The 138,434-nt window shown below is 34.5% G+C and overlaps 13 protein-coding genes, 2 long non-coding RNA genes and 1 pseudogene across 20 annotated transcripts; 7 read left to right on the forward strand and 9 right to left on the reverse strand.

The window, feature by feature from the left end:
- Positions 1 to 405: 405 nt before the first annotated feature.
- Positions 406 to 2,262, reverse strand: LOC144419876 (uncharacterized). The gene is made up of 4 exons (XR_013474339.1): positions 1,907 to 2,262; positions 1,306 to 1,400; positions 1,113 to 1,197; positions 406 to 538 (listed from the first exon to the last, which is right to left on the reverse strand). It is a non-coding gene; the product is annotated as an uncharacterized LOC144419876 (long non-coding RNA).
- Positions 2,263 to 6,334: 4,072 nt separating this feature from the next.
- LOC120336106 (5-taurinomethyluridine-[tRNA] synthase subunit MTO1, mitochondrial-like) lies at positions 6,335 to 8,784 on the forward strand. Its single transcript, XM_039403707.2, has one exon. The coding sequence runs from the start codon at positions 6,449 to 6,451 to the stop codon at positions 8,447 to 8,449; it is 2,001 nt and encodes a 666-aa protein (XP_039259641.2). The 5' UTR covers positions 6,335 to 6,448; the 3' UTR covers positions 8,450 to 8,784.
- Positions 8,690 to 10,921, forward strand: LOC120336107 (zinc finger and BTB domain-containing protein 41-like). Its single transcript, XM_039403708.2, has 4 exons — positions 8,690 to 9,564; positions 10,024 to 10,121; positions 10,199 to 10,376; positions 10,561 to 10,921. The coding sequence occupies exons 1-4, from the start codon at positions 8,832 to 8,834 to the stop codon at positions 10,689 to 10,691; spliced, it is 1,140 nt and encodes a 379-aa protein (XP_039259642.2). The 5' UTR covers positions 8,690 to 8,831; the 3' UTR covers positions 10,692 to 10,921.
- A 12,043-nt stretch (positions 10,922 to 22,964) lies between these two features.
- On the reverse strand, positions 22,965 to 26,439 carry LOC120335535 (prolyl-tRNA synthetase associated domain-containing protein 1-like). The gene is made up of 2 exons (XM_039403060.2): positions 26,315 to 26,439; positions 22,965 to 25,903 (listed from the first exon to the last, which is right to left on the reverse strand). The coding sequence occupies exons 1-2, from the start codon at positions 26,390 to 26,392 to the stop codon at positions 25,460 to 25,462; spliced, it is 522 nt and encodes a 173-aa protein (XP_039258994.2). The 5' UTR covers positions 26,393 to 26,439; the 3' UTR covers positions 22,965 to 25,459.
- LOC120335532 (14-3-3 protein epsilon pseudogene) lies at positions 26,434 to 28,548 on the reverse strand (annotated as a pseudogene).
- A 3,144-nt stretch (positions 28,549 to 31,692) lies between these two features.
- Positions 31,693 to 33,888, reverse strand: LOC120335566 (14-3-3 protein epsilon-like). The gene has a single exon (XM_039403096.2). It carries the CDS (start codon positions 33,743 to 33,745, stop codon positions 33,026 to 33,028), a length of 720 nt encoding a protein of 239 aa, XP_039259030.2. The 5' UTR covers positions 33,746 to 33,888; the 3' UTR covers positions 31,693 to 33,025.
- Positions 33,889 to 45,618: 11,730 nt separating this feature from the next.
- On the forward strand, positions 45,619 to 58,879 carry LOC120336437 (uncharacterized). 4 transcript variants are annotated; one of them, XM_039404121.2, is made up of 18 exons: positions 45,619 to 45,735; positions 46,494 to 46,699; positions 47,492 to 47,668; positions 48,372 to 48,711; positions 49,063 to 49,182; positions 49,535 to 49,661; positions 49,958 to 50,182; positions 50,746 to 50,852; positions 51,240 to 51,329; positions 51,638 to 51,758; positions 52,133 to 52,228; positions 52,685 to 52,896; positions 53,749 to 53,939; positions 54,724 to 54,994; positions 55,450 to 55,593; positions 57,117 to 57,244; positions 57,651 to 57,775; positions 58,411 to 58,879. In XM_039404121.2, exons 2-18 carry the CDS (start codon positions 46,515 to 46,517, stop codon positions 58,656 to 58,658), a joined length of 2,907 nt encoding a protein of 968 aa, XP_039260055.2. In that variant the 5' UTR covers positions 45,619 to 45,735; positions 46,494 to 46,514; the 3' UTR covers positions 58,659 to 58,879. The 4 variants fall into 4 exon arrangements, with proteins under 4 accessions (XP_039260055.2, XP_039260053.2, XP_039260052.2 ...); XM_039404119.2 differs by having other exon boundaries at positions 45,646 to 45,735; positions 46,433 to 46,699; XM_039404118.2 differs by having other exon boundaries at positions 45,668 to 45,826; positions 46,433 to 46,699.
- A 1,738-nt stretch (positions 58,880 to 60,617) lies between these two features.
- On the reverse strand, positions 60,618 to 62,865 carry LOC120335842 (tropomyosin-like). Its single transcript, XM_039403452.2, has 7 exons — positions 62,681 to 62,865; positions 62,421 to 62,546; positions 61,875 to 62,126; positions 61,564 to 61,634; positions 61,180 to 61,318; positions 60,984 to 61,053; positions 60,618 to 60,800 (listed from the first exon to the last, which is right to left on the reverse strand). The coding sequence occupies exons 1-7, from the start codon at positions 62,792 to 62,794 to the stop codon at positions 60,715 to 60,717; spliced, it is 858 nt and encodes a 285-aa protein (XP_039259386.2). The 5' UTR covers positions 62,795 to 62,865; the 3' UTR covers positions 60,618 to 60,714.
- A 5,094-nt stretch (positions 62,866 to 67,959) lies between these two features.
- On the reverse strand, positions 67,960 to 70,206 carry LOC120336506 (tropomyosin-like). The gene is made up of 7 exons (XM_039404198.2): positions 70,028 to 70,206; positions 69,789 to 69,914; positions 69,225 to 69,476; positions 68,927 to 68,997; positions 68,525 to 68,663; positions 68,333 to 68,402; positions 67,960 to 68,145 (listed from the first exon to the last, which is right to left on the reverse strand). Exons 1-7 carry the CDS (start codon positions 70,139 to 70,141, stop codon positions 68,060 to 68,062), a joined length of 858 nt encoding a protein of 285 aa, XP_039260132.1. The 5' UTR covers positions 70,142 to 70,206; the 3' UTR covers positions 67,960 to 68,059.
- A 1,563-nt stretch (positions 70,207 to 71,769) lies between these two features.
- Positions 71,770 to 74,545, reverse strand: LOC120336507 (tropomyosin-like). Its single transcript, XM_039404199.2, has 8 exons — positions 74,296 to 74,545; positions 74,092 to 74,217; positions 73,731 to 73,888; positions 73,386 to 73,479; positions 73,014 to 73,084; positions 72,331 to 72,469; positions 72,094 to 72,163; positions 71,770 to 71,992 (listed from the first exon to the last, which is right to left on the reverse strand). Exons 1-8 carry the CDS (start codon positions 74,407 to 74,409, stop codon positions 71,907 to 71,909), a joined length of 858 nt encoding a protein of 285 aa, XP_039260133.1. The 5' UTR covers positions 74,410 to 74,545; the 3' UTR covers positions 71,770 to 71,906.
- A 2,557-nt stretch (positions 74,546 to 77,102) lies between these two features.
- On the forward strand, positions 77,103 to 79,761 carry LOC120335974 (BAG family molecular chaperone regulator 1-like). Its single transcript, XM_078119821.1, has one exon. The coding sequence runs from the start codon at positions 78,034 to 78,036 to the stop codon at positions 78,595 to 78,597; it is 564 nt and encodes a 187-aa protein (XP_077975947.1). The 5' UTR covers positions 77,103 to 78,033; the 3' UTR covers positions 78,598 to 79,761.
- Positions 79,529 to 88,705, forward strand: LOC120335513 (hormone-sensitive lipase-like). 2 transcript variants are annotated; one of them, XM_078119817.1, is made up of 12 exons: positions 79,529 to 79,761; positions 80,488 to 80,720; positions 81,634 to 81,746; positions 82,329 to 82,443; positions 82,514 to 82,629; positions 82,923 to 83,102; positions 83,644 to 83,790; positions 84,555 to 84,699; positions 85,518 to 85,687; positions 85,912 to 86,065; positions 86,489 to 86,688; positions 87,439 to 88,705. In XM_078119817.1, exons 1-12 carry the CDS (start codon positions 79,571 to 79,573, stop codon positions 87,637 to 87,639), a joined length of 1,965 nt encoding a protein of 654 aa, XP_077975943.1. In that variant the 5' UTR covers positions 79,529 to 79,570; the 3' UTR covers positions 87,640 to 88,705. The 2 variants fall into 2 exon arrangements, with proteins under 2 accessions (XP_077975943.1, XP_077975941.1); XM_078119815.1 differs by having other exon boundaries at positions 85,912 to 86,688.
- LOC120335515 (EF-hand calcium-binding domain-containing protein 11-like) lies at positions 88,640 to 90,275 on the reverse strand. Of its 2 annotated transcripts, none has more exons than XM_039403028.2 (5): positions 90,038 to 90,268; positions 89,827 to 89,922; positions 89,706 to 89,754; positions 89,276 to 89,377; positions 88,640 to 88,845 (listed from the first exon to the last, which is right to left on the reverse strand). In XM_039403028.2, exons 1-5 carry the CDS (start codon positions 90,107 to 90,109, stop codon positions 88,676 to 88,678), a joined length of 489 nt encoding a protein of 162 aa, XP_039258962.2. In that variant the 5' UTR covers positions 90,110 to 90,268; the 3' UTR covers positions 88,640 to 88,675. The 2 variants fall into 2 exon arrangements, with proteins under 2 accessions (XP_039258962.2, XP_039258963.2); XM_039403029.2 differs by lacking the exon at positions 88,640 to 88,845 and adding an exon at positions 88,888 to 89,144 and having other exon boundaries at positions 90,038 to 90,275.
- Positions 90,276 to 90,654: 379 nt separating this feature from the next.
- Positions 90,655 to 94,042, forward strand: LOC120335964 (uncharacterized). The gene is made up of 3 exons (XM_078109699.1): positions 90,655 to 90,828; positions 92,268 to 92,762; positions 93,682 to 94,042. Exons 2-3 carry the CDS (start codon positions 92,381 to 92,383, stop codon positions 93,888 to 93,890), a joined length of 591 nt encoding a protein of 196 aa, XP_077965825.1. The 5' UTR covers positions 90,655 to 90,828; positions 92,268 to 92,380; the 3' UTR covers positions 93,891 to 94,042.
- Positions 94,043 to 95,430: 1,388 nt separating this feature from the next.
- On the forward strand, positions 95,431 to 96,632 carry LOC120336708 (uncharacterized). The gene is made up of 2 exons (XR_005568858.2): positions 95,431 to 95,524; positions 96,332 to 96,632. It is a non-coding gene; the product is annotated as an uncharacterized LOC120336708 (long non-coding RNA).
- A 1,227-nt stretch (positions 96,633 to 97,859) lies between these two features.
- Positions 97,860 to 118,703, reverse strand: LOC120335590 (F-box only protein 11-like). The gene is made up of 19 exons (XM_039403126.2): positions 118,475 to 118,703; positions 116,364 to 116,555; positions 115,799 to 115,943; positions 115,495 to 115,624; positions 114,196 to 114,264; positions 113,657 to 113,786; positions 112,922 to 113,028; positions 112,232 to 112,355; positions 111,507 to 111,613; positions 109,410 to 109,547; positions 108,683 to 108,826; positions 108,088 to 108,247; positions 107,221 to 107,315; positions 106,506 to 106,714; positions 105,786 to 106,006; positions 104,962 to 105,180; positions 104,140 to 104,248; positions 100,968 to 101,066; positions 97,860 to 100,590 (listed from the first exon to the last, which is right to left on the reverse strand). The coding sequence occupies exons 1-19, from the start codon at positions 118,578 to 118,580 to the stop codon at positions 100,461 to 100,463; spliced, it is 2,634 nt and encodes an 877-aa protein (XP_039259060.2). The 5' UTR covers positions 118,581 to 118,703; the 3' UTR covers positions 97,860 to 100,460.
- Positions 118,704 to 138,434: the final 19,731 nt, after the last annotated feature.

Consider the following 138,434-nt stretch of genomic DNA (forward strand, 5'->3'; position numbering starts at 1 on the left):
CTCACAGACCAATGAAGTCTTAAATGAGGGTCTTACTAAAACTAGCTTTACAGTAATATTTTTAGTGGTCAACTCCTATAAATTTGTTCTGAAATTATTGCACCGAAAACGCCTACTATGATATCCCGCCCAGCATGAGATTTGGGAGCTCTGTGGCCACTTCATGTTTTCTTGCTAGCATGTTTACAAAATTGTTATATGTATGCATACACGACCACGCTTTACTGTTGAAAATGAGTGTTGTCTCAAATCAGGTTTTGCCATTTTTCCTAAAATCAATCTAGAAATTGAATACTATTGTCTGTATATAAAGAAATAAACGCACAGATTCTTCGTTTCTAAGAAAATATGAAATTAAGATAATGAAACTATGCCATTTTTGTAACAACATGTTCATAGCCAAATGCCAGTTTTATTGAAGTATTGTTTCATTAGAATGTCAGAACAAAACTATACTGCTCTAATCTTCTAACCAAGCTCTTCGCCGATGATGCCTGCCTGCTTGCTAGTGGAAAAGACTTGACCACACTCCAACACACTGTAAACTCAGAAATAAATAAAATATATGAGTGGATGTTATGCAACAAACTTACTGTAAATGTCGAAAAATCTAAAGTCATGGTTTTCAGCCGAAAAACGCTAACACATGCCAACATTCTAATCAAAATCAGGGGGGTTGCCTTGGAAGTCGTCCAATCCTATAAATATCTCGGGCTCCATATAGATAATAATTTAAAATGGAACACCCATACTATCGAATTACATAAGAAATTGTCGAGATCGGTTGGGATATTGGGAAAACTCAGACATTATGTCCAGGATGCCACCCTGCGAACTGTCTACTTTGCTCTCTTTCAATCCCACATACAATATGCCATAACCGCTTGGGGCTCAGCAGCGCAAACTAACATTCATAAATTAGAGATCTTACAGAATAAAGCTGTTAGAACCCTCTCTAGAGCATCTATTCGTACAAACCTAAACACCCTATACCATAAAACAAGGGTGTTAAAACTATCTGACATTCACACTCTAGAGATCTCCAAAGTTATGCACCAATTTCAAAACAACCACTTGCCCACAGCTTTCGACAATTATTTTGTTTCGCTTACCTCTGTGCATGAACACAACACTCGCTCTTCAACCAAGTCCAATTTTTTTGTACCTCGCTTTTCACTGAGCAAATCTCAAAATTCCCTGAAATACAAAGGTGTCATAATATGGAATAGTATTCCACAAAGTTTACGTGAAAGCACATATGTCTCTTTTAAAATAAAATATAAGAAGGTCATGCTTTCATCTTACCTGTCTCGGGTCACCACATCTGTTTGATGTGCTGACACCCTCCACCCCTTGTCATTGTCAGCTCAACACTTGACTTCACCCACAGTCCACAGTAACTGAAATAGATAGAGACTCTGTAAATCTTGAACTTGTTATTTCCCCCACCGTGTCAGTGCATAGCCATGTGCCACTCATACAATAACCAAACTATTCATCTTGCCAACATCAGGCTCAGACGGGTTATCTTGGATCCAAACCATACCGGTAGTCTATACCGGTGGGTCACTTCACCCATGATCCATAATTTTGGTCTCAGATTGTGTACAAATACTTAGCTATCCTTTATGTCTTTGTCAAGTGCCAGTATACTCACCAATTTCAAAATTTTAATGATATTGCAACTTACTAAATTAATGTCTTTTCCATGTGCTGTTTGCTTGGGTACCGGTACCGATACCGTAAAGTGTTTACTGCATTCATGTTTTCAATGATGGACTAAAATTTTCTAATATACTAGTTTCTTTATGTACATATTTTGTCTAACTAGCAATACTATTTACTTCCACATTTATTTATTTTGTCGATTATTTTCAATCGCAAATTAAATTTTATTATTTTTTACCTGTTAACGTCAGGTTGGGTCCTTAGGCTCTTCCCTCTTCACACGACGTCTCCGGCACCAAAGCACCTTACCACTATACTTCCACTTGTTTACACACTCTCGTATCCCTAACTGCGACAAACAAAACTATTTTATAATAATATAAATATGCCAAGTTATCGGCTTCCCCTCGCGGGATAAACATGAATTCAAGCTCAACTCAGGCAGTGTCTGTATTCCGCAGTATAAGATTTCGCTGACGTTGCCATGGTTACTCACAAGACGGTGCTCGGAGTCGTTATCCGTTTCACCTTGGATCGGGTGTCTTTTGGGTATGCACGTCGCCTCGACTTACTTTAACGTAAACCTGTTCTAATATTTATCGTTTGTTTGATTTATATATTACTGTTTCTTATCTATTACTGTTAGACTTGTCATGGGTGTCGCTGCTCGATCACCAGTTTTGGTGTCTCGCGCCTCCCTTCACCCTAAAGTACCATATTTCCTATTTCTTGTATTGTGTATTCACATTGTGTGCTTTAGAATGGTGAAAAAATAAATTACTGATTACTGATTACTATACATAAAAATCGTAAGTCATGTGAATATGTTGAATATTCGAAAGTGAAGAAGTTTTAAAATCATTATCGTGGCCAAAAATAATTTTTGCTGTTTACACTATTTAGAGTAAATCGAACATATTCAGCATATCAGGTCAGGTCTGTTAAATATGATATTGCAATTTACAAACGACGTCATAGGTTACGGATTACATTTATTTTAATATATCAATAAAGTTATCACTCACAAATTTGTGTCGAATGGGCGATCAATTTTGAGATAGAGTAGCTATTGACGTTTTACAAATAGGAATTTATCAATTATGATACAACAGTTAAACAACAAATCAAAATAATGACGATAAACGAAATTTTACGATATCACGATCAAAGTCAAAATCAAATAGACTGCATTTGAGCTATTGAGTGGAGATACCTAAGGCTTGTCGGTTTCAGTTCCATATGAAAAAACTTTAACTGACAACCTAACAGCAAGTTGTACATACTTTGATGGGTGGTGGGCCGTAACTCCTACATGAGCATTTGCCGCAGTCAGTTTGTGGACCGCAATGTCTTTTCGTAGGCCATTCAGCAAACCCCATATACTCGGATGTTTGCATCGGAACATTCCTTGTAAGGCGTTGTGAAATCCTTCTACAGCGTTTGTTGTTCTTGGGGCCGAAGGCATGATTTCAATCTCTTTGGCATAGTTCCACAATCGAGGGGGAAATCTTGCTTCTCTTGGACGTGAACCCACTTGAGGTCCACGAATGTAGGTAGATTCAAAATATTGCAAAAGTTGATTGCATTCGGGCGCATCGTCGAAGGTGTCGCAAAGCAAGGTGAAGACTTCGGCAACCTCGTTAATGGGAACAAAAGCCAGAGCTGCCAAACTTCTAATTTTCAGATTGAAAGAGGGTAAACAATCAAACTTCTCTTTTAATCCGATAGAACCAACATTTCGAATTATAGCTTGTGACAGGTGAAAATAACATCCTTTAATATCGGCCAAAGGAAATTGTGCATGGAATGCATTGATAGCTTCTATTTCAAAATCAACAATGATTTTGGTGGGGTTAGCATTTGGGAAAATGATTTTCAACACTTCCAACATCTGAACGTACGTTTCTTGTCGCTTGTCTCGTAATAGGAAATATACGCATGGTGGATAGGATGCTCCCACTTTACAGTGAATTGTATACAACTGGAAGAAAATATCGGGCACCACATCAAATGTACCGTCGTCAAGATATGTGTCACTATCTAGATGTGCAAGTAGTGATCGATCTCCAATGGCCATTATCCGATGACGATCCTCCGGGCCAGTGTCATGCAAAATGATATCTAAATATTGGCTCGGAATATCAAAGCTTGCACTTGTAGGATTCGTACGTGAACAATTTTTCTGTCGCCTTACTCTGCATATATCGGCCTCCAGAGTCGACTTGCCTGGCAAGCGCATTAGTACATCTGTTGATCTATTATTCAATACTTCACCTAAAATATATCTTGTCGATGTATTTGATGGTGTTGATGCTGCTTCTTTTAATGTTGCACGGATGATCCCAACTTCAGTCTTAATGCTGTCGCCAGAATGACTGTGATATCCTAGTTCTTTTATTACATTTTCACCGATCGTAACAACAGTCGATTTACATCGAAATTTCCTAAACTGACGACAGCGCCAATGAGTAGCATCTGAAACCCAATCATTTCGCTTACAATATACGTGGCCTTTGTAAATCAGTAAGTCGTTTCCTCTTGTGGTCTTGGAAAATGTAGGCGCCATGTTTCCAACTTATTTTCGCAAAGGGACTTGTCATCTTCGCAGCTGCAACGTCCTGAAGAAACAGTTTGGAATTGTCTGCGAGAGAAAAAGGTCATTGATGCGAGGAAAAACTTTTCGCGGGATCGAACTATCTGCGAGGGAAAAAGGGCATTGATGCGAGGAAAAACATTGCGCGGGATCGAACTAACACATCAATTAAAATTCTTGATCGCGCTCTTCAAGAGTCGTCGACCGTTCAAAGCACAAATCATACTCCCCAATTTTGGCTCGCATTCTACAGCGGAACATTTTGTCCATTGAGTCTTATGATATCGACAATTGCGATGACAATGACAGACGGAGTATAATATAGTTGAGTAGCCCTGGTATATAGCATGGAAGGATAAGGGTGTATATGTAAAGACGCTAATATCCTAAATGCAAATGCCCATGGGTGTAGATGTTCATGGGTGCAAATGTCTGTGGGTACAATTGTACGCGGGTGTAAAAGTACGTGGTGTAAATGTATGTAGGTTCAAATGTACGCGGGTTCAAATGTACGTGGGTTCAAATGTCCGTGGGTGCAATTGTACATGGGTTCAAATGTCCGCGGGTGCAAATGTTCGTGGGTTTCAAATGTACATGGGTTCAAATGTCCGCGGGTGCAAATGTACATGGGTTCAAATGTACGCGGGTGCAAACGTACACGGGTTCAAATGTCCGCGGGTGCAAATGTACATGGGTTCAAATGTACGCGGGTGCAAACGTACACGGGTTCAAATGTCCGCGGGTTCAATCTATATGCGGGTGCTAAAATCCATGGGTGGAAATGTATGGGTTCAAATGTCCGTAGGTGCAAATGTCCATAGGTGCAAAAGTTTACAGGTGCAATTGTCCTGGGTTCAAATTACGGGTTCAGATGTACGGGTTCAAATGTACGTAGGTTCAAATGTGCTGTCACCGATTAAAAGCGGCCGACATCCATGCCAGAGGCCGGAGAAAAGAGCAAGAGATATATTTTCTCTCGCACGTGTAAAAAGTGGTCGAAGTCTTATAATGCAAATTCGAATGTGGTAACTTACCACAATGCTAACACCCGTCAGAACCATTGAGATTATATACACCTCAATGGTCAAAACAGTATTAAATAAGAGCAGTGGTGGGTTTCAGCCGGTTCGCGCCGGTTCTATAGAACTGTCTCATGGGATTTTATGAGATCAGCGAACCGGTTAGAATTACTGAATACCCTCAATGACATTTTGTAACAGAACCGGGTGAAAAAAAATATGATTTTTGTGATGAAACCGGCTGACAAAAAAAAATTGAATCTCACCACTGAATAAGGAGTAGCCATATATAACAATAAAATTTGTGTGCATTGGCGTGCTGCTGTTTATGGGTCAAAATTATAAAAAATATATATAAATTTTCGTATTTCAAAAGTGTTATAAATCCCGTAATTCTTATGTAAAAAAATTAAAAAAGAATCGCCACCGAAGACAAGACAAGATGCGATCCCGAAATTTCAAATTCAGTTTCGGAACCTCAGCCCTACTTGCATGAGACCTGAGAGGCAGATCGCAGTCCGACCGACGGTACCGGGAACTACAGAGCGAGTGTAGTGTAAGGTACTTTTATTGGTTTATATTGAACTCCATCACCGCACAAAATGACAACAAAGATGTAAAAATGTAATGTTAACTGTTTCATATACTAGTAATTATTAGTGCAGTAGTAGATGCTGTTGGTGGTGCAGCTGTCAGAACCATACCGGTACCGGTACCGGTACTCGCCAATGATAACAGTGCTCTAAAAACTCAATTGCCGACCTTAATAATTTTTAACTAAAAATTAACCTTGAGTGACGCCACTTTGTATTCAGATATTAAACTATGAATAACTAGACTACTGAACCACTACTTTTATAGTCATATACCGGTATCAGTATATATTGATAATACCCTTATGCTGATATGTCTGTACTGATATGGGAGGTACTGCTGTACGTGAAAAATTTATCATCCTAGAATTGAAAAAGTGTTGTAGTGAGCTACGGTACTTTTGATTGTATTAAACAGAGTATGTCATACCATACTGTATATTTATTATATAAATTAAATATGATTTTTGATCACTTCAGATTTCGCTTTACATAAAAAATGTGAAATTTTGTCATATAGATGACTTATTTTAGGAGATCAAAATTGCAAAACGAAATTGTTTTAACTGGATATTATGGCATCCTTGATGAAAATTTATGAAGGTGTTTTGTCCCGATTATTGAACAATGCCTCTTTGTGTTTCTGCAAATCTGTTTCATATGCCACAACAGAAAAATATGATGTTATTGTTGTTGGAGGAGGTCATGCGGGATGTGAAGCAGCACATGCATCTGCCCGGATGGGTTGTTCAACATTACTGCTGACTCATAAGATTTCAACAATTGGAGAGATGTCTTGCAATCCATCATTTGGGGGAATTGGTAAAGGACATTTGATAAAAGAAATTGATGCACTCGATGGTGTTTGTGGGCGAATTTGTGATAAATCAGGCATTCATTATAAAATATTAAATCGAACTAAAGGGCCAGCTGTATGGGGACCACGTGCACAGATTGATCGTGGAATGTATAAAAATCAAATGCAAGAAGAGATTTTGAACACAAATAACTTGACAGTTATGGAAAGTAGTGTCGACAATCTAATAATTGATAAAACAGATTCAAATGAGAAATTCAAAATTACTGACTCTATTTCAAAGTGTTCAGGAGTTATTCTCGAGAATGGGCAACAAATTTCAAGTACTTGTGTTGTATTGACTACAGGAACATTTCTTAGGGGTCAAATAAATATTGGGCTTGAGCGAGTGCCAGCTGGACGTAAAGGAGATGCACCTGCGATAAAATTGGCTGACACTCTCGAAAATTTAGGATTTAAAATTGGGAGGTTAAAAACTGGAACACCTCCCAGATTACTAGCAAGTTCTGTGAATTTTAAACCATTTACTACTTGGAAACCTGACAGTTTTTCTCATCCATTTTCATTCATGAATGAAAACGTGTGGATATCACCAGAAAATCAACTTGATTGTTATACAGTGCCAACAGGCGCTAAAGTTAAAGATATTGTGCACAAAACATTACACCTTAATTCACATGTCAACGAAGAGATAAATGGCCCAAGATATTGCCCATCAATTGAATCTAAGATTCTAAAATTTCCAGATAGAACACATATGTTATGGGTTGAGCCTGAGGAACTTGATACTAAAATATTATACCTTCAAGGTTTTTCTTGCACAATGCCAGAAGAGTATCAACTTGAGGCCGTTCGGTCTATAGAAGGTTTGGAAAATGCGGAAATCACACAGCCAGGTTATGGGGTGGAATATGATTATATGGATCCAAGACAGATAACGCCAGCCTTAGAAACAAAGAAGGTGCAAGGATTATTTTTTGCTGGTCAAATTAATGGTACTACAGGTTATGAAGAAGCAGCTGCCCAGGGTATAATTGCTGGCATCAATGCTGGACGAAAGTCACAAAGAAAACCATTTTTCTATCTAAACAGATCAGATGGATACATCGGTGTGCTCATTGATGATTTAACTACTCATGGCACCAATGAACCATACAGAATGTTTACAAGTCGTGCTGAGTTTCGACTGTCGCTGCGGCCTGACAATGCGGATATGAGATTAACTTTGAAAGCTTATGAAGAAGCAGGCTGTGTTAGCGAAAAAAGGAAGCTAAAGACCGAGAAAACTCAATGTATTTTAACAGAATCTGAACAGTTCCTTAAAACTGTAAAAATGAAGAGTAGAGAGTGGAGTAAAATTATAAATGTTGAAAATATTTCAGCTACTCGTGCTATCTCTGCTTTCGAATTACTTTCACAATTCACTGGTGTTACTCCAATGCATATTTACAAAACATTTCCAAATGAATTAAAACCTGTCATTGAAAATAAGTTATTGCAAGAAAGACTCGAAACTATTTCGCTTTATGATAGAGTTGTCCACAGACAACTACAAGAAATAGAAGAATTGAAAAAAGAAGAAAATATGATGATTCCAGAAAATTTTGATTATTCAAAAATTGTACTCAAAGTTGAATTATGTGAAAAACTAGCCCAGTCAAGGCCAGTGAATATTGCTGCAGCTAGCAGGATACAAGGCATGACACCAACTGCTTTAATATATTTAATAAATTATATCAGAAATTTTCGATATTCTTAAATTGAAAGAAAGAATCTTCATAATTTTACCAAATTCTGGAATTTATCTTTATGTAAAAAAATGTGATGTGTGCTGTGAAATATTGCATAACTTGCCTTTTATTTACATATTTCCACTGGCGTGACAATCATATTTATTAAAACTGTTCTAACTCAATCAATTGTGACCTTTCTTTTGTTTGATGTTGAGTTACTGTTATCAAGGGTACTACTGTTCTAAACAAGTTTTTCAAAAAACAAATTCAATACCACTCAGCTGATCTCTCTATAACGCATCTGGCATCACACACCATCGTCACTTTTTTGCTTCAACATGCGTATCTGTTTATTTTTCAGTGCTACATCATTCAAGATTTGTAAAATAATTTAATATTGACAGAAAAATGATAAAATTGAGTGACATCACCGATGAACAATTGATTGAAATAGTGCAGGAGGCAAGAAAAGTTGAAGGATCATATTTGAAAATTGTAATTCCCAAACAAAAGTCACATGATGACGACGATGAGAGTGTAATAGTTGATGTTGAACAAGATATTGACGATGAAGAAGAAGATTTTGATTGGGAATATGAAAAACAGCACGCACAAAGTATAGTAGAAATTGATACTGGGGATCGAGATGAGTCAATAGATATTGACGAACAGGAAAATCAAACTTTTGGAGATATGTGTAGATTAGATTCTCCCCAGATTCAACGTATGAGCATTCTCAGTCCTGTTAAGCAATATAAAAAGTGGAAAACTTGTTTAATTTGTGAAAAAATATTTCCAACGAGACAACAATGTGGTATTCATTACTTTTCTGAACATGTGGCCATGAATGCTGAGGAAAGAGAGCTTGCATTCAAATTAAGTAGATTTGCATGCGGAGAAGTGGGATGTTATGCAACATTCGGATCACCAAGTGACTTTTTGGACCATTGTCTTGCTCATGAGAATATTTTTCCATATATTTGTACAGAAAAAGACTGTGATGAATATTTTCCAAGCCGCAAAATATTGTATCAGCACAAGAGAAAAGTTCACCGCACCAATAAATTGTTTTGTGGGGTTTGTGATGCTGTTTATTTGACAGCAAGTTCCCTGAACAGGCATATGGTAACTCACACAGGTGGTAAGTATGAATTTAAGTTTCATACTGCATATTTCCTATATTAGGAAACATACAAAGTTTACTTTTACAAATTGCAACATGAACATTTGCTACCTCAAATGTTTATTTTCTTATCAAGTTCTATGTAGACTGATTGACACTTTGTTGCTAACTCATGAAACTGAAGATATTTGAATTAAACTGCCTGGAAAAATACAAACTAATTCTACCTAAAATATTTGATGCCATGTAGCAAGTTAGCTGGAGAGAAAGATGTTTCGAGAGACTGTGGAAACACACACCATCACACCATTTTTGTTCACTTTTAAAATTTTCCAACTATCACTAAATCACTCAGCTTTAATAAAGATTTGTAACCTTACTTAGAGATCAACAAATATAGATGTCTCAGGAGTAAAATTCTGATTGAAATTATATTTGGTTTGACAATTTTCCACACCCTTTGTTTGTCTTATTTAGATAAAAGCCTTTACCAGTGTGAACTATGCCTGAAAGAATTTGGCACAACATTCAACTTGAAGCGACACAGGAAAACCCATATTGCAAAAACCGAAGAGGTAAGGTCCTAATTCATCCACAATTGCATATATATCTGCAGTGTTATTTGTAGAAGTAAAATTCCATTTCATTCTAGGAAAAAATACGTACTCATGTTTGTGATATTTGTGGTGGAAAATACATATCAAAAGATACACTAAGAACACACACTCAGACAGTACATGCAGATGGAGAAAAACCGCATACTTGTGACTTATGTGGAAAGTCTTTTTATAGAAGTTTTGTATTGAAGAGGCACATGGTTACTCATACAGGTATTTATTTTGACCTATATTTCCTTACTCAAAGTTACCAATTTTTGACTCCATTTGTTTTAAATATATCAATGATATTCAAATTCCCCTTCATTTTTATCATAAAGCATTTTCCCTATCAAATGATCCCTAGTTTCAAATCGATTGGGCGATATGGTATTCGCTTTTCCTTTTTTAATTTTAGGAGAGAAGCCATTTGAATGTGAACAATGTCATGCCCGGTTTGGCACCCAATCTTCCCTGCAACGCCACATGAAGAAGAAGAATCATTCAAGGGAATTAAATCTACAAATTCAATCTATCGTGAAAATGTGATGTTAATGTTAAAATAGCTTAAATTCCACTGCAATGATTTGCATTATGATAGGATAACAGCTTTTACACATTTTCACTGCATTCAGGTAGTGGGGGAGATGAAGAAATTATGGATTCGGACATGAAGAACAGAAAATGTTCAACTACATGTATTTTTTTAAATGATAGTTTTGGTTAATTGTGAATGTTTGTTTGTTCATTTGAATAAAGTAATGGACTATTACGTGTAACCGAGCTCGTTCGGACATAACATGATGAAAAAATAACACGGGCACAAGGCGTTATTAACAAATTGATAATACAGTCCTTCCACCTGTTCTATTTTTCTGTCGGGTTCATATTAGAACAATATTGTAGTTTACCGATGTCTGGCAAAGCAAACGGGTGGCCATTTGGTGACTATCATTGATTATTTTTTGTGTTTCGATCAATATACGGTAACGTGGGGTTGTTACTAATGTCGTGAAAGCTGAAACAAAGTAATAAACGGGAATATTCGACAAGCACGCATGATAATGAGATTGGTCACGGGTGACGCTGCTCGATAACCGACATTGGTTGTTTCGCGTCAGCGTCACCCTTCACGATGAAATGCCATTTTCGTACCTTCTGAACTTCTCATTTGGTACAATGAACTCCCCATGTGAGCTGAAATACATGTGTATTTATTTATTTGGTTAATTGTGAATGTTTGTTTGTTCATTTGAATAAAGTAATGGACTATTCTGTTTAACCGAGCTCGTTGGAAAAAATAACAAGCTGACGAGCTGAAATGTGTATTTAACCGCTCGATTACATTTTCTTGAAAACATATTTTTCATCTCACATTTGGTCCATATATATATATTGACAAGTTGTGGAAAACGCGTGTCAATAGTTGACCTGTTCAAATACAAGCACCAGAAATATGACTCGCTCAGATTTGAAATAATGTTTGTTGTTGTACGGTTCAACAAACGCAATTCCCAAGCGCAATCTCAGCCCATCCACTTGGCAGAAAATCTTTTTCCCGGCGGCACATCATGTTGAGCGTTAGGAATACGCTCGCCATTACACATCTGATGTACCCGGCAGGTTCGAAACCCCTGGGGGTTGATCAAGTGCGAGATGATTGCTGGATTCATCCCCGATCAATCCATACGTTTGCAACAAATAACTGGGTAGCTATTCCCACTAGTAACCGGCCACGAGGCCATGGTTCGCCATATGATTAGGCCGTCTTATCGGGCTTTCTATTCCCATGGGATAAGTATGTACATCCTAATCCAAACCACTGATGTCATGATTAGGGGTGGGCAAAATCGAATTTTTTTCCCGAATCGCATAATTCGACTATTTTTAACGAATAGTTGAATACCGAATATTTTTTTTATACACAACAGGGGTCCGGAACGTCGGAGGTCGATTATCCATTTGGAAATTTAAAGAATCATTGAAAAGTCGACAATTAAGCGTTGTTTTATTGGTTAATTTCATAATAGTCGCCGATTGTTTTTGTCACTGCGGTCGTTTCGGCGGCGATATCCTAAAGTTGGCAATTCATATTCCCGTCCCTACTGTTTTATTCTAGCTTTCAACCTATGTGTTGGCTTTGATCTTACTCGTCGCCGCTTGTAAATTAACCGTTCCAGATAAAAACGAACGGCAATATTCTTATCGCACAGGGTACAGATATTTAATAATTAAGAGTTTCTTCAGCTTTGCTATGGTGTCCGTGTTATGGCGTCCGTGTCCGTGAACACAACAAAATTTACGGACTTTTTCAACTTCATATTCATAGCTATTATACATGTGTCCATCAGCCCCTTCACGTAGTATATTGTTAATGTTGAATATATTTTGCTCTTTATAACTAATACGAGAGCTATGCTCAAATATATGAACACGAAATCCATAACGGAATGTTTTACCATCATTTCCCTAAGAATCATACGGTTTTCGTGTCCCATGGGAAATACGAATGTGTGCTGTCCCATCCCATTCCATGGGACGTTTCCCATGGACAAGCCTGGTTATTACTGCTCAAAAGCTTCAAAATACAACAATTGTAATCATTTCCGATGATCATAAGCGAACAATTCGTAAACGAGTCTGCGTTGTTACAACGAAATTCGCGATTGAATTTACGTTGTACTCTTGTTACAATTTTAACAATCCATCGGCCATGCATGGTCGAATAAAATGTTCATTTATTCGAAACATTACTTGGCCAAGGATGGCAGGGTTCGCTAAGGCAATGAGACGAGGCCCTGAAAAACGCCTAAAAATGAATTTCGTAGCGCACATAAGGGAACTACCTAGAAATAGTTTAAAATGTTCCTTAGTAATTTAGTAACAAATAATATCTTGTTCCCATTTCCAGAAGTTGCACGTTTTACGAAAAAGACGCTCTTGCTTACAGGAAATATGTGCTATACGATTTGTCCTATATTCTCCCTTTATCCGACAACATCGGCCAATGAACGCAGACTTCTGCATGACGTGACAATTAAATTTGATCAGCTGCTGAAGGGCGGATGAATCTCAGTTATTACTGCTCGATCTTTCGTTGAGTTGGGTAGCCTTCCCATCGCCTTTTTAGTTATTATTTAGTCAAAAGGTATAAGTAAGTAATTAAACACCTGTAGATCCTTACCATGAGTAAAAGTGTGAGACGAGGACTTGAAAAACGCCCAAAAAATGAGTTTCGTAGCGCACTGTAACTAAATAAATTCTTTAGTTTTGTATGAAAATGAACATACTGAACGCAATACAGCTTGTTCCACACGATGGAATTTCGCTGCGGCGAAAAATTCTGCATTAAAGGAAAAGTTTGAACATCGTTTCTGAATGTAGAATTCAATGCAGTAAGACATAAAATAGTTTAAATTTTCAGAATAATATTTGGAAAGCCAACAGAATATATTAAACTTTTCGATAAATACAATGTGTGAAGTCCGATAATTGAAAATGACAGAAGCAATTTCGCTGTAGTGAAAGTGAAAAATTGTGCAATAAAAGAAAAACTTGAATATCATTTCTGAACGTAGATTCTAATGCAGTAACACATAAACCAAGTTAAATTTTTAAAATAATATTCAAAAGCCATCAGAACAAATTAAATTTTAGGAGAAATACAGAGTTGTAGTTACGATAATTGAAACTGTCAAAAGCAATTTCGCTGTAGCGAAAAATTCTACATTAGGTGATCTAATGTATCATCTGTGAAGTTTCAAAATGACTTATGCTTTAAACAAAATTTGTTCACCACCTTCACTTAACTTTGCATGCAGCTGCCTAGCTGGATATATTCAGGATATGGATTTCAATCTTAATTTAGCATATGATACAGTCAGACTCTTGTATTCAGATAGGTAAATATAATATTCTAATATAAATAAAATAATAATATTCTAATGTAAATATAATAACGACTTGCAATTGTAAGCATGTAGAAGGGTAAGTATTGTAGACATGGAGTGCATCTTCAGCAGTTGACGTTAAAAACTCCCTTTGAAAACTTGAACCGCATTTCCTGTCACGATGTAAAAATCAAATCATGTGACGCTATCCTCCATGAGCTGTGTGTCAAAATATAAAGTCGCGACAATGTCAAAGACTAGAAAATATTAAACTTTGTTTTTAATAAACTTTTTAATATTTTTAAATGTGATTTAAATGAAGTTATCACCCATGTTCTGATCTGTTTTAAGGAGCGCTGGTTTGTAATTTCAGATCGGTTACTAAATCAAGATTATGTTGTATTTTACAGACGAAATTTAAATCACGGGTCATGCATAGAGGGAGCCAAGAAAATCAAATTTAGAATATGAATCCGTCCGACACAAGTTTGATAACATTGTGTTTGGCGTTGTCCTAAAAGTTAACCATCGGAAATTGTGATCTTATTGTATTCAAAGACTTGGTTTGATGGATTGGATGCGCAATTCCACGACAATGGAAGCAATTCTCGACGACGATTTGCAGGACAGCATGGAGGTCGGAGCACATTATCAAGTGAAAAATGTATATAGAAATGTAAAGAGGTAAAATAAAAAAACAGGTGCATTATTGCATGTTATGTAGAAGAGTATAGAAACGTTAAATTGATCATTAGAGTAAAATGTATGTAGAGTATAAATAGTGGATTTGTTAGTGAAACATGCCCAAGATATCACAGTGGACAAAATATCTTGGATAATGACGTCATCGTAATTGAAATAGCTACAGCTTAGTTTGGGTGAAACTTCACTATTTTTCAACACAATTTTTAACATACTACAAAATTGCAATAAATGTGATTGATTTGTTCAACTATTCGTAACTTCACAGTGAATGGTAAATTTAAAAAAAAGTCATTTGCATCATGATATAATTCAAACGTTGAAAATTATATAAAATATGAATTATACTTAATTAAGTGAAATGCATTGGATTTGCAATAATATATATTCAAACTAAGTATCAGCCCATGTCACGTCACTCGATCTTGCTACATTGGACAGAACAGCTGCAAATTTATTAGCTGTTGTCAGCTTTTAAAGTGCTCTTCTGTGTCTTGAAATTCATCAAATCAGGAAAGAGACAAAAAAACAATTCCACATTATCTTAGATTATCAATCGAAGAGGCCAGGATGCGGACGCGAAACGTGAACGTGAACAACGTGTCATGGAATCATTGCGTGCGATTTCTCAACATACACTAAAATATACGTATGCACACCACTATAAAATCAGAACGATTTGCGGCGATTTTTATTCGAGAAGAAGAGACCGTTTGAACAGACGTAAATATTCTGAATATAGTCTTTCAGCAAATCAGTGTTGCGATCGCTCCATGTTGTTTATCCTCGTTGCAATTGTTTCTGCTCTTGCTGTGACAAAATGTGCAAGTACTTGTATATTGCCGAAGATATCATGTGCAACAGCATAGAAGCAAGTGAGTGATTTATTTTAAAAACAAGGGGAAGATAACTTTAGAGGTGGCATATAATTCAAAGATTCCTGTCGCGTGTTACTGTATTCTCGGAAAATCCTCGAACCGATTTTTAAAATAACATCACGATCAGATATATATATTAAATTGGTGTTGCTTGAGATCTTCTACGTTCATTGTGTTCTGGCAATAGCAAAAATCTTTTTTCTGAGATATAGTTCACTACCCAAGTTCCGATGGTCTGCCAGAGCTGTATGCGCACTCTCCGTGCACACGGAATGTGTACGTTCAATTCGTCACCTCATCATTTACCCGGTTCGCAAAAGCTTTTTAGGCGGTGTAACATATTGATGTATAATGCCATTGAACAGGCAACCGTACGGGAGCGCATACGATACATCATTTTCCAACAAAACCGCAATGACCAAAAAAAGATTGAAAGCAGACAATTGCACAAAATGGACAAATAAATACTTATCGGTGACCAATAATTCAATAATACTTCCGTCATGCGTCGTCGGCTATAAGTGAAACAATTTTTTCGGTTGAGATCTTGTGACTATAGGTTCATGTGTTACATTGTATTTAAGCGTTACACGATACAGATATACCATAATGAAGATAAATTGTCTTTGGTTGTTAGTATTGTGCAATAATCTTTGTGACTGGGAAATACTGCAAGAAAGCCTCTTTGCCTTTTCAGTAAAGATTGATTGTTCGTAATATCTACTTCATTGTTCGTAGTATCGCATTGCTGCGATTTATTTCAAGTTGAGCTTAAACAAATCTTTGAAAGAAAAATTGGTAGAATATGACATCTTAGGATCTTTATTTTTCTTCAGATACAAGGTATGTAATTTGATCCTACATTTATTCTATTCAGATGCCGGATAGGTTATACCAGGTATTCGGCAACGATGATTCGTTTAACGAAGTCACGACATGTCGAACTCTAACGAACATACGATCTATATGCAACACACAGCAGATGAAAATAAATTTTACGAGTTACTTGTAAGTTTTCTAATTAAGTAATTTGCCAAATTTTAATTAGAAATTACAGGAGTGTGAATCATAAAAAAACTTTTATTAGCAAATTTGAATCTATTTATGTCAATTCCAATGTCTTTGAACGCTGCCAACCATGGTCTGTCTCAATACTTCACATAATATGTGTTATCGTTTAACTCTCAGTTTCGGACAAATCAAAACGTGCTTTAATAGGTTGACTTTTCTGCCACAGTTACACAGGTTCAAGCTATTTTGCTCGTGTATAATTTGCGAGATGCATGAACATAACGGAATGCAAATATCATATTGAATATAAGTTTTAACTATAATCGTTAAATACCATTATGCAATACCATAAATATGCACAAGAAATATAATGGCACATTTCAGAAAATATACAAGTTTGGAATTAAAATATTATTTCCTGAAGTCGGAGTTTATACAGACTCGAGAAAAGCTTTCTAAAATAATTTGTAAAAACAATACATTAACTGAAAAAAAAAAAAAAACTTTCAATGTTCCATGTAGGGTTGAGACTATTTTGAGTGATATGAGACTGTTTATTGATCTCCTCTACTTCATTTGGACAAAAGTAGTCTTGAGTACAAAAGCTCGTGAAGGTATAAGCCACCTTGTTTGTCTAGTTCGAACAAGTAGAGTAGAGTGGAATAGTAGTAGACTAGTTGAATAGTAGTATAGAGCAGCTGATGGACTGACCTATTGCTTGTCAGAAGACAATAGTAATTTGTTGTTTGTTTCAGTATATTCCCATAATGTGCATAGAATTTTACCTATTGTCAAGCTATCTGACATTCGCCTGCTTTTTCCATATAGTTGATCTGTCTCTCCACCTTTCCTCCCATCACCCGGATAAAACTGAGTTCTTATTCTATTCGTAAAATTGTTTCATAATTTTTTATATCTTCGCATATGTGACACATATTCACATTAAGTATAGAACGGAGAAAGCAATTTTCGGAAATGATGCAATGTATAAAAATTAGTTTTGTCCTGTATAGTGTATACTATTAATCAGTATTATAGATTATCATAAGAAAATAAATTCTTTCAAAACTCTTTCATTAGACCTGATACTGAATGACAAGTTCATTGCTGACGGGAAGAAAACAGGAAACGCCGGTTTTTTTTTAAAGGTGGTGTTTAGTAACCAATATTTTTTTTATTGAAATTGGGAAATGAACTATATATATATATATATATAATTCAAGATTAACAACCCGCCATGTCAGTGTCATTTTTCAGATTACAAGTAGGCTATATTAGATGACACTTCTTCAATTGTCTTAAATTGGTTGGTGGGCGAAGTCGTAGCTGTATATGACGGCAAAATTCTTTAATACATCCTACGAGATGCGGTGGGAAGACTGTTATTCACGTATAATTAGACCGGAATTTACACAGTGCAACCACGACGTAAGTCGCAACGCCGCTAGGTGACGCCCCACTGAAACACGATAAATTGCTCGTGGTTAAAAGGGAAACGCCATCGATTAAATCCCAGCCTTTCTCTTACCTTGCACTCGTTCATTAACGGCGCTTCGCTATGTCTTGCTATGTTTCCTGTGGGTAGCAAAACGCCGTTCATTACATTACAGCGAATTGCTAACGAAAAGCTGTTAATTAATTAATTTTTTAATTATTTTATGCCAGGAGAGTTGTTTCGATTTAGTGACCGTATGGTCCTTCCAACCTCCTATCAATTCCGTTGTTAGTCGATTTATTCTTCTTTTACCTATCGTATGTTGTTGTTTGTGTTTGATTTATTGGCTAATGACTGGATGATGAATAAACTTCTATCTATCTATCTATCTATCAACGTTTCCCTCGCTTTGCGCCTCGTGGATAGTGAAACATGGCTTGAATAAATTCCAGTGTTTCCCTCGTGCCGCGCCTTGCTCGTTGGGTGAATTTGTCAAGACTAAAAACAAAATGCACTTCTTGCGAATGGACCTTTTCCCGACCCTAACCCCAGAAAAATTCTAAACTAAACTGAAGCTCACCGGAAGACATAATGACAAATGAAATAATTGATTTACAACTAATTTTTGGAAACACAACTAAAAACTGACTAATTTAATGCAGGGATGTCCAAATCGAATTTAAATTCAAATATCGCAAACTTCAAATACTGTTTTTTCGTGTTTTTAATGATCCCGAATATGGCGCACATATCCTAGCGTCGTCGTCCATGTGTGGTTCGGCAATATATTACAGCTGACATGAAAGAATTTCGATAAACGCCGACTTGAAGAACTTATAAGACTTCGAGGACGTTTTTGATTGAAAACAGTTTTTTTATCGTGTATTTTAACTTAGTCGAGATGGTTTAGGCGTCCTCGGCAAATTGTATCTTAATTAGTTGTTTTCATCCTCAGTTTCGATAGTGACCGAACATAACAGGGGATTTTTTCCTTTCTTGTAATTTAGCGCGTATAAAATAGCTCTTAAATAGTATTTAATATCTATCGCGGATTTCGTTGGCATCCGGCGTACATAACAGCCGACATGAAATATTCAAATCAGCGCAGAGTTTAAAAATAAAACACGTTTTATGGTCTTAATATGCACATAGAAAGAAGAAAGGACAGAGAAATTACGACTAAAAATTAAGAACGGTATGTTATTATTTAAATTTTTCATGTTATGTGTTATGATTTTTTGATTATAAACCAATCCCTTGAACTTAAAATGAACGATATTGTTATCAACGACGTCGGGATAACGATAAAATCTCCGATAGAAACCAAATAATATTTAGAAGCTATTTTATAGATTGCAAGAAATTAAAAAATTTCCTGTTAAGTTCGATAACTATCGAAACTGAGGATGAAAACAATTAATTAGGGCAGGATTTGCTTTTAAGTTTATTGCCGAGGCGCACAACATATCTTGACTAAATTGAAATACACGATAACAAATGTGAAAAATTTTCAACCAAAAACGTCCTCGACGTCTTATAGCACTTCAAGTCGGAGTTTATTGAAAATCTTTCACGACGACTGTTGGTTATTGCCGTGTCACACATGGCTGCTTTCGATTGCGATAAAAAATGAAATAATTGTGAAATGTTTTTAAATCAGAGCGTGGACGGGGGCGGTGGGATGTGTACGGCGTTTTCGGTTTTCGGCCTTTCATATGTAGAAAATCATAGGTTAATCGAAGCAATATATTTCCGAAAATAATTTTCGTATCCAGATTTTCAGAGTTTCCACTGCATTATTATAACATGAAGACGGGCGGCGTTACATTGCGTCAAGATGATGAAGCACGATAGTATTTGTCACAAGAGAGAGAGAGAGATAGCATTATGCTATTGTCGCTTTCAATTCACATCGACAGCGCGCGATTTTTGAGGTAACATATCTCATTTTCGAATACAAACATATACGCGGGGATAGCGATTATTACGTAACTAACAGCAAAAAGGTATGATTGAAGTCGGGCGGTGTTAAATTACGTCGAGGTGATAAAGCACTGGAAAAAGTAGTTTTCACCGGATTGTCATGACCGTAGAACGACGTTATTTGAACGTAGAACATTAATTTTAAGAAAAGCGAATTTCGTACCCCAGGTACAGAGAGACATTTTCCCTATCTGCGTATCCACACTCCCGTGCTATTGGATTGGCACACGTTATGGAGAGTAACCCTGACCTGGCTCCTTCACAGGTCAAAAAGCACACGATGTATTGAATGCCCAATGTTCGTACATTGTAAAGTTGCACAATCGAATTGATCCAAATCACTGATAACGAAATACACTTAAAACATTAATATATATATACAAGTATATGTAATAAAACCAAATTTCTAACTAATGAAGAAAGATAAAGACGAGCAATACTGAGCGAAGGAAAAATATTATAAAGAAAATGAATTAGAGCAACGACCTTGTTTCAGGAAACATGCACTATTGACAATACGTGGTAAAGAATTTTGAAACACACAGTAACTATCCTTATGTACTCGCTACAGCCGTAGCTGTTTCACAATTCCAGCTTCGTTCAGGATACTGTATGATTTCAGGTGAATTGAAGGAGAAATATTTTGTTTTAGCTTCCGTATCCATATTTTTAGGCACATCTCTCTGGCATTCCATTTTGTTGACGTCACCAAACAAAACTTTAGAAAGAAAAACGAATTCCATAGAGCCCACAGGAAGTTTCGTAATACACGGCCCAGCGTGTTTCGTTGTTCGAAGCAAAAATGTAGGCAATGAGTAATTTTAGTTACCTAAATATGCTTTTCCACATCTATTTTAAAATGTGTGACCACCGACTGCTGTGCACTCTTGCATAAATATATGTTAAACATTCTTTAATGATTACACTTGTTCAGAATTTCTTACATACTCTGAAAAGATATTAAATATAGATATCAATAATGTTTAATGGATTTCAAACATGCCTGCGGTAAGCGATCGCTGAAAAATTCAGTGAACACACTTTAACCGTTAACCGGGTAAAATTCACCGGCTAACCACAGTTTGTCGTAAAAAGGGGAAATTTAGGATTGTTACATAACAGTGATTCCAGAGCATTCTCGTAGTTCTGGAACGGTGAAGAAGTAATGAATCCAAATTTAAACATATATATATGTAGCGGGACTGGCGTATAAAAAAATTGTGTATACCAGCGTTCGCTACTTCTCCTCCTCTAAAATATCGATATGATAATATCCCTGCGACAGAATACGCTCTTGTTGAATGACATTGAATAGCGCTCTTGTAATAAAATCATGAACGACATATTCTGACAAGAAACTGATTCTGAATTTTTTATTGTCTAATTTTCATTATTAACGATACCAATAGTTTGTACCAATAATCGTACAGTATAAAGGTAACTATTACCTGAGAGTTAACAGTAAAGTTAATCATCTGAAGCCGGTTATAAAGGTAACATTGAATAGCGCTCTTGTAATAAAATCATGAACGACATATTCTGACAAGAAACTGATTCTGAATTTTTTATTGTCTAATTTTCATTATTAACGATACCAATAGTTTGTACCAATAATCGTACAGTATAAAGGTAACTATTACCTGAGAGTTAACAGTAAAGTTAATCATCTGAAGCCGGTTATTGATTCCGAGCCCTAGATATTGTTCCAATGTCATCCATCTGTTCCAACCCTTTTAACCTTTTAATTTGCAACCTTTCTCCATAAAAAAATCTTTAACGATTTATTAGAAATATTCTTTTGTAAATTTATTCACTGTAAAAAGTTTAGGGAGTTCTACGAAATAGACGACTCGACTTTCACCATGACTTGGCACTTGAACAATATTTGATGGATTTTTTTTTGCATTGATAAAATATACATGCTAGTTGCCTCAACAATTTGGTACGTCGTTATTGAATATATATTTGGTATTATTACCTCATGCTGGACATCCTTGCACATCCCTTGATTAATTTAATTTGAATATTTTTCAATGTGCGCAATGCATAGTTTAGGGAATACTGTTTTATATACTGTCTTCAGATGATTTGACTGTTGATATATATTGTTTTCAATGTTGGAAATGCAGCGAAATATTTGATGTTTTGAATAAAGGTTCTGACCCTTGAAAGAAAAGTTTGAGAATCGTTTTTGAATGTAGAATCTAATGCAGTAAGGCATAGAATAAGTTGCATTTTCAAAATAATATTTGAAAAGCCAGCAGAACATATTAAACTTATCGATAAATCCAAAGTAGGAACTAGGCTTGCACGTAATTGACAAAAATCGATTCCGTAATTACGGCCTAATCGATTACGTAATGACCCCGTAATTGCGATATTTTTTCACACATTTAAACCTATCATAAAAACCCATTGAATCTACTTCTTTTCCGAATGGGACATCGAAGTTTGGTTTTCATAATTCTGGCAGTATTACACGCCGGCGACAGATGTTAAAGACAACTATCAGGGAGTGAATTCAATTCAATTTTATTCTGATTTTTATCTTTAGTGTTAGCTTTGATTTTCCTCTGTCACCTTCGCAAATTAACCGTCCCAATTTTATGCGATCAATTTTATCATTACCGACACTGGTATACGGATATTTATGAAACGATAGTTGACTTTTTTTAAATGGACTTTTGTATTACATAAAAGTTTCGGGATTCTAATTTATTAATCAACGACGAGCGTATTCTCGCGTTTGATTATACTTGCGCTTGCCTAGCGACGAAGACTTGTCATTGCACCGTTTTTTACATTATTCGACTTTACTACCTAGTTAGCATTTTATAATAATTATTGATGTCGACTTATTGACGATATTCCGATTACCAACCTTCATTTGACATCAAATCATTTCGCGGCCTAAATGTTATATATACCATTATTTGCGCATAATTTAAATGCCGTGCTTATATGACATTCCTTCTACGAAAATACAAAGTTATATCGCAAAACAATGCATTTTGTGACATTTATTTTGCACTCGCGAAAAAATTAACTTATTTTTCTAACTAAAGTCGACGATCCTATCGGCCAAAATTCACACAAGTTTGGTCGAGTGCCTGTGGTATTCGAGTCGACGATAAAATCAAAAAAAGGTTGCCGCGTTTGGTAAAGACAGTTGGCCGAAATTTTGCGAGGCATTGTGAAAAACATATTGAGCAAGGCCTTGTCCGGACATATGACGATATAACCAGGGTAACAGAAAGATTTCGTAATAGAAAATGGATCACGCACAGAATAAACACACTGGCTCATACTTGATTATATTTGATAGTAGTTAAATTGAAAATATTGAACTGCTAAAGACAAAAAGATGATCGTGAAATTCTTAAATCTCGTTCCCTTGGTGAAATATAATTTCCAATTAAATACTGTACAAAGATATACATTTAGGCTACAATTTAGATTTTTTTTAAATTTTAACCATGCATTGTGGTGTGGAATTTCCACTATTGAAATACGTGTAACGATAAAAATAGAATAGAATTCTAGATTCGATTTAAGTATTCTAGAACGATGGTTCCCAACCACCGATCCGTGGGATTTTTACCGGTCCGCGGGAAATCTTGCGTTTTGTTGTTTCTCTGCCGTCTTAATTGCTTAACCGATGCCTTCTTTTCCGTCGTGATATTGCTGATAAGCGCGACATTAATTATCACGGCGTCGTATTGGCAAGAGAGAGAAAAACGGCTGCGAATACCGAAACTCTAACTTCTTCTACTTATTTCATTTTTTACAATTAATGGAATTGACTGCTTTGAAAAGAGCTCGTTTCATCACGAGAGCGCTCGACCAATAATTACGACTTTACGTAAATCGTAACTTCCCTTCCGTAACTCGAAATAATTACGTAATTCCGTAAATTACGTACAAGCCTAGTAGGAAGACCGAAAATTGAAAGCAACAAAAGCAATTCCGCTGTAGCGAAAAATTCTGCATTTGAGGAAAAGTTTGGACATCATTTCTGAACGAAGAAACTAATGCAGTAAGACATGGAATAAGTTAAATTTTCAAAATAATATTTGGAAAGCCAACAGAATATATTAAACTTTTCGATAAATACAAAGTGGGAGTTACGATAACTTAAAATGTCAGAAGCGATTTCGCTGTAGCCTCGTCTCGCGGCTTATAAAGAACTAGGGATTGAAGGGTGTAACAACTATGGCCTGTCATTTTTTATCAGGTTCCACTTAATAAGTGTTTTTCATACTAGTAACTCATGTCAGCTATTTATATAACTCAAATGCGGAACCAGAAACGCCCTTTTCGCAATGTATGGTTTCTTGAAAATATCATTTTAACTTTTAATCAATTTTATGTTCGGATAATGCAAAAAATGGCTAATAACATGTCGCCAAGCGTACTGAATTTAAATCCTAGAAAATTTCTTATAGATAAATGCCTAATCTGGTTTGACGTTTCAAAATTTACGGAACGGTCGGTACGTTTTTTGCAAAATAGAGAATTTAAACGATACGTTAGGCGCAAAAAAGAGCAAATAATACCTTACCACAAAGACGTCTTCAAATTTGTCGCTTTTGTCTGTTAGCGATTGCCGTGGGTGAAATATTTGCGCAATTCCCATTGATTTAGAGACGCGCGAGTTCCATTTCTAAGCAAAGCGACGCAGGTCACGTGGTACCGGACATTCGTGTAGTAAATTGCCATTCGTATATTTTAACATTCGATTTGCTATTCGAATATTTTGCCCAGCCCTAGTCATGATGTAGTCAGTATTGTATCGACGCCCCATTCATGTCAAGTACTTAAACGAATTTTGTCGGGTGCCCGCTTTTTAAACTCCGACAAGCCAAGGAGTTCGCAATTTATCCAAATTGCCAGAAAAGTGTGGCACACTCACTTCAATAACGAAAAGGACTTTACCTGGTGCAAATTTTATTCAAACCTTCCTAATCAGGGATTGCAGTACATACACGAATAGGCAGAAGGGATTGGCCATATTAATAAATCTGTCTTTTCAATTTTATTCCCTAATCATCGCTACATGTTTGACACAAGACAAAGCGGTGGACATGGGCGCTCAGTTGGACAACGGCCGAATCTCACTTTCTGAAATGTGCAGTGTCAGAATAATTGAAAATCTTCAACACTAACCTCTACTCTGACAACATATGAATGCCTCACATCGCTTCTAGGGATATTTTCAAGCAAGCGGCGTTCACGATATGTTCAATAAACTCTCAAGCAAAATTAGGGCAGACAAATTAAGACCACCAGACAGGCTCGACCATATCTTGCCATTGGGACTGTATGAAATGCCCAGTACCAATCAAAAGCGATTCCCTACAAAGCCTTGATACAATAATATGTTACATTTAGTTCAATTGCGTTTCTTCCTTTCGTTGATTATTTAGCCCCTGCTTTTGAGAGTTCAATAAAATTTGGCTTGTGACCAGTGTGTTCAAGGAACTTGGAAAAATCTGGGTATGACATACCCATGGTAGCGGAATTGACTATGGGATGTGAATATATAAGTTCACTTTCTGAGAGATGTTGAATATCCTTATCAAGCACAAGTTTAACATCATGGTTTTTGTCATTCATCAAGGCTAAAGGTGTGACACAACCTTGTTTTACGCCAAGTTTTTCCTCCAGAATGGCCTCATCTGCAAACCTGAACCCACCAGGAACTGAAAGGTCTTTCCCCAGTTGGGTCAGATTAATTTCCTTGTCATGACCAACAGTTATCAGCCAAAGATCTTTCTTTTTCTTCCCCTTCAGGAATAAATTTTTCACAATCAGCCCCTTGCAATCTTGAAGATGTGGCATCATAGCTTCAACTGTGAAGACCTGTTATCAGTTTCAACAAATTAGAAGTCATTTCAAATTTGATGTTAAAGCCTCATGGCCATGATTGCAGTTAAGAGACACATATAAAATATGCATGCAATATGCAAAGTTTATCGTTTTATTAAGCTTCAGTTTTTAGGCGTATTCAATCTATTATTAGACCGTGTTTATCATAAGGGATATATTTTAACAATTTATATCCATTTACAACATTCAAAATCAATTGCCACCAAGCCAATACCCACCATAAATAACTGGATAACTAATCCCATACCTGACATGGACTGGTTGCTTTGGTGGTATGCAATATGCTTGTCTTATCGGCTAGATCTTAAAGATCTGAATATGGAAACCTCTTTATTATAGAGTAGCGTCTTGAGAGATTATATCAAGAATTTTCCGATTATGTACCTCAGGGTGTTCAAATACAGTTGTTGTGATTGACAATGACTTCAGTATTTCTTCGAGTTTATCTCTGCCCTCAGTCATATTTCACACAACGAATAGCGATTTAAATATAACTGCTGATACTATTTATTATATTATGCAGAGATAACATATTATTATCAAGTAATCATAAACATCAAGTACGATCTTTGTTTTGAATATAAATATGAAAGAGCAAGTAAGCATTACTACAGAAATACTTTTAGCACCACTTATAGCAAAAATACTCATTTCAAAAACAGTAAAAACAATTTGGTAGGTCTATCTATTAAATAGTGAATGAAGCATAGGTAACATTTTGAACCTCAGTTTCAAATTGTGTATTTTTTACATCTAATGAACAGAAAGTTGGAATAAAAGCATATTCATGGACTTGAAATTACTACATATCTATTTAATGAAACTGCAATATCAAAAAACAGAGTGGAACTTCTTACATTTTCAATTAACAAGCGCTGGGTACGAGCATATATTGTTAGGAGTTGAAACCTAATTTCAAACAAGTTCATTCACGAAAAAAACAGCACAAATATGTTTTGTTTTTCACCATTTTGACTAATAAACAGAGACAAAATCCCACTAAAAATCTGCCAAGCTCTACCATTCATATCATAATTATCAAATCATCAATGTTATATTTCAGCACAAGTTAACCCAATATCATAGCCTATATATATATAAATTGAAAGTAATTAATTTCCAACAAAACATGAATCACATTATATGCATGTGACCATAATATTCATTTATCCCAGAAATTGTGATTTAATAACTTTGAAAGGACTGTGAAACTTCAGTCAGATCAAACCTTTTTAAAAAAAGAATCAGATTAGTGGAATGGGTAATACATACAGTTTTTAATTCTGCTTAATATATTCTAATCATAAGCAAGAAAAGTGTAAAACAAGAGATGAAAAATTCATAAAAAACTACCCACAGCAAAATTTAAAGAAAAAAAACATTTTTAAGGTTCGCACTGTAAATCGCACAATTATTCCCCTTACATATTTTTTTTTTATATTTGGCAATATAATACTATGTTTCGATTTGGCATAGAAATGTTGTGCAATTTGTTTATTACCCCTAGCAGTTAATACACCGCCAAATGGAGAAGGAAAAAATAAGCAAGACGTTACAAGTAAAATACAAATTTCCATTTAGTATTCACCAGATGATAGTCAAATATTGTGCTTAGTACAAAAGTTTTCACAAACAGCTCATGATTCAACCTATCAACAGTCTTGTTTGCAAGATTTCCTGATTCAATAAAACCATTCGCGACTGAAATACTTTAGTTTCCATCATTACTATCAACATCTTGCAATGCTTCATCAGCTTTATCATCATCATCATCATTGTCATCTTGTGTACTCAAATCTGGTGTCCATAAAGTAAGATTATCACGAAGCAACTGCAGTATCAGGGTTGAATCTTTGGGAGTAGAGTTTTCATCGTTTAGTTTCGAATCCAAGTCATTGAGTGCTTCATCGAAGGCAGCTTTTGCTAACCTACATGCCCTTTCGGGAGAATTGAGTATTTCATAATAAAATACTGAAAAGTTAAGTGCAAGTCCGAGTTTTACTGGATGAGTTGAGGCGAGATCACGACTAGCATCACTTGCAAGCTTATAAGCTTGCAAACTATTTTCTGCAGCTTCTTTTCTGGCTCCTTCACATTGAAATTCGGCAAGATATCGATAATAATCACCTTTCATTTTGTAGTAGAACACCTTTGCTTCTGTATTAGTTACATTTACAATGAGATGATCGTCCAAGAGAGCTATTATATTCTCACAACGTTCTTTCAATTCCTTTTCAACTTCACCTTTGTATGCTTTAAGTATAGCTTCATGCTTGTTGTCATCACCACTGTTTCTGGATTCTATGCTATTTAAAATTCTCCATGATGCGCGACGGGCGCCTATCACATTTTTGTAAGCAACTGAAAGTAAATTTCGCTCATCTGCGCTTAATTCATCTCCCATCTTAGAAACCCTGTCCATGTAGTTCACCATTTCGTCGTAGCGCTCTGCCTGTTCCGCCAACTTTGCACCAAATACTTGGTCCTCCCTGTCAGCCATATTAACCGAATTTTATTTTCAAACGTATTAAAAACTGCCTTGGTATAATATTCAAACTGGCACGTGAGGAGATGTTGCGCCTGGCAACACACAATGTAAATATTTCCGAGACATTCCGAAAATTTCCGAGTAGTTTGATTCAGTCGGATTTTCGGAGTCAAACACAGCTAAAAAACAAGACAAAACCAAACAAAGGTACAATTACGTATACCTATTTTATCAAGAGCTAGCTTTTACAAAGAGCGGAAATTTGAAATGTATAGGTTAATTTTCGCAAACGATTTTTCACTATAACCATAAAATTGAAAAAATGCACTCCCAAGAGTGTACAGTATGAGTTTTCCAATAGATAGGATGTTTCAATATTATTTCCGTGGAGTGAGGAGGCTTTATTATTATCCCGACCAGCGGTCTATGTTATATATCGGAATATCTAATAGGTTTGCTCGATTGTGTCTTGATATATTTTATGTTCAGAATTTTGAAACTTTATTGCACCGAGGTAAAATATTTAGAAGAGTGAACATGCACTATTTTTGGGCAATATTATTACATTCAATTCAATTTCATACGTTTCGGCTTATTACTTATCGATCTTAAGATTGGTAAGTATGTTGTTAGGTTTGTCTGTCTTTCTGTCTGTTAGATGCACGCGATATCTCACGAAAGCGAGGTTGAATCTGCTCTAAATTTTGCATGTGCATTCATAATAGCTCGGATCAGAAGCCTATTGATTTTGGATGAACACCGCTGGATCGTATCTCGTGATTAATCTTTAAGCATTGTTCATATCCCTCTTGTTACTTTGACGTCGTCGCGATACGCAAGTTTCCTTCGAGAAATTTTCCACGCTATTGAGTCAGAGCGAAGGATACACGCCGCGAGATCGTGTTATTGTCCATTTGACATCGTCGCGATGCGCAAGTTTCCTTTGAAAATTTTTCCACGCTATTGAGTCAGAGCGAAGGATACACGCCGCGAGAGCGTATCTCGTTACTTATAATTACTCTTTAAGCAATGTCCATGTCCCTCTATCATCAGGTTCGGGGTTGCAGAATTCCGCGAGGCTGTGTTTGAATACACACGGTGTCAATTTGAATTAGGAGCGGGTGAATCGAAACGGCAGTTTCTGTTTCGGGGGATCCCCTGACTGTCGATAGATAGGTCTTCGGTCTCCGACCGATATTCTCGTTTTAGGTTTTATGGATTGTGTAAAAAAACATCTGGTGTTCTTTCCATGCAAGGTACGAGACCAGGATACCCTACGGCGCGCTAAACACTGGTATTTACTATTTACCGATGGGATTTATGCTACTAGGTAGCAATTGACTCGATATTTAAAACAATTCAATATACCGTGTTTCCCCGAAAATGAGACTTATCCCGAAAATAAGACATAGCACGCCAGGGGCTTAATCCGCCCCTGGTATTTACCCATGGGATTAATGCTACTAGGTAGCAATTGACTCAATATTTAAAACAATTCAATATACCGTGTTTCCCCGAAAATGAGACCCCTTAGAATAAGACCTAGTCGATGGCGCAAATATATATTTTTTGGCCTGGTCGATAGCAAGAAATCTTTCCTACTCGTTTTAAAGAATTATTAATCTATGTTTAGCAGTTATTTCAAATGAAAACTTGTTAATTATAAATAAATGGATATCGTGTTTCATATTTGAAAATCTCGTAATCATATAAAAGAAAATAAAAGACATCCCCTGAAAATAAGCCCTAGTATTATTTTTTTAGAGAAAATTGAAATAAGACATTGTCTTATTTTCGGGGAAAAACGGTATTTATTTTCCATATTGTTTCCGATTCTTTTATGGTGACCGACAATGTACTAAATCACAATATAGTATAAATATAATTTCACACATGTCTTCTGAACTCTACCACCAACTTGCTATAAAGCGTCGAAAAATGGGAGAAAAACTATCTGTCAACTTATTTTCTGTCTATTTTTAATATTTATATATTTCTACTCGTTTGTCAGTTAGATCCCAGTGTACAAAATGGTCTTGCGCCCCAATGGCATTCGACGTCGATTGGTGGCTGAAATCCTAGATTTGTTGCGCTCATTTACAAAATTTCAGACACATAGTTTTCCAAATATTCAGAATGGTCTTAACGTTATGCTCGTAGTAGGAAAATGATCAGGTATACCATTCCATGTTTGCGTACGATTCTCAGCTGTGAAACACATCGAAAGTTTTTGACTAGACGTAGCAGGGTATATTCATTCGGTTGACGAATCGGCAGTAGGAAGATTTGGCAATAAACGATTTCGTTTAGCAGTTCGAGATGAACTGCAATATTTGAGGTAATGAGATCCACGAATAATTTGCTAATAATCGGAAAAAATAGCAGCATCATTAGCGAGTTTGAAATTTCGCCAGAATTTTAAAAGCTGTGATAATGGCGGCATATTTCAGAAGTCAAGAAAAAATATGAAAAGTATTAATTGAAATTTCAAACTAGGTGACTGTATTGGTGATCACGATTCCTAGAACATTGGAGAATATGTTATTTATCCAGGAAGGAATTAACGAATCAGTTTTGACAATTTACACAAAAAAGGAGATAACAACATTTCGTCTATCTCGTGGTCAGTACGGTTTAAATATTTAGGAAGATCACATCGAGTAAATTATGACTGCAATTAGGTTGGCAAATAATTCCGTTTTGTTTCCGGACATATATAGAATAATTGATAATACGAGATCTGGTTAGGACCGATTTTTTTGTCAACGTTGTTGAATGTTGTTTATTTATGGCCTATCCAAGCAAACAGCGATTATTTTAACAGGAAACGTTTACGTGAAGCAGTTCTTCAAAGTGATTGAATATACTTTTTGGTATTTCAACTTTATCATTCTTAAAAGCAGAATGAACTTTACACCTCATTTCGTGAATATTTATGTATAGAACTATATATTACCGCGTATATAGGCTATATACCCATACATTTAAGGCGTTGAAAGACGTACTTTTTACTTTGTGAGGGACATTTAAATACAGATATGCTCGAGCACAGTTACCTTGAACAGAATCACAAAATAAAATGCGAGTAGATTTTAGGATACCAAGGTTTTATCAGGCTCGGAATCGCTGGGGTACAGAACTTAGTCTTGAAGCACTTTCAATCCTGTCAACAATATTGACTCACAGAAATCTATTATAAAACAATTTCATAAAAATCGATGTCACAAATATCCCTGAACCTATTCCCACTACCACAGAGAAAAATTCCAACAGATTACACACAAAATACTATAAATGTTCATTAATGTGAAACAGCAAGATGAAAAGTGTAAATATAAATATTTTTTTCAGGAATAATGCAAAATATTTGAAACAGTCTGAAATTCCCAATCAGCATGTGGTGGCACCAAACACTTTGAATTCTTAAATCAAAATTGGAAAATCAAAAACAATTGAAAGAAATTGAATATTATAATTTAAACCCGTATTAAAGCTGCAAATTTCAAGAAAATAACCTTCTAATATAGAGTGATATGTAGATTTCAAACAAGCGCTACACAGTTTTGTGATGGTCAGTTTTTGACAAATCAAATGTAAAAGAATGTTAAGAAAGTATTCTTATTCGACAATGTATCCAAATTAAATGCACAATTTCTATAAAATAGTACATTTTGTATGGTAGAAAACAGGGGTTTCAAAGCCAGTTAAAAAAATTTTACACAGAATACGAAGAAAAAAGATCACACAATTTTACCGGGAAAGGGAAGCCGCAAAGAGCCAAAGCTGGTTGTCATGCTGTGAAAATCCAAGGGGCTAATATCTAATTAATAAGATGAATGTAGAATGAATTAACCAACTAAGAAATTTAAAAAGTCTGTTTGTGAATATTCACAGAATCAGCTTCGTTACTGTTCAATTTAAAATATTTTCATTCAAAATTTAATTAAAAATTATATTATTTGAAATTTACAACCGCAAGATATCACAATATGAAACTCTTTCAATAGACAATTAGAATTAATGCACCACACGAACGCTAGTCTAAACATAATTGAACACAATATATTTTTTGCAATGAAACATTCCCCACAAAACACTGAGTTTGTGATTATTAGCTTTAATCTACACTTTGCGAGAGTGATATCAATGACAAAACTACCCAAGTCATATTTTTCTAATAATAAATGTTCTCGATGACATGTATAAAATAATTATCAATTACCTAATTTTTGTGTTTGATAAATCAATAACCACAGGAAATGAAAATAGTGCTATTTGTAATATAATTTGTGGACTACCGAGATTCATGAGAAATTTAAAATTCAAATATCAACTATTTCTCAAGTTATTATTCTTGTATTATTATTCTCAAATAAATACTTCACACCATAAAACGTTGAAAATCCTGCTATATTTACAGAAATAGAGTACACAAGTTTTTCTATAGTAATAGTTCACATCTTCAATAATGAGTACAATAACATAACCTAATACAAATATTATTATCTCAAAACAGCAATCAATTCACAATATCTTGCATCATTTAGGGTGAGGAGTTTTTGTAAATGATACATGGTCCCACTTCATACAGTGGATATCATAGCATTTCACTCATCATTGTCTTCCTGCGTCTCTGATGTCCACAATGTTAGGTTATCACGAAGCAACTGCAATATTAGAGTTGAATCCTTATATGACTCCTCACTCAATGTATCTAATTCTTTAATAGCCTCATCGAACGCAGTTTTAGCTAACGTGCAAGCCCTCTCAGGAGAATTGAGGATTTCGTAGTAAAACACAGAGAAGTTGAGAGCAAGTCCTAATTTGACTGGATGAGTTGCCGAAAGGCAGCTACCAGCTTCGTTTGCTTCCTTATAAGCAATTAAACCTGCTTCCGCAGCATCTTTCCGGTCTTTGCCAACCTGGAATTCAGCGAGGTAACGATTATAATCACCTTTCATTTTGTAGTAAAATACTTTTGCTTCTGCATTTTCTGCATCAACTTTGCTGATGAGATGCTCAACAAGTAGAGTGATTATATTTGTACAAAGTTGCTTCAGCTCGTCTTCGACTTGACCCTTGTATGCTTTCAGTAATACTTCATTCTTCTTATCATCGTCCCTGGCTTCTATGCTACTCAGTATTCTCCACGAAGCACGCCTTGCACCTATTACATTTTTGTATGCAACTGAGAGCAAGTTGCGTTCTTCTACACTCAACTCTTCTCCCAATTTGGACACCTTGTCCATGTACTCCACCATTTCATCATATCGTTCGGCTTTCTCCGCCAACTTTGCACCAAAAACTAGCTCTTCTCTCTCAGACATGATACGATGAAAAAAAATCCAAAAAAATTTTGCAAAGTACTGACAAACATTAGATAAAAAGAGTCGGTTAGTAATTATTGATAAAGATATGGACCATATTGTGGATGAGCATGGGCAAAATATGACACCAGTCTTACAGACTTAGAAACAAGGCTGTATGATGGGTTCTGAATTCAGGCTAATAAAAAGTAAATCAAAATTCAGAATAGACTATCATAAGTATGTACGGTACAGCTGTAAGGGTTTTGGTGTAGTTTCGTACCTATAGTACTTCTAGTGGGCTTAGCATAACAATTTTTGCATATGTCGATCCTGAACCCCACCAGACTGCGTCATCCAAAAATTACGTCACTACGACATCACAATGATGTAATAAGGATCTTCAAACTATATGCACTGTCATCCAAAGCGTGCAGACGATCACTCAAAATGGAACAAGTTATTTCTCTCGTTTTCTTGTCGCAACGATCCCGATACGAGAGAGATCGCTGCCGTTACTGAGTTCTTTATCGTCGGCGGAGATGCCATTTCGGGCGATCATAGGTATACTTTGGCAAGATATATGACGTTTTTGTGACATCGTAGTGACATAATTTTTGGATGGCGTAGTCAGGTGGGGGTTAGGATTGTCATGTGCAAAAATCCTTTTGCTAAGCCCACGAGAAGTACTTTAGGTACGAAACTACACTAGACCCGCTGTAAAGTGTGAAAAAGTCATCAAAAACATAGGATTTACATATTTAACTGTAAGAAGGATGAAAAGGAATATTTCTAAGACTTTAAGGGGAGACCTTACACCAAAGGCTGACAGAAAGGCTATTTCTCTGTCCTCATCCACTTAAAACTACTGATATTATTCCTATTTCGATATGTGTACTGCAATACAATGTGCGTACTTTCATTTTGAAAATTCCAAATCAGGCAAAAGACCACGGTACAGGATTAATGATAGATAACTGGGGTCTAGTGAAGTAAACGTTGTAACTTCTTGGATAACACCTAACAAAAGTTTCAACTAAGCAGGTAGGCTACAACCCATGCCTGCATGCCATTTAGAGTATTGCATTCGTGTTGTTTCATTAAAAAATAAAAATAAAATCTTGGGTTGTATTTTCACATCACATTGTTTGGCGTTATTTAAGCACTCACAGCATTCAATTTCACCCCACATTTGTGTTCGGCGTTATTTAAGCAGTTACGACATTTAGGCTACTTCACAAGACCTGACTAGCCTGTACAGTGGAAACGAAAAATCCAACTTACGAAAACTCTTATCGAAAAAATATTGTTTCGACTAACGTAAGGATTTTCTACATACAAAAGGCCAAAAATGGAAAATATTAAACGTGTGTGTTTTTAACGAATATTTGACATGACAATAAATTAAACCTGACATGGAAGGGTTTCGATTAGCGCCGACTCGAAGTGCACATACCACTTCGAGGATGTTTTTGATTGGAAACATTTCACAATTATTATCGTATATTTTAATTTAGTCGAGACCTCGGCAGTAAATCTAAAAGCAAATTGTGTAATTTATTGTTTCCATCCTCAGTGACCCTTCGATAGTGACCCAACATAACGGGAAATTTTTTCATTTCTTGCAATTTAGAGCGTATAAAGTAGCTCATTAATATTAATTAGGATCAATCGCGAATTTTATTGTTAACCCGGCGTCGTTGTGACAATATCGTTCAGTTTGATGGTATTAATTTAATATTAAAAATAAAATCATAACAGCCGACATGATATATTTCAAATAGCGTCAACTCGAACAGTCTTAATTTTAATTCTCCATGATTAGCAGATGGGAATCGGGTTTACTCATTTATTTATGACATTGATCGTGTAATAACATTTGGGTTTTACTGAATCAACGAATGGTTTGATGACCATGATAGAAATTAGGCCGTGGTTGCTGCCCTGTACGTCGCCCAACAACTAGTTGCCGTCCCATTGCCACGTTTGTTTCCCGTGGATACGCACAATGTGTCCTCGCACAGTTTCAGATGCTCAAAAAAGACGATTATACACGTAACAATTAAAACAATAGAAAATGAAGTGATGAAGAAAATAAAACTAGAAAAGCAAACAAAAAACGGAAGAGTGAAAAAAAAGAATAAATATTAATTTCATGTGCGCTTGCTCCTTTTCGCACATCACGCTCTCTCCCAGCTGTCAACTTTTAACGCCTTCTCTCACCTCCTTCGAGTTCCGACCGCCATCCTCCACTACGCACGGCCTTCGCTTAGCCTAGTCGTCCAACGCCAAGGTAAAAAAACATACCGTTTGTAGATATTATTCGTTATTTCTCTGATCTTCCTTCTTCCTAAGGGTACCGGTATCACTTTCGCTTAACACGGGAACCACAGTCTACAAATACTGAAATATATGGAAAGTGAACATTGATTGATTGATTGAACACCGAGCGTACCGGTAACAGTACCGGTAGTTTAACTTAACCTCAAAAACCTTTTCTAGTTTATTGAGAAATAATTTGAAATACCAACTGATAACAGTAAATACCGCAGTCAACAAATATATGGTCACGAAGCGAAGCTGTAGTAATAGTCAACTAGCTAAGAAGTTATCGCAAACCGTTGCATTGCTGCATTGCGGGTACCGGTAACCCCAAACATCTCGATTCCCCATAAACAACTCTTAGCGGAGCAAGAATTACGATCGATTCTCAGTTGATATGCCTTCGCGCAATCGCCACAAGGTGTCACTATTTTTTATTTTGATCACTTCTTTGAACACAAAAAACGAATCTCTCGAAGTCCACAGGAAATTTTAAAATAAATAAAAGTAATATCTTCAATCACTGAAAATTTCAAAGCAATTGGTCCAGTATTCGAAGAGAAAAGCGACTTTTTAAAAACGTGTCAAAGAACAAGAACAACAACAAGAGAGCTATGCTCAAATATATGGACACGTAGAGTCACATAATTTTGATGACGTCATAGCGAAAAAAAAGTAATAGCCTTCTGGAGAAAATTTTTATCTTTAACCACTAAAAATTTCAAAGCAATTGGTCCAGTATTCGAAGAGAAAAGCGACTTTTAAAAACGTGTCAAGCGGTACTGAGTTAGCAGTCAGGCAGCATCTTACCTGTACACTGTAGGCCATATACGGTAATTGATCACAGAACAGTTGTTCCCTTGCAAATTTTATGTTGTTTACACTTTAGGACAGATAATTGATCACAGAACAATTCTTCCCTTTCAAATTTTATGTTGTTTCCAGTAGACTCTCATCAAAATAAACAAATATAGTAGGCTACAAGTGCTACAACGCTTGCATTACTGCACTGGTAGGACCGTGAAAGAATAAGTTACGGTAATTTCATTGTGGTAAGACACCGGTACCGGCACCGGTACCAGTATCGTACTTACGTACTGAGCTACCAGTACCGGTTAGCAGTCAGCCAGCATCTTACCTGTACACTGTAGGCCATATACGGTACCGTAATTGATCACAGAACAGTTGTTCCCTTGCAAATTTTATGTTGTTTACACTTTAGGACAGATAATTGATCACAGAACAATTCTTCCCTTTCAAATTTTATGTTGTTTCCAGTAGACTCTCGTCAAAATAAACAAATATAGTAGGCTACAAGTGCTACAACGCTTGCATTACTGCACTGGTAGGACCGTGAAAGAATAAGTTACGGTAATTTCATTGTGGTAAGACACCAGTACCAGTATCGTACTTACGTACTGAGCTACCAGTACCGGTACCGAACCTGTAGGTCTGATATTCCGTTCCGCATACGATAGGCTATAAAACTTGCATTGCAGCATTAGTAATACCGCGGAAGGAATAAGTCAATTTCACTGCGTTACGGTACCTGTATGGCAACTTACCAGTACCGACCTACAGTAGCTGTAGTACTGAGCAAGACAATCGATCGCGAAACCGCTTGAAATAAGTGTAAAACAGTGTTCCCATGAGTAAAAATAAATACCGCGAAATTTTGTATGAAATATCATATCTCATAGGATTCATATAAAATTTAAGAATAAACAAAAGTAATAGCCTTCTAGCGAAAAAATTAATCTTTAACCACTGAAAATTTCAAAGCAATTGGTCCAGTATTCGAAGAGAAAAGCGACTTTTTAAAAACGTGTCAAAGAACAACAAGAACAAGAACAAGAACAACAACAACATAATATTGAAACGATCGTTATGTCCACTACGTGTCCAACAACATAATATTGAAACGATCGTTATGTCCATTTCGTGTCCAAAAACAGTATGTATGAGCAATGACTTTAAACAACATGATAGGCAACTCTGACGTCACTCCATAAGACTACAGGCGAAAGATTGTATTTCATGATACGCTCCAATGCACATATTTCTCGTCGCCTTTCGCGTCCGTTTTCCGCTCGCTTTTGCTACTCGGCGTCTTTTTTACGTGTAGTACCTGTCTTTTTGCGCCTGTAACGAAACAAAATAATCTCTATATCTAAGAAGTTTTGCTCACTTGGAAAGCTGGAATGGCAGGCAAGCTGTAAAGAGCAATTTTGGACATCATAGACGTTTATTTTTATAAGAGAAGATTACAAACGCGATAGCGGAAAGATTTGTGTGGAACATTTTGCAGATAATGATAAAGTTTAAAATTAGTAATTTTAATGTTTGCGCTTAATCATTGAAATTTCATTTAAAGAGGGTGTCATACAAAACTGTGCTGTGATACAATTCCATAACACAAAGTTTGCACTTATCGAACTTGCTTTTGTAGGTGAATTTATTAGACATATTACATATTCAGTTAATCGTAGGTAACATTGCTGGTACATAATGCATCGTAGATAGGTTTGTTTAAATTTAGGAATTTAGCTCATAGCCCACTGATTAATATTATCTTCTATGCGGGAGGTTGCAGGGCTGAATTCAACCAGCAGCCTTACCGACCACCGGACGATGCTCATTTAGTTGGCTCGAGCAAGTCTTCTTGAAATGCTTGTGTGGATGGAAACTACCTATCTTTTTTGCCTTCCTCCGATTTTAGACAAATTTATTATGAGGGATTTCGCATATAATTCTCTTTGATTGTTGGCTGTTTATAATTCCTATTGATTGTGAATTCTGATTATAACAAAGAGTTAAAAAATTTTTTATCTAATTTACTGGCACCTTTTTCTTGTCAATACTCCAAGCTGAGGTAATAAACAAGACAATACATTTATGTCATCTGGAAGCAAAATATGCACACTAAATAATAGTTTGGCACATTGAGATAATACATCATGACAGAAAATACAAGTTAAAGATATGTATGACCATCACATGGTAATTAAAATTAAAAAAAATTAATAGGGGCTGTGGAGTATGAAAAGTTCAAGACAAAGAAAAGAACAAATGTTCATAGCTCATGAACTCTCAATTTTGCCTCCATTGCTTTGTGAAGGCCAATATATTTCGAGTGGCAGAATTGGTTTACCTTTATGATAGCAACGATTTTGTATTTAATATAGCGAGATTATTTCAATTTAATTGAAGTGATATTATTTCCCAAAGCAATGCTTGAATCGTCTAGAATAGATCAGTGGTGTCAAACTTATGGGTTTTCGAGAGCCGCATTGCATTTTGGAAATTGTAAAAAGAGCCGCAAACAGTTTTTGATAATGTATACTTGAAAGATATTTTTAAGATAGTTTTAGTTTGTGACATATATTGTGATGCAACTAAACAGTTGAATTAAGTTTTATTATTTTCTTCAATTTCAAATGCAATTACATATTAATATTTGCGTTCCACTATTATTGCAACATTTGCAAGTTACTGTATTTATTACAAAAAATCATAAAATTCTATGTACAACCATCAAAATCATTTTTGAACAAGCTTTGAATAAGGAAAGAATAATACATACACTAAAAATAACTTAATCTAAATATATGAACCTAAAATTAACAAAAATACTACAGTACAAACTCAATGTTTTAATAATTACATTTGTCCTGACGTTTGGCATCTTTTTTGTGTCACCAGCATACTAGAGCCAGGATGAAATGATTTTATAGTACCAACTCTAACTAACGAGGCCACATGATCATGGGTTAATCTGGATCTTTGCGAATGTCTAATTAATTCCAGTAATGCAAAAAAGTTACTTTTATCATTTCATGTATAGATCAGTAAAAAAACAAATGACAGATTTTTTCGACAAGACATTTCGCACCACATTGCGTGGCATAGGATTGCTTGAATTATTATTGATATTGATTTTTAGTAACTAAGTCGTTGTATAATTATATTAATATACAAACACATGGAAATTTTCTGTTCGAAGTTGGTCTTCGAATTTGTCATATTGACTGCTGAGCTTATTGTGTTTTTTTCATTGTATTGATGGAAATATGACAAATTAAACAATGTGCTTCAGAATTTTGTGAAAAGCAGTTTGTTACAACTCCCATTTTCTTCGAAAATGCCACCTTCTTCATGTACTTTGCGTTTAATTTAATCACTCAAGTGTTTTATTCAAGTATTCTTTTGCAAGCTTGATGTGTATTCTTAATTGGGTCAAAATGTGGACAAAAAAAATTAATATTCCAAAACTACTTTCAGTAAATTGTTTTCTGTGTAAATAATCAATTTCACTTTAAAAGGTTTGAAAAATCTATTACATTTAGATAAAAAAAAACTTCCAAAATACTATTACAATTATTGTTAAGCGTTCGAAGGCCGCACTGGAAGTTCTCTGGGGCCGCGAGTTTAAGATCCCTGGTCTAGATTGAAGTTGTCCAAAAAATATATGATAGTATTTTATCATGAATGATGATCATACCCCTTCCGGAATTTCTTCTATAGTACTACCAAAAGTTGATGAACCAAATATAACACAGGTGCAGTGAGTTACCCGTAATCCTCATTTTCCAAAGCTGTTTTAAGTATGTCTGGCGTGTTTTATGCCTTTTTACAAATAAGACCGAGTATACAATTTTACGCTTTGGAATTTTTAGTTATTTTCCTCAAGCCCTGCAGGATGTGGGGGCCATACACAACTCTACCGGAGGGTCAAATGTCTTTGCATGCCTCCATAGGTTGTTTTTCTATTGCAGAGTACTCTAATTATATTTCTTGGAATCACACTGTCACTGATATGTCGCCAGACTTCTGATATCTCCCCTTCTGCTATAGTTGTCCTGGGAATAAATAATAGGAAATTGAGATTAGACGAATAGTTGAAAGTTTTGCTTTATGTCGGCTTAATTTCTTGATTGATATACTTACTATTTCTGCTATTGCCTCTTGCGCTGTAGGAGTCTCACAATGCTTAGACAGGTTTGTCCACAACTTTCACATCTGAAGAAAGAGAGGAGATTTATTAATTTTCGTTATGAATAAATAAAGCAGTCTATATGATTTAGAATGGAAAAGCTAATAAATCCAATATCTCATGTTTTATGTAAAAAATATTTCACTGAATTTGGTATATAAACCAACTAATAAAAGGGTTTAGTCAGAAAATTACAAGCATTCGTGGCTCCAAATACTTGAGAGATCAGACTATACAATATAGACCGGTATGAGTGAAATGTTAGGTGAACTTGTTAACACTTTGATTCAATACGCAAATAAAAGAAAATGCGCAATAGTATGTTACAATAAGCAGCAATCAACAATGAGTATATATTCTCACTGATTAAAAAAATCTAACTGGAGGTGCACGAACTATTTGAAACTGTAAGGGGTAAGTAAATATGTAATTTAGGCAAATGGGCAACTACGTACCGTACTGAATTAATAACTTCGTAGTATTTGACAAAGGCTGGCTTTCCCACATGTACTTAACAGTGCGATGTCCGGGTGTGATATACAACAATAGTATTTACCTTACCTTTTTTCCGATTTCTTTTTACCTTAACTTTCTAAAATATCATTAAAATCGACAACAACTGTTAAAGCAGGCACGAACACCATTCGTGCTACGCGTTGTAAGCAGCACACATCCGCTCGTTTTCGTCTCGTCAAGTATGTGCATTGGAGCGTGCTATCGAATACGATCTTCGGACAAAAATGCCGGAGTTGCGCATCATGTTGTTTAATGTCATTGGTATGAGTGAGTATGACTCAGCAGCTAAATTACTGTTGCCAGTAAACAGATAAGTTAAGAATACCAAAATATGCAATACAAATTATATTATACAAGTGACAAAACGAATACATTATCAGCAGAGTTGGTTCATTATATTCCATTTTGGACACTTTAGTGGACATAAAGATCGTTTTGGTGTTTTCGTTGTTCTTGTTTGACACGTTAGTGGACACAACGATCGTTTTGTTATTCTGTTGTTCTTTGACATAGAATAGAACACTTGGGGGAAATATTAAAAAAACGCTTTTCTTACGCTATAGCAAACATCAGTTTGCTATAGATAGATAGTTTATTTCGAAAACTCCATAACAAACATAAATTAAAAATGAAGAATTCTAGAGGGCAAGCAGAACCTATAAAAAGTTTAAAACATGAGAAGTATCTCATGTGCCTGCCCACCAGCACGCACACAAAAACACAAGCCCAGTTAAATGAGGCTTGGGCCAAATTTGACAAACAAAATACACGATAGTATTAAACTTTCGGGCTGTTGTGCTTTCAAGAATTACATTGATAATGACCAATACCTACAACCTCATGCAATGATAGGCTTACCAATACGTCCCGCTTTAGGCGGGACAGTCCCGCTTTTTAGCGTCTTGTCCCGCCGTCCCGACAAGTCAGCCAAAAGTCCCGATTTTGCGTTTAGCCATCCAGCATAATACACGAACATGTTCTCGTTACTGTTGTTGCTGTGTAGCGCAACGCTAGCGAACTTACTGAATATGAATGCGTTATTTTGGTTGTTTCCCGCTAACATTATTAGCGAACGTATCACATTTAAAATCAATTCTAATTGGTCCTGTTCGAACGTTCGCGTAAATGTAACATTGAACAACGTTTTTTTAAAGGTGTTATCTACAGAAAAGCATGCTTGGGCGAATAAGTAAATCCCAATGCTTGAAAACGGCAGACTATTTCATTATTCTATACTTCTTTTGATGTACATAAAAAAATTTAATTCAGATCATTTGTATCGTTAGCGTCTATTTCTTTCTATTTTTTGAACCGAACTCGATATTCAGACAGAGAATATGCGCATGAACTCTCGATCACAATAAAGACAGTCGGGATTGCTTAAATGTAGGCCTATGTAGTAAAATCGGAAACTGTAAAGTTACTGGAGGCGTCCCGCTTTGAAATAAAAAAAATATGGTATCCCAATGCAAAGATAATGTGGGGAGTGGAATGTAATTTATTTGCGACGATAGTCATACTCATGAAGCCATGAAAGCTTTAAGAAAATCCAAGCCACGAAAAACTACACTGATTGCTAGATTGACATTGCGGAAAAAAGTGTTTTAAAATATACAAACAAACGCAAAACCATGGCGGCAAATTCAGTGTGCGGACACTCATAAAAGCAATTATCAGGAAAAACACTAACCACACGTGAGCAGGTCTTTAGCCTAATTGATACATAGATGTGGCCAACATTGTTAAAACAGTACCGGTATACACACAGAGAGAACAAATCAAAAATATGCCATTAAATGAATGTTTAAAAATGTTGCGCATTGATATGGGCATAAGTCATTCTACAAACTATTTACACATATATAGTTGAACACTCATTTAGTATTCAAGCGGAATTTCTAGAAATAGCAGTATCTGCTGACAGTCCGAATTCAATATCATACTTTTTGTCACAAAATGAAATATCTGAATCAATCCCTGATGTATTCAGCTTTCGATTCTGTCAAGATGTTTGTATGTTGCCTTTATGCTGCCATGTAATTTCATATTTCTGTCTTTAATTGTTGATATTCCTTCAGTGCTGGATCATTGTTGTCAATCTAATCTTTCTGTGCCGTTCAAAACTGCGACCGCACCCGACGACTGCCAAACGCAAAATTTAAGTCCAATCTTTTATCAATAAACTTTTTCAATTCCAGTGGATGGGCCTTGATCATGTTGATATCACGCGATACAAATCCAACAGTAAATATCAAAACACACAGCGCGTAGCATTCTCAGTCCAACAGCATTGATTGATCTTTCATCTCACAGAGCAACAAAAACATGTCCGACTCAGACGGCAGTCTGGCAAGTACTATATTTTGAAGCTCACGGAAAAGGATTTCCGTTTGAGTTTATTTGCGTATTTGGAAGGGTTTTGTTGGTTGAAATAACTGGAATGATATACTGAGGCGTTAGGAAAAAGTAGGTCGTGGCATCTGCCAATCATCTCTGCGTCGGTACCATAAGTTATCAAAGTGAAGTAGGGACAGAGTATTTCTGCTGTTCTGTAATTGCATTTAATGCATGGTAATTAAAGGTTTATACCAGAATTATACTTGTGTTTTCTCGCGAAGAGCCCGCAAATGCGTTTGCGGCAGATATCAAACACCGTACTCCAAGCTTGAATATTCAGTACGCGAAGATGGAGTTATTGCACTATTTTATTTATTATCATTGGTGCCGACTGCCATCTTACAGGCGATTTTTGGATTGCAACAATCTCAATTTTTTGGAATAGTGAAACATTCTTTATTGGACACGTTTAGTGGCCATAACGATCGTTTCAAAATTTTGTTGTTATTGTTATTGGACACGTTTAGTGGCCATAACGATCGTTTCAATATTATGTTGTTGTTGTTGTTGTTCTTGTTCTTGTTCTTTGACACGTTTTTAAAAAGTCGCTTTTCTCTTCGAATACTGGACCAATTGCTTTGAAATTTTCAGTGGTTAAAGATTAATTTTTTCGCTAGAAGGCTATTACTTTTATTTATTTCAAAATTTTGCGTGAATTCTATGAAATTTGATATTTCGTCTAAAATTTTGCTGTATTATTTTTTATCCATGGGAACACGGATTTTAGTCAGTGTCATGACTGGCTGTACGTTTTGATTCTGCAAAATTCTTGCTACTGGAAATTCAGAACTTTTTTGAGGGTACCGGTAGCGTCAAAGGTACCGGTAAGGACTGATTCGCTCTGGTCTAACGTGTCCATATATTTGTGCGTAGCTCTCTTGTTGTTATTTGTCTCCGTCTCCATTTTAAAAAAAATCGCTTTTCTCTTCGAATACTGGACCAATTGCTTTGATATTTTCAGTGGTTAAAGATAAAATTTTTCTCCAGAAGGCTATTACTTTTTTTTTCGCTATGACGTCATCAAAATTATTGCCACTGGGTGTCGCTACGTGTCCATATATTTGAGCATAGCTCTCTTGTTTTATATTAAATGACTTTTTGAAATCTCCCGGAAAATAATGAGTACCAACGTTAGATGATTAAATACTATTTGCGATTGATTTAAATCAAATTTTACTTTTTACGACACCCGGTTTCCGAAAATACGAAGTTATAACACAAAACAATACGCTTTGTCACATTTTTTTGCGCTCTCAATAAAATACATATATCTTGAATTTTGAGTTGTTGATGAATCGGTTCCTATCGCCCAAGCGCGACTGACGCCTGGTCGAGTGTCGGGCGATTTTTTAGTCAGCAATAAATTTAAAAAGTTGGAATGCTAACTGGAAATCAAAAGTTGGGTTTTGCTCTGAGAAGCATTCGTTTTCTGTTAAAGGCATTCAAATCAAATTTAATGGTATCATACCAGTCCGATAAACTACATCCTCTTTAGAGATCGGCCACAGCCAGTTAGCTGAGGACTACACACGCCACAATATCGCGTTGAGAGAATACCATGACGCATCACTCGAGCGTAACGAGACAACTGTGTAACATAAATTAACAAAGACGAAAAAAGCTTGAGCGAACTATAATAAGTTAACTATGGTTACATACACGGAAAACACAATAATTCAACCACTAGATGTCGGACAAGAAATCAAAACAAACAAACGGCGTTTTCCTGTGAAAGTCTGCTGGAAGTTATAGCAAAATTATCTTTTTTGAATTGACATGTGAGGTATGGGAAAATGGATCATAATTGGCTAAGAATAAATATTAGATATACTGGCAAGGATCGTCGGGTGTAAACAATTCATGTTAACACAAAGGTAAACCGGCAGAACTTTACAGTGTTTCGAAATAAGTTCAGAATGTTTGAACAAATCCCATCTGCCCTGCCCATGGAACACAGCCCAATCATGTCCACTTTATATAAACAGTTTCAAATTGGAATCCACCGTGTCTGCCGTGTGTTTATGTTACCAAAGTTGGACGCCCGAACGACACACGTTCGTCTGTTCGTGTTTATAAATTTGTTAAAATATTTGTTTGTGTGTGTCATATGACTGTATGGGTACCGGTCTGCCGGTACCGGTACCGGTAAACTTGCACATGTGTTCCTGCATGTTTTAAACCTCATTACTGTATCAGAGGTTTTGCCGTTTTTTCCTATCTGGTATGTTTTCATTATTTTTTTTGTTTCGTGGAAATCAAAATAAACTTATAGGCCTACTACTGTACTAAGTTCAGAAATACTGAAATAAGGGTAAACAAAAATGTACAATGGAATTAAAATTTTGAACTGTGTTTTTACATTATACAGTTATAGTCTATCTTTGTCAGGTGTCATTTATGCAGTTATTCAGAAATTATTGTATTGAAATTTGCTTTCAACTTTATTATGATAGTCAAAATTCCGATTGAAATTTTTCCAGGTTCCTTGAATCTATAAACCAGTCAACCTGGCTACAATTAAAGTTTCTCATTTACCTGCAGTGCTGGATATATCCTATTCTCATGTCGTTATCTAACAATCCCAATTTATACCAATGGAAGAAATTCAAAAAACAGACATTGCCAAAACCAAGCAAGACCAAGAAAGATGATATTCAATGTTGGCTTGAAAAAGTTGAAGCAGCAACTGATGTGGCAATAAAAAAAACATTCTCAGAATATAAACCTTCTGCTGTGTCTCAAACAAGGTCCGTACATTATTTTGGTACTCCCATAGCTGCATAGTGTATGTACCAGGTTAGGTTTAGGCCATAATTTTATTCCGATTTTCAGTGTTTTAGGTCGATTACGATTATGGAGACTGTCTGTCTGTGTTAGCAAAGTACCCCCTGTCCCTTCACACAACTTGATGTAGTAAAGTAGGTGAAGAAAATTTGTTACCTCCATATTGGTACACACACCTCTGTGTGGCCATTATTCTGCATAATTGCAGAATTTAATAATACTTAATTTCAAAAAATATTTATCAGGCTATTAATGTTTTTAGACTGGATTATCGCTGCTGAGATTTTTGCATAATAGGTCTGTAGAGGTACCAACTATGTTCCAAAATTATACAGCACCCAGTAATGAAATCCAATGATTTCAAATCCAAATGTACCCTTAAGTCTCTTTACAGTTTTACTTAATTATCCAGTGGATATGGCACATAATTTCTATCTATCTCTACAGTAAGAAAAAATAAAAGACGGCAAATTTAAATGATGACTCTTGAGTCCTTTGTGGCTAATAAGGGTCTGGTGCCAGGATATATAAATACTGGAATATCTAACCGGTTTAATCTTGAATTTACGTGGATAATGTGCATTATAGATGCTGTTAGTAAATGTCCAGGGATTATGCTTTCCAGTGGCAGTATTGGCGCCAGCAATTTTTTTCGCCTTGACATGTCATGCACAAAATTATATTTTCACATGCAAGTTTGCTGTATGCTCTTCAATTTTATTTTACTGAATATAATCAAATAATTTTATTTCAAGATATTCTACTCATCATGGAGATGATTTATCACAAGTAATGGATAAATTGCATGATTATGAAGATAGCCACGCTGAAGCTCAAGAACTTGTATCAGATTGGATGAATGAAAAAATTAGATTTGATTATTTAGACAATGACGAAGAAAATCTGCTTACAAATTCAAATGTGGAATTTGGGTAATATTCGCTTTTTTACTTGTTAAATAGAAGTTAAAAAGTTCTTTAAATGGAAATTTTATAAATATGTGTTTTTCAAATGTGAATGTAGAGTCTACTGCTCTACTACCCAGCAGTTTTCAGATGACAAAATGCATTTCTAGTTTTGCAATCAAATTATTATAGTAATGAAGTGTACCGTACATCCCAATTTAATTATAAATTATTATATCAAATTTCATTGTTTCATATGGGGTTTATCACTAGATGTGACTCTTAAATCAATTCGGATACTGAATTGCAAACACTGTTAGGGAATCTGAGTGATTAACTTGACTTGAATTGCCATTAATTGAAAACTGGAAGTGACTAGAGTCATTTAAATGGAATGACTTGGACTGATCGACTAAACGCTAGTGAGACTAAACTCAACGATTGGCTCGACTTGTCACTTAGACCTATACCAAAACTTGGATTACCCTCAACTTATCTCGCTAATCAGGGTTAAGGGACTGACCAGGAAACTAAAAATCAATTGGTCATAAAAACTTTAAAAGACTAATGTTTGCTAGTTTACATGTAATAAAAATAAGATTACAACATAACGTTTGTGTGCTTGGTGGTGGCGTACCTCATATGATTGTTGCATGACACACTTTACATATTTTATGAGAAAAGTTTTTTCAAATCAAGATCATATTAAAATAAATGATCATTATTACAGGCAACAGCCAGTACGTGGGATTGAAACTGCAACTTCAGAAAAGTGGTATCAAGATAGCGAAGCTTTCATTCAAAGTTATTTAGAAAAAGACAATCCAAAATCAAGTTTCTCTAGAAGTAAACACGAAAGACCTGTACAGAAAAATGATGTCTTAGGTCAACTGGATATTTATGAGGCCGATGAAAACACAGTAGTGAAGGCATTATTAAAAAATATGATGGAAAAGCCACTCATTAAACCCAATGAGATGAAAGTCCTAAAGAAAAAGAGCATTTTATCAGAGAAAAAACACACTAAATTTCATGATCCAACGACAACTATGGACATGCGGCATAAGGAGGTATGAACCCAACTTTAATTAAAATCCTTTAAAAGACTATAACTGGGCTCTAGTTAAAGGGTAATTAAGTATATTTATTTTTCATATTACATATTTATATGACTTTTGGTCTGAACCTGGCTCTGCACAAGCAACCATTGCTGGGTAAGGTGCTACTTAATTTCGAAATGGTAAAATCTTTCCATTTCAGTTTTGCCTATTACACTCTGGGTGAGGCAGTGCACATGGGGTTTGAACCCAAGATTTTAGCCTCAGATGCCAGTTAAGTTCGATGCTTTACCCACTAGGCCACTGGCTATCATCCTGGGTAATTTTTATTTTTTATTTTCCAATAACTTGCTATATTTATAGGTGAAAGAAGCAAGACTCCGAAAGCAAAAGCAGGAGGAAAAGAAGAGACAGGAGAGGATGATTCAAAAAGAAGCAAAATTTAAAGCTCAACAAATTCTGAAAGAAGAAGAAATGCAAAAAGCAAGCATTTACTTGATATATATCTTTAGATTATTACCATCTGCATTATGGAATTTTGGATATACAGTACTTGTTTCTAATCCATTCTAGATACTTTTCTACAATCTACAGTATTGGGGAAGCGTGAGTCATTGACTCGGCTTGAGTAGGACTTAGTCACCATTTAACATTTACTGAAGACTCAAATTGATTCTGACTTGTTATCAACAAACAATCAGGAAGACTAACTAGGGGATTGACTTGGCCCGTGACTAGGATGACCCGCGACTTGACTCGCAACTCAGAGATTAGTGACTTCTACTCCTCACCCCTGCTTTGAAACTCTGAAATTGTGAGATAATTTTTATCATAGAAATTGCGAAAGAAAAAAGAAGAAGAGGCAATTCAAATAGAAATGGCAAAACTAAGGAAAGAGATGATTGAACAAAAAAAGAGAGAGGAAAATCAAAGAAGGGAAAAAGAAAAGAAAATTGAAAAAGGTGAATTTTTTGCATTGAAACTCACAACTAAGTTACATCGGAGGTTAAATTAATTACATTTAAACTTCTAGGATACGAATAATGTATTGGGTCTTTTGAGGAAGTGTTTGTAATTGTATTTAAAAAGTACCGGTAGTAACTATTTAGATATCAGTGCCAGCTTTTTTAAAGACTTTGTGAGGGAAGCTTGAATTACATCTTAGAAAATATTTTCGAAATCTTACATTTTGTTATTATTAATTAAGTGTGCAGCAAGACTCTTGAATCAAACTTATATTTTGTGTGTGTTTTTTTAGGATTGGCTTTGGAAAATGAATCAAAAATGACTAGAAGACAGGAGATTGAACGCATAGAAAGAGAGAAACAAAAAGAAATAATATTAAGTGAGATTTCCAGAATTGAAGACAAAGAAAGAAGAGTCGCTGAAAGGATGAAAAAAAGAAACACAGAAAATCGGATATTGTTACATAAATGCTTCAGCACTTGGTGTAAAATTGTTCTCAATCAAAGAGTCAAACTTGGTAAGCAGTCTCACAATAGAAACTAGTAGGCTATTTATTTTTATTTAGCTGTATGCCATTGGGAAATTTTGATGAGAAAATTTTGAAAAGCTGCTGTAAAATATACTGCTGACAAACATGGACAAATAATTCAGAATTTTTATGATAATATGACTATTAAATCCCATATCTGGTTTTAAAGTAGAAGAATTCTAAATAAAACTTATTTTTTAAGTTTATTCTCAACTATAATATCCATACAATTTTGTTCAGATAATTTTATAGGTTTAATATGGTTTATAATATAAACATTAATTGATTTGATTTTGGCTTTTTGTGGTTAGTTCTGTTGACTGTATTCTGTGTATAGCATAATTACCTGGAAAATACATAAATTTTGAACCTTTGAATTTGAAATAACTTAACCAAAATTATTTTGGAAACTAAGCTAATCAATTTATCCCCAGTCAAAGTATGCTAATTTGACATGGAATTACTGGTAATTTCATTCTGAATGTCTTTGTCTCTTTGTCTTTGTGAATAACGACTAGCTAATTGAAAGATTGCAAATGTGTATTTTACAGGAAAAGCTAAAGCAATGTCAGATTGGAAGTGCATGCAAAACGTGTGGAATGCCTGGAAATCTTACACAAGAAATCGAAGATTGGAAATTGAAACAAAGCATCATCAGGTTTATTTGTGGCATATGCCACATAATTTGCTACAATTTATTCTCATTCATCAAGTATTCATACCTTATTAATAGTAAGGCATCTCCTAGGATTAGTTGTTGCTGACGATGTTAATTCATATTTCTATTTGTACTTAAATCACATATTGTCTGACGAGAATTCTCAGTCAACTTAGTGCTCACTAAATTATAACTTTGTTTATACCTATTGAATGTCTGGAAGTTCATCTACAGGGAGTTTGAAAATACGGCTTGAACTCCAATATATTAAACACAGGCTAAGACTCCATGGCCTTGGTTACCAAATATCCCTCTAAACAACCTTCTTCTGTTGAAATGACCTGCTATCTTGTAAACTTTTATCAACAGATTCATTAATTATTTCAGACAAATATGAGAGAGACAAGATTGAAGGAGAAGAAAGCAGTTAATTGTGAAAAGTATCGTTTGATGAGGAAATCATTCTTCACTTGGAAAGTAAATAAAAAATCTTTTTTTCTGGACATGGAATTTAGAGCATTTTAACACACATCTCTGGTAAATGTCTGCAGTGGCTTTATGATTCAAAATCGAACTCAAGCCTAGGAATCTTTCAGACATTTTTACAGCAAGTTCACACCCACTAACTCAGAAGTAAAGGAGACTCATTCCTAGGCAAACTTACTGACACTTTAGTGAATGTTGACTAGCATGAGACTTTAAACAGATGGGAACAATTTGTTCAAGTCATACAAAGGAAAAAAATACATTTTTTTTGTTGCATAATTTGTTTAAATTTTTGTCAGGTTTGGGTAAAAACTGAGCAAGAAAGAAAAGAAATTTTGAAGCAGCAAAACACTACTAAAGCAAAGATGCAAGCTTTGTTGGACGCGTTTACATCCGGAAATATTGGGAATAAAATAGAAGGTAGATAGATGATATTAAAACTCCACGACTAACTTTTCTATGTAAACGTTATTTAAGTTGAATTTGGAATGTTGAATAATTCTAAATTAGATCATACCGTTGTTAAACAAGACAGGTTTGTATAATGATTGCATATAAATGTGCGAAGCTATTTGATTTTTTTCTACTTTTTAGTCGAATTAAGCTAAATTTGACTCTTACAAAAATAGCTCAAAATATCAGAAATCTTGTCTATGTAAAAAAATAATTGATTCATATTGAAAATTGAAATGTGTTTGTTCCTGAAATTATGAGTTATATCTCAGTTTAAAGTGCAATTTTAAATGTTCAGATTTCTTATGAAAGTGGACAAAATTTATTTTATTTTCATGTAGAACCGATGATTATTCAGTCCGTTGAATCAATTAGTGAAGTTGAGTCAGAACTTCCACATTTTCAACCGAAAAAACCTCCAATAATTTCGAACCCAGGTATGATTCTATGTATCTTTTATGTTCTATATAAATTGAAAGCTTATGGGCCAGAGCTTGGTAGTTTGTTCGTAGCTGAGGGGTTGAGTTAAAAAAATGTGTGATTTGAGGTATAAACATCTCAGGGCTCTTCTGAGAGTACAAACTAGGGCGTATGTGTACCAATATGGAGGTAACTAATTTTGTTTGCCTACTTTACATCAAGTTGTATAAAGGGACGGAAGCCTATGGGCAGGGGATTTATTCACTTGGCCAACACAGACCGTCCCCGAACCCTAACCTGGTACACATACTAAGGGAGTACCCGAACTAGCCCTTCAACCTTGCATAAATCATATGTGGGTATAGCATTCTCTAGGTCTAGGAGAAATTGTACTAAATCCCCTCCCCCCCAAAAATTTTCAAAGTATTTATTTAGAATTCAAGTGTGATACAAATAATCTTACAAATGTTCAGGTCATGGAGCGAATAATTTAAATCATACTACGAAACCGAAACATGCATGGCAAGTTACGAAGAAGGATGTACACAGATTGAAACCTGCAGAAATGAGACATTTATCTGATAAAAGACACAATACACCGCAAGCAACTACTCAGGAACCAAGAGTAAAAGTTCATGTTCAATCAATTGATCCTTATATACACAGACACAAGTTTCAGAAAGAGGTGAAAATGGATTTTTGAAAGAGAAATAGAACTTTGGCCTACAATAGGAAATTTATGTTACTGCATTCGAAGATTTCCCTTGAAAACAAAACACGAAAAAGGGCGAAAAGTAGCCATAATTTGAAATTGATTGAAAATTATTCAAATACTTTGATATTCGAATATTTGATTCGTTTTGGACAACCCTGTTAATATGTAACAGGATTTTAAAGTTGGTGATCTGGGTAGCTTTTCTTGATGAAATTCCCAAAAAAAAGGATTTTATACTGTGAATGTTCAGACTAGAAAAATAGTACTAATAATAACAATACTAATAATAGTACAATAACTACTAACATGATTTCGTTCAAATTGTTAAAATGATACCAAATTATCTGTTTTGTCACAAAGTTATGAAAAGTTGTAAAACTTGTAATATTGCCCGAATTAAAGTAAAATTTATTTGAAAAAGTATTAGGTTCTAATTCTATTTTTCAAATGAAGTTTTGTGCATTATTGTCAATCAAAGTACGTGTAGATAGATACAGGATAAGATGAAGATAAACTTATTTTTAACTTTGCCACTGTACAAAATATCACGATACCTAAGGCAAGTACAAAAAATCATAATACACAAGAACAAGACAAACACACAGGATAGGAATTCTGGAACATTCCAAAACTTTAAATGATGCTTTTATAATGTGGGACATACAAGTGCTACATAGCAATCTCACTTTGTGGAATAAAAGATAAGTTGAAATGATGAAATAATAATATTCAGGCTTGAACACAAATTTCAGGTTGGTCAAATCCTTGACGACTTGAATCAATGTTGCTATGTGTATTTAACAATTTTCTCCAATATTCCAGGTTATTGACCAACAACGAGTCATATTGCACGAGCAGAAGAGAATGATAGAAGAAATGCAAGAGCAGCAAAAAATACTTGCTTTACAGAAAGAAGTTGCGGTATTACAGCAACAACATAAACAACTTGAAAATAATAAAATTTCATCGCTAGGGGATGAGCAGAGCATAACAAGGGTTCAACCTCAGGAAGGGTATATATTACTTATATATTCGAGTGTTGTAAATTGGGGAAATCTTATGAAAATTAAAAGATTTCAAATTTTAATCTTATGTTGTAAGATTTAAAGACACAGTAGTTTTCGATACATCAAACCTTTATAATTTGTTAGACAAGTAATATTTTGTAAAAGTGTAACGTTGAATGGTTTCATAAATTCAATTAGGTTCTTATTCAAGGATTGCATTATAAATGAAACATAAATGTATGAACAATTTTTTACCGGTTATTTTCTTCAATATTTTTACATGTACATATTCTATTCTCAAATTTTTGACTGTTTTTAAAATTTATCGTTTAAAATCTTTGGTCTAGTTTTAAGTCCATATTGGTTATGGGAATAGTTACCAAGTTTTTGTTCTCTGTTACGTTCAGATGCTAGAACTTAATGATACAGGAAGCCATCTCAGATCAGCAGTCATATGAACCACCCTGTGACAGCAAATCTATCAATTTTATCCCCCCAAAATATCTGAACTTGCAAATCGTACTCCCATAGTATGTGTACGAGGTTAGGGTTAGGCTATAATTTTATTAAAATTTTACTTATTTAAGTTCTATTAAGAGTTCTGGAACTGTCTGTGTTAGCCAAGTGAATATCCCCCTATCCATAGGTTTCAGTCCCTCTATACAACTTGATGGAAAATAGGCGAACAAAATTAGTTACCTCCATATTGGTACACACACTTCTGGAGCGCCTGCAAACCTATCTATCATTTCTTTTCAGTTATTCTTGTTTAATATTTAAATTTTTATAGAAATTCAACTGAAGTGCCACAGCCACTCAGTGCGAGATCATACAGTTCTGGGAACTCAGTTGCAAAGAAACATCCGATTGTTTCGAAAATGGAAGAGAGAGCAGCTGAGAGATTGAAAAGAAGAAAGGAGTTAGAGGAAATAAAGAGAAAGAGAGAAGAGGAAAAAATAAAAAAGATGCAAGAGGAAGAAGAGCAGAAAGAAAGAGAAGAGCAAGAAAAGAAAATGAGACAAATAGAAGAGAGAAGGGAAGCGAAACGAATGCAAAAGAAGGTGAATTTCACAATATTTTTTTTTTCCACTTTGACTACTTAGATATTTGTATGGAGTTGTACTACTGTACGACATATAAGGTTGTTCATATAATTCTAAACAAAATCATATTTATTCAAAGAAGATTTCAGAACCTGAAGATTTTAAATTTAAAAATTTGATTATGGTAATTCAAATTTTGTCTTTTATGCCTTGTGGAAAAAATCATATCAAGTTTGGTATATATCATTGATGTAAATAAATCTAAAATAAGGTATTTTCATAATTATACTAGATCTGTAATGGAACTAGACGACGTGGGTAATAAGGTATTTAATACACAAGTATTGAAAGTCTTTGGAATAGGATCGTAAATGCTTGAGCATCATTGCTCAGTAATTTGAGCTAAATGTATTTCAGTTTTCATGACTATAATACAAAGGTAAATGTGAAAATTTCATTGATTTTAATTTCAGTTGGAAGAAGAGAAGAAAGCAGCACAAGAACGTATGAGACAATTATGTAAAATGGCAGACAATCATTACACAAAAACATTAATAAAAAATTATGGATTTGTACCTTGGAAAAAATTGATACAATCAACGAAAAGCAAATGGGAGGTATAAATTGTATATCATAGTGAAATTACTTTATTTTGAATTTACTTATTTGATGTGTAAATATTTGGGTTTCAAGACGACAAAATTTATTTGAAACTATTTAGAACAGGGGTGTGCAACCTTTTTCGCAGGCGGGCCAAATATCAATAACCGGGTTAAACCGCGGGCCGCACCCACATTTCACACAGGCTTTCTATTAGTTGCAGGCACAAAATGGTGTCTTTTTGTTATTGATCTCATGGTCCTTACAGAAATGATGAGTTAGAACGCATTAAGTTCTTAGAACTGTAATTTAAAGATATATATTGTTGCACCCAATTTAAACAAATTCAGTGAGAAATTTTCTGCTGGATTCTTTTCCCGACTACTTTTATCCAAATTTGCTTAAATGGAAGTGCTAGCAATTCGATGCGACGCCCATTTTAGAACAAAAATAGATTACCGAAAAGTGCCATATTTGAAGCCATGACTTTTTCAAATGTGGGAAGTAACTTGATTGAGAAGTTTTCAGTAAAATGCGCCAAGTTTCATTTCCAAATAATTTGCTGTCAAATCTTATTCTAGGTTCGATTTAGACAACATCAACTGATAGGCTGGAACCAAAACTCATTTAGCTATTTTATCTTTTAATATTAAAATTTTTCAAACTGCTATTCAGTTGCCTCCGCGGGCCGCACAATTTTCCCTTGCGGGCCGCATTTGGCCCGCGGGCCGCACTTTGCACACCCCTGATTTAAAACAATAACCAAAGTATTTCAATGAAAAATTGAAAAATCAAAATACCTACACGTTTTCTTCATTTCCTCAGGACAGCGTTTGTATTAATTTAGGTAAAAGAATTTTGATATGTTTTGTGCAACTAATGGTGGGCATATAATGATGTATTAAATGAAATAAAAACATAAATAAACGCTGATTAAAAATTAAAAAAAAATGTTTAATAATTATACTGAAAACTGACTTCATAACAAAATTGAAGTTCTAGGAAAGAAGAGAGCGTTGTTTAAATATATGGAGAAGAAGTCTTTTCATATGCACCATACCTGTACCGAATTAATTAATCTAAGAGTTTCATGTAGCATCAGGTCAAATCGATAACAGCCGACACGCTTGGCGGATTAAAAACTGTGTTCCCATGAGAAATAAAAATACAGCAAAATTTTGGATGGAATATCAGACCTCATAAGATTCATAGGAATTTTAGGGAAAAATAAAATCTCCAACCAATGAAAATTTCGAAGCAATTGGTCCATTAGTGAATGAGAAAAGCATTTTTCATAAGGTAACAACCAGAATAACAACAACAACAACATAATAACAAAAGATCCATAGTTCCACTTCATGCCCAATAATCATTGATATTGACATATCACATTTATTAGTTGTGAGAGCACTGAGCACTGAAATCAATAATGACCTTGTATGTCATAAGTGTTTATTGCTCAACGCTTGCTCTTAGCTGATCGGTATTGATCATTAAACTGCTTGATAGTGTATTCTCATTTTTTGTATGTTACTTCTAGGTAGCTGTATTTCATCACAGAAGTATTCTTATGAGAAAAGTTCTATTTGAGTGGAAAATTGAGAGTGAAAGAGCAAGAGAAGAGAGAGAACAGAAAGCAGATAAACTTTATAGACTTATTTTGCTTCGGTGAATAGAAATTGAAAAAATATCATTTACTTGGTTTTTATTGAAACTTTATAAGAGATTTTAAGCAAAAAATGTTTTTGTAATTTTTAATTTCTCTACGTAAATAACAGGCTATACAGCGAAATCTATAGTTTTTATCTGGATTTTTATTGAAAAGGTTTTTGATAACTTTGTATTTATTTCTCCAGTTTCAAATAGTATTTGGTTTTGATTTTTGATCTCTCATCCTAGCTTATCTATTATAACAGTCATGTTTTTATTTAAATAATTCTTTACTGTCAATGTCAAATTGATTATGCCAAAAAGCCCAAGATAGTCAAAATGTTGCATTATATGTCAACATACTTATCTTGAGCTTACTTGTAGTAAATATATATAGTCTGATAATTTCTATCATAAATTCCAGACGAGGGATGCGTTCCTGGATGAAATATGGTGAAAGAATGGAAATATTGGAACAGAAAGCAATTATTCATCGGAATAAAGTTCTGAGAAAGAAATACCTCAAATATTGGGTTGATTACACAACAGGTAGTAGGCTTCGTTAATTTAGCCACTGGGATCAGAACAAAATAAATAAACCAATAATTCAATTACCATTTATTACTGAAACAAAGATGTTAAAAATGTTAACATTTTCAGTGAGTTCATATAATAACAATTGATTACTGAAAGTTTGGGATCTTTAGCCAGTTTTTAAGGTTTATTTAAATACAGACCATTTCCAAGCCATGTGAGTTTTAAGTAATAATTATTATCTATAACTGTTATCAAATCTGAAAATATGTACTATAAGGTTTAAATCAACATATTTATTAGCAATTTTGTGGTTTTCATTTATTTCACCTCGAAATTTTAACCTTACTCAATATCACTTGACGAAAGGGTTAATAAAATAACTATATATATCCAAACTTTTTGTCAATTTGCACTCAAGCAATTGCCTATCCAACATTATTTTATTTTATTGGAAACATATTTTTGTTTGTTAATTAATACCAATTGCAGTATATGTGATGCTGTACACTAATATGTGTTTGCTGTTGACAGTTGAAGCCTCAATTTGAAAATGCTAAGTAACTCAGTAACAGTAACTGCTTGACTGAATGGGCAAAACCTGACCTCCTTTTTGTTTATAATACTCATGAAATAATTATTGCTTTCAGATGAAAAACTTTCTGAATGGGACAAAGAAGCCCGAGCTGACGCTCATAATCGCACTCGTCTTCTGCGACGAGTTTTTAACGTTATTCGTTCTTATCGTGAATTGATTGTGAAAGAATCAGAGCGAAGAAAGCGACTTGGAGAAATGAGACGGAAAGTCAGTCAATTGTTGCCAGATTTTCAGTATTCACAAGATTCATTCACCAGTGATATGGCTGGTGATGAAATTGATGAGAATTTTGATAATTAAGATATTTCAGACTGAGAATGTTTTTCCATGGTTCGATGCACATGATTGAACAGTTTAATGTTTTATTACTGCATTTGGTCTATGATCGTTGACCACATTTAACTTTTGTAATGTACTGTATTAAAGCAGATTTTACTTGTTTTTGAATGATGCTAAATGCTATCAATTTATTAGCTTCCCACTGTAAATTTATGATTTAATAAATAGATCTTTAGTTTTTATGTTGCTGTTTTATTTTATTTATTATGAGTAGTGTTGGTTTTTTGAAATCGACAGGAGTGGTGAGAATTGTATAAGTAATGTTCGGCTTAGATCTGCCATAATTCGACTTGAAGCCAGAACAGACGAAACATAGGTCCAGAGGGGATTTCGTATATATACAGAATCTATCAAACAAATTTGTTCTTGTCTGATGCAACTGGCGAATTCGAGATCAGTAAACAGCAATCAGAAAGCAAATTAGTTTGAGAACAAATTAGTTTGAATTAACCATCAAGCATCAAAGGAAAGTGATTAGGGTACCACAGAAATTCTCATTGTCGAATTTTCATTAGCGCCTCAATCTTTAATAAAATATGTGGAGTTGCTCTGACGACTAACACCTCAATATTGGCACGGTTAAAATAAAATCTTTGCTTGTTTGTCTTTCCCAAGTATCATCTTAAACCTGATAAATGTTTGTAGGCATGACAACTATTTCCAAAATATATCATACAAATTAATTATAATTTGGCCTTCAATCATTTACTTATTATATATTATCACTACCTGATAGGGGACTAAGGTCCTAAGTACTTAGGGTCTGTAAAACTACTTTTAAAATGCATCAGTTAATAAATGTTTTGAGTAGCATTTGGACGTAACTTCAACACCGTTAAAAAGCGCCAGTCGTTAAACGTTTGAATAGCATTTCACTGTAACTTCAAAACTGTTAGAAAGCGTCAGTCGTTGAACGTTTAAATAGCATTTCACTGTAACCTCGATACTGTAAAAAGCGATAGCCGTTGATTGTTTAAACAGCATTTCACCGTAACTTCAATACTGGTAGAAAGCGTCAGTCGTTGAACGTTTAAATAGCAGTTCACTGTAACCTCGATACTGTAAAAAGCGATAGCCGTTGATTGTTTAAACAGCATTTCACCGTAACTTCAATACTGGTAGAAAGCGTCAGTCGTTGAACGTTTAAATAGCATTTCACTGTAATTTCGAAACTGTTAAAAAGCGTCAGTCGTTGAACGTTGTTGTGTACGTACGTTGAACGATGAACGTGTACTAAGAAAAGGCGAATTTTGCTTATTTTTATTTCTCAAATATCATCTTTAACCTCTCTATAATTGTTTGTAGGTATGAAAACTATCTTCAAGAAATGTCATGTAAATCATTCATAATCTGGCATTCAATCAGTAATAATTACTGAAATTTACTTATCTCAGATAACACGAAACATTAGTTACATTTGTGTTGGGATTTCTTGCACGACAAATAAACTTATTGTCTATTGCCTATTATTAATATTATTTTTCAGTTTCTCTTGTTATTATTTTTTTGTTATTATTTTAACTTTCTGGCGACCGAGAACTTCATGTTCCTGAGGTCATGCCAAGGTCATCGTTTGATAGAAAGTACTTTAGTAAGATGCGGGATGTTCCAAAAAGAACGTTTTTTGGGGGGCTGTTCTGCATTAATTTTTCCTGGAATATTTTGGACATATTTTACAAATCATTTTCCGATAAGTGCAAGCCTTAAGTGCTTGGGGCTTCTAAAGGACATGATCTTGTCCTGTCCAAAAGTCATAAGCAAAATATTTGTCATCAACAGTGCACCGAACATAGCTACGATAGCGAGCGTCTCATTCCCTAATTTAATAATCTATTCATTAATTTACTAGTCTATATCTTGAAAAATGTACCGGAATCTCGTTATATATATACGTAATGATAAAATAATCAACACAGCAAGTGCTCTATACGGATTTTTATTTCGAAATATTAGAAGACACACTGAATGGCCTGATAAACAGAAATGGTAGAATATTTTTCGTCGAGGATCATGAAATTTAATGAAGGGAAACCATGTCGGTAAGAGTCTGGTCCAGTTTTTCGCTGATGCCTTTGTACGACAATTTCTCGGCGTAGAGTTGATCTGAAAAAAGAAGAAATGAATTAATATAAGTATTTTTCTTTCGCTTGAGTTTGTTAAATTTATATATAATGAAAATCTCCACAGCATAATTCAAATTTGTGCATAGTATAAGTTCGACTTTGTTGTCTGAGTAAGTAACAAATTTATAGATTGGAATTGAGAAATCAATCATATATGACGTACCTTCGAGATAATCGATGGTCTTTTCCAACTTGTCTACAGTTCTTTCAGCAAATTCAGCTCTGGTTTCAGCCTAAATAAATATTTACATAAAATTTCATTTATTAATTTGCAACAAAATGATACAAATTACAAATCGTTGTTTTATTACTCAAATAATTTATGTTTATTACATCAATATGTCCTTATTTAAACTTACGTTCTTCAGTTTTTCTGAAAGAACACGAATTTCTTCTTCATATTTATCTTCTTGTTCAGAATTTTTGACAGAGATTGATTCCATGTTTCTCAAAGTTTCTTGGAGTCCTTTCAATTGTTCGTCAGTGTGCTTCACTTTACTGCAACAAGTATTTTGAATTTTAAGTATTTGGCATCAGGAAAACTAGATATATATAAGGCGATGACCAGATTTCGTCTAATTAATCGAAAAAATCCTTTAAAGAATGAATATTCGGACGAAAGTATCAAAATTTTCTATTTTTCTGATATTGAATATGAAAAAAATAGTTCGACGAATTAGTATAAATTGCCATTTTTCTATTCCCATTTAATTACACTCATGGAATAATATTCTATTACTTACGTCTCATGTTCTTCGGCACGGTCGGTAACACGTTCCAAATCGTTTTCAACCATGCGAAGTTTTCTGCCGACCTAAAATATAGATGCAGGTAATATATATTATTCTAAATAATTCTGATATGTTGCCTGCTGAATTTGCATTCCAACCCCGTCAATCAATGAGAAGCTGTATTTCTTATCCCACGTACAAGCGACTATTGCATTTACGATGCCTAATGAAAGCGCTAAATTTGTCACATTTTGATTAGAATATGTGGCATGATACTAATTAACGACGTATAATGTATTATACAATATGTTCTATGTTCTCACCTCTTCATATTTTCTGTCAGCATCTTCAGCAATAGCTTTAGCATCACGAAGTTGGATTTCTTGTAATTCCAAAGTTTCTTCATCCTTGAATGATCTGCTTTCAATAAGTTTTCGGCCACGTTCACTTTCTTCGGCTGCTTTCTCAGCAGTTTCAAGTTTATTGAGGGTTTCGTTCAAACGTTCAGTTACTCTGGCTAATTCTTCTTCAAGCAGTTGCAAACGACGAGTTTGTGCGTTCACTTCCAATTCAGACTGCAAAACCAAATTTAAAGGGTTAAATCATGAAAAACAGTGATGCTCGATGAGATGACAATTTTTGGATTCTGACAGTAAATCGAATTGCATTTTTTATATTCTTATTTATTCACTCTCATATCTTCCTGTGATCATTGTAAAAACAGAAGAACCGACGTAACCAATGATCACGTGATAAGCCTACTAAATCTTTGCTGTAATATTTGGCAAATGTTCGTATGTTGTGTTGCATATATTTAATTTTACATATATTTTTACATATTCTGGATGAAGGTAATAAATTTGACTCACGTCAGTGGCAACTTTTGAAGCCGTTTCGACTTTTTCAAGTGATTCTCTGTTCTGTTCCATAACTTTGTCAAGTTCATCTTCAAGATTGGTGATTTTGCGGGTGATGGCGTTGATTTCAGATTCAAGCTGTAAAACAAGTTTGAATAAAAACAACCGTTCTTTATTCATGAACAAAATCGTATAAATTTTTCTTTGTTTTCAAAATTGATAAGACATTCTCCAACATTCTTAGTTTACATCAGTTTCAATGCCTAACTTACCTCTTTGGCTTTGTTTTCCAAATCTTTCTTTTCGTTTTCTTGGTTGACTGCTTTTTCGACAGCTTCGTCCTTTTCACGGATTAATCCTTCCATTTTGTGCTTGATGGATTCCATTTTGTTCTAGGATTTAGTGAATTACACAACAAAGGATCTTGATACTGGATGGCGAGAAGAAATGATATATCTTTATCGACTGAGAGCGGGTTTATATACCGATGGCCGCGCTTTTGGAACAGCGCATTATCACCAAACGCGAAGTGTGAAATACGCAAGCAGTAGTTTGGTGCTACTGTAGCGAGTACATAAGGATAGTTACTGTATGTTTCAATATTCTTCACCACTCATTGTTAATAGTGCACGTTATTGACCTGAAACAAGGTTGTTGCTTTTCATATCCTTTATATTTTTCCCTCGCTCAAGTATTCGTTTTTTGTTAGTTAAGAATTTGATTTCGCTGCATTAAAGGTGGGTTATCACGCAAACATTTTTGTAGCAAATTTGATTCTATATAATTTATTAAGATTTTTGGCGTTTACCGTTTGCATAAAATGGACTTCGTTTGCGAGACTCGAATTTTTAAAAGACGACCCTGTCGAAATCGAACGCAAATTAGTATGTCCCGTTGATGACGTAGTGGTGAGAACTCGTCGGCGAAACTTTGCATTAGGTCAAAGGCAATTATAGCATTCTGTGTACTCATTTTGCACCGTGTGCTAGTTCCATTGGGCGGCGCATTTGGAGGAAGCTTTTGTGATTTAAATCAATACCAATATCTTTAAATAATATTATTGCGTTATGAGAAATTGCAGTAAACTCAACTAATCGAGGTCAAGACGTACTCGAGTTCTGTGCCGGACCTTTTGCTGCAATATATTTTCTAGTGAAAAAGCGCATAACAGGCCATTTTTATAATTCATGTGTGTTTACTCTGCTTATCTGATCATATAACTAGTCTTTTTATTATATTTTCGGTATATATAAACTAACTGACTGTACCGGTATATGCGCGAACACTACCGTAACGTATGGAATGTGTAGTTGGTGGTTACAGCAGATTTCACAGGGATGGATCTGTCTTGAAGCAGAAAACTATAGAGAAAATTTTTGCAAGTAACCTTTTCTGATGTCTCTCCATGGAACTAAAAGAAAACCTCTAAGTCGAAGGACCGTTTCAGCCTTAAAATTATGTTGGAATCCATGCAAACTTCTACCCACAGCCCGAAAAAACAATACCTCACGCAGTCATTCAAATCAGTTTTTATTTATTTTTAACATTTTATTACAAGTTTTCATCATATGTAATTCATTCATGCCAATAAATGTGTTGTCACGAATCTCCAATAGTTGATCGATAACAGCTGGGCTGTGTTGTTAATAGCAGTGTGCACTGGAAAACGAAGTATACAAATTAAATTGATAGAACTGACATAAAAAAAAAAGATCAGGATATTATCACCAGACAGTTTAGCAAGGTTCAACATAAAACAGTGTTTTGTTGCATAATAATGTGAAATGAATATAAAAAAAAAACTGAACCATTATTGGGATTCTACGTTTATCTGGTACCGGTAGTAGACTATCACTCTTTTGGTTAATGTACAAATTGGCGATTTGTATTTGGTTCATACAAAAGTGTGACTGGGTACCATCATGCTTTGACTAAATATTTTATCCAACAGTCGATCAACGAAATAAAGTGGTAAATACTTACTCTAGGATCAGTTCTTCAAAGCCTTCTGACGGGCGATCAGTACCGGTACGATCATTACATAAAACACCGTGGCTTGATCCCCTCACCTTCAGAACTTCTTATGCATTAGCATTTATGCTTAACAATACATTATAGTTTCAATCTTTATTAAACTACGCGATTAGAAACTAGATTTAAACGCCAAAAACAGAGGTTGCACACCTTACTCGCCAATGGCGAAGGATCTAATTTCTGGAATGAGTTCTCACTACTACGTCATCAAGGCCGTTTCCGAACCTGGGTCGATTTTCGTTGAAGCGGTTTTTAAAAATTCATAAGTAGAAAACTAAGTCCATATTATGCAAGCGGTAAACGTTAAAATTCTTAAAAAAATATATAGAATCAAATTTTCCACAAAAATGTTTGCGTGATAACCCACCTTTAAGGGTTAAGTGTTTTCAATTTATCTGTATTCGGATTGGATTGTGAAACTTTCAATATACAAACATTCGGCATTCAATATTTTGTGTGCTTTATTACCTATGACGGAATCCAGATCGGGGTAACATTCCATAACGTGTGTGAATTCAATGACAAGGGAATGCGAACACGCATGTAGGGTTGTCTTTCCCTATATTTATGGCGATGCCCGTTCGTGATCAATAAGCAATCAATTTCAATTCAACAACTGGAATTTCCTCAATCAAAATGGGACAGAAATTCACCACTAATCGAGTCAATGGGCAATACGTCAACTTTTCAGGAATTAAGCAAAAAATCAATCTTCGATCTCAGGCAGTATGTCAATCAAATAAGCAGTCGAGAAGATCAGAACGTTTCAGATTTTGACCTAAAACGAAGAATCTGTACCAGGACCTCCTACGATCAGACAGAACTAACTCAACTTCAACTCCTTAGGTTTAACGCCCGAGTTCACGCTCGTGTATTTTTATTTTCAAGCTTCAACGCCCGAATTCAACAATTCGCGTATATATACAAAACTTTTCTTTGTCAAACATCAACGCCCAAATTCTTTGAATTTGTGTCTCATTATCAACTTATATATTACAACTAAAATAACTAAATATTTTGTGTGTCAACCGAATGCGGAGATATGGACTCCAGCAGATCAATCCGCCTCAGAGAAATTCAAAATTACCAAGACAACTTCATATTATTACTGGATTTGCGAATGTTTTTATCGACATCGTCAAAGCAAGCTACGCGGAAAATAATATTGATAATATACCAAATCAATTTTGCTGAGCATATAATATACGCAAGCCGATTTATTACACCAAGAAGCAGCATTTAACGCCCTATTGTTTGACGATCGTCAATGAAACATCCACTTTATTCTCTCAAGTCGACCAAATCATCTATTGCAGCATCATTGGAAAACTAAGTCGAATACAAATACTCGTGGCCCACGTAAAAGGGTCCTACTTCAACACATGACACGAAAACTGCATTCTCCTCTAGCTGATCTAAGCCGATGTGAACCGAACGGTGACCGTACATTTGAACCCATGTGTATATCCGCGGGTTCAATCTATATGCGGGTGCTAAAACACATTAGTTAGGGTTAGTATGGGTTCAAATATCCGTAAAACAAAAACAATTTCCATAGGTGCAATAGTATATGTAGGTGCAATTGTCGTGGGTTCAAAAGTAATGGAACCGAACCGAACACGGGTTTCTGTCGCAAAAGCGCTTTCACATATGTTTGGAGCGTTGGAGATACGAAAGCTTGTAGAGCTCGCGACTTTCCGAAACACATCGCTACCGAACGTTTGCTACATTACAACTCGTCGGGCAATCTTTTCATATTGGAAATTCCGAGAGTTGGAAAAGTTTTCATAGCTTCGAGGAGTGCCCTCAAAAAACAAAATCTTAACGTCGATATTATCCTTCAAATCAATTATTACGTTCATTATTTTTCAAAGCAGAAAGAAGTCGATTGTTTAAATGCGATGGCTTAGTTCTGGGTGTTGTCGAAGATTTTTAAAACGTTTGTAGATATCATCGCAAAGGATATTGCCTTCAACTGGCGGTATTCTCAATCAAATCGGTTGTCCTGTTTCGTTTCATTAGTTGGTCATCGGCGACTTTGATGCAAAATTAAATACACTCATACATGGAAAACAGTTACGACTAGGGATGTAAGTTTCAGAATTTCGAATCGAAGCGATTCGAATCAACGCCAATTCGAATCGATTAGAAGCAATTTAAGAAAATGGGGCTTGATTCTATTTAAAAAAAAAATTCAATAGATAACACACGGCAATTTTGCACGACACAACGGCGCCGCCTTTATAACGCCTCCATAACCAAAAGCGTTTATTATCCTTACGTCCACAGCTTTCCAAAGCCGTGACACTCCCAGAGTCGTTATATTTGATATTGGTGGCAGCTTTCGAGGGACCAATGGTTTCGCTCAATTTTGTCCGACTACCTAAAATGTTACAAAGTTTCACAAATATTTTATACGTTTCTTCAAATTATCTACATAATATTATTATAATAAAACATCATCGCTTTATACCTTATTAAAAACATGTCTGCGATGCTTCCCTCGTTATCATTGCTTCTTTCAAAATCATGGCGCATACGGTACTAACTAGCGTTTATCATTTGGATGAATTTTAAAGATCAATTTTAGAAGAAACAATCGCTATATACCCGGTATTATTTGCAAACATAATTGTATGTGAGTAAATATGTAACTGAGTATACCTTTATGTAACAAAAAATAAATCTCAGCCGTAATATATTTGGTAGTTGATACATCCATGCAATGTGTTTTTCTAGTAACTTTCTTAATACTTTAAGCTCAATATTGTTATTTTAACAAAATTTATACTATATATATTTCTTTCAAATTTGAAGAAATTCAACGATAATATGCTGATAAACTAAATAGAATCAGATTCGGAAATATTCGAATCGGAACATTGTGATTCGAAATTCGACTCGAAAAAAAAAAATATTCGAAACTTACATCCCTAGTTACGACTTATAATGCAATCAGGAATCTTTATTAGCAGGCCTTACAAAATTTAAAAATTGACAAGCTAATTTTTTTCATTGTCGAGGGAATTGTTGTAGCAAGAGTACATAAGGATAGTTACTGAGTACTGTATGTTTCAATATTTTCACAACTTATTGTTAATAGTGCATGTTATTTGCCTGAAACAAGGCCGCTGCTCTAATTCATTTTCTTTATGATATTTTCCCTCGCTCAAGTATTCGTTCGTTCTTTGTTAGTTAGAAATTTGGTTTCATCGCATATACGTAGTAAGGTTTAAGTGTGTTTCGTTATCAGTTTTTTGGATCAATTCGATTGTGCAACTTTACAATATACGAACATTTGGCATTCAATCTATTGTGTGCTTCTTATTGACCTCTGAAGGAGTCAGTTGTGGTTTACTCCGCTAACGGGTGTTTAATAACGCGGGGGTAAGAACACGCAGATAGGGTTGTCTTTCACTATATACTGCCATAGCGCTAACTGTTCATTCATTTGTTTTCGTCCATTATCATTTGACACAACTTATTGACGAACATAAACAAAAGTTGACAAGACGAGCTCTATATGCTTTTTTATTTCAAAATATTAGAAGATACACTGAATGGCCTAATAAACAAACAGAAATGGTAGAATAATTTTTCGACGAGAATCATTAAATTTAATGAAGGGAAACCATGTCGGTAAGAGTCTGGTCCAGTTTTTCGCTGATGCCTTTGTACGACAATTTCTCGGCGTAGAGTTGATCTGAAGAATAATAAAGAAATAAATTAATATAAGTAATCGCCTTGCGTTTGAGTGTGTTAAATTTATTTATAATGAAAATCTCCACAGCCTATTTCGAATTTAGTAGTAAGTATAAGTTCGACTTTTTCGACTGAATAAGTAACAAAATCATAGATTGGAATTAGGAAATCAATCACAGATGACGTACCTTCAAGATAATCGATGGTCTTTTCCAACTTGTCGACAGTTCTTTCAGCAAATTCAGCTCTGGTTTCAGCCTAAATAAATATTTACATCAACTTTTATTTATCAATTTGCAACAAAATTATACAAGTTACAAATCGTTGTATTGTCAAATATTTTGAGTTTTTCGGATCATTATGAAATGTCTTAAACTTACGTTCTTCAATTTTTCTGAAAGAACACGAATTTCTTCTTCATATTTATCTTCTTGCTCAGAATTTTTGACAGAGATTGATTCCATGTTTCTCAAAGTTTCTTGAAGTCCTTTCAATTGTTCGTCAGTGTGCTTCACTTTACTGTAACAAGAATTTAAATATTCACATTTGCGGTCAGGAGAACTAGATATAGGGCGATAAACAGCCTTCGTTTGAATAATCGAAAAATTCTTGAAAGAATATTTTGCCTGAACGATCAAAATTTGCTATTTCCCTGAAAGTAGATGTGTAATAAAATGGTCCCCGATGTCAAAATGTACGAATTAGTATAAATTACCAATTGTTTATCCTTTTTCATTGTCTATCATTTAATTACAATCATGAAATAAAATTTGATTACTCACGTCTCATGTTCTTCGGCACGGTCGGTAACACGTTCCAAATCGTTTTCAACCATGCGAAGTTTTCTGCCGACCTAAAATATAGATTCGGGTAATATATATTATTATTCAAACTATTTCTGAGAAGTGTTAAAGATTTTACACACTATCATCGTCTACTTATATATCATTGAGAATCATTGTATTTGTTAGCCCAAGTACAAATGACTATCGCATTAACTTCTAATATTCTGTGAACTGCGCTAAATTTGTCACGTTTAGATTACAATATGTGATGATACGTAGTAGCCTATGTTCTCACCTCTTCATATTTTCTGTCAGCATCTTCAGCAATAGCTTTAGCATCACGAAGTTGAATTTCTTGTAATTCCAAAGTTTCTTCATCCTTGAATGATCTGCTTTCAATAAGTTTTCGGCCACGTTCACTTTCTTCGGCTGCCTTCTCAGCAGTTTCAAGTTTAGTGAGGGTTTCGTTCAATCGTTCAGTTACTCTGGCTAATTCTTCTTCAAGAAGTTGCATACGACGAGTTTGTGCGTTCACTTCCAATTCAGACTGCAAAACCAAATTGAAAGGATTAAATCATGAAAAACGTTGCTGCTCGATATTTGGATTCTGACAGTAAATTAAATTGTATTTTTATAATTTTATTTATTCACTCTCATATCTTCTTGTGGCCATTGTAAAAACAGAACAACCAACGTAACCAAAGATAACGTAATAAGCCTAGTAAATATATGCTGTAATATTTTAGGAAGCGTTAACAAATTTTTGTATCTTTTGCTGTATATATTTGGTTTCACATATTTTACACGGCTTTACATGTCTTTATACATATTCCGGATAAAAGGTTTGAATTTTACTCACATCAGTGGCAACTTTTGAAGCAGTTTCGACTTTTTCCAGTGATTCTCTGTTCTGTTCCATAACTTTGTCAAGTTCATCTTCAAGATTGGTGATTTTGCGGGTGATGGCGTTGATTTCAGATTCAAGCTGTAAAACAAGTTTTTAATTCATAAACAAAATCGTATGAATTTATTGTTTTCAAAATTGATAAGACATTTTCTAAAATTCTGAGTTTACATTAGATTCAATGCCTAACTTACCTCTTTGGCTTTGTTTTCCAAATCTTTCTTTTCGTTTTCTTGGTTGACTGCTTTTTCGACAGCTTCGTCCTTTTCACGGATTAATCCTTCCATTTTGTGCTTGATGGATTCCATTTTGTTTTAGGGTTTAGTGAATTACACAACAAAGAAATTCGATACCGGATGGCGAAGGAAGAAATGATATATCTTTATCGACTGAGAGCGGGTTTATATACTGATGGCCGCGCTTTTGGAACAGCGCATTATCACCAAACGCGAAGTGTGAAATACGCAAGCAGTAGTTTCGTGCTACCTTAGCGCTAACATCTGTTCATTCATTTGTTTTCGCCCATTATCATTCTACACAACTTATTGAAATGCTATTCACCGAACATAAAAAAGTTGGCAGACGATCGTGGTTAATTTCTAATTTAAGAGTATGTCACTGACCTTCATGAAATATATTATATTAAAATATTAATTCAATAATCTTACACAAACTGTAGAATCATAACGATGTATAGAGAAGTAGTATATATATTATAAAGCGATTGTCTATTTTTAAAAGATCATTATACTTCTCCTGACGCACGGAAGTTTGAATATACTGTACCACGAATCCGATGAAACGTTTTGAGATTTACTGCGTCACCTATTTGTATTTTGAATAACAGTCCTTGATTCATTGGGACACGCACTATAACAACCTTGACTGTTTATGAAATTTTACAAAAATTTATCTCACGCGAAAATATAAATCACGATTTCCATAATTTTAATATATACTGTATACCATTTATACATGTATACCACCGTATATCATTTTTGAAATATTATTTTGGGCACACTCCGGAAAGCTGGTCGTTGAATTAAGCGTATATTCATATATATTTAAAATAACATGAGCACATGTGTTCTTTAATTGTAACTTGTCGTTACGTGTCGCAAATCAAACAAAAAACCTTTCGCTGTAATATTTTCGTCAGAATTTTGGTAGTGCATTATATTTTATCTAAATCTGTAGGCATCACTTTTAGGCAATACCAGCTCTTGCTTCATTAGTGATTGCAAAAACTTGGTCCACTTCTAAATCATCGGAAATACTTTGCATCCATTTGTTTTCTATCAAATGTGTATGCATGTTTTTGCGTGATTTAAATCGCGTTGGAGATATTTTCAGTTTTACATCACTAAATTAAAGCACTGTGTACGTAAGAAACATAATACAGTACCAAACACGATAAGAACAATCAAATTTAAAACACGGATTTGCAACGGGTGCCTAAATATATTTAATACAGAAGATCTCCAATTTAGATTTTGTTATGAAAGCGCAAAGCATTTTACAAGCGCGGGGGTGAAGTCCCGTGGACTCAATTAGGTCGGCGTGGATTTGAATCAGCCAATTTCAAAACACATTTTATTTACAACCTAATTTATATACACTATCTCACAAAATCCACCAAAACTAGCAAGGTCGTGTAGTCGAAGTCTGTCGTTTTTATTATTATTTCAATGTAATACTTCACTAGTTGGAGTTTCCGGAACTGGACTAGAAATAACTCTTGCCAATGATAGAATTTTCATAAACTGAATATTTGTATTTCCGGGTAGGAACTGAATTTCTTTCATCCTTCAGTTGCAAAGTCAAATTTTCCTGTCAATCGATAATAAGAAGGACCCTTTCTTCAATTCCATATATATACTTGTGTTGGTGATGTGAATAATGTGACATCCAAAACAATTTAAATAGAGAGAAATGATGAGATATTTGTGAAATTTAATATGGTCATGCAATCTTTTGATATCCATTTTCATAATATAAATGTATACATAAACAAGCAATTAGAAATAAAAATGCCGTTTTATTTCCTGTTTGGAAATCGTTCTATGCTTCGTTTTACTTCAGAGTGATCATGTCGCCAAGAGTCTGGTCAAGTTTTTCACTGATTCCTTTGTATGATAGTTTTTCGGCTAACAGTTGATCTGAAATATAAACAAAAAATACAATATCACATGGTAAAATAAAAACCTATTCATTGCTTTATAGAATTTAACACCAAGTGACAGGACAAATGTCACGTTACCTTCTAAAGAATCGATAGTTTTTTCCAGTTTGTCGACAGTGCGTTCAGCAAATTCAGCTCTTGTTTCGGCCTGTGAATGAGAAAAATGGATTCAATAACTCCTTGAAAATAAACAAATCCAAAAAAGTATCAGACATAAAACTGAAGCAAAACCTCTCAGAAGTATAGTATCTGTATCTGGTGTTATCTTCGTCGCTATCATATTCAGCATATCCACATATATATATAACTACTCACATTTTTCAGTTTCTCCGACAGAATTCTCATTTCGTCTTCATATGTATCTTCTTGTTGTGAGTTCCTAACTGCCTCATTTTCCATCCGTTTTAGTTTTTCTTGCATCGCCCTCAATTGTTCTTCTGTCTGTTTCACTTTCCTAAAAAAGAAACGTCGTATTCCGTCGTATGGTTAATGATTGCGCATAACCAACGCTATGTCGTTAAATTTTCCTATACTTAACTGTACAACATCACAAGTAAACCATTCGGACTAGCTTGTTATCGTATATATAGGTATACAGTATCGAGAATTATATACAGCGTGTAATACCTAGTAGCATTCTACATATTGAGTGATTATACGGTGCCTAACTTGTAGCGAAGGTGTTCAACAACTTATATATTTACAAGAGGCCGTGGTTCGTCATATGATTAAACCCCCCTTCTCGGCTGTCCTTTCCCCCGGGATAAATATGCAAATCCTGTCCTATCCTACGGTGGAACGTTTTTGAAATTCCTCTTCGTAATTCGTACATTTCGTGTCAGCTACATCGTTTAGATTGATAATTCCAATCGACACAAAAGAGCAGATATTTACAATGTACATAACCTAAGTATGATTCTTACTTATTGTAGTTTGAAGTATATGCGTTAACTATATATTTTCAAATCTTTGGTAAATTAAATTAATTTCATACTTACGTTTCGTCTTCTTCAGCTCGATCAATAACTCTTTCCAAATCATTTTCCACCATATGAAGCTTTCTGAGAACCTAAATACGAAATAAATATTGAGATTTAAACAATCAGATACACGAAACTATGTTTTGCCAAACGGCATTTGGTAAAGTTTGAGACCAGTTTTACCGTTCGCTATATTTTTTTGGTTTTTATAAATAATACGGCCTCGGAACTATACCAGCGTCAATAAGTTATATTGACTGAAAATCATTTTTAAAATAAATATTTAATCTATATATATATTTTTCGTGTAGGCCTATCAGATGTAGCAAGTTTAAAGAATTGCGGGCTGCCTATATTATAACATATTTATAGATAGTTTTGTATGTATACTTCATCATATTTCCTGTCAGCATCTTCTGCAATTGTTTTCGCATCTCGTAGTTGAATTTCTTGCAGCTCCAATGTTTCTTCATCTTTGAAAGATCTGGCGTACAATGTAATGTACAAACTTGTTCAGTCAACTGTATTCCAAACTAATATATATAGCTATTATTGGCATAAGAAAGTTTGGGATAGTTTGGGCTTCTATCTTCGCGTTCAATATTACATATAACTATGGCGGGGACAGAATAGAAACTTCAGGTTATGCCAACACCCATTAATTGCTATGATTTCTTGTATTGGTGATGTGAACAGTACTCAATTTGATCCTATAGTACTTCTAGTTAAGTAAACCTTGATTCAATAGCTTTCCTTCCCAATTCACTTTCCTCGGCAGCTTTTTCAGCAACTTCCAATTTTGCCACCGTTTCACTGAGTCGATCATTGACTCTGGACATTTCTTCTTCAAGCAGTTGCATTCTCCTGGTTTGTGCGTTGACTTCAAGTTCAAACTAAGATACAATCAAAATTGTTCATTGTTATCTTTTTTAATATATATATGTATCATTCATACGGCATAGTTTGATACTGTAAATATTTAATGTACACATTTTCAAACACATTTTTGCTTCCAAGTTGTGATGTTTTTAAACAGTAGTAACATAATATATATATATATATAATCGTATATATTCATTTTTAACGAATGACTCACGTCTGATGCTGCTTTTGCTGCGGTTTCCACACTTTCCAGAGATTTTCGATTTTTTTCTGTTACTTTATCAAGTTCATCTTCAAGAGTAATGATTTTCTTCGTAATGGCGGTAATCTCACCTTCAAGCTGCACATGGAAGATATTTTAATTTTCTTGTTCGAAAAATAAATATTCATTTTGATTCAAACTGATACGTAGGTCTACCTCTTTAGCTCTATCTTCCATATCAGTCTTTTCCTTTTCCATTTCAATAGCTTTCGTTATTGCATCTTCGCGATCCTTAATCAGGCCTTCCATTTTGTGTTTAATGGACTCCATAATATTTGTTTTTGGGCTCAGAAAATCGTTTTACTAAATATTTCCACTTTTATAATCTATAAGCTTCCGAAAATGAAAACCTTCCTGCTATGAGGGCGCCGCAAAGATATTATACCAGGAGACCATTGCACAAGATACGGTCGTCTTATCCCAGCCACTGTCAAAGTAATTATCGAATTGTGACAAATAACAGATTTTAACCAGGATAAGCATAAATGTAATGCGTAGTTAGAAAGATAACGCCAGTATAGCAAACGTCATTCGGACATTGTAAAGAGAAGAAGGGAAGAAGCCAGAATGATTTCGACGGCCTTCATTTCTAATCGAATGTTATTTATAACTATGGCCACGCCTACGGTATGTCGCTGAAGGGGATTTGAACAATTTCACAATTGAAACAATCTGACTAAATTGATGTTAGGGGTAAATTTCCATGTTGAAAATTTTGGCCATTATGTGGTAAATGAGATGGAAGTGCTGTGTAGATTTGCTGATGCTCGGACAATTGTGTTAAATACTTTTCATCAGCCTTTCGCATGCTAAATTTTGAAAATAAAAATGATGAAAAAGAGAAATCACTTCGGGCTAATTATGTGGAAAGTCACGGGGAAATTCTACGCCCACAGCATATATGCTTGGCATCGATCAATATAGGATAAAAATATCGCTACGTGAGTTCTAGGCTACTAAATACCAACCCCTATATGTTGATGAGCTACTGAGGACCCGGAGGAAGGTAAACAAGCTTTTGCAACTTTGGAAAGGCTATCAAATGAAAGATTTCGCTGTCATGTCCTAACCTCTTATTTTGGTACTCCCGTAGTGTGTGTACCAGGTTAGGCCATAATTTTATTCCGATGTTCCTTATTTTAGTTCTATTACGAGTTCGGGGACTGTCTGTGTTAGCTAAATGAATATACCCCATTCCCATAGGCTTCAGTTTATTCACACAGCTTGATGTAAAGTAAGCAAACAAAATTAGTTACCTCCATATTGGTACACGCACTTCTGAAGCGCCCTTCTTACCTATCGATCTTAGGATCGGTAAGTAACTCGGATGCACTCGGATCTACTCGGATGCACTCGGATCTATTATCATATTGTCCCCTTTTTTTCAGTTTTTCACGCCGTTTAATTTTTACTATCTTTTTATTTTTCTACTCTATATATATGCGATAGTGTACTCTTCATATCATGCCCTGAAGTTTTTCTGAATAGAAATTCGAAACGTCGGCAAATTATATCGTTTTGCTATACACCGGTTGTGCTTTATTTATCTTTGACACGATCGGTAAGTATGTCGATAGGTATTTGTCTGTTTGTCTGTTAGATGAACGCGATATCTCACGAAGGCGAGGTTGAATCTGCTCCAAATTTTGTATGTGCATTCATCATATCTCGGACCAGAAGCCTATTGATTTTGGATGAATTATGTCGTATAATTAGCGTTATCAATTAGTTAATATTTAATTAGTGATAAGACACGCGGTGTCACTATAGATTTATGAATTATGTCGTATAATTAGCGAGTTATTTAATAATTAGTGATTGGACACGCGGTGTCGCTATAGAGTCATGTTTGAAACCGCAGTTTCGATCGATAAGTCTTCGGTCTCCGAGCGATATTCTCGTTTTAATATTACACCAATATATGCGAGTTTGATCACATTGGAGTCATTGGACACGCCGCTAAAAAGTCGCAGATGTTTACTTTGGCAAGCGGCACCGTACATCAATCAATCAATCAATTTTATTTCGGTCGGTATAAAACGAAACAAAAACAATAACAAACGAACAAACACAAAACACAGAGGACCTGGAGGACGGACATAACTTAAAGAAAAGTTAAAAACGTGAAAATAGTCAAATAACACAATAAAACAAAAATACACGATACAGAATCGGGCAATAACTTCAAATAAATAAATTTATGAATAACAGTGACAACAATGAGTTTATTTTAAAGAGGGGTCATACAGATAAAAAACATCGTTTTTATGTGTAACAAGAAAATGAAGTGATTGTAGGAATAACACTGCAAATGGTAAAGGAAAATTGTGATTAGAAAAAACAGGTCGCTTGAATGAAGACTTTGTTCGAACATTAAATGACTGATAAAACTTGTTGAAAGAGGTGCTTTTGGGTGTTGACCAACTAAAAAAATAGTGCTGTGATGGTGTGGTGTTTATAATAAACTATGTTAAAATCTTAGGCAAATTGGAAAGCTATTCAGTGCCTTTCAGTGGATCCTTGTTTAATGTTAAAGAGTCATTTGAACATAGAAAAATGAAGCGCCTGAACTGGGGCAACAGTTTGAACATAATGTGAGATGGAGCCAATATGATTTCGAACCAGCTCTCCAGCCCTGCTTGCACTGAAGTTGAAATTATCAAGAGTTGAAAGAGTCCAATCTTAAGAATTTTATGGTCTACCATATTTTAGAAATTGAAATCCACCATCCCAGGGCAGAATCATTGTATCCGTTCCAATGCTTCCAACATTAATATCGAATTTCCACGAACGACCTACATTTTTCGAAAATTTACAAAGTTCATTCAAATTAATCGGGTGATTATAAGAAAAAGGGACATTTATCGATTCGCCAACTAATAACAATCAGTAAATCATTCTTCTGCGAGGAAAGTTTCTTGAAAAGGTTCTGTACGAATGATGACCGATGGCAAGTGAGAAAGTATTCTCGCTCATTTTGTTCAGACTGTTGCGCAATTCGTTTGTTTACACGACGTGAGCGTTGAAGAACAAGCGCAGGCTGGTAGGTATGTGGTAGATACAGAGATATCAAATAAATATATAGAGTATAGACAGTAAGATCGCTGATGTTCTATTGTTATGAACTTATTGTTGCGTTACGGTATATGGTTAACGAGGAAGTAAATCCCGTTGACAATCCATGGAAATAAATTAGAGAAGCTTAAAGGTGAGTAGTGTGTGCGCCACAGACATTAACTTGCATCACTGTTGTCTGTTGATGTGTTGCGGCCACCACAGTATTCTGGTAATACAGTAATAAGGCTTGGACTTACCCAATAACTGCTGAACCGATAGATAACAAAAAAATATAGAGAAGCAGGGACTCTTGGCAGAGAGTCTTTGTTGCAAAACTCATTTCAGCATTTAACCGAATACTAAAATAGCCTACTTCAAATTTTATTGTGATTTAGTGGGAAAATGATATTTAGTCAAACTTTATTTTTGTACGATACTTCAGAGCAGTGGTTTTTAGCCGAGTTTCGTGGCACCCTAGTCCTGTAGTCTTAGGGTTCTGCTAGTACTGCTGTACTGTCTGACTGTCCAGTAGTTCTATAATTTTACATTCAAATCCGAGAGTTAGATACAGACCTAGTTCGCCGAGTGTCCGAAACCTTTTATTGAAGTTCCGCTCAACCAAAAAGGCTGAAAATCACTGATTTACACGATTACTATAGTTCAGTAGTTCATAAAATGTTATGAAGTCTGGAAGTTGTACTTGGTGTTCTATTTTACAAGTTTTTCTCTATATTACAAATAGCATTACATCTCCCAACACTGGATTATAGTTCTGAAATCATATTCATTTGTTGCTTCGTTAAATAGCATAAAAATTTCAGTAGCAATAAAATAAAAATGGATCTAATATTAGTTCATGGTGCTACTAAACATCTAGTTCATGTTGAAGATGATTCAACTGTTGATGAATTGATGACACTCGTTACAGAAAAAACACAGATTCCCAATTTCAACCAAAAACTTATATATAAAGGAGTTGCCATTTCAAAAGACAACGTTAAGTTATTAAAAGAATTTAAAATAAAAAATAATTCGAAAATTATGGTTATTGGTCAGAGGCATGATCCTGAAGAAGAAAGTATTTTAAAAAAATTGGGAGAGACAGAGAAAACCGTTGAAAAAATGAATTCAAGTGTTGCGGAATTGAATTCTGATATCGACAGTGTTAAAAAAGGATTTATGGAGAAGTCATTACTTTCAAAATCAATTGAACGTCTTCAAAAAATTCTTTTGAAATATACGGAAGATGGAATGCAAGCTATGGAATTTTTAGATGGAATGAAAATTGACGAAAAGTTTAAAGATGCTCGGTTAAAAAAGAAAAGTTTGATAAACAAAATTCAATCAATTTTAGATAAATGTGATATTATATCTGATAACTTATCAACAGCCAACAGTTGATAAACAGTCAAATGTTTTTATTGGTGAAACATACTGAGGTATATTCATCAATTGGGTCTCGTGTAGTTTCGTACCTCAAGTACTTCTAGCGGGCGTAGCATAAAAATTTTTTGATATGTCAATCCTAACCCCCATCTGACTATGCCATCCAAAAATTACGTCACTATGATATCACAATCACGTCATAGAGCTTGCCAAATATACGTACGATCGCCCGAAATAGCATATGCGCTGACGATAAAGAACTGACTGACATTATCGATCTCTCTCCTATTGGAATCGTTGCGACAAGAAAACGAGAGAAATAACTGTTCGATTTCGGGTGCTCGTTTGCGCGTCTTGGATGGCAGTTCGTATAGTTTGAAGGTCTCTATTACGTCACTGTGACGTCGTAATGACATAATTTTTGGATGGTGTAGTCAGATGGGTGTTAGGATTGATACGTGAAAAATTGTCATGCTACGCCCACTGGAAGTATGTTGGGTACGAAACTACATGGGACCCCATCAATTATCAGAAAGCATTTTTCTGTATGAACCATCATATGGTATTGTGGTAGTAGCGAAGCAGGCTTTTTTGTATGCAATGCATGTTTTACTCTGAGCAAGGCTCACACAAGCAGCCACTGCTACGGAGGGAGCTACTATAGTTAGAAAGTTCGACATGGCCTGCCTATTTCATTCGGCCCTCTTTTCGATGTTGGTGGATTTGAATCCGAAATTTCAACTATTTTCACATTTCGGCCTCGAATTGGCCCCATTATTTAGGGATTTATAAGCAAAGCACGTCCTCAGTTTCACTAGATCATAGGATATCAATTGCAAAAATTTTCTGGAATGATTGTTTTCCCTCAAGTTCAGTATTGTTCTGTTTTAATTATAGTAAAGGCAATTATTGATTTTCGCTGCTGTATTATTCTATTATCATATGTTGCTATTTAGATGACTTTTAGATAACAAATAGATTAAAATGTATGATATATAAAGGCTGTAACGACAGGATGGCAAGTGATGATATTTACGATTTGTTAAGTCCTTTGTTGGATGACTGTATGGCATTGTTCCAAAAAGAGGATTCAAAAACATCACATTCGTTCGTTCAAAGTCTGAAAAGTATTCATAATAATGCGATACATATTCGACCAATTGCCATTGGATTAGTAGGGTAGGTTTTCTAGAATGTCATTTTGTGCAATGTTTATAAATTTAGAGGTAATTGCAGTTTTGGGTCTTTCTGTTCAAATTATTACTGTATCGTCATTTTTGAGTTTATATTTATCAATAAAATATGTTGTGGTTTTATGCGTCCATATTTTGTTACTCATTTTACAAATTCTGAAACACTGACCATTTTATAGTATACCTTTCTATGCCATTCAAAAAATTCCATTCTTTTCTATGCAGAATCGATTTAAAAATTATTATTCAACTCTGTAGCCGACCCCAGGTTAATTAGACAGCTTAATGCTATGTTTAAACAACGGTGATTTGCTAAATAACTTTATTAATCTATTTTGGTTTTACTGTGTGTGAAATAGCATCACTCAGTAAAGAAATCGGGATATGAATAAATATATATCGAACATATGATTTTTTATTTGAATATTTGGTCAGTTCAAACTCGAATAAACTTATTTTGGATTTTGCACACTAAACCCATTGTAAACAACTTTGCTGCCAAAATTACAATGATACTTCCTTTTTCAAAATTCATAATACAATCGAACTGATGTCCCGAGCACAGTTTTCCCTACATTTTCAATTTGCATATGAATAGCTCTCATCATCATGGAAATCCAGTGGCTTATAGTTACATGAGTAATAAAATGGATAACTTCAAACTGCATTTTATACCCATTTTTATTTCATTTGTTTTTATCATAATTCACAGCAAAGTGGCTCACAAATATGATGCTTCGCCACATATAAAGGCAAATGGATATCGAAGTTTACTTGCATTACTCGATTCACTTTGTCATCTTATTGTTGGACATTTACAAACAATTTGCAGAGAAAGAAAAAATGTATTCTTCCGAGCAAACCAATACAGTGATAAATTACGAGTACTGGCTCAAAATCTACATCAGATGAGGGCTCTTTTTGGATATGCACAAATTTTGATAGGTATGGTTTTTATAGTATTGTCTTTCTAGTTTTCATTGATATTAATTATATACCATATGCAATTTCACTTGCCGAGTTCTTCCCGAAGTTGCTTAATGCGATGAGCATGTACTTATATTTTAATACTTCAAATTTGTCTCATGTTGACATTGACGATTTGTGTTTCATGCCATACCTTAATAAAGATGTTTTTTATTGATTAACACTCAATCAAAAAGATTTACTATATAATTGAAAGGAAATGTAGATTATGCCAAGTAGGGATGGCCAAGACCGAATCTCACTATTCGAAATACATTGGGATAAAATAGTTTCGAATATGGAATATCGAATACATTTAAAATTAGATGTAAGTTCATGTTGAAAATTAACATAAACTACTATATTATCTTCATGTTGATAATATCTAAAAGGACTTAATTGAATATAAAGGTTATTGTTTTCTGTGTGTTACGTATTGATCTACTTGTGTGACTTGCTCAAAATCCCTATTTATCTTATTTATATTCTAAATTAAAATTTTATATCGCATATAATGAATTTTGAATATTTGTTTCGAACCGGTGCCAAGTATATATGCTCACAAAAACATCACTTCCCTCAAATTTTAAAGATTGATTTGACAATGTTCAGGATAATTTATACTCATGTCAGTTCTAGCAATTGAAATATATGCTTGTAATTTAAGAGCACAAATATGCAAAGTTTGACAATGTTATCCGTAGGGAATTTTTTCGCTCTAGTATTTCTTTCATATTTTCTGAATATGTAAAGAATCTGGAAAATACTAAATATTTTGGTGTGGAAGTCTCTGTTGTTCCCCATTACAAACATAACTATATATTTTCTATTGCATTTATCTTATATTGCTGATATCTGTATTATTGCATCCTTGCATTATTTATATTCTCAGGTCACAGTGAAGATGGATCATTATTTGCAACTGAACAAGAATCAGATGATATCATGCATGATTGTGAAATCATGGCCAAATCTTGCTTCTATAGCCATGTTCAAGGATTTCAGGTACAATATTATCAATTATTTTTGTGGTGCTGCTGTCTGTATATTGTGTATTTCTGTTGGTATGGATACCCATATGCCAGTCGTCATCTAGTAAAACAAGTATCATTTATGATTGTAATATTGTTTTGTAAAAAGGCATTTGAAAATATTGTGTACATTACATTACAATAATTAATTGAATATGTTTTAAGATGGCAAACACTGGAAAACATTAAATTCACTGGATATTGAATTTTCTTATCAATACAATACAAGATACAATATATAACAATATACAACAATACAAGAACGTACATGATAAACTCAACTTAAACATATTTACCATGTAGCTTATGTCACTACATAGCTACACTAACATGGTACTTTACGTAAACCTAATACATAATTTTCGAAACGCCGAATATAACAGTCTCCAGCTGTGGTGCACGTTCCCCATTTGCTGTGGTCGTCTCACTTTTAAAGCTAAAATGGATTCAATGTTTATTTCGACATTCCAATAACAGACCCATGTGAACCTCCTGGATCATACCACTGTCTATAACGTATTTTTTAAATCTATCCAATTTATATTAAATTTTTCAGTTTTATCCTGGAATCCAACCAATCATTCAAGCTCTTTCCATGTTCACAGCATCATACAATGATATCGTTCAGCATTCGACTGTCTGGCAGACAACAAAATCACTGTTTAATTCTGGTAAATTTTAATAAATTTTTACATCATTTTACTTATAACAAATCTGTAAAGTGACCATTTTTTTTTTCAGGTAAATACGTTGTTAGCCCTAGTGTAAGAGGAAGACAAATTGAAAAAATATACAGTGAAGCTGAGGCACCTTTTTTTAAAGCATTTTTCTCACTTCCGGAAATGGGAGTTGGTGTGGTGAGTCGGACTATAGAATATGTTTCAAATTAAAAATAGGTTTTAAAAAGCCGTTTCCTGGCTAATTCAATTTCTACTTTTTTGTAATATGATATGATTTATACCATTTACAGTAAAATAATGATTTATTTCAAAGTATGCGAATTGTGATATGAAAATCATCACAGATATTACTCAGTTTTAGTTATTCTGAATTATTTTGATACTTGTATTTAAACATTTTCAGCACTAATCGTCTTATTAATGTTGGGGTAATCGTCTTGATTAATTTTTTGTTTACCACTTGATTACAGTTATTGCCGAATCTTGTCGGGGACACAGTTCGTGTGAACAGAATTTTCAATCTTCCTCCAAAAGTTTTCGAATTGGAGACAACAGAAGGACATATGGTTGAGATCAACAGAACTTCTTGCATAGGACATGGGAGACATGTAAAAGCTCGTTTAATATCAGCTGTGCTAAGGGAGGGACAGGTAACTGAATTATTAATAAAAACGGAATCAATTCTAAAAAAATATTTAAAGTTCATTCATCTCTTACATTGTTCATGTGTTCGTCACTATCAGGGATGGATGAAATTGAATAATTTACTATTCCGAATACATTCTAAAGTGGTATATTTGGATAGGAAATATCCATTATTTTTCAAATTAGGTCATAATCCGAGAATTGTAATCCTCAAAAGCAATTTGCTAAAATCGTTTTCTGGATAGTTTAGAAACTATTTTTTTATAGTATCAAAAGCCAAATGAAGGTTTGACCCAAACACTGGAAGTAATTTGAATTATTGCCAAAATAAATTTTGAATGTATTTGATATTTGATTTTTTTTTTGACATTCCTGTTTTCTATGTCTCTCAACAATTTTCTTTTTCATTATGAACAATATTTTAGAAAATTCATGGTCGTATTTAAAGCTATGTTGAAAGCCATTCAGAAAAACAATGTTTATAAATTTATATGCGGAATTTGTCGATTTCATGAAAAACCTACTAAATATTAACTTTTTCTACAGGATTCACCAGATTCACCTAGCATACCAGATATGGGACTCGATAAATCAAAAGTTTTATTGAAAGCAAAACACAAACCAAGGTCAAAAACATTGTTGTTTTTCTGTCACGGAGGTGGATTTATTGCTCTCACATCTAAGTCATATGAGGTGAATTACTTGTTGACTATTTAGGCCTATGTTCTCTTGTTTCAGTTATGTATGAATAAGAGTTTAAATCAGGCTTGACCAAAGTTCAGCGAGAACATAAAGTGTCATTTCTGGGTGTGTTTTTTCTTGTAAATTGATTAACACATTTCTCACTTCATTGACAGTGTGAGCTAATGTCTGTAACAGCTGTATTATTATTTGATGACGTGGTTTATTAACCTTACAGAAGTAGCCTATTTTAGAACTTTGTCCTTGGTGTCATATAGAAGTTTTTCATATTAAATTAAAGTTGTCCACACACCGAATACATTTCAAGTTGATAATATACTCAATTCATAAGATGCAAATAGTCAAAAACGTATACTCTTTATTAGTATCTGTATGAAATTTATTTATTATGTAAAAGTATTGTATCAACTACCAGCTTTTGAAATTCTACGAAATTGTGAGTGCACAAATACCACTCATGACTCTTGATATAAGTGAGGTCATGGCAATCTCTTAATAATTATATAAATTATTTTCACCCTTATACCGTTTTATTGTCTTTGTGAACATTCGTTCTTAGGCTGGATGTCATATTGATTTGCCAACTCATTTGAATTTTAAGTAGGAAAATAGGCTTCAAATGAGCCCTTACAATTTTGAAGAATGATTTAAAACTGAGATCTTTACGTTAAAAAAAATTGATATTCTCACTTCAAAATTTTTTTTAATGTATTCAATTGATATCAATATTAATATAATTTTCTTGGTAAAAACAGGTTGTCCTGAGAGAATGGTCAAAGGAATTGGATTGTCCGATATTCTCTGTGGATTATAGTCTTGCACCTGATGCACCATTTCCCGAGGCTTTTGAGGAATGTTTCTATGCTTATGCATGGGCTTTGAAAAATGCAGAGTTGCTAGGTAAATCAAAAACCTTTTTTTTTAATGTGAATTATGTACAATTGTGTGTCTAATGATCAATAAAATTGGTTCACTATTCAACGATCATGAATATTTCAAGCTGTATTTTGGTTATACCAATATTGATTTAGTGAGCTTACCAGAAAGGCTCATAAAAACTTTGCTTTTTATGAAGGTAATAAAATTGTGTTAGTGCATCGGGCAGCGTCATTACTGTGATTTTATGTAAATGTTCCAATTGTACATTAGTATGCAGGGTGGAGTTATAACAATGCCTGCTCTACCAGGAAAACATGTTTTTATCTACATGCATATTGTGATTAATACAAAACCAGCATTTTTGAATGTCTATTACAAAAAAGCTTTAAATAAGACCATGAACCGACCCGAAATGGTCATCATTATATTCCAACATGGGAGTACATTGCTAAATTTTTATAGTTAACATTTCATTGGAAGCGCCTACAAAATATGATCAATCTTGTCTTTCAAACAATCTCAGTCGCAACCCTCCGTGGCTTCGTGCTCCTCTAAAACAAAAATAATAAATATGTTTTGTTTTGGAGAATTTCCATTGCTTATTTTATGCGCCGCATTCACTAATAAAGAGCCAGTAAATGATTAAATGCATTATGGTAGAAGAAATAAAAAAACCACAGGTAATTAACTTTAAATTAATGGGGTCATTGCAAATGATAGCTGCTGATGTCTCGACTTGCGGCCCCCAGAAAACCGCTCTGTGAGAAATCCTCGTTTAAAGCAAGAAAAGGTCACGAAATCAACTGATAATGACTCATACACTTCTCTCCAATGTCCAGGTACTACTGCAGAAAAAGTAATTTTTGCTGGTGATTCAGCTGGTGGAAACCTTGTGTTGTCTGTTGCAATGAGAGCTGCTGCATATGGGATTAAGATACCTGATGCAATGCTAGTTATGTATCCGTCAGCTGTTGTACGATACTCCGCCTCTCCATCAAGATTATTAGCGGTAAATAACTTCTTTGTCTAGAATTTGTATCAAGTTGTTTTATTCAAAATTGCATTTATTAATAAGGTTGCAGATAGCATCAGTAACAAATTGTAACAGACAGCTTTCGAGTTTACTTTGTGCAAATTTTTATAAATTGATATGGTACATTGCATTCATTAGGGAGCCGCAATACATGTTATTAATTCTGTGGAGTTTATTATTAACTGATTAATAATTTTTAGGTCATGGATCCTCTTTTACCTCATTGCATGCTTTGTTCTTGCCTCTGTGCGTATACTGGATTCAAAACTGAAAAAGTTGCTTACAACACAACAGAGCACAAACTTTCTCCGACTGATGGCAATGTAGACAATGATGGGGATCACACAGAATCATGTAGTAGTAGTTCTATACTTTCTTCACGCAAACAATCAGTAACCGATAATTCAGTGATAACAACCTTCCTGCAAGACGTAGGGGATGGTTTAGGGCGTTTAGGGGGACCAGCTGAACCAGAAGCTGAAACATGGTGGGACGATGAAATTTTTATGCACGAAAGCGAGTACAAACCTGAAGCATCCTCGCAACAACGTCCGTCCATTACCAACTTTTTTAAAGACATGGGTCGTAGATTTAGCACTCTATTGACACCCGAAACCAAAACTGAAAAAGCCGACACGTTTTGGGATGATGAATTTGACATGGTATCGATTGATAATCCTGCAGATGACCTTGACGATAGTACTGAATATACTTTAGGAGAGAATAGTGTTACTAGTGCTTCATCTACCAATAATAATGGTATTTTTATTCGCAAAGGGTCAACAGCTAGCACCTCTGGTGATCTGGTTGAAGCTCATTTCAAAATCAAGCTTGCCAATAACTTCTCTCCTCTCAAGAGTCGATATTTTGGTGAAAGAACGAAAGTGCATCACACTGCTCTTGTTAAAAATCCTTACATATCTCCCGCACTAGCTCCTGATGAAATGCTTCGAAGTCTTCCTTATTTGGATATAGTGGTGAGTGCGAGGTTTAATCAGATTTATTCTAAGCTGGGGTAGACTAGAAGATTTGGTTATATGAAGTTCATATGTGCCGAAATCGCATTTTCGAAAATATTAAGATCTAGTTTGTTTTAAATACCCTTTGTTTCACTTTTGACACTAATTGGGCATAGAGATCATCTGGTTAATTGTTTTTGGGCCAGTAATTTGTGTCTCGTAAACTAATGGACCAGCCAGTTTCAAATGAATGGTTTAGGATTAAAAGGTGTTTTGCTTTCAAATCTTCTACACAAATTCTATTTTGTGAAAAAATGTTCACCTGCCTGAATTTTCTTGTTTGTGGGACCGAGCATGTTAACAGTTACAAAACCTTTGCAGTGCACTTATGTCCGGGCAAATATGGAAGTATGAATTATCGTATACACATTCTTTTTACTTGCTTTGTGTCTAAATATGATACCATTGGCTCGGCGTCGCGGCGCCTCATGCCAAGCATTAGGGATACGTAGGATGGTTGTTATGGCTTCCTTCACCATCAAGTCCATGCTTCAAAAACAAAATACCTGACCAACTAAAGACATATCGACATTGACTGGTAACCGGACAGGAGACCATGGTTAACCATATGATATAGCTGCATTATCAATTTCCCTCTCCCCCGGTATAAATATGTAAATCCTATCTTATTGCAGCTGGTATATTTTTACAAAACTGTATCTGATATTATAAGCTATTTCAACTAAGTATCAATCTATGTTTTTTCAGGGATGTGAACTTGACCCTCTGTTTGACGATTCTGTAACATTAGCAAGAAGATTACATAAAATAGGACATCAGCACCAGTTTCATGTAGTGCGTGGTCTTCCTCATGGATTTTTGAGTCTTCAAATGTGTAGAGAAACAAAAGAAGCTTCAAAAATGTGTCTTGAGTTATTGAAGAGTAAAATTTTAGGAAGTGCCGTCTGAGATTATCAAGTTCAGTACTTCATGTGGATGCTTACTAAGTGTTGTTGACAACACACAAAACTGCTTTATAAGTCTTCTTGTTTGCGTTTTTTTTTTTTCATTGTACCTCTGTAAACGTAACGCTACAATATAATGGTAAAACTGCAATTCATAGCATGGTTTCTGAACAGAGCCAAGAAAAATTTCATACTATAAAACTGACTTGAGGCTGGATATGCAAACAAGGAAGATTTTTTATTTTCGCACTGTTTCGATCGTTTACTTGTTGTAGAATCTATGCTTGCACTTCTGTAATCACTTTGTTAATTGAACTGTGAGATTTGTCATTTTTCTATACTTTTTAATGTCATATTTTCAGAACTAGTGATGCAGTATTATACTATGTTTAGAAGTGCTAAGTGTGTTGCTTATCATGGTGCGAGTTGTGTGTAAATTCAATTTTGATTTGACAGGAGTCTCATGATCAAGACTGGTCGATATAAAATCAGATGAGAATATACTTTTAATAGCTGACCAGTCCAAATTATATTTCCACATGCTTTTTGATAAGTAGTTATTCAATTATCTTCATTCAATATGTTTAGAATCTCATCCCAAGTCTACATGTTGTGAATAATACTTTGCTTATTACAAATCTTCAAATCCTTTTCTTTCTCCATCATTAGGTAAGTAGGCAATGGTGGGATTCAGGGGTTCCTGAAAACCCATTCTTGTTTTCAGACCTTAGACCATCGCAGCCAATAGGTAACGTGCACCCATCTCTAAAGTTATTATATTTGGTATTCATGTCATTGATGTGGATACATTTTCTGAAATAGCCTGTTGTTAGCGAGTTCGATACAAGAGACTACCTGATCTCAAAACAGGTTTTGGCTACCATACAATGGACAATTTTTCATATTTACATTTTTAAAGAGAAAGTATGCAGGGTGCCTTCAATATTACCATGACAATGCCTGCTCTGTATATATATATAAATCTTTCACACATGCAAATCGCCTTTTTATGTTCAACAATAATAATTAATATATATATCTCAATAAAAAGTGTTGTATTTCATGCAATGTTCAAAGTCTCTATAACTTATTCTCCCATCACGATCTTTATCAAGGTTTTGAAAACATGATATGATGGCACTTTCAGAGAGGTTTGGAGCTGTAGTTTGATAAGCACGCTTGACATCTTCTAGTGTCAGAAAACCCTTGCCTGGTATACACATAAAAAAATATTTGATACAGTAACAACTATGAAGTCCTCCCTAGCGATCCATGGTCAGATTCCTGGAGCACAAATTATTCCATGCGCTGGTCATCATCAAACTGGCAGTATACGAGTATTTGTAGTGAAAATTCTTATGTGGTTGGTGCACTGCATCTCCGATTATCCTATATAGGTTTGCATCCTGCGAGGGATATCTATGTGCGAGCAATTGCTGGACTCAATGCTGCCATAGGGTGGCTCACTTAACCACTGGTCGGTTATGGCTTTCTCCACTTGTCCCACGCCTGACAATACAAGAGGTACACCATATGATAAAGCCGTCTTATCAACTTTGCCCTCCCTTTGGATATATATGAAAATATTATTCCAAAAGCAGCTGTAGCATATTGAACTTGAATATAATAAAAATAATTACAGTCTATATCGAAGGCATTGAATATTCGTCTACATTCTTGATCTGGATCTTCCAATGAAAGCTTAGCAAACATCAAACTTTGAAATCTTTCAAGATTAAGTCCTGAAATTATATGGAAAACATTAGTAATATTTGGTATTGGATGTGAGAATGTTGCCATACCAAGATAACTGTGAGACTTCAGAGACGTATATATCAGATTATGACACTGATGAATCAATTTAATATCACAAACTTGCTTGAAATTTTTCCAATGCTTGCAGCCTTATTAAACAATTTCACATTGTATAAAGATATTTATGAATGATGAAAACATTTTCAGAATTTTCACTGACTATCAAATTATTTGAATTTTAAATTATTATCGTCATGAATCAGCTTGTGATTTATTCTCCAAGCAAACACAAACTTAAATAATAAACAATACGACCCTGACGTTCATCTTTTTTTCCTGCTCCCATGAGTTGTTCCACTTCATACTGAAAAAAAAGTTTGGTTCATATTTGATATACAGCATATTATAATCAAAATTTTCTAGATGCATAACTTACTTTTGATGGTTTGTATCCAAAGATGGATAGAACTGCAACTTTAATGTCCTCTTTTGAAAGATGTCCTTTTTGATTAGAGTCACATTCTTTAAAAATCTGAAACAAAATACAATCCCTAGCATTGAAGATTTATATTCATCAATATATTTGGATGTCTAAAGCAATACTAATTCGAAGTTATGAGAGTTTTGTAAAAGTTAAATAAGATTACCTGCAACACTCTTGCCTCGTCCTCGTCTGAAATAGTCTGCCTGTAAAGCGATGTTCCACTGTAATCATTCATTTACTGGCATGAATCCCATCTACTGAGATTGTAATTTTTTGTTGTACACCAGCACTAACGCTATTTATGTACTTGGTGTTTTTCTTTTTTTGTCAGAAAAATATAAATGAGCTAGGCTATTTTCAAGAATTGAAGAAGGAACAAAATTTAATAATAACGTAAATGTACATTAAAGATTTTAAAAATAAAACCGCCAGTTGTTTATCATCGATTGCAGTCATGCGTATAAATTGAGGGCATGTAGAGCTTGGAGTCAGCTTTATGAAATATACTTATGTATAATTTATATGCCTCTATTTAAAAAATACTATATTTAATGAAATCGAATTATTCTACAAAAAAAACTAGTATTCGAATATTACAATGACTTTATTATTATTATATGCAATATTGTTCATTTTAAAGTGAAAAGAAGATGTGAAATTAAAGGAATAGATGATGACTCTGAATGTGCAATAAAAGTGTGAGCGATGACAGTGGTCAGGTTTGTGCAACCATCCTAAGTTAAATTTGAGTCCATAATCGGCGTAAAGGTGGGAATTAACCTTAAAGTATAAATTTTTGTTTTCTGCTATCTATAATTAAAAAACAAATACAAATGAAATTATATTTGATGATAACTATGGTGGTGAAAACTACATTTGAAAACAACAATGGAACGCTGTGGATTTCTTTGAAAAATTCGATGATCATATGGAATAAATGAAATCTTTGTTCGGGTATATATTTGTTTTTGTGTGTGTGAAATTTGTGTATATTATTTACTTATCGTTATGACTTCATTTTTTTTACAACGCTTCTGAATCCACAATGTGGAACCTTGAAAAAATAAAATAAAAATGAAGTTGGGAATTAACGAAGCAAGAAATATTTACATATAAGTATAAAACAGGCGTATAATTTTTTCAGTTTTGGTTAGCGTTTACCTATTTATACAGCAGCAAAAATTAATTTGAAACCTTATTTATTACTTAGGTATATTTTAGGTGTTGTGACTGCAACAGAAACGGACTAGACTATAAAGAATTAATTTAGAAAGAAATTAGGAGAGAATTAATTTCGTTTTTTTAACATTCTTTTTGAAGTTTTTCTCCTAGGTATTCAAAACCCATTTCAATACTCAATAACCCAGTGGCGTATCTAGGTTGTGGCAACCATGGCTTGTGCGCTGTTTGGACAGGGGTGCCAGAACGGCGAAAAGTTTTAATCGTAAAATGTTTCAATGAAATCATTTCGAATTGGAAATTACTGAAACTCCTATTTTTACTCAAATAATAACGTTCAAGTATCTCTCACTTCAATAACAGTCATTACAAATTGTGAACTACAGAACTAACTATATGGAGGGGGGCGCATTTTTAAATTTTGCCATGGGCGCAATTTTACGTAGATACGCCACTGCAATAACCATGTCAATATTGCCTTTTTTATGGCTCTGTTCACATTTGTTAATTGAGAGTACATTTTCTGTGTTGCAAACGAATTTATAGTGATGGATGAGTAGGTACAATTTTAGTGTAGTTCAACTCCATGGACCATGATCAACACAATGGTGTATGAAATTTTTTGAAAACCATGACAAAAAGTTGATCAAAAATGATATCTCCAATAGAGCGAAACTTCAAAATAAAACTGTTTTGAGATAATGAGGAAAACATATATTTTCCACTTTTAAACCTTTTCCACTTTTTATTGAAATTCCTAAGTGATTATGACTTCAACTTGGATTAGCAAAACAAGTTTCTCCTTGCAATGTGTTCAGTAAAATTCTCTCAGATATTCAACGTTCCTCTTTTATTTTCTGTTTTCGGTCCATCTACATTTGTCTTGAAACCCTCAAAATTAATACTAAAATGATCTTTAAGATTGAAAAGACAATATGTCCAAGATTCTGTAATATGTCCACTAACCTCTAATTAAAATTATCAATTTTTCATGCTATTGGACACATAGTCCGTAAGGAATTATTCTATTTAATTTAACTATTCTATTTCTATTTAATTGTAGTATTTCTATGCATTAACAATTCTTTTATTATTTGCACTCATTTCAAATGTTAATCGATTTTAGATATAACAGTATATTCTCCACATGTTGTAATTCAAAATACATATCTTTGTATTCTGAAGTCATTGATGACAAATCTTATCATTTTCAGATATCCTAGCAACAGTTATTGCGTTTTGTAAATTATCTTTTTGATGGAGTCGTAAAGAGTGAATCAATTGTCCAAGGTGATAGTTCGCGGATGAAATTCATTGATCAATTATAATGACAGACAATTCAAATAATATTAAAACAAAACCTCGATACAATGTTCGAATTGAACCTCCAAAGCCGAAGTATGGGGCTTTTGGCAGATTCCTAAATTACTTGAGGGAAAATAGAGTCTCGTATACCTCCAAAATATATGCATTAGGGGTCGTGGGAGCTGGACTATATTTTCTTGGTGCCCTGGTCAGGAATATTAAAAAGGAAGGATTAGAGACGAAAGAAATATATGAGGAAGATGTAAAATATAGATTCCTGCATCAAAGACCTGAACCTGACTCTGAAGATGAGAAACAATTGTCTGAACGCATCAAGATGAAAATACCTGATGAGTTTATGCAAGTTGAAGACGGTCCTTCGATAGTGATTAATAGAGAAAAAAGTATGTATGCAGATTGCTTTTTACCAAAACAAGAAATATATGTCAAATGATTTTGATATGCATGGTTAGAAAAGAAGTTTCTTTTTTTAAATATTTGTTTATGATCATAAATTGTGATGTATACCAGTAAGTCCCACAGATATTGAATAATTGTGCAGTGATTAGGAGTAGGGTGCGTGTCAATATGTTTCATATACATAATGCCAAATTTTTAATACAATTCGATATTTCAAATTTCAAGCAATATGTTTAGTTGGTAATAACACAGTATATGTACAAAAAAAAAAAATTTTTTTTGTTTTGCTTCAAACTTGTCAAATTCAATCCTCGTTATATAAAGCAGGGGTGTGCAACCTTTAATACAGTAGGTCCACATACCAATAACTGGGTAAAATTGCGTGCTACATCTTTATTTGACATAGGCTTTCTAATAGTTGCAGGCAAAAAAACTTGTCATTGACCCCATGACATTGACATGCATTGTTACATTATAGGCATAGATAATAAATTGAACTGACGTATAGGCTTTGCAACGCAGAAGGAATGGAATTACTCGAATATATCCTATCAAACTAAATTAAAAACTTGACTCAAAGGTCGCTAATCTTTCAAAATTGGCACTTTACCACACAATTTCACCTTGTGGGCCGCAGGTTACACACCACTAATATGTGGGATGTATACCCGTGCTCAGTGGTGTACAAGAGCTATCCTACTACCAAACATGGCATGAAAAATTCGCCTTTGTTCACATTTATGAATCATTACTGTGTTTGTTTATAAATATAAAAAATTTAAATATCTAGAGTTAGGGTTTATTATATAATATGTTCACATCAAAGTAAAGTTTGAATTGTCTGTATTGTTTTATTTCTTGAATATTGAAGTAATTTACACATGTTTCAATTTTTCTACACAGAATTTGTTGAAGCGACTACTAAACGACCATTGGGCATGAGCCAATTTGTCAGAATACCTTTGGAACAATGCGAGTTTGATAATGAAGGAAATCTTGTACTGGACAAGTATGGATACCCAATAAATAAAGGCTCTGTGATCAATCAAAAACTTACCGAAAAAATTGAACAATTGACTACATATATTCAATCGCTTGAAATTTTTAAATAATGTGATTATTAAATTTATTTAAATTGAATAAGTTTGTTCCATTTTTATGTATCCGGCGCTGGTTGTGGTAAGGATGGATACGCAACTGGACCGCAGCTCCCAGAAATTTCTTATCAACTGTACTCGCATGAAAAAAAATACATAACTACAAAGACGAATTGCTCAGGATAGAATTTGCATATTTATCCCGGGGGGGGGCGGGGGGGGGGGGGGGAGGAAAGACGGCTTAATCATATGGCGAACCACGGCCTCTCGTCCAGGGATTAGTTAGCCAGTTATTTGTTTTCGGAAGCATGGACTTGATGGTGGAGGAAGCCGTGCTTTCTGGGTAACATTTGATTTTATACCACCTCAAGTTGACTGAAAACTATTCTCTGATGCCCCGGCGCATTTTGAAAGATTTATATTAAAGACCCCTGTTGGCCTACGGTACCGTACCGGTACGCTCTAGGTAGGAAATATAGCCCACGATATTCTATTTTCCATCGGTCGCATTAATTTGACAGTCATCAAACGTCGTGTAGATCAGATACTGAAATTTTGTTGAGATATAGCCTATAGGCAGTTTGTGAACGGAAGATTTTCCACTGCCGAACGGATAAGTAGGAGTCTCGTGTGAAACTCGGCCATTGAATGAGTTAACCAGGCACTATGGGGTCGGCGGGCCAGATCCGGCCCGCGGAGTATAATAATCCGGCACGCGACGCTTCACTGAATTATATTAACAAAACAGCCATTTTGACGATTATATTCTTTATGTAACAGAATTTATTGTGAGACACGTGCAGACCAAGTCATAATATAATCCAACAAGTAGCCTATATAATTCACAATAACTCGTTTAATGAGTCTATAATTTAATTATAATAATGGCAACAAAGAACAGAAAAGTTGATGCTCAGTGCAAAGGGCTCAATGACGCAAAAAATATTCGATTGGTATTTTTTGAGATAAATCTATATTCTATTCGAGAGATGTATTACTGCTTGATTTTTATTATAAAAAGTATCTTCTTCAAAACAAAACTCTATCCAAATTTGACAAACCATGCGAAAAAAATTCACATTGATGTTTTGGAGTACATATGCATGCAAACAATTATTTTCGAAAATGAAAATTAGAAAGAACAAGCTGGGATTAGTGATTCCCATTTATGAAATGTTTTAATCTTGGCTTCATCCAGTGTCCAATTTAGAAAAGCGTGATGCAACAAAAAGTGTCATATTAAATGTCATTTATAAATTTTATTCTTAAGTAAGTCAACCAAGTTAAGTTCACGAGTCGGCGCAGTCTTCTCGCGCTGCTTAAAATTTAACTTCTGATCTGTGTGGGAAAATATGATTCATCGGGCAGCCGTTCAGTTTTTAACTTTCTAAAAATATGTGCGGCCCGCCAATGACTTGCAACCCGTAATTTTGGCCCGCGAGCGATAAAAGGTTGCCGACCCCTGTACTATGTCATTTCATTGTGTTGAAATATTATCAGAATTGTTGCGTAACAAATGATATAAAAATCTTGCAAAATTTGTTTCATTCTATTCGGTACAATTCTTAAATTACCGTTGTAAATACGAGTCGAATTTTGCCGAGCATTTCCATGGAAGTCAAAAAGGATTCCGTTAACGACAAGGAAAGGTAATCTTTTGTTAAATCATTATGATCTGGAGTACAGGTTTATTTAGTTTTTACAAAATTCGAGCGTCTCAAGACAAAAAAGGGCGAATACTGAAATTAGAGAAAAAAATAATTTGAAAATATAGCTAAACTGAATATACCGCATTTCTTATAACTCAATCGGGTTTCAAGATGGAATACGGGCAAAAAGCACCCCTTTATTACTGGTACAAAGATGAAAAGAGGCCAAATTTGATATCCGCGCGTTCGCCGCAATATATTTGTGACATAAATATTTAATATCTGGCGACTTAAAAGTGGTAAAAAGATAATAAGAAAAATTTCTTCATCCAGCTGTGACATATGTTACAATATGCAAAATTGGCCCGAGCAATGACAAAAAAATAATATGAAGTTTTCAAATACCCAATCAAGTTAGCAAAACATATGAATGGGGCTTAATTATAACTTTCGGACGTGACAATCAGCATAAGCCATGTTTTCTTGTGAGCACTCTATTTCGAAACCAAACTTCCTGCTTGTAAAGGCTAGGTAGTAGCAAAGTGACTTTGGTTAGTAGGTGCGACTCAGGGGCATTTTATCGAATGTACTACTCCATTTAGGAATTTAAATTTTTTTGTATTTAATGTAAAATACCAGAATTGTTAAGTGGGCAGGATTACATTGTCATATTCCTAATTTTTTTTGTTCCAAATACCGTCAGATTGTTGAGAATTGACATGCTATTACTTTCAAAGTAATGCGCTACAGTGGAAATGAATTATATATTAATACTTATATATAAGCAATTTCCCCATCAATATACAGAATTCATCTTGTTAAGCTGTGGGAGAATCACAAACAAGTGACATCCAAGACGTTACGAGAGAAAAATTTGAGACGAAATTCAGAACATATGTCTGATGTTGCAAAAGACGATCCCTATTTTGGCGCAAGAGACCCAGTTGTAGTAGCGAGAGATGCCCTTATCAAGTCATGCAAGAAATATTTCGCTGCAAACTACTTGAAGCACTCCAAAGATTGGACAGAAAAATCATATAAGTGTATGTATTGGGATCGTGACTAAGCATTCTGTATTGCCAATAATAAATGGATTTTAAGTTGAAAATTTGAAGTTGAAAAAATTTGTAGATATTGAGTGCAGTGCGTAATGAAATATACCTGCTGTTGTTGGATAAAGTGTGTTGATATCTACCAAAACACTGTTTTCTAACAAGGGAACAAACTAAAACAGATTAATAAGAATCAGGTAAGTATCTCATCTAAATAACCGATTGCTCGTTACCTTTTAAGTTTTCCGAACACGTCGAGCGATGAATGCGGAACATTGATCTACAATTATTGTAGGCCTGCGACGTCATATAAACTGTTCATGTAGCAAACCAATCAGTCTAAGGCAGTTCACGTTACTCGCGAATCACGCAAACGAGTCAATTTAATATTATGATAAACGTTAGCATTTCGTTAGCTGCACCACGCCCAAGAGCTAGAATATATATAAAAAAAAAGCAGCATTTGAAGAAAAAAATACTTATCTAAACCTGACCGGCCGGCCCTATTTCCCCACACTTACACGCTAGGTGTCGCTGCTCGATAACCAATACAGTTTTTCCGCGTCTACTTTCACCCTGAAATGTACTATTTTTCTCTATTTTCTTATCTCGTTCCGTATGTACAGTGTCTATTTTTTATATGATGATAAAATAAACTACTGATTACTGGGCCGGCCCCAGGCCACCGCCACAAAGAACCCGGCCTCTCCATAGGTCCCGCAATAAATCAGAATCATTTGTATGCCAGTGTGTTGTTCATTCTTTGCACGCAAAGCTGGTAAAATAACGCCACCTTAATAAGAGAAAGGATAATAATAGAATGTAAAAAGGAATTATTTATTACAAATTAATCCTTTATTCTGGAATATTATCTATTAACTCGAACCATACTCGGCCCTGTATTAGTAGAGGTCAGTCCTGCTTACAGGGAATATCAATTATTACGAATTTCTTCCACCGATGCGATTAACATAGGCTATAACATAGCATGAATCATTGAATCCATCTTCATATCCTGTTCAGTTGCCGGTACTCCTTTAGTGTGTGTACCAGGTTAGGCCATAATTTTATTCAGATTTTCCTTATTTTAGTTACTATATATTACGAGGTCGGGGACTGTGTGTGTTACCCAAGTGAATACACCCTGTGTCCATCATTGTAATCAGTCCCTTCACACAACTTGATGTAAAGTAGGCGAACAAAATTAGTTACTTCCATATCGGTACACTTACTTCTGGAGCACCCAGTTGCCTGCCCAGATCAAAACAACAAACACACATGAATTGCATTATCACTTCAGTTTTTTACAAATCAAGAAGAAAAGACTTCAATTGGGAGTATCATTGATCGTCCATTCCAAGGAAATAATGATAAATAAATATAAAACTCATATCTGCAAAAGATTTGCAATTTGGTGGTACAGATAAAGAAGACCAACTTATTTAAGCACTTTAAATAATCAATAAAATAGTTCAATGGTGCCATACAAGTGATTTTCTTTTAGGCACTGATTATTAACGAGCCCTCTCTTCGTCTCTTGGTTTAATTAAGCACATTGAACAGGTGGATCAAGGAGACTATAGCCCTGGCCTAAAAGCACGTTAAATTTCAGTCAATAGCATGCTTGTTTATGCAAAAAGGTTACCATTAATTGTTGCATAAGGATATACAAGTATAATCCAATTAGAAAACACACCACGGACTCTCATCGTAGAACAGTTGTTGTTTTGTTATTCTTATTTGGAAAATGAATGTTCCCTACGATGTCGTAATTCTTACAAGAAAGAGTGAAATAATTGGAACATAGGATGTTATGGCCTCAACCAAAGTGATGATACTCATTCAGTCATCAATTGAACAATATTTTGCTGATTTAACCAGACTAGAGATGAGGATGAACCTAGCGCAAAACATTTGGCCAATTTTATTCAATACAATGTTAATATGTAACCTCTAATATAGTTGCTCCAGTATATTTGGGTAATACCAAGACAACCTAAAAAAATAAAGTAAAAATAGATGGATTTGCATGTTTGTATTAGGACAACCATTATGTGGTTATAGCAGGTGATCACATTCAATTCAAACAAGGCAGGCTTCACAGCTCTGGTGTAAACATGCAAATGCACGAGTATGAACTGATTTAAATATTTGCGCTCCTATTTTGGGCCCCCCAATTCACACTGCGCACTATTGACAACAAAAAAGTGAATATTCGATTGACAAATTCATCAGTATTAGCCCTGGATTGAATCGTGCCAATAAAACAAATAGACTTTACAAGCAGCAGAAAGAAAGCAGTTGGATGTTAACTGACAGCAGAAGAAATATTCAATTGCTAAACACTCAATTCATTGTAAGTTGTAACATAAGGTAATAACCAGATAAAATATGAAGATTGGACTGGCAGTACTGCATGGTTTTCATTGGGAATGTCTTGCAACCTACCATTATCCAACATGGTAACGGACAAGGATTTTTGCCAACAGAAAATCGATAGCATTATACTGGATTGTTATTAAGGCAGAAAAATTCATTATAACTGAACTAGAATGTTGTAAATGAGGTTGCTAGTACTTAGTAGTATGCATGCTACTATATTACATTAATAATAGAAACAAAAAGAAAAAGTAGAAATGAGTGAAAAATAAATATCGCTAATAATACATTGTGGAATTGAAAAAAAAAATATTAAGAACGAGAAATAAAAAATTGAGAAAAAAAAGGACAAACGCACCAAAGGTTAGCAGTAACATCACCAATATATCATCCCCGATCGAACATGGGCTACTGATAATATGATCAATATAGATCAACAAAAGAAATAACCAAACTCGATAGAACATGTCTCACAATATACTGTTTAAACAAAAAAGAAAATACATTGGAAAACTATAGTAATAGTAAACAATGATCTCATCAAAAGTGCAAAAAAGAATTAAAAATATTTGGTTGAGCCAGAGATGGAAAATAACAATTTTTTATTGGCAAATAATAAAGCCCTGGTTACAATAGCATGAAGAGAATAGAAATATCGTAAATCATTGCCAGAAATGCTTTTTCAATAAATTCTATGTATATTCAACTAATCACTAGACATGCTTTCAATCTTATAACAGTACAGCTCTGAAGACAAATTCATTGATTCTATTTTACCACAATCGCATATCCAGCTAAAATAGAAATAGACAGAAAACAATACCGTAATTCCAATACCCAAGATGGTGTAATAAATTTAATTATATTAGGCAATACAAAGAGAACTTTAACTATGAGTCGCTAACAGGAATGTTGTGAAAATACTAAAATTTAGGGTACTCCTGTAGTATGCGAACCAAGATGTCGGAAATTGGAAACGTAGTATGTGTACCAGGTTAGGCTATAATTTTATTCAAATTTTCCTTATCGTAGTTCTATCACGAGTTCGGAGACTAGCCAAGCCTACCGTAGTATTTGTACCTGAAATTATAGCCTAACCCTAACCTGGTTCACATACTACGGGAGTACCCAATTTAGTAGTAACCAATATTTGCTGTTAAATTTACTTTGTTGATGATGGTTTTATGGTTAAACCACGCTGGTAATTTAAAAATTACTAGAGGAAGCAGCATTTCATGACTGTTCATATAAATAAATTCCGGATTCCGGTAATCATAATTTTAAAGAATTACTGAAAAATTCAATTTCAACTTATTTTTCAATAAATGGGAACACTGAAAATCGTAAAATAAGACCCATCACCTAAAAAATTATAAAAAAACAACAGAAAAACTGAGCCCGGATTAAATTAGGGCTACCTAAACAATGGAATACCCACGGAAAGTCTTTAAATAGAAATATGTAAAACTGTTGTGTACAGATACTTGTGTTGGTTTCCAATATCATTAAGCTTGCCTGTTTGTGTTTGACTCAGTGGGAGGTGCTGAATCGTACAAAGTATCTGTGTCATGAGTTGGCTCTCCTGCTAAGCAACAAGTTCCACTGAGTGTTCCAGCGCCACAATCACAAAAAAATCTGAAATAAATATATATATTCTCAATTCAGTTTGAAGTGACATAAAACAACCTATTTTGTAGTGAATATTATCAATAGGAATTTAATATTGTAAAGGTTTCAATTTGAACAAAATTCACTAGTTATATTCTTGAAACATTGTTTTTTTCGAGATTCTGGAAAAGATGTTGATTTTGGGAAACTTGTATCTTTGAAAAAAAATCAATCGTAGAATGTGACAACTTAAATAACCAACTTAAAATAAGTGTAACATTAAATTCGAGAATGGTTGAAAATCATTGAAAATTTTGGTAATTATGACATCACAACAACGCTTTCACCACTAGGCCACCAGACCCCGTTCTTATATTTATAAATACACTTATGAGATAACAAACCTGTCATGGCGAATAAATTCAACAACATGATCATGGTGACATTTCCTGATACAATTAATACAAATTGCATTTCTATCTGTTGTGTTGCAAGTATGACACCTGTAAATAAAAACATTGTTCAAGTAAGAGATGGATTAATAAATAGGCAAAGAGGTAATGGATTTAAATATATTTACATCCGCTGTTAACTACCAAATGCTCCTTTAGTCATGAAAAAGATAATTCCCATAAGTACGAACAAGTCGAACATAAGATTATTTTATTGAAATAAATTTTGCGCATCCTGTAGGAAAAGCTACTATGTTCACTTTACCCTGCAACAAGGTATACACTATACAAGTGGTTCCCAAACTATGGGTCGCGACCCACTGGTGGGTCGAAAATGGATTCTTAGTGGGTCGTGAAAAGATGTAGAAAGTTTTGATTAGTTATACTGGTTATTAGGATCGGTGGCGACTCGAATACCGGTACGTAAATCTTCAAAGAAAACAAAAGAAATTAAATTGAATTTAAATTCTAATCTGTGAAAGTTTCTTTTTTACGATCTGTTTCCCCGAAATTTAGACAGGATTTAGATTTATTTTCTTTTGAAGAATAACACAATGTCTTTTTTTGGAAGAGGTCTTTTGAGTTCATTTATCAAAAATAAAATTACATTGTAGAAAATCACGAGATTTTTTAATAAACATTATATAAAAACCTACATCTATTGTTTTTATTTCTATTTCCTATACAAAAATCAAGTGACATATATATATCATAATTATGATTGTGAGTTGTGACATCACACAATCTTGAATAGTGGTGTGATCTTCACCTTTCCTCAGGTCATTGAACCTTTCCTCTCCCACACATTTTAAATTTATTGGACACGTCAGTGTACATAACGATCGTTTCAATATCAGGTTGTTGTTATTGTTATTATTCTTTGGCATTGTCATTAAAAAAATTGCTTTTCTCTTCGAATACTGGACCAATTGCTTTGAAATTGGACTTCAAGAGATTCGTTTTTTATGTGTCAGAATTAGAGCTCGACCGATATCACTTTTTGTCACCGATACCGATAACGATATATCGGCCAACTAGTGACCGATAACCGATATTGACATACCGATATCTACAACTCGAACCCGCAGTAAATACAAATAGAAAGAAACATTCAGTTTCATTCAATCAAATGTTTATGTTGAAAAATAAAGCAGTCCTACACAGTGCTTGCATCATTAATAAAAGTTTCGCAGCAAATAATAAAAACATACATTAATGCACAAGAGAAAAAAGGCAGTGAGTAAAAAGCTTATATAGGTCCATTTTGATCCATACAGTAGTAGGTGGGAGTAACCTTGCACATAATTTACGGATTTACGGAATTGTTTGGAGTTACGGAAGGGAAGTTACGAATTACGTAAAGTCGTAATTATTGGTCGAGCGCTTTCGCGTTTGAAACGTGCTCCTTCCAAGCAGTCAATTCCGTCGATTGTTAGAAATCAAAGTTTAACAAGTAGAAGAAGTTAGAGTTCCGGTATTCGCAGCCGTTTTGAGCCGGCATGACGCGTTGCCACCCCGTTTGAGCGTTTGGTTTCACGGTCAAAACGATATTATTATAAGCGTTATCACCGTAACGCAATTAGCACCGACAGACTTTTTTGTCTTCACGATTTGGTATCTTTTTTATTTGGCGCTGATAATGATAAATAGGAATGTGTGATAGTTGATTGTAATTCCGGAAGGCGTATTTTTCTTTCTCTCCGTGAAACAGACATGAAACGAATTTTACCGCCGCTATAAGCGCTCAAAAGGAGAGGAGGCTAGGCTACTTTCTTTTCCCGACTCAATCACTTTTATTAATACAAATCACAGCGCATTAAAAAACAAAATAGCATTTATTAGCATTAATTTACAACAAGTTACGGGTAAGAATTTATCGCTGGCTAAATAATTATTATTTGATTTAAATTTATCGCAAATAATGTTATAACATTTAGGCCGCGAAATGATTTGATATAAAATGGAGCTTGGTAATCGGAATATCGTCAATAATTCAGCATCAATAATTATTATAAAATGCTAACTAGGTAGCAAAGTCGGATAATGTAAAAAACGGAGCAATAACAAGTCTTCGTCGCGAGGCAAGCGCAGGTATAATCAAACGAGAAAATACGCTTGTCGTTGATTAATAACTTAGAAACCCGAAATTTTTATTCAATACGAAAGTCGGTTTTAAAAAAGGCAACTATCGTTTCATAAATATCCGTATACCATTATCTGTAATGATAAAATTGATCGCATAAAATTGGGACGGTTAATTTGCGAACGTGGTAAAGGAAAATCAAAGCAAACACAATTAAACAAGATAAAAATCAGAATAAATTTAATTTGAATTCACTCCTTGGTATTTGTCTTTAACATCTGTCGCCGGCGTGTAGTACTGTCGGTAATATGAAAACCAAACTTCGATGTCCCATTCGGAAAAGAAGTGGATTCGAATGGTTTTTATGATAGGTTTAAACGTGTGAAAAAATATCGCAATTACGGGGTCACTACGTAATCAATTTTTCCGTAATTACGGAATTGATTTTTGTCGATTACGTGCAAGCCTAGTGGGGACGCAAGATATTCGAAGGCGAGGATTTTGCGCCGCACGAAGAGAGAAATATAGAAGAGAACTCTCTGTTCATTGAAAGGCAAAATGAGAGAAGCGTAAAAAAGGAAAACGCTCGGCCGCAGATATTTCCCGGGGAAAAATACTCATTTTTTAGAACGTGGAAAAGCGACCAACGCTGATATATATCGGCCAGATATATCGGCCGGTTGGGCCGATATGATATATCGGCAAACACGCAATATCGGCCCGATATATCGGTTGGCCGATATATCGGTCGAGCTCTAGTCAGAATGAAAAATAGCGACGCCTTGTGACGTGTACATATATTTGAGCACAGCTCTCTTGTTTTAAGGGTAGGGTTTGATTAAAATCATTTTTAAAATTCTAATTAGGTCTTATTTTCAGGCCAGGTCTTATTTGCAAGGAAACACAGGAGTTTTACGATGATTAGCCATTGCTGTGTTCTGTGGCATGTCATAAAAAGTTAAATGGGTCGCCATAAGCTGTGGTAATAAATAGTGGGTCGCAACTCTAAAAAGTTTGGGAACCACTGCACTATACACATACCTGTAAAAGTCATGCATAGGATAACTTGTGTAACTTGAAATTTTATAAAGACATTGGCCATGTTTAACTGCTTTTTCAATCGCATTCTGGTTGCTGAAAACTTTGTTTTCTGAAAAATAATAGTTTACAGGTTATACAAGTAACAACTCAAACCTGCCCTTACAGATTGGCATAATCTGTTAAAAAAAGAATATATATCATTAATTTTCATTTAGCAATGTGGATCTGTCACTTTTATCACCGATGACTTATTGCTAAGGGAAATTTTGATTCATTGCTGCATAAAATAAGTTTCTCAATCTATCAATAATACCAAACATTTTTGAAGCAAGTCAGAAGCACTGTCTTAAAAGCCAAAAACACTCGAATAAGTATGAACCACTAAGAAGAATGAAATGTTTTTTTTTCGCTCAACAAAATGTAAATTTCGGCGACTGCCGCATTGAGTAAGCGCTAATAACACACTTGCCATCACACCTCTGAATACCCTATTCGGAAATCGCAGGTTTGAATAGCTTAAGAGATAATCATGTGCGAGAGGATTACAGGACACTTTGTCATCGTATTGGTCAAATACCGCTAACTATTATGCTTATTAACTATTCCTGCTTGGAGTGTTAACTGGACAAGAGGCCGTGTTTCGCCATATGATTAAGCCGTTTATTCGAATCTTCTCTTCCTCGAGATAAATATGAAATTATTATTTTATCAACAGCAAAACGGACTTCGCTCAGACAATCAATGTCAGGACAGTACCTCATAACACCACTCCCATATTTATAGGAAATATATGTATATTTAAAAAAAAGTAACACTAAATACCTTTGAGTACTGCAGAAATACTAGTGGCAAGAAAAATTCCCCCGAACTTATTGTTGAATACTTGGTTGCGTTCTAGAAGAGCTGTGGCAGAATTTGTGATTTCAACTCCGGCAGCAAATCCATCGAATATTCGATTTCTTCGCAGGACAGGTTGACTGTTCGTACTAATCAAAACTCCTGCTTGGGCATTTCGGAAAATCTCATTTTCTTCTAAAATACCTGTGAATGATTATTTCCTTTGTTAATAATCAATACAAATAATGATAAGTGATATATATATGCTTTATTAAATCATACATTAAATGAGCATAATGGAATTGTGCCTTTTGGGAATTCTGTTTATTGCAGAAGAATTAAGATATACGTTTATCAAATTAAATTTTATAAAATTTGATAATGTACAACATGATATACACAGCAAGAAATGAGAAAAAAAGATAAATACAGCTCGAATAAAACTTACAAGACTAAAATTTTCCTAATTAGTTAGCATTGAGCATTCTATGTAACGAGTGGAGATGGGCAATGCACTTATAGACAATCTTCAATTGTATTGCGCTAAGCAGAAGAAATTTCAAAATCCAACAAGATAGTCAAAATTACGCAGATCAACTTTTGAAGTGGCACAAACTCGTTTTTCACTCGAAATAGAATTTTCGTATTTTATCCTATAATTACTGGCGTTTTTTTTTTAAATTCATTTGTGACAACAATAACCTATATTAACTAATTAGTTGGTAATCAACGATCCTTCTCCATGATGAGAGTTGGAAATACACGGAAAAAAAATCAATTTGAATTGTTATATTGTTAAGAAAACATACCTCTTCCTCCATTAAAAATACATATTCCTCCGTCCCTTCCATCATGAATTTTATTATTTCGCATTGTTGGATTGCTATCAGTTTTAATCCATACCCCTGCCATTGCATTATCAAATATTTCGTTATGTTCAATAACTCCAAGACCAGAATTATAGACGAGAATTCCACCATTTTGTCCACCCCAGATTTTATTCCTCTTTATTGTAGGATTACTGCCAGTTCTAGTACAAAAAAATCATTTTGAATATGCATAAAAAAACGCCCTCCAACATGGATATCACTAATACAAAAGAGACAAAGATAGAAATAGCGATATTCTGTAAATTAAATTATTTGAGACTGAGATGAACTGAGATGAAACTCATAATTCGATTTTCAAAAATTCCAAAATAGTTTCACAAATTCAGATTGTACTAAAAAAGATAGTTTATTTTACTTCCCCAGAGAAAATTGCAAATATACAATGATTTTAATTACTCTTTCATTTCCTATAGTTTTTGGAAATCAAATGTATGACTTTTTTGTTACAATGTGTTATTTTTTCAAAAAGCCCATTAAATTAATAAACCTAAATAACTTTATGGCAAAAAAAGTTTCGGTACTCGAATAATTCAGTAGTTGTACACCAATCCTGAACAAATTATGTTTGACTAGAGAGGTATCATTGTATAATTGAGTCATCCGCGTATTTGGTACATTTTTGGACATTTCTGATCTTACCTTATTTGCACTCCAGAGTACATATGATTGTAAATATCATTGTCTTCCAATATTCCATGTCCGTTGTCATAGAAATAAACTCCAACTTGTTTTCCTGAGTGAATTCGATTTCTTCGTAACGTTGGAGAAGAGCCGGTCGTAACCCAGACTCCAGCTAATGTGTTGGCATAAATTTCATTTTCTTCGATAATACCTTGGCCTCGTTCGTGCTGCAAAAAAGTGATTCATGAAAGTAAAATGAATTTTGCTCAGAAGTGAAGAAATCTAATCTGACTGTAATGTATTTTACGATATATTCGGATAATTCGGCAAAGTTACAAGTTGAAGTTGGTAACGAATAACGATGGGTTAGCAGTTGGGGAACTGAACATACCGTGCAAAAGTTGAATGGTACCAATGCGAACAGCATTATCTTAACTGTGAATCACATATACAATGATTAACCATCTAAATATTTTTCACATTTATAGTTACCTAATACTTCATACAAACATGAAAATCCTTTTAGGTCAAATTTTTCACATTTAGTTTCTGCTATTAATTTAGGTGTTTTGAGTCCCGCTTTCACGAAACTGCATTTCGGATGATATTTCATGGTAGTGGTACATCATACCAAAAACCTCAATGGCTATGGACTCGAGCTCAGTTACGAGACAAAAAATGAAGCTCTGGAGTTGTGATTTCAAACCAGCATTAAGAATAATAGTGTACTTACGACATAAATCCCACCATGTTGGCCATCATGAATTTTATTATGTCTTACTATCGGACTGCTGTTTGTTCGAATCTGTATACCAGCAAGAGCATTACCTGTAAAAATACAGATAATGGTATATTGTATATATATCCAACCTTGAGAATTCCAGAAAGCTTCAAGGCCTATTGTACCTACCAACTAATCAAAAAATTTGTGAATATAAGAAAATACAGTAATACATAAAACCCTAAAATTGATAAAATTATCATTTTGATCACAACACTTGAGAATAGCGAAAAATATATGGTCCCTGTCACTATTCAATGGCTTTTCGCAACCCAAGGACTATAATCATACCCAAAGAAAAAAGTGGATTCTGATTACAACAAAATACCACAAATTTTGCAGCATTTTCATAAATTTGAGGCCAGAATAGTATTACTGAATTATTCCAACAACTAGTTTTATGGGGGTGCTTTAACTCTGATAACGGATCTAAATAAGCAGCGATTGATACATTGATTGATAGCTGTACTAATTTTTGGATGACCAAAGTATTTGATGTTTGTCATTGCCCCTCCAATGTCAGATATATTTCATGGCATGAACAGGAGATCTTTAACTTGCGATGTCAATTTAGTTATATCCTACGGCCTAACCCTGACATGGGCGGACTACGTCCTTATAATAGCTCAAGGAATTTGATGAAATTGCAATTTTAATTTTAAATGTTTTCTACTTTTGCTTTGATAACACTGTAAATATTGTTCATAAAATGTAACTTTCTACGTCACACTTACATGGCCCGCCCGCTCTAGATGGGCAAGATTTTGGCCCCCCCCTTGATCTAACCACTAGACTAGGTTCATTTATCAAACAGCATACCATAAATGTTATTTTTCTCAATGAGTCCCTTTCCGTCACCGAATACATAGACACCACCTTGATGACCATTGAAAATATCGTTTCCTCTGATGGTCGGATCACTGTTAGATGTCACCCAAACACCAGCAAACTGGTTGTTGTAGATTTTATTGTCAATAAACTAGAGAGGAAAAATGGATGAGAATATAAAGCATTTGTAAGACATCAGAATTACGTGAATTTCACGAGAAATAGAGTAAAACTGAGATTTCAGGTGCAAAAAGGAACATAATAAAATTGAAAAAAATAATCTTAGGGACTTTATTATATGACACGTATTCACGCACTTTGTCCCAAACGAGGTCCTGTACAACAGCCACTGAAATCTAACGATATGTGAGAAGGTATTATTTTAGGTGAGGTGGTTGGCATGAAATTTAAAACCAAGATGTACGTGTAACCAGCGACCTGAAAAAACTTCGGCCAAACATCTTTTACAAACTAAGAAAAAGTTTTGAGCCTACATTATAGATGAATCATACTGTCATGGCAAGTCCATTTATGGTTCATGCATAATCAGGTTCGATTCAAACTCAATGATGATCTATATTCCCACCTGTCCTCGACCCCGAGCATGGACGTATATTCCTCCTGTATGTCCGTGATGTATCGAACAATTAACAACAGTGGGATTGGCTCCCGCTTTCACTTCAAAACCAGCAATTCTATTGTGATGGATATCACATTTTTCAAAGTAACCCTGAAAATATATAAAACAAGATATTGGAAAAAGAAATACAGAAAGAAAGTCGTCCAGGCTGGGGAGCCGGGAAAATTTTAGTGGCTCCTCCTCCTAGTCATTTAATTATTTTTCCACATAAATATCTCCTAATACTTAATATTAATACTAAAATAAAAAACCTATCCTTTACGTCTTGAATTTTTTCTTCAATTTCTAATATTAATTTTAGTAGTTTAGGTAAATTTGTATAATCAAAAGTTTGAAGTTAAATGTTAAAATCCTAAATCATGGTTCTAAGTCCAACTGCTGTGAAACCGCACTTTGGCCGAGGAGCAGAAGAAGTATCTCTATAACAATCTTTAAAGGTACTCCCATAATTTTATTTCGATTTTCCTTATTTTAGTTCTATTACGAGTCGTCTGTCTTTGTTAGCCAAGTAAATGTACCCCTTGCCCATAGGCTTCAGTCCCTTTACAAAACTTGATGTAAAGTAGGCGAACAAAATTAGATACCTCCTTATTCGTACACACACTTCTGAAGCGCCTCTTTAAATCCTATGATAAAAATTTAGTAAACAAAAAACAAATAAAAAAATACTCACTGAGCCATGATCAAATGTGAATACTCCAACATCTCTACCATGGTGAACGTGGCATCTTCTTATGATAGGTTTGGCATGATCTTTGACCCAGATGCCAGCCAGAGCATTATTGTTGATTTCACAATCTTCATAAAGACCCTGAATTGAAAGGTTTCGTCAGATTAATCACACACTTCGAAATCAAGAGAGAATGGCTCAAACATATGGTTGCGAAATGACTAATATGGTGGCAATACAATGCCAGCACTAGGGCTGTCCAAGCGAACAGAATATTCGAATTGAATCACAAATTATTCAAATCGTTTTCCAGCTAATTTGTGAATCGGTGTAATAAAGTACTGGTATATAAAGCGGAAAAAGCACCAAATGTTGTATGAAGTTAGTAAAAACAGCCAAATTTGGGGTCAAAATTCTGGGTCCATGGTAGGACTAAAGAGACAGACAGTCTCCGAACTCGTAATAGAACTAAAATAAGGAAAATCCGGATAAAATCATGGCCTAAACCTAACCTGGTACACATACTATGGAAGTACCTAAAATTCATAGCCATCTATCGACTACTTCCTTCTTTAGGTACTGAAAATTAGAAATTGTTTGATCGCTTGTGGAAAAAGAGATTTTTTGCAATAACGTCAAAAACAATTTAGCAAAACAACTTTGGAACGGAAGACAGTAAATTTATTAAACACTAGTTATCTAGTATATCAGAACGTATTCATGCTATTTCAACAACTATTATCTATAGTTTATTATTTTTAAACCTTAAATTGATCCGCATTTTTTAAATCACTAAATTATTTAGTTAAATTAATGCATTATAAATTTTCGCATGACCGCCAGCTTTAATTTTACAAAAAAAAGAAATCGATTCTGGTGCTGAGACACAGTGTTAAAAACATGGACATTGATTAAATAGCAAAATTATTTTAATCATTAGAAGCTCAAATAAATTTTTTGTCAATCTAACTATCATTTTCAGTTAGATTGGATCTTTTTGTACATTTCTTCGCTAATCATACATAAACTAAACAAACTCGTATTTGGAACTCCAAAATCCAAGTTGTATCAAATTTGAGATAATGTGTTTTGCTGTCACATATTAGCATGTAAAGTTCGTCCTTGGCAAAATATATTTCTACAAAATCATTATCCATGAATATTTCACGAACATTGACATGGGATTTTGCAAGAGAAGAAAAAAATTCACTATTACTAAATAAATTGATTACGGCTGCCTAGTGCCTAAAGTTTTTTAAGTCAAAATAATATAAGATGCTTAACAATGTTGCGAAAATTTTTATTTTTCATTTTTATTTTTTTACTGAAAATATAGTGATATCACGATTTTCATACAAAAAAATTTACAAATGTGAGATTTCAGTAATTTATACCCATTATTGAAATTTTATAAGCATTGAAAAATCCATGAATAATGGTTTTCATCACTGGCCTAATTGTGTGCATTTCAAGTTAAAGAGTTCAGGTTTGACACCCAATTAGATTTTACTGTGTTAGCATCACAAGTTACACATCTTAGGTTCAAATCCTGTACTATCAGGTAGTTATTAATGATAAACTGAAAAAATTTCTAAAAATAGCTTACACATATCATTTAATATCAGTGAATACTTGATCAGGGCGTTGTTCAGAGCAATGGATGTGAATATGAGTTGCATGATAAAATGTTACAACGAGGCCTACACTATCAAAAAATGTTGTGAAAAATTTGATAGGTTGCAACTAGGGCTGCCCGAGCGAAGCGAATATTTCGAATTGGATCGAATCGCAAATTATTCAAATCGTTTTCTGGTTAATTTGCAAATCGGTGAAATAAAGTATACAGAGCGGAGAAGGCCTCACAATCACCTTTGCACAGCGTTTTTTACCGGGCAAGAGTGGAGACACCGGGGATTTTTTATTGTACGATAGAAACAGAATTAGGATTGCGCAATAATATTTGACTATTCGATTCGAGAAAAATATTCGATTTGATTTGAATCAAAAAATACAGATTTTGGACAGCTCTAGCTGCAACAATATGGTCATTACTTGCTTGTATGGTTCAGGGAAAAAATTTAAAAATAAAAATTGTCTCACCTCAGCATTGTCCGTTATATACAAGCCTACGTTTTCACAATCGCTTATGTTGACATGTCGGAATGTTGGACAGGCACCGTGGCCCGTAACACATACTGCACTTCCCACTGCGTAATAATTAAATATTAGTCTGATAAAAAGATAAAAAAGTTTAAAAGAAAAAATTATTTGTCTTTGCAAAAGTCCAACAAAAAAAAAATTATTTGTCTGTGCAAAAGTAGCAAATAGTTTAGGGTCAGAAACAGGTGTGGCAAAAACGAAGTCAAGTAATATTACTGAAACATATTTAAAATAAGATTTTCGAATATGGAATACCGGTATACAATATGGACCATGTTCCATGAAGAAGATATAATGTAAATAAATTTAAAAAACAAAGATTAGAATGTTTCACTGTATGTTAAGTTTTAAGAAATTAAATGGAGGTTTAAGACTTCAGTTGCCTGTTATGATAATTGACCTAATTTTAATATCAAGAATAGAAAATATCGAATACCCGGATATCCTTGCATTTGAGCCGAGTTTAAAACTCAAAAAAACCTAATTCCAATAGCTACAACTTGTATGCCGTGTTACGATTTGTAGGGTCGGCTTATATGCAAATTTTTATAAATTCATCGTTTTGGGGCTGATTTTACGGAGGTCGGCTTATATGAAAGGATATACGGTAGTTAATTTTAGATAGATTTAAATGTTCATTTTAGACTGCTCATGGTTCTTCTTACCTGTTGAAATACACCTTATATAACAATGATCAATGATTGGTGAACAATTTGGTCCAATTTTCATGCAATATTTTCCTTCATCAGTTGTGTGTGAGACTGAGTTGGGATCATCAGGAAGATATAACTAGAAAAGAAATAGGCAGATTCAGAATATTGTTGAGTTTATAGAGTAGATATGGCACATAGAGTCCAGCAGTATTAGTGGGGTCAAGGGTCATGATAGTGTCTCTTTTTTTCTAATTGTAAGTGTTTATTTTGTTTCCAGGGAGTTGCTACTTCGTACGACTATTCCTCTTAATAGCTGCTACTGCTATATATTCATATGTAAATACAGATACCGGAGAGAATTCAAATGAATTCAAAATTAGTAAGTAAATTTGTGAATTCTCAAAACAATTTTAAATATTTCATGATTGTTTTTGCATTCCACAGACAGACTAACTACAGCATAATTAAATTCTTGACGACAAAAGGAAAACTAATATGGTTTTTGAAAATTCGTCCAAACTATTCTGCACTTTCGAACTTAATCCCCAGACATTGATTTGTGTGAATTTTTATAAGATAACTCTACATATTTGACATTCAGACACATAATGGATTCAGGATAGTAAATTATATAGTCTTGATCTCTTCGCTTGAATCCTATTTCTAAGGTTTACAAAAACTAGCCAAGTTTTTTTTTCCTACCCTTATGGTCATGTATCCGACATAAGCATCATCTGATCCATCCATGAATACAAAAGTTGATGTGTGAGTGTTTTCAACTATTACATGAGACACAATTTTGTCAGGAGCTGGAAGAATTGAATAAGTTAATATTAATATAACGGAAACAGGCAGTAACTAGAATATTTATTATATCACAATTTTGAACAGCTCTAAAAAAAGATCTATGAGCGGTGTTCACAGATTACCATTGACATTCCAAGAGCTCCTAAAACTATAAGGATAAGATTTACATATTTAACCTGGAGGACGAGGAAAGTCAATAAGATGACCCAATCATATGGCAAACCACGGCCTCTTGTCCGGTTACCAGTCCAAAATGGGTATAAGACTGGTTAACCTGTTTTCGGGAGCGTGGACTTGATTGTGGAAGAAACCGTGACCAACCAGCAGTTACGTGAAACACCCTACACCTTTCGCACATAACTATACCCACATGGGATTCGAACCTGGGAACACACACAGGCGGTGACGAGCATATCCCTAACGCTTAGCCAGATGCGCCACACCGCCGCTGTGCATTAAACAGTACTGATGGATATGAGATTTGAAGCACTTCAAGTCAACATTATCGGGAAAACAGCCATAAAGTTTCAAATTCCACATAACTAAATAAATATAAGTTTCTTCCATCTGATGGGTGTTAGCAGTTTTGGCTCTATTACTATATAAATACTCAAGGAAAAATGTGCATACCTGCTCCAATGATTGTAACTGGATGTTCAATAAATATCCATTCATCTGTGTATATTCCGGAGTGTACGAGGATTAATTTATTCTGAGTGATATCTATTACATTACAGGCGTCATCAATGGAAAAATGGTACTAAAAACACACAAAAACAAAAAGTGATAATATTTTGTAACTGTGGTAAAGAAAATAATGTTTAAGTAATGAAGTTTTTCTATAATTAAGATAATTAATTAATACAAGATTTTGCGAGTTGTTTTGAACAAATAGAAGATCGACTAACAACATGTTAGAAGTAAAGCGGATTTGGTGTTGTAGAATACAAAATACTGTCCCACAATACCGGTACATATAAATAAAAACTCTGAACAGTTGTGGTATACCTTAACACATTGTAACATTTTTTAACATGAGATTCCACTCAGTTTATTATACAAACCAAACCGAATTTCTAAAAATAATCTATTTTTAATTAAAAAATGCTTAAGCCTATCTATTTTGGTATTGGAATGTTGAACACAGCAAGAATAGAAAGAATGTCTACCTTCATGTTTTTTCTTTTTCTTAATCTTGATCCTCCTATTGGCTCAGGTACAACATGAACACCTTTGTGCTGAAATATTGAGTAATACAAATTAGATAAACAGGAGATAATTTAATAGAAACATTAAAATTGATAAAACAACATTAGACTTATTGGTATTGACACTCTTCAAATATTTGGCAGGTAGATGAGCGAAACTATTTTAGTCAAACAAAGCGTGGCTGTTCAATACTCTAAATTCCGGTTGTATAAATATTAATAAATATAATATTATTCGGAATAGTCTTTGGTAATATAAATAGGAGTTGAAACAAATCTAACATATTCAATATTGTTCTCTTCTATACTGGGCAGAAAAATCATATACGGCTATTAGATTCATCCAGTTGCTAAAATAAATAATGAAAAGGGATCGAGGCTTGAGCTCCTTCAAACTCAGGGCTGTGAAGTCAGAATCGGAAGCAAATTCGAAAATTTGAAACCTGTAAAATTGTGAGGTTAAAATTTCAGACTTCTAATACTGCAAAATCAAAATTTGAAAAAATAAATAAATAAATCATTAAGTCGACAAAGATTCTCAACAGAAAATCCCGGAGTCGGAATCAAAATTGTAGTCAACCAGAAGTAGGAGTGGTTATTTTGAATGGTACTGTGCTTGAGGTCTGATGACAATTTCTCTCAACTATTAAGTCCTGTTTAAATTCTTGTCTAGACCAATTAAATCAGGGGTGTGCAACAGGCGGCCCACATGCCACGACCCGAGCCGCCGAGCCATTGTAATCATTATGTATAGAACACATCAGCGTCGGAAAATCCTCTGCGACTTTTCCATCAGTTTTTTGCTGTTCCGAAGAAGATCAACACTCAGATTTTTCATCATCAGCATAAAATCCTAATCAGACAGTTTATTTAAAAAAGCGCTCACATGAGTAAAAATACATAATGATTTTTTAAATGTCGCTGCGTTAAATATTTCGCAGTTTTGCCCAGTGCCTTCATTACTGGAAGGCCAAGACTACAATCTACTCTCTTGCTTTTCCAGAAGCAGTCTTCTTGTCACTAATGTTTTATTCGTTGTGTACATGGAGGAACTAATTTATTTGTGTGGCCCAGCAAGATGTCTGGAGTTGGTTTCATGGCCCACTGGCAAAAAATGTTGCACACCCCTGAACTAAATCTTAACACCTATACAAATATTAGTTCTCATTTTTCAGTACACCCCTATTCAATCATATATAATATTTAATGAACTGAGCATGTGGCAGTAGGGTTAATCACCATATTAATGACATTTCTTACCAATTGTCGGAAACTGTCCTTCCATGGGTTGTGTCCATCATATTCTTCTGGATTGACTTGGTAAAATTTCTTTTCCGATGGGTGCATCATCGGCCATGTGTATTCAAATACTTCTTGATATAAATGTTTCCTGAAAATAATGTTCGAAGATTGATCGAAACATGAATAAAAAACTAAAACACTATAAAATTTCAAAAATGGCATTTGAGTTTTTCATTTCAAATTTTTTTCCATTTCTCAACTTTATTGGATGACATTAATACGATTTTCTGATATTCAGAAAGTCTGTGGGAAATAAACTTACCATAACACTGTATCGTTAGCCAGGATGCTGAATCTTTTACAAACTTGTGCAAGGGAACAGAGGTCTGATTCAATCAAATATGAAAAAATTTGCAAGAGAACCTCATCAGGTAATATACGAAGTAAAAATGGTCCTCCTGCAGGTGCTGGAAAATGGATAAGCAGTTTATAACAGGAATGAAGTCCTGATAGAAATATTAGATAATAGAATAAACAAAAGGGCTTACGGAGCTCAAGTTTAGCATTTTTCTGTCAGTATTTGTGTCATAGTAGCTGAATTCCTTAGTTATTAATCAAGATTAACCCTTCCAAAAGTGGGAGTAGGAATCAAATTTTCAACAAAATTTTAAAGCTATTGAAACAAGACTTCTTTTTGAATCCCTGATTAGAAGTTTTTTAAACGAACGTAGAAGTCAAGATTATTGCTGGTGTCAGTATTCGAGTATTCTGAGGCAGGAAATATTATATTGAACTCAGAAGCCACAAAATTTCTATGGAAGAATGCAGCCAAATTTGCCCCAATATTCATAACATGACATCATTGAGTATTGATATATCATCCTTACCTTTGGCTTGAGTAGCCTTTTTCAAGGCATTCTTTTTTGCTCTTTTGGCTCGAGTTTGCATATATCCTTGATCACTGCTATCTTGAAAGACATCACTCTCCGATTCTCTCTTGCTCGTTCTCCTTGATGATCGACGAAATAGCGATGGCTCCCTCCTTTTGGTACTTTGACTTGGTTGGTCTGTTTCTGCAGCTTCAAAAAGAAGAAAATATTTTCATATGTCATAACAGGCATATGTGCTTAACGATATACATAACTGGGATAACTCATTTCTATAAAGTAGTCCTTCAAATGTACACCGGATTTTTTGAGTTTTAGAGCGATCAATATATCCTTCAACATAGCATATCTCTCAGCAGCAACTCAACAGTAACACTGACACATAACGATATATAGAGATAGAATTAAGACAATATATTTCAACATAAACGAAAACCAATGTGCTAGCTACTCAATTAGTCACTCCGACAAATTTTAGGTTTGTTCTATAATTTCCTAATAACCTAGAAAACTAATGTCATAAAAAATCAGATTTTGGATTAAATGCGCCTATTAAATTACACTGAAAAATGTTTTGGAAAAATGTAAAAAAAGTTTACCACACACTGATTTTGCCACTTAGATAGTGGACTATATATATAATTAATGGACACTTGTTTCACATTTACAATGTGGCCTAATGAGTAATGATGTTGTGATGTGTTGAGTGTATCTTTCCTTAACCCTTTCCATGCGATTTTTATTTTTTAATAAATAATCGTATTTGCTACGCCGATTTTATGCATTTGTACCCCCACAACTAATCGATCGACTAACGAAAAACTAATGATCCTCTGCTGCCCACTGACGGCTCGTTGGGAAGCTTATTTAAAGAGCTTGCAATTGGCGATTAAAAAAAAAAGATTTTTCAAAAGTGGTGGTCTGAGTCACAAACCGGATAGGAAAAAGGCATTTTTTTTTTCTTGGGAGTTGAAACTTTATACCGTGATAAAAAATAGAAATATTCGCTAAATCCTTTACTGTTGCCGCTTCGTGGTTGGCAAACAATAGCATAATATTGCTGTAGCAATTTCGTGATCTAACTCAAAATATTTTGGTAGACGGAAGGGATAATATGTCTTCTATTACCACCCAAAATACACCCAAATTTGCATAAATTTCAAAAACACTCCCTCGTTCCGCCGCAAATAAAATTCCCGTCGTAAACGAAAGCGAGATTTACCGTCGCTTATGTTAATCTCGAAGAAGACTTCTTATCAATAAACTAAAACCCGGAAAAACTAGACCAACAGTTTGCGACCCATTGCTAAATAAAACAGTGAAGTACATCAACGTACCCGCCGCAAGCTAGCGAGTTTTGTCGTGGGTACGTATACGTGCCCACCGCACGGAAAGGGTTAATGGGATTTTAATTACGGTACAAAACGCATAACGCTAATGAATAAAATTACAATTTAGGTAAAACAGTTATTCCCAACATGTGGTATGCAAAGGTCTTCCATGTGGTACACGAGTACATTCTGTTCATTCTCAATCGAAGAGAGTTCCTAATTAATGCGGTACTTTTTTCGAGCCTTCGTGGTAAGGAATGTCTTTTTTTGCTATTTACCATTGTGACGTCATAGAATGTGTAGGTTGGATGCGCGAGTCGCGGGCGCTGTATGGTACTGGTAGCCATTAGCCATCGCATTGAATAAGTTGACTTTTGTTGTTATTTCATTATGTTGATCTTCATGTGACTGATGGTGAGAAAACAATTACATGCACCCAATCAACCTTGGCCGATGTGGCCTAGTTTAATAGAATTTGTTATATCACGCATAGACTAAATATGTCATTATGACATCACAAACAGTGGGAAATTTTGACCGCCTTCAGCATGCGTTACTTATGTAGGTGATACATGCCCTGCGAAAAATCTGGAAATGGTACGTGAGCAGATAAAGGTTGGGAAACACTGAGGTAAATTATGAATAAAACCTTATAAATATTTTAAATATTTTTTATACTGCAATAACGTAACATTTCAAAAACGTAACATTTACAATTATTACTAGTATATATTCTATTACTTTGAGAAATATCAAAATTCAAACTTAATCGTGAATTACCATTTTGTTCCTGTTTCAGATCTGACTGGGATGTAGATGCACCAGAAGACAGTCGACTACTGCTCCTTGTCTTTCTCACATAATTTCGAAAATTTTTTGATGGCATTTTTACAAATTTATTGCTCTGCACCTCTATTGCTTTATTAAAACAGCAATCAATCACCTGTGTGCTTTTATGATACTATTTCATCATACTGTGATAACTACACTTTATACTGTTATACAACCAGCTAAAAAATATGAAAATTTAAAAGACATGGTTAATTGTTAGTTAAATTTAAAAACTCAATTTTACTGAATTGACTAGAATTTAGATACCTTCTAAATCTAGTACCTTTGATTCCATGAACATTTTCAAGTTATCCCCCGACTATTAGTCTATGACTAAGAAGCCTCATCATTGGTAGCACATTCATCCATTTTGAATAAATTTTGAAAACAAAATTTTTTTTGCTCATTTTATAATTTTTCTATTTTCATATCTGGTTGATAAAGATATATATTTTTGAAAATGTATCCAAATAATGCTGAATGCATTGATAATGATTAATAGACCCTCTGTCTAAACAAAATAATTTTCTTAGAGAGCTATCATACTGTCATAGGCTATGTTTGCAGATTTGTGGGGCATGAGGGATAACTTGAAAAGGTCCGATTTCAATTGAAATTTGTGTATATTTTCATCAAAAACAACTAATACTGTTGAGTAAAAAAGCTCCACACCAGGGTCGTCCAACCCGTTGCCCGCGGGCTACCGTAAAAGCAGGTAACTTCGGATGGTTTATAACTTCGGATGAAATTTTTAATCGTTCTTATCTCGACTAATTTGCGTCATATTGCGCTTATGACAGTTTCTATAGCGAGGAATTATATATCTAAATCTGTTATCATATTCAATTGCGCAGTTTAATTTATTTTATGATTAAAAAAATCATGTTTTAGCATAAAATTGACACTCCGTTTTCGAGCGGCTCAAATCGTGATTTCTACTGATGCTAACTTCGTCAAAATAGCATCATTCGATAGAGGGCGTTATCAATGTATATAGAAAATTAGACTGATCGCGAGATGTCGTATGAGACCCGATAAAAAATTAAAATTTGAATAATTTTTTTTATCACAATAATAGCATCTGACGCAAACGTTGAACTTGATGTCACCCTCACGTCGCTCACTTCGAGGACGACGTCACGTTGCGTCGCCGTTACAGGTTTGACGCCAGACATTCGGGCGCCGACGAGTTGGCGTAGATTTGAAAATAACAACGATATTTTGTTCGATTGATCAATATCGGCAAAATATACGCATCAACCATTTTCTGTGGATCGTAAATTCATGGCGTCAAATGCTGGAGATGTAATTCAATTAAATTTATTAAAAATGGCAATTAATGAAAAGCATATCCATTCGATTTGACGATTTCAAATTTCTCCATTTGGTACGGCAACATGGTTCAAAATAGAAAAATTGTGAGCAGTCGAGAAATATTTCGTAAATATAAAAATATATAACCAGCGATAAATAACAACAATCATTGCTGCAAGTGAGTTCCGTTTTGTGAATTTAACGAAAGTAATTTTAATAAAGTTGCCAATTGCCAAATCGGTGTTTTGTCGTGATTTATGCACGGCCGACATTTAAATAGGTCAATTTAATAAAGAGTGCTGTCATGTGCATGCTCAATAATATATATTGTGCGACTATACATGGTGTGACTGTGGAGTGTAAAAAACGCTATCAAAACATCATAGACTATAACTAAATCGACTATGACCGGTGAATATTCGGATCTAATGTTACGATAAGAGAAAATAAAACGAGACATTTTAGTATAAAATCAACTTAAAAGTGCCGCGCCGGAAATCCCACGGTCGACATTATCATCGTCGCTCGCGACGTGGATTGAACATCTGGCATTTACGCAACGACGTAAATCGTGTTTTGTCCTCACGCACACACTTTTCGCTCTAGTTGCGGTGACGCAGGGAGTGGATACACCCATCCGAAGTTAGATATTTATTTGCGTCGTTACAGATCACAGAAAATGAGACAATTAAGACAGAAAAAATGATCCGATCATCGAGAAAATTATATGTAGATGCAGAGAATTACATCAATGTAATATATTTCAAGTTTGACGCGAATCGGACAACAAACGGCAGAGTTATTGATTAAAATATAGTGAAATCATCCGAAGTTAGCTGCTTTTACGGTACATGTCAGCATGTGGTTTCCGATCACAATCGGAACAGTTTTTTTAAAGTGTTATACATATGAACAGTACCGTACATCAGTACATGGACTTGTGCAGCCCACTTTATGATACACCGTAATGTCTTCTGCATGCTCAGAAGTTGAACATACAGGGTCAGATATACTGACATACAGAGAGATCTTATGGTCAGGTGGTTTCATTTTATATATACAAAATGTAGCCTATGGATCGGATCGCTCCTCCCATATTCCCCTGGAACCTGATGATTTATTATTATTCGGTACCCAGTCTAGACTGATTACCCGTATGCGCAGTACCGTACCGGTAGCGTACCGTACCTACCGTACCGCAGTTTTTTTACCGTATGTTTACTTTCTGCCTTGACTGCTTAATTAATTCAACAGCGCTTCTCAACCTCAATATATCAAACGGATGACCGTAGCTGGGCAAGTGATTAATTGAATCGCCCTTTCGTCGCTCTACCCCTCGGAATAAATCAGCTACAATATAAAATTAAATCATAAAAATGATCTAGAGACTTCCTAACATACACAGACCGCTGTGAAGCTAGTAGAATTTGACCTTTGTGTGCGGCGAGGCGAAAAGGTTAAAATTCTTGGCAGAATTATAGGCGTGTCATTATTTACAACTGAAAAAATGTAGACAGGTAAAATTAACATAACAAAAAAGGAAAGTTATTTATTAAATATAACTAAAATTACCATTTACAAAGCAAAAGCATTAATTGCTTGGTAAAATAAGCATAATAAATAGTTAGCAACTAATTTTTTATAAATATCCCGTGTCGATTATGCCTTTATTCATCAAAATTACGTAAAGCGAAAACGGGTTAAATTTTGCAATTTTCAAATATTAATAGGAATATCTTCCGCTCAAGAGGCACGCGATTTTATAATTTCATATCGAAGTAGAATATTTTAGGTTTATCACACACTTTGAACCTAAAACTACTCGAACTTAAAAAATGGAGTACTCCCTTGTTGAAGATACCCCTATTACTCGAAATTACGTGAAACGTAAAAATTGTAAATTTTCAAATATTAATAGAAATATGTTCCGCTCAAGAGGCACGCGATTTTATAATTTCATATCAAAGTAGAATATATTAAGTTTATCACACACATTGAACCTAAAACTACTCGAACTTAGAAAAGGGAGTACTTCCCTGTTGAAGATACCCCTTTTCATCAAAATTACGTAAAGCGGAAAAGGGTTAAATTTTGCAATTTTCAAATGTTAATAGAAATATCTTCCGCTCAAGAGGCACGCGATTTTATAATTTCATATCAAAGTAGAATATATTAAGTTTATCACACACATTGAACCTAAAACTACTCGAACTTAGAAAAGAGAGTACTCCCCTGTTGAAGATACCCCTTTTCATCAAAATTACGTAAAGCGAAAAAGGGTTAAATTTTGCAATTTTCAATTGTTAATAGAAATATGTTCCGCTCAAGAGGCACGCGATTTTATAATTTCATATCAAAGGAGAATATATTAGGTTTATCACACACATTGATCCTAAAACTACTCGAACTTAGAAAATGGAGTACTCCCTTGTTGAAGATACCCCTTTTCATCAAAATTACGTGAAACGTAAAAATGGGAAATTTTGCAATTTTCAAATATTAATAGAAATATGTTCCGCTCAAGAGGCACGCGATTTTATAATTTCATATCAAAGTAGAATATATTAAGTTTATCACACACATTGAACCTAAAACTACTCGAACTTAGAAAAGGGAGTACTCCCCTGTTGAAAATACCCCTTTTCATCAAAATTACGTAAAGCGAAAAAGGGTTAAATTTTGCAATTTTCAAATGTTAATAGAAATATGTTCCGCTCAAGAGGCACGCGATTTTATAATTTCATATCAAAGTAGAATATATTAAGTTTATCACACACATTGAACCTAAAACTACTCGAACTTAGAAAAGGGAGTACTCCCCTGTTGAAGATACCCCTTTTCATCAAAATTACGTAACGCGAAAAAGGATTAAATTTTGCAATTTTCAAATGTTAATAGAAATATGTTCCGCTCAAGAGGCACGCGATTTTATAATTTCATATCAAAGGAGAATATATTAGGTTTATCACACACATTGATCCTAAAACTACTCGAACTTAGAAAATGGAGTACTCCCTTGTTGAAGATACCCCTATTACTCGAAATTACGTGAAACGTAAAAATGGGAAATTTTGCAATTTTCAAATATTAATAGAAATATGTTCCGCTCAAGAGGCACGCGATTTTATAATTTCATATCAAAGTAGAATATATTAAGTTTATCACACACATTGAACCTAAAACTACTCGAACTTAGAAAAGGGAGTACTTCCCTGTTGAAGATACCCCTTTTCATCAAAATTACGTAAAGCGAAAAAGGGTTAAATTTTGCAATTTTCAAAGGTTAATAGAAATATGTTCCGCTCAAGAGGCACGCGATTTTATAATTTCATATCAAAGTAGAATATATTAAGTTTATCACACACATTGAACCTAAAACTACTCGAACTTAGAAAAGGGAGTACTTCCCTGTTGAAGATACCCCTTTTCATCAAAATTACGTAAAGCGAAAAAGGGTTAAATTTTGCAATTTTCAAATGTTAATAGAAATATGTTCCGCTCAAGAGGCACGCGATTTTATAATTTCATATCAAAGTAGAATATATTAAGTTTATCACACACATTGAACCTAAAACTACTCGAACTTAGAAAAGGGAGTACTTCCCTGTTGAAGATACCCCTTTTCATCAAAATTACGTAAAGCGAAAAAGGGTTAAATTTTGCAATTTTCAAATGTTAATAGAAATATGTTCCGCTCGAGAGGCACGCGATTTTATAATTTCATATCAAAGTAGAATATATTAAGTTTATCACACACATTGAACCTAAAACTACTCGAACTTAAAAAAGGGAGTACTCCCCTGTTGAAGATACCGCTTTTCATCAAAATTACGTAAAGCAAAAAAGGGTTAAATTTTGCAATTTTCAAATGTTAATAGAAATATGTTCCGCTCAAGAGGCACGCGATTTTAAAATTTCATATCAAAGTGGAATATATTAAGTTTATCACACACATTGAACCTAAAACTACTCGAACTTAGAAAAGGGAGTACTCCCCTGTTGAAGATACCCCTTTTCATCAAAATTACGTAAAGCGAAAAAGGGTTAAATTTTGCAATTTTCAAATGTTAATAGAAATATGTTCCGCTCAAGAGGCACGCGATTTTATAATTTCATATCAAAGTAGAATATATTAAGTTTATCACACACATTGAACCTAAAACTACTCGAACTTAGAAAAGGGAGTACTCCCCTGTTGAAGATACCCCTTTTCATCAAAATTACGTAAAGCGAAAAAGGGTTAAATTTTGCAATTTTCAAATGTTAATAGAAATATGTTCCGCTCAAGAGGCACGCGATTTTATAATTTCATATCAAAGTAGAATATATTAAGTTTATCACACACATTGAACCTAAAACTACTCGAACTTAGAAAAGGGAGTACTCCCCTGTTGAAGATACCCCTTTTCATCAAAATTACGTAAAGCGAAAAAGGGTTAAATTTTGCAATTTTCAAATGTTAATAGAAATATGTTCCGCTCAAGAGGCACGCGATTTTATAATTTCATATCAAAGTAGAATATATTAAGTTTATCACACACATTGAACCTAAAACTACTCGAACTTAGAAAAGGGAGTATTCCCCTGTTGAAGATACCCCTTTTCATCAAAATTACGTAAAGCGAAAAAGGGTTAAATTTTGCAATTTTCAAATGTTAATAGAAATATGTTCCGCTCAAGAGGCACGCGATTTTATAATTTCATATCAAAGTAGAATATATTAAGTTTATCACACACATTGAACCTAAAACTACTCGAACTTAGAAAAGGGAGTACTCCCCTGTTGAAGATACCCCTTTTCATCAAAATTACGTAAAGCGAAAAAGGGTTAAATTTTGCAATTTTCAAATGTTAATAGAAATATGTTCCGCTCAAGAGGCACGCGATTTTATAATTTCATATCAAAGTAGAATATATTAAGTTTATCACACACATTGAACCTAAAACTACTCGAACTTAAAAAAGGGAGTACTCCCCTGTTGAAGATACCCCTTTTCATCAAAATTACGTAAAGCGAAAAAGGGTTAAATTTTGCAATTTTCAAATGTTAATAGAAATATGTTCCGCTCAAGAGGCACGCGATTTTATAATTTCATATCAAAGCAAAATATATTAAGTTTATCACACACATTGAACCTAAAACTACTCGAACTTAGAAAAGGGAGTACTTCCCTGTCGAAGATACCCCTTTTCATCAAAATTACGTAAAGCGAAAAAGGGTTAAATTTTGCAATTTTCAAATGTTAATAGAAATATGTTCCGCTCAAGAGGCACGCGATTTTATAATTTCATATCAAAGTAGAATATATTAAGTTTATCACACACATTGAACCTAAAACTACTCGAACTTAGAAAAGGGAGTATTCCCCTGTTGAAGATACCCCTTTTCATCAAAATTACGTAAAGCGAAAAAGGGTTAAATTTTGCAATTTTCAAATGTTAATAGAAATATGTTCCGCTCAAGAGGCACGCGATTTTATAATTTCATATCAAAGTAGAATATATTAAGTTTATCACACACATTGAACCTAAAACTACTCGAACTTAGAAAAGGGAGTACTCCCCTGTTGAAGATACCCCTTTTCATCAAAATTACGTAAAGCGAAAAAGGGTTAAATTTTGCAATTTTCAAATGTTAATAGAAATATGTTCCGCTCAAGAGGCACGCGATTTTATAATTTCATATCAAAGTAGAATATATTAAGTTTATCACACACATTGAACCTAAAACTACTCGAACTTTGAAAAGGGAGTATTCCCCTGTTGAAGATACCCCTTTTCATCAAAATTACGTAAAGCGAAAAAGGGTTAAATTTTGCAATTTTCAAATGTTAATAGAAATATGTTCCGCTCAAGAGGCACGCGATTTTATAATTTCATATCAAAGTAGAATATATTAAGTTTATCACACACATTGAACCTAAAACTACTCGAACTTAGAAAAGGGAGTACTCCCCTGTTGAAGATACCCCTTTTCATCAAAATTACGTAAAGCGAAAAAGGGTTAAATTTTGCAATTTTCAAATGTTAATAGAAATATGTTCCGCTCAAGAGGCACGCGATTTTATAATTTCATATCAAAGTAGAATATATTAAGTTTATCACACACATTGAACCTAAAACTACTCGAACTTAAAAAAGGGAGTACTCCCCTGTTGAAGATACCCCTTTTCATCAAAATTATGTAAAGCGAAAAAGGGTTAAATTTTGCAATTTTCAAATGTTAATAGAAATATGTTCCGCTCAAGAGGCACGCGATTTTATAATTTCATATCAAAGCAAAATATATTAAGTTTATCACACACATTGAACCTAAAACTACTCGAACTTAGAAAAGGGAGTACTTCCCTGTCGAAGATACCCCTTTTCATCAAAATTACGTAAAGCGAAAAAGGGTTAAATTTTGCAATTTTCAAATGTTAATAGAAATATGTTCCGCTCAAGAGGCACGCGATTTTATAATTTCATATCAAAGTAGAATATATTAAGTTTATCACACACATTGAACCTAAAACTACTCGAACTTAGAAAAGGGAGTACTCCCCTGTTGAAGATACCCCTTTTCATCAATATTACGTAAAGCGAAAAAGGGTTAAATTTTGCAATTTTCAAATGTTAATAGAAATATGTTCCGCTCAAGAGGCACGCGATTTTATAATTTCATATCAAAGTAGAATATATTAAGTTTATCACACACATTGAACCTAAAACTACTCGAACTTAGAAAAGGGAGTACTCCCCTGTTGAAGATACCCCTTTTCATCAAAATTACGTAAAGCAAAAAAGGGTTAAATTTTGCAATTTTCAAATATTAATAGAAAGTCCTTCCACTCGCGATTTTATAATTCCCCCCTCCTTTCAAATTTATGGAAAACTGAAAAAGTCACAAATAGCGCGTGCGATTGCTTTTCGCTAAAATTCCTGATTGTTTTTATCAGCGTGACTTGTTATTTAGGCCGTAAACACTTTTAGTTGGTGTTTATTCTCCCTGAATCACAACAATTATTTCACGACAACGATAATAATTACTTTATTTTTGCCCATGCAGAATTGAAATTCGCTGAGAGTTATTATACAATCAATCGAAACTAAATACAATTAGCCATTAGGCATGTTTATCTCATATTTTTATATCAAAAGATTGAGTGGTATTTCAGACTAATAATGTTTATATTTTGACGCAAGAAGACGTAACCGCGAGTTACGTTGGACACAAGATTATATCAATATAGAAGAAAGTTTTAGATTCTCGTAGCTATCATGAAATGAATATTTTACTGGAGAGAATGTTGGTATACGCTGAAAAACTCGGCCTTTTTAATGAGAGCGTAATCGCGCGACTGTTTCATAAGGGAATGGAAATTTTCGGTTTTGAAAAACCCCCTTTTTAAAATCCTGACAGCGCGCCTGGCTGATTTTCATCATTCCACCGTGAGCTACATGTAACCCTAACAAAAACGATGAAATAAAGGCGCTCCGTAGTATGTGCACCAAGATGGCGGACACCGGAACGTAGAATGTGTATCAGGTTTGGGTTAGGGCATAATTTTATTCCAGTTATATTTAGAGATGTACCGATACCGATTAATGTTTGGTGTTTGCTTTAACTGATTAAGATACACTGTACACTGTACAGTAACGCTAGTAATCTCGGTGTTCAATTAGAAAACTCATAAGCCGGGATGTCCAATTTGAATTTAATGTCAATATCGCGACCTTCGAATATTGTTGTTCGTGTTTAAAAGAATATCGAATATCACCCACACATTCTAGCGCCCCCGTCCTACGTTCAAATCAAAAGCATTTTACAAATATTTTCCTTCGTGGCTAATCGTAATCGTCGACGCAATAAGTCAAAGCCAACATGAAAGAATATCGATCAGCACCGACAAAAAGAAGGCCTACCTATAACCGTCGAGGATGTTTTTTTACTTTACTATTTTATAATATTCTACAATTGCTATCATATATTTTGAGACATTCTAGAGGGATAGGCGGTCACGTCAATATATCTATAAAGTAATTGTGTAGTTAAACAAAATTAAATTCATACCTAATAATTGTGTCGGAATTTAGTTTATCGATGTCGACGGACTAAATGACACGCGTACTTGACGACAAACAATCAGAATTTATACCCGTGCCAAAAGTATATGTGCCGTTAATAGGATTTACGAATCGAATCGATTCGAATCGCATCTTTTCCGAATCGATTCGAATCAGATTTACGCGATTCGGAAAAAGAGAGCGATTAACCGAAAAAAACAAAACATTGAACGTTTGTTAATAAATCGTTGTTTTCGGCGGCTTTAAATCTGCCGAATGCGTGCATGCGCACTCCAAATAACACCAAATTACGGGACCAAAAGAAATACATTCAACATTTGTTAATCGTTGTTTTCGGCGGCGTTAAAACTGCCGAATGCGTTTATGCGGCACTCCAAATAACATCAAATTACGGGACGGAAATGAATGAAAATGAATTTTTCGTGATTGACTTTTTTACTTATCTGCCGTCATTTGTTTCAAATTCGGCACAACACACTCTTCTACGCACCACTCGAGATGATGTGTGGCGTAATTTCCACCAAACTGCAAGTTCAGTTTTCCACTAAATAGCCTAAGTTTCTATTATGCGCGAATTCAAATAGATCGTATACTTAAAAATTCGTGATAATTTTGATGAAAATTTTCAACAGCACACCTGCGCTGCGACTGAGTTATTGTACGCCCTGTCATGATTAGATAAAGAATCAGCTACCGACGTCTAGATAATATTTAATTTTGATTGAAATTTAATTTGAACTTTGTTATGAGTGAATTATTTTTTGTACAATTGAAGAGAACTATTACTGAATGAGTTCATCGACCGGCAATGTTAATTGACAATCATGTTTCTCATCTTAAAATATATATTTATTTTGTTTGCGTTTGTCAGGCTTCCACTCGAGTGGCGGGCGGTAAACGAAATCAGGGGGGGCAAAATGTAATAGCTAATACAAAAAAAAAGTAGTATATACTTACTTTTAATTCTGTTAGCGCGATACAAGCGGGAATAAAACATTTCGGATTATTTCTAGCAAATGTCATAACGGACAGGTGGGAGTAAATAATACTTGAGGTAAGGCAACTTGTGCACTGTTTTATACTTGTGCACTGTTTAAATCAACACGTGCCAGATTTCATACCAGACCAAGCATACTGTGCGAATGTCGTCTTACTTTAGCCCTGTTTGATCGAGATGAAGCGTCGACCAATTATCGCTGGTCAGCGCGGCGTCCGTTATGCACATTTGGACTTTCTGAATTACGAAATTAAACGTAGTCCACGATAATAATGAAGACCTAGTTAGCCAATAACGCTGTTAGCCACAAATAACATTGTCTGCAATATTTATGGAAAGTTTTGTTCGCAATCGTAGTCGGGTGAACGATTGTTTTTCTCGAAATTAATGTAATTAATCGTGGTTAATTTTATTGTCTTCAGTCATATTCTTGCAAGCATTTCCCATTTATAGTAATTCAGATGCAATTAGAATGTTTTTGGCGTATTACTCTATGTTGCTAGCATAAATATAAAATATTGTACTGAAAATTTTGAAGATAAAGAATCGCTAATAAGGCCGGCCTCAATTCAATATAACAAGAAGTGAAACACCACATATACTGGTGTGGGACTAGGGAAAGCAGTGCTGTTATTGTGTTTATGGCATAACGGTACAACTGTTTCCTGCTTATTTTCTTATATGAATTCCGTCAAATTGCCTCAGTCCTGATACAAGTACAGCGTGTTTGGAGCTCAAAGATACACAATAATAACTCAATATTGTAAGACTCACAGATAAGTTGCAACAGCAAGTTTTTCCTCAATGCATTTATTGGGGATATCTATGACCTACATCTTTTTTTATCATGATGGAAATAAGTGTGGCTTATTCACTGAAAAACCCTTATCATCCTTGCTATATAGCTTATTTCACTTTCAAGTTTTTCTCTTCTAGATTTGAGCTTTTTTGTGACTTTGAGCAAACATACGCATTCAATAAACAAAAAAAAGTTTAATGGAATCAGATTCGGAAAGATTCGATTCGAAAATTTTTGTATCGAGATTCGATTAAAAAAAAATGTATCCAGAAGTGGCAACCCAAGCCGTTGATAAGGACCCCAATTCCACTGTATGATTTAAAACTGGGCGCCTATAGTTGCTTTTTGTTATGTGCTGTGTTGATATATTTCTTCATAATTACTACGTAATATTAAAAACGTCATTGCCGATACCGTTACCGATAAATCTCTAGTTCTATTACGAGTTTGGGGACTAGCCAAATGACTCCTGTAGTATTTGTACCCGAAATTATGGCCTAACCCTAACCTGGTACACATACTACGTTACGGTGTACGCCATCACGGTGCACATAATACGGGAGTACCAAAATAAATTTTATCTTCTTTAGTATTTATCGCGATTTCATTGTTTCTGGCTACAAAACTAATCGCGAGTGGCCTCAATTAATACCTATTACTTAAGTCGTCCAAAGACAGGTCGGGTGTAGAAATGCCGTATGCCGAAATCTCTCGTAAGCTATTTTCTATGCACGTTATCCAATAAAATGATTTTGTTGCTCATCCGCTTACTATTCAAACCAGGTAGATGGCTATGCAAACCATACGCATAAAAATGTTTGGCACGCAAAGGTGCTCATTATTCATAAACTGGCACGCCGAGTTCAAAAGGTTGCCGACCCCTGTGCTGGAGGTAACATGCATACTCTTCTCCCAACCCCAACAAAAAAATTTTAAAGCTATTCACCTGCTCGAATTATTATTATTTGTATTATTGTTTTATCAGAAAGTTGTTATTTTAAAGGGCTGCGAATTCAATTTTTCTGTGTGCACGATCCCCGGAGGAAAACTTTCACATGGAATTGCTGAGATTTTACATGGCACAGTATTTAAAATGTGGATCTAATTATTTTGGCCCTGGGTATCAACGATTTGAGGGGGTCGTGCGCTTCTCATGCAAAGTTTATAGAATTATACTTTCACTTTTAAATGTCGTGGGACAAGTATCCGTCAAAACAAATATAACAAATTGTTTGTTATTAACCTTTGTAGCAAAATTTGCGATGCATATGTTAACGACCTGCCAAATGTTAGCCCTAACACTTTTGCTGCCACGGACCACTATAGTGGCCCAAGAAGCTGACTTCCTTTCTTGCACAATAAATCGACGTTGGATGGATCAATTTTAACAATATTCACATCGACAAAATCTGCAATCAATTACCTTGCTAACTTACAACAATTCTGTGAAAATGAGCAAAATAGGCACGGCACGGTTTAAATATATTTCCATCGATTCCAAAATGAATATTATATCTTTATTTGTCGCTGAGTTATAGTCAATCAAGTTTGCCATATACAGCTGTTATTGGTAATTTTGATGAAAAGGGGTATCTTCAACTGAGGAGTACTCCCTTTTCTAAGTTCGAGTATTTTTAGGTTCAATGTGTGTGGTAAATTTTATATATTCCACTTTGATATGAAATTATAAAATCCCGTGCCTCTTGAGCGGAAGATATTTCTATTAATATTTGAAAATTGCAAAATTTAACCCTTTTTTGCTTTACGTAATTTTGATGAAAAGGGGTATCTTCATCAGGGGAGTACTCCTTTTTCTAAGTTCGAGTAGTTTTAGGTTCAATGTGTGTGATAAACTTAATATACTCTACTTTGATATGAAATTATAAAATCGCGTGCCTCTTGAGCGGAACATATTTCTATTAACATTTGAAAATTGCAAAATTTAACCCTTTTTCGCTTTACGTAATTTTGATGAAAAGGGGTATCTTCATCAGGGGAGTACTCCTTTTTCTAAGTTCGAGTAGTTTTAGGTTCAATGTGTGTGATAAACCTAATATATTCTACTTTGATATGAAATTATAAAATCGCGTGCCTCTTGAGCGGAACATATTTCTATTAATATTTGAAAATTGCAAAATTTACCATTTTTACGTTCTACGAAATTTCGAGTAATAGGGGTATCTTCAACAAGGGAGTACTCCATTTTCTAAGTTCGAGTAGTTTTAGGTTCAATGTGTGTGATAAGCTTAATATATTCTACTTTGATATGAAATTATAAAATCGCGTGCCTCTTGAGCGGAACATATTTCTATTAACATTTGAAAATTGCAAAATTTAACCCTTTTTTGCTTTACGTAATTTTGATGAAAAGGGGTATCTTCATCAGGGGAGTACTCCTTTTTCTAAGTTCGAGTAGTTTTAGGTTCAATGTGTGTGATAAACTTAATATACTCTACTTTGATATGAAATTATAAAATCGCGTGCCTCTTGAGCGGAACATATTTCTATTAACATTTGAAAATTGCAAAATTTAACCCTTTTTTGCTTTACGTAATTTTGATGAAAAGGGGTATCTTCATCAGGGGAGTACTCTTTTTTCTAAGTTCGAGTAGTTTTAGGTTCAATGTGTGTGATAAACTTCATATATTCTACTTTGATATGAAATTATAAAATCACGTGCCTCTTGAGCGGAACATATTTCTATTAATATTTGAAAATTGCAAAGTTTACCATTTTTACGTTTCACGTAATTTCGAGTAATAGGGGTATCTTCAACAAGGGAGTACTCCCTTTTCTAAGTTCGAGTAGTTTTAGTTTCAATGTGTGTGATAAACTTAATATATTCTACTTTGATATGAAATTATAAAATCGCGTGCCTCTTGAGCGGAACATATTTCTATTAACATTTGAAAATTGCAAAATTTAACCCTTTTTCGCTTTACGTAATTTTGATGAAAAGGGGTATCTTCAACAGGGAAGTACTCCCTTTTCTAAGTTCGAGTAGTTTTAGGTTCAATGTGTGTGATAAACTTAATATATTCTACTTTGATATGAAATTATAAAATCGCGTGCCTCTTGAGCGGAACATATTTCTATTAATATTTGAAAATTGCAAAATTTACCATTTTTACGTTTCACGTAATTTCGAGTAATAGGGGTATCTTCAACAAGGAAGTACTCCATTTTTTAAGTTCGAGTAGTTTTAGGTTCAATGTGTGTGATAAACCTAATATATTCTACTTTGATATGAAATTATAAAATCGCGTGCCTCTTGAGCGGAACATATTTCTATTAACATTTGAAAATTGCAAAATTTAACCCTTTTTTGCTTTACGTAATTTTGATGAAAAGGGGTATCTTCATCAGGGGAGTACTCCTTTTTCTAAGTTCGAGTAGTTTTAGGTTCAATATGTGTGATAAACCTAATATATTCTACTTTGATATGAAATTATAAAATCGCGTGCCTCTTGAGCGGAACATATTTCTATTAATATTTGAAAATCGCAAAATTTACCATTTTTACGTTCTACGAAATTTCGAGTAATAGGGGTATCTTCAACAAGGGAGTACTCCATTTTCTAAGTTCGAGTAGTTTTAGGTTCAATGTGTGTGATAAGCTTAATATATTCTACTTTGATATGAAATTATAAAATCGCGTGCCTCTTGAGCGGAACATATTTCTATTAACATTTGAAAATTGCAAAATTTAACCCTTTTTTGCTTTACGTAATTTTGATGAAAAGGGGTATCTTCATCAGGGGAGTACTCCTTTTTCTAAGTTCGAGTAGTTTTAGGTTCAATGTGTGTGATAAACCTAATATACTCTACTTTGATATGAAATTATAAAATCGCGTGCCTCTTGAGCGGAACATATTTCTATTAACATTTGAAAATTGCAAAATTTAACCCTTTTTCGCTTTACGTAATTTTGATGAAAAGGAGTATCTTCAACAGGGGAATACTCCTTTTTCTAAGTTCGAGTAGTTTTAGGTTCAATGTGTGTGAAAAACTTAATATATTCTACTTTGATATGAAATTATAAAATCGCGTGCCTCTTGAGCGGAACATATTTCTATTAACATTTGAAAATTGCAAAATTTACCCCTTTTTTCGCTTCACGTAATTTTGATGAAAAGGGGTATCTTCAACAGGGAAGTACTCCCTTTTCTAAGTTCGAGTAGTTTTAGGTTCAATGTGTGTGATAAACTTAATATATTCTACTTTGATATGAAATTATAAAATCACGTGCCTCTTGAGCGGAACATATTTCTATTAATATTTGAAAATTGCAAAATTTAACCCTTTTTTGCTTTACGTAATTTTGATGAAAAGGGGTATCTTCATCAGGGGAGTACTCCTTTTTCTAAGTTCGAGTAGTTTTAGGTTCAATGTGTGTGATAAACCTAATATATTCTACTTTGATATGAAATTATAAAATCGCGTGCCTCTTGAGCGGAACATATTTCTATTAATATTTGAAAATTGCAAAATTTACCATTTTTACGTTCTACGAAATTTCGAGTAATAGGGGTATCTTCAACAAGGGAGTACTCCATTTTCTAAGTTCGAGTAGTTTTAGGTTCAATGTGTGTGATAAGCTTAATATATTCTACTTTGATATGAAATTATAAAATCGCGTGCCTCTTGAGCGGAACATATTTCTATTAACATTTGAAAATTGCAAAATTTAACCCTTTTTTGCTTTACGTAATTTTGCTGAAAAGGGGTATCTTCATCAGGGGAGTACTCCTTTTTCTAAGTTCGAGTAGTTTTAGGTTCAATGTGTGTGATAAACTTAATATACTCTACTTTGATATGAAATTATAAAATCGCGTGCCTCTTGAGCGGAACATATTTCTATTAACATTTGAAAATTGCAAAATTTAACCCTTTTTCGCTTTACGTAATTTTGATGAAAAGGGGTATCTTCAACAGGGGAATACTCCTTTTTCTAAGTTCGAGTAGTTTTAGGTTCAATGTGTGTGAAAAAATTAATATATTCTACTTTGATATGAAATTATGAAATCGCGTGCCTCTTGAGCGGAACATATTTCTATTAACATTTGAAAATTGCAAAATTTAACCCTTTTTCGCTTTACGTAATTTTGATGAAAAGGGGTATCTTCAACAGGGAAGTACTCCCTTTTCTAAGTTTGAGTAGTTTTAGGTTCAATGTGTGTGATAAACTTAATATATTCTACTTTGATATGAAATTATAAAATCACGTGCCTCTTGAGCGGAACATATTTCTATTAATATTTGAAAATTGCAAAATTTACCATTTTTACGTTTCACGTAATTTCGAGTAATAGGGGTATCTTCAACAAGGGAGTACTCCATTTTCTAAGTTCGAGTAGTTTTAGGTTCAATGTGTGTGATAAACCTAATGTATTCTCCTTTGATATGAAATTATAAAATCGCGTGCCTCTTGAGCGGAACATATTTCTATTAACAATTGAAAATTGCAAAATTTAACCCTTTTTCGCTTTACGTAATTTTGATGAAAAGGGGTATCTTCAACAGGGGAGTACTCCCTTTTCTAAGTTCGAGTAGTTTTAGGTTCAATGTGTGTGATAAACTTCATATATTCCACTTTGATAAGAAATTATAAAATTGGGTGCCACTTGAGCGGAACGACTTTCTATTAAGAACATATTTGGACACAATTTATCCCATGTCTGATCTCGAATCTATGCGAGACGCTCTATTAAATGCGCAGAATAATTTCTTATGAAATTTTCATAACATCGACTGCGTTTTTCACAGCACTAATATTGTTATTAAAATCACCGATTGTTCAAAATCGGAAATTCCCATGCAACGGCTTCTAAAACGTTCGCCGAGATTGTGTGTTCGTTAAAACGGCTGACGTATTCAGCGTACAATGACTCTTATGTGGCGTGAAATATTTAATCCGCGACAACTACAGGAATTTGAAAAGTCCTTCTATATTAATTTAATTGTGTTCAGTGTAACTCGTTGTTGCGTCGATAGAGTCTACTGTAATATACTACAGCAATCTGTGGACATATTAATGTGAGATAAATTGCGTCAACAAAATGAAAGCGTTATTTCTCAAATTAACACGGTAATCCGCGGACATAAAAATGTGTGGTAAAGTGCCTGATAATATCGTGTTGTATGTAGTTTGTATTTTCGCAATTTTGATAAATCTGAGCTGTTCTTGTAATATTGACACGGCTCTATCGCATTTCTTTCGGTTATTATGCTTTTAAGACAACCGTTAGACAAATCCCTGCGACAGCAATAAAATTTCATTGAGTTAAATTTAGTTCAAAAAGTTGATTGAAGATACTTTACACATTAATTATTTTATATAAAAAGTTACGCTAGTTTCCCGCCGGTATTTTTACAATGAATAAAAAGTGCCTCGCTCGCACAATTGACAAAAAATAAATAAACAATATGTAATTTTAATCTTTCTTCATGAAACAAGACATTTGTCTTCCGCTATTTGTCATTACGGCTAAATAACACGTCACGCTGCCGAAAATAATCGGCTATTTTAATAACAACATTAGCGCTGTGAAAATCGTCAATTGTGCGTTTTTACGGCGATTGTTGGTCTCGGATGGTTGGTCTTGATGTTTCTTCCATATCTATAATCGAAAGCAATTCCATAATCGAGAGCAATTCTGCCGTGTGGAATTTAGAAATCGCCTACGTTTTACTCCATCACCCTTCAAAAAGCACAAAGCTGTAATATCACTCTTCAATGAGCACAAAAACGAGACTTAACGCACCGCTGCGCACAATTCGAAGAAGGTTTGCTACTAGCTTCACAGTGGTCATACACAGACCTAAAGATGAAGGGAGATAGTCGGGTCTATTAATTTGCCTCTTTGGCGCCACCTAAAACATTCCCAAAGTGATTTTATAGTCCATTTGATATTCCCCAAGGTAAGACGCATACTGCATATAGTGCAGTGGTTCCAACCGCTGGTCCGCGGACTGCTGCCGGTTCGCGAAAGTTTTGTACCGGTCCGCGGGAAATTTCGTTGTTTTTGCCGTCCCAATCGCTTCACCGAAACGACGAAGTTGCGTTGGTTTATAGGATAGGATAGGATTTACATATTTATCCCGGGGGGAGAGGAAAGCCGACATTTTATTACGCAATTTCTATTCCGCCGCCATATTGCTGTTTAATAAGTACGATATTAATCTACCGGCGAGGTCTTGGCGCCGAGTAATCACACTTTTCGCTTTTTCCGTTCCGATTCATCGCGAAAGCGCTCCGTCGAATCTCGCAAGATTCGGAAGCTCAAAAATCGGCACGCGCATTTTCCCTGTTTTGCTTGGTTTTTCTGCTTAATATGACCATCCAAATAGAAAGTTATGAATATTTCTTTAAACCAGAAAATAGTTAAGAACGGTATATTATTACAGGACCTCGCTTTGACATCCAGTAGGATATGACTTGTTTCCACCACGCATGTGGTCACGAGGCGCGCAACAAAAGCCATGGGACGCGGAGATCTTTTCCAGGTGATGCACAGCAGGGTTGTGAACTTGTGAGCCTAGTTCCGAGTTACCGACGACTTTGTCATTGTATTGTAAATTCATTTTGCTTGAGGCGTCGACCAACTGCATTTATTTATGCAAATATATGTTATTATTTTATGTTCCACCAATGAGCATCCACCCATTTCAATTTTGGGCGGCGCATTGTTTGATAGTTCTTCTTCATGTGAAATATATTTAGGTGTGCCTTTTTTTTTTTATCTAGAAGCATAGTGAGTGCCCGACATCGCATCATATCACGCAAATATATGGTATTATTTTATGTTTCATTCATTTTAAAGTTTTTCCGGTCCCCGAGTACATTTTATTTAATTTTACCACTCCGTCAAGTTAGAAAGGTTGAGAACCACTGGTATAGTGTATATGCGTGATTGTACTTACTCAAATGTTTATATGGTGGGGTGAAGAAAATAATACAATACCGATATATCTTTTTTTTTTATTAGATTTTTTTTTAAATAAAACAATATTGTAATAACAATACCGATTTATCGCGTGGGTACTCGGGTAGTGGAGCTGTTACGAACCTCATGTGTCCGCATTTATGCTGTGTATATATTTTTTATGTTTATATGCTGACCTAATTCAATCCTGTTTTGTCGGGCCTGAGTACTGTGAGTTTCGATCACCTATTACACGTGCGAGAGAAAATATATCTCTTGCTCTCTTCCTCGTACGTTGGGCTGGAGGTCGACCGCTTTGGAGTTGTGTTTATTGAGAGAGAGAGATAATGATTTATTTTGCGAATATATCAAAAAATTACAATAAATGGAAAAGAACAATTATAGAATATAATCGGGAGGGGGCGGGCAAGTCTGCAAGGTCAACTATGTCGACCGACCCCTAAAAAAAGAAAAAATCCTATTATGACAAGACATTCGGGAGTCATACTATCGCTTATTCAAATGTACAGTTGTCGTATCAATAAACAACCAATCCGTAATCGTAGGTCTTCCGACCTATTAAACACAGTAACAAAAACTTAAGTGTGACCAATGACATTAAACAACATGATAGGCAACTCTGACGTCACTCCATAAGACTACAGGCGAAACATTGTATTTCATGATACGCTCCAATGCACATATTTCTCGTCGCCTTTCGCGTCCGTTTTCCGCTCGCTTTTGCTACTCGGCGTCTTTTTTACGTGTAGTACCTGCTTTTTGCGCCTGTAACGAAACAAAATAATC

Source organism: Styela clava, chromosome 2, assembly GCF_964204865.1.
Source record: "Styela clava chromosome 2, kaStyClav1.hap1.2, whole genome shotgun sequence".
NCBI lineage: Eukaryota > Metazoa > Chordata > Ascidiacea > Stolidobranchia > Styelidae > Styela > Styela clava.

What these genes read in the sequence shown, in the direction of transcription:
- LOC120336106 (XM_039403707.2), top strand. Translation starts at nt 6,449, where the DNA reads ATGGCATCCTTGATGAAAATTTATGAAGGTGTTTTGTCCCGATTATTG.
- LOC120336107 (XM_039403708.2), top strand. Translation starts at nt 8,832, where the DNA reads ATGATAAAATTGAGTGACATCACCGATGAACAATTGATTGAAATAGTG. An exon ending in ATATTGCAAAAACCGAAGAG is followed by an intron (nt 10,122 to 10,198) that starts GTAAGGTCCTAA and finishes ATTTCATTCTAG; the next exon opens with GAAAAAATACGTACTCATGT. An exon ending in GCACATGGTTACTCATACAG is followed by an intron (nt 10,377 to 10,560) that starts GTATTTATTTTG and finishes TTTTAATTTTAG; the next exon opens with GAGAGAAGCCATTTGAATGT.
- LOC120335535 (XM_039403060.2), bottom strand. Translation starts at nt 26,392, where the DNA reads ATGACTGAGGGCAGAGATAAACTCGAAGAAATACTGAAGTCATTGTCA. An exon ending in CTGTATTTGAACACCCTGAG is followed by an intron (nt 25,904 to 26,314) that starts GTACATAATCGG and finishes AACTGATAACAG; the next exon opens with GTCTTCACAGTTGAAGCTAT.
- LOC120335566 (XM_039403096.2), bottom strand. Translation starts at nt 33,745, where the DNA reads ATGTCTGAGAGAGAAGAGCTAGTTTTTGGTGCAAAGTTGGCGGAGAAA.
- LOC120336437 (XM_039404118.2), top strand. An exon ending in TCTGCTGTGTCTCAAACAAG is followed by an intron (nt 46,700 to 47,491) that starts GTCCGTACATTA and finishes TTTTATTTCAAG; the next exon opens with ATATTCTACTCATCATGGAG. An exon ending in AGGGTTCAACCTCAGGAAGG is followed by an intron (nt 53,940 to 54,723) that starts GTATATATTACT and finishes AAATTTTTATAG; the next exon opens with AAATTCAACTGAAGTGCCAC.
- LOC120335842 (XM_039403452.2), bottom strand. Translation starts at nt 62,794, where the DNA reads ATGGAATCCATCAAGCACAAAATGGAAGGATTAATCCGTGAAAAGGAC. An exon ending in TTTCAGAAAAACTGAAGAAC is followed by an intron (nt 61,054 to 61,179) that starts GTAAGTTTAAAT and finishes ATATTTATTTAG; the next exon opens with GCTGAAACCAGAGCTGAATT. An exon ending in GACCATCGATTATCTCGAAG is followed by an intron (nt 60,801 to 60,983) that starts GTACGTCATATA and finishes TTCTTTTTTCAG; the next exon opens with ATCAACTCTACGCCGAGAAA.
- LOC120336506 (XM_039404198.2), bottom strand. Translation starts at nt 70,141, where the DNA reads ATGGAATCCATCAAGCACAAAATGGAAGGATTAATCCGTGAAAAGGAC. An exon ending in TGGAAAACAAAGCCAAAGAG is followed by an intron (nt 69,915 to 70,027) that starts GTAAGTTAGGCA and finishes CTTGTTTTACAG; the next exon opens with CTTGAATCTGAAATCAACGC. An exon ending in GACCATCGATTATCTTGAAG is followed by an intron (nt 68,146 to 68,332) that starts GTACGTCATCTG and finishes ATTATTCTTCAG; the next exon opens with ATCAACTCTACGCCGAGAAA.
- LOC120336507 (XM_039404199.2), bottom strand. Translation starts at nt 74,409, where the DNA reads ATGGAGTCCATTAAACACAAAATGGAAGGCCTGATTAAGGATCGCGAA. An exon ending in CTGACAGGAAATATGATGAA is followed by an intron (nt 73,085 to 73,385) that starts GTATACATACAA and finishes TTTCGTATTTAG; the next exon opens with GTTCTCAGAAAGCTTCATAT. An exon ending in AACTATCGATTCTTTAGAAG is followed by an intron (nt 71,993 to 72,093) that starts GTAACGTGACAT and finishes TTTATATTTCAG; the next exon opens with ATCAACTGTTAGCCGAAAAA.
- LOC120335974 (XM_078119821.1), top strand. Translation starts at nt 78,034, where the DNA reads ATGGATCTAATATTAGTTCATGGTGCTACTAAACATCTAGTTCATGTT.
- LOC120335513 (XM_078119815.1), top strand. Translation starts at nt 79,571, where the DNA reads ATGATATATAAAGGCTGTAACGACAGGATGGCAAGTGATGATATTTAC. An exon ending in ATATGCACAAATTTTGATAG is followed by an intron (nt 80,721 to 81,633) that starts GTATGGTTTTTA and finishes TTATATTCTCAG; the next exon opens with GTCACAGTGAAGATGGATCA. An exon ending in TTCCTTATTTGGATATAGTG is followed by an intron (nt 86,689 to 87,438) that starts GTGAGTGCGAGG and finishes ATGTTTTTTCAG; the next exon opens with GGATGTGAACTTGACCCTCT.
- LOC120335515 (XM_039403028.2), bottom strand. Translation starts at nt 90,109, where the DNA reads ATGAATGATTACAGTGGAACATCGCTTTACAGGCAGACTATTTCAGAC. An exon ending in ACGAGGCAAGAGTGTTGCAG is followed by an intron (nt 89,923 to 90,037) that starts GTAATCTTATTT and finishes ATTTTGTTTCAG; the next exon opens with ATTTTTAAAGAATGTGACTC. An exon ending in TTGGATACAAACCATCAAAA is followed by an intron (nt 89,755 to 89,826) that starts GTAAGTTATGCA and finishes CTTTTTTTTCAG; the next exon opens with TATGAAGTGGAACAACTCAT.
- LOC120335964 (XM_078109699.1), top strand. Translation starts at nt 92,381, where the DNA reads ATGACAGACAATTCAAATAATATTAAAACAAAACCTCGATACAATGTT. An exon ending in AGTGATTAATAGAGAAAAAA is followed by an intron (nt 92,763 to 93,681) that starts GTATGTATGCAG and finishes TTTTCTACACAG; the next exon opens with AATTTGTTGAAGCGACTACT.
- LOC120335590 (XM_039403126.2), bottom strand. Translation starts at nt 118,580, where the DNA reads ATGCCATCAAAAAATTTTCGAAATTATGTGAGAAAGACAAGGAGCAGT. An exon ending in ATGCTCGGGGTCGAGGACAG is followed by an intron (nt 108,248 to 108,682) that starts GTGGGAATATAG and finishes TTTCCTCTCTAG; the next exon opens with TTTATTGACAATAAAATCTA. An exon ending in TATTTCTGCAGTACTCAAAG is followed by an intron (nt 104,249 to 104,961) that starts GTATTTAGTGTT and finishes ATTATTTTTCAG; the next exon opens with AAAACAAAGTTTTCAGCAAC.